Source organism: Mastacembelus armatus, chromosome 5, assembly GCF_900324485.2.
Source record: "Mastacembelus armatus chromosome 5, fMasArm1.2, whole genome shotgun sequence".
Taxonomy (NCBI): domain Eukaryota; kingdom Metazoa; phylum Chordata; class Actinopteri; order Synbranchiformes; family Mastacembelidae; genus Mastacembelus; species Mastacembelus armatus.
In genome coordinates, this window is record NC_046637.1 from 20,605,851 (window position 1) to 20,708,150 (window position 102,300).

Sequence of the window (102,300 nt, forward strand, 5' to 3'; positions counted from 1 at the left end):
ATGTCTGCTTCCATTTCAGTGGGTGGTGAATTGAATATTGTTTGTGTGGTTCACATCATTCAGGAATTGTTTTTGTTTTTTTAATAAGAGTAACATCTCTTTCCAGAAACTGTGTCTGGATGTGACTCTAGACAGTAGTTCTCTCAATAGTTCCAATGACATTATGCACTGGTGTGATGGCCTAATCTTCAGAGAATATGACATTGTCTGGAAATGGAATAAAATGAGCCTTTAAATGACCAAATGAAGCTTCTGTAGCTGGCTTCTGATTGCTGATGGAGATGAAATCCTGCTAACATTCTGTGATTTATCCAAACCCTGTAGGGACCACATGTCCACACATATTACAAATGAAGCATGAGGGGAAACTTACAAACCTACAAAAGCAAACAAAAAAAAAAACAAGAACTCAAAACAGTGAATGCTCATGAAATGAGACATTGGATGTATATACTGTATGACCCACATACATTGACAATAATGAACTCAAAGGTCAAAAGAAGCCAGTTGCCTCTATATAAACTGGAGTCACATAATAAGGTTTTATAATGGTTCAAAATGCATTATCAAGCTGCTAATTATTCAGTTTCAAACGGTGTCCTTGCCTAGCATAAAATAGCACAAAAGTAACAGCTACCTCTGTTTTGTCACCTCCTGCAAACAGAACTGGATCTCTCCTCCAAATGCTGCTGCCTCCTCACACTAATATGTTGAAATCTGCTGAGGCAGGTGAAGATGGAGCCTCCCACCCATCATGAGCATTATTGGTGGGGTACTGACAGATCGTTGACCCTCATGTCACTGGGTGCCATCTGCAACCACTGAGAGAAGCCAAGCTGCCATACTGTCCATTTAGAGATCCTGCCAACTGGGACCATGGTTCTTCAGCTGTCCACAATCCACTTGCCAGGCTTGGTCACTCTTATGATGGAGTGATCAGAGAACACTGCAGCACAGCAGGGTCATTCATTTCTAAGAGTCAGTAAGTAATGTTTAGGAAACTTTCTCAGAGAAAAGTCTGATTAATGGTGGTTCTTTTCTCACGAAAGGGGCTTAAAGCAGGACGCACAGTAGTGCAGTGATTAGCACCATTGCTTCACCAGCAGGAAGGTTCTGGTTTAAGCATGCATCCAACGAGGTCGTTTCTGTGTGGAGTTTGCATGACTCCAAATTGCCCATAGGTGTGACAGTGAACACAAATTGTTCTCTGTTTCTATGTGTCAGCTTTGATAGAGTGAGCGACTGGCAACCTGTCCAGGATGTGCCCCATCTTTTACCCAGTGTCAGCTGGGATTGGCTCCAGCTCCCCCTCTTACCCTGCTTTCTTGACAAATCAGAAGGTTACTTCTTTTATCTCTGCCTATTTACCAGGGCCAGGAAACAGTTACCTTAGTTTGCCATAACACCTGGAGACAGCACTGAATGATTTGATGAGTATGAAAATCATGTGAATCACTTGCTATGCCCTCACAGTCAGCAGATCTTAACCCATTTACCACCTATACATGAATCACCTTATTATCACACCTTTAATGTATCAACAACTTAAGTGGTCTGTACATAAATTTATGGGTTTCATTTTACTATTTTATAAGATTAATGATGCCAACCATTTCTGTAACAAAAAAACTTGTCATTTCTGTTGTAAACCAAATCCAAAACTTCCCCACACAGTGTTTACAGAAGATGTTCTAATCAAGGTACTACATGAATATATATTTACTCATGAAAATGTACACAAATGTAAAATTTATTTTAACATATGCCATATATAGAAAATATATCTTTTTAGTTCCATTTTGGTCTGTTTGCACAGTAGTCTATATTGATTCAGGAAGTAAAATGAGAAAAATCTGTAATCAGACAATAATGTTGGATTAATGATAACACACTGCAAATAAAGCAGTAATTGCACTTCTCAATACTGTCTGTCCACAAGACAGATCTGAATATACAGCAGACTGGCAGAATTATAACAAGTGTGAAAAAAGACGTGATTAGCATTGCTGAAGAAGTGAAAGGTGTGCACTGAGCAGTTTCTGATGTGTTTAACAATTACACCCAGTCACTTTGGCTCCTGTCACGACTATATCAGCAATGTAATGAAGCACAACAGGAATTACTGCAGAATGAAAACTCAGCTGTCATTTCTCAACACTGGGACAGAAGAGACAGTTGGGAATCAGTCAGCAGGCAGTCATATTTTTTAGAGCAGACCTACAGCTCCTCATCATGCTGAAGTTGCACACATGCCATAGAAAAACTATAATTGGTACCCACCCTCAACGGCACAAAAACAAGATCATACAGTGAGAGTTACTTCTCAATTCATTCATAACCAGCTCCAGAATTATAACAATGTTTTTAGTGTTAAAGACAACATTTTGCATCCTGGCTGCAACTCATCACATGGTTTGTACAGTAGATGCTGTTATTCTTTTACTTGAACTTTAACTTTTTGTTTGTTGTGATTTTTCTGCCCTCATCTGTCTTCCCAGTTACTGCTATAGCATGCCTAGTACTTTTAGTCACAGACAGACTGTGCTGTTTCACTGCAAACGCTTGAACAGTATCCATGGCCTTGTAGCATCACAGTGCTCAAGTTGGAGTTGCCATGGCAACGGGTGATCAGAGGGGTTATTTTTCTGTGTTTGTGAACATATTGAGGAATGGGGAAAAGATGATTTTATAATCAGTCACTAGCTGGATAGCAAGAAACACCAGGCTTTTTAAAAATGTATGCGAAGTAATAAATGTTACTGTTCTTTATTACCGATCATAGAGCTCATATGCTATGTCCCTCAGCTTCTGTTGACTATACATGAATGGATGGTTCCTCAGGCAGCAAAATACTGCATGAGAGCATCTCCTGAAACATGCTTTTCAAGAGGAGCCCCTGTGAGATGTGAAATTGTGAAGCGCACAGCATGATTTGATATAACCCCTACAGTGGGGTGCTGCTGACACTTTACTGCCACTTTTAAAGGTCAAAGCTCAAGGCATCAGCAGCATAGTAAGGCTAATTTTATTCAACTTGGAAATGTTAATATTTGCAGAAAAACATATATTTAAAATTATTTATAGTAGTGAATGGGATATTTTATTTAGTAAAGTGCTGTAAATTCAAGTGCATATGCTTTATGTGTGTTTCACATACATATTATCATACTCGGTTTTGGCATGTTTAATACTCAACAACAGCCACTTTGTCGACTATCTTTTTCTCTTATCTTTCTCTGTCAGCCTGCAGACTTGTGTCTTATTACTGAGAGAAAGGACTATGAATGTAAATGACTCAGTGGCATTGACATTGCTATAGCGAGTTACATCAATCGAGAGGAAGAATGAATGCCCATCATAGTACTCAGAGGCCTCTTTACAGCCTGTACTTTCATCCACTTCCCCATTACTGGGATTTTTTTTTAGCATCCTGCATCATAGCTAATGGTGAAATTGAAATTAAATTTAGAACAACTGGGAGGCTGCAGATAGTATCAGTGGGATCTGTTTTACTGTGGTGTAACATAGTTTTTAAATGATGTTATAGAGTAGTTCTGAACAAGTCAGTGACAAAAAAAACATGTATTGCCAAGGAAAAAGACAATAACCTGCTGCATGGATAGAGTATATTCAACTTTATTTACTTGCTGTTCATTTAAATATACTGTCAGCCAGAGTTTTGTCAGTTACTTAGGGAGCTAAAATGTAAAAATAGAAATTTACAGCTAGTGCCAGAGAAGAAGAGACTCTTACTTAAAATGAATGATGAATGTATAACATTTTGCATTAGATTGTGACAGATGATTTAATTTTGTTGTGCTAAAACGAAACACTAATCAAAGAGAGCATTACTAGTCATTCCTCCCTTATAAGGCTGTTTACCGTCCTGCAGGTGAGTGTGTTTGTATTGAACATCTAAGTGCCGAAGCGCAGAGGATTTTTCAGTGCAGGCGTACAGCCAAGTGGAAGAACAACGTTCAAATGTCTTCATGTCTGTTTATTTATGGCAGGTACTGTATGTCAGTACTTGCCAAGATTCAATGTGCTATTTCTGGATCTCCTGAAATAACACAGTAAGCTCATTTTTATCAAAGGCTTGGAGGGCTTAGTTTAGATTATATGAATGAATACTCATGGTCACTGCGATGATAAAGCTCCAAGCTTTACTTCTCCACATTCTGTACAAAAAGGAAACGCTATTAAAAGCTATAAAAAATAATGCTAATAACATCACAAATCAAATGCAATACTTAAACACTTTGACATTTTGGGAAATACAGTTATCTGCATTTTTACTGAGCATTAGTTGAGAATAATGAAATTAAATTTATGTGGTTATTTTATAACACAATAAAACAGGTCCTACATCAGCTTCAATAGGCTCCAACAAAAACCATAATACAAGCCTTACATCCCTCTGTCCTCATACATGCTCAAGTCCACTTATGTAGTCTATGGTAGGTTTGTTGCCAGGTTTGTATGACCAGGTACCCTGCAGCAGTCTCCCTGTTTGGCATTCACCTGTAAATAGGTCTCATCTTTAGGCTTCTCCATCAGTGATGTGGTTAGATGTGACAACATGAATCAAGTGTATAACAAAGGCCTCTGAAGGCAGTCTCAGCTCGCATTAAGCATGACAGGGATTACATTTCAGCGCAGTTTTTCTTTACCTGCCAGTGGCTCAAGACAGCAGTAAGGTGATAAAATGATTCTTTGTGGGTAGTAGTTTTGACTTATCTTTCCCAAAACATAGTTCAGATATATTTCATGCAGTTTCTCAGATGAAAAAAAATGTATTTCTTAATTGGAGAGTGAATGGATGATATCAGGAATAAATGCAACTAGAGGTCTAGTTGTCACTTTTTATCACATTATATTCCAGAGCTCCTCTGCCACCAAGACTCCCACTACATGCTGATGCCGCCCATGGTACCTGCTCTCACAGATCATCATCCGTGTCAGTCATTACATAAACTTCTGTCCTATTACTGTTATGTGAGGAAAGAAGTCTAGATGAGTCCTCTGCAGTTCTGCTGAGCTAATGTAAAAGTAACCAGCAGTATCTCATGCCAGACTCTTCAGGTCCATCTGTCAGACTGAAGTCATACCATGGGATCGGAAGAATGCCAACATTGTTGTAATCCTGGAGTGAGCAAGGAAATAGGACAACACAATCAACCTTGTGCCAAAAGCAGAGGCGTCCACATTATCAACCAAGGATGCCTCATCATGTTACATATAACTCTAAGTTACGTTGTTCTTAATTCACTGAAAAGATTTAGAGAGACTGAAAGAGCAGCTTCACACTTCGTCTCTCAGTGGGATCATAGGTTAAAAAGTCCCATTTCTATGGCTGTTTTAATGTCCGAACATTTCCAAAATGGATACATCTACTGGTTTGATCATGTAATGGGGATCAAGTTCAAAAATCTTAAAGAAAAAAACTTTGCCAGTTCAGAAAGACATGCACAGAGGAATTAGAAATTTAAAAATAAAAGGAAACAAGAAAAAAATGTCCTAATTATGTAAAGATTAGGGGAAGACAGACCATTTAATATGTCTCACCATGACTCCAGCATCTGCCCATACTCTCTGAGTCTCCAATGAGAAGTTAGTACCATTACGCCCTGCCCTGCTGAGCTTTATACTCCATAATGGTGAGTGATGAGGTCAATGTCTAGACACCAAATATCAACATTGTGTAAATTCTGCATTCATATACTAATACATTCTTCATGAGTTGGCAGAATTATAGTTTGCTGAAAAGGACAAAAATATTTCTTAACACATTTAATTACAAATCATAGCGGCTGGCTTTGTAAGTGTGTTGTAATTGTTTTAAAGATGAGATTTACTTTTCTGTTGGCTTCTTTGCAGAGATCTAATTTAATGTGGCATGAAGGGCGGTAGTGATTTGGCACTGTGTTATGGTAATTAAAGGATTACACTGATTTGTGTTATAGCAGCATTACAGTAGTAGGTATAGGTTTCACACTGATTTGACACAGTTCAGGTTTTGATGAAACTGGATGGAGGCTGATGCATCCTACCATGATCGTGATCTGTTAATTTATAATCATTTCCTCAAACCTGCATCTGTTATCAAACCCTGGTACATACAGTTCCTGAGTGCAGTATGACAGTTTGGCTTATACCTGAGGGCATGTATGAATTTATAGCTAATCTGAGTTGTACTAATATGAACTACTTTTGAATCACAGCCACCTCGCCAACAGAGGTGGTTCACAGACAGATGGTTTCTATGACAACATTATTTGATAAGCTCTCTCAAAGCGATCAAAAGGGGGAATAAAAAGCCACCTACTTAATAAGTCATAGACTGGTGAGAGCAACTCTATCATTGCTTTGTGCGATTTGGATGTCAGCTTTGCACAGTGAGGGTTTTTGAATCAAAATCCAACTGCACTAGGTGTAAATTTGTACATAACAAAAAAGTATACAGTAGGCCATAATTTGTTTATCCATCAGATGCAGAATAACGCTCTAATATTATGTCAATGTGTTCATAACATTTTATAATAAGGTATTTTTTTCCACAAAGCTCATCACATACCCTCTGTCTTCCTCTGTCTTTTCCTGTCCTCAGCTTCTCTCAACTGTTTAATGATATATCACCTACATTACACAGTATGTACTAGATTGATTGATTGATAAGCATCAACAATTAGATGTAATGATCACAACTTTTGACACTGCAACTAGGCAGCCTGGTTTTATAATACTATCAACCTTGACTTTACAGTGAATGTTTATGTAATTTGTTAATGAGAAAGATTGAAAATGATCAGGGGAGAATCTAAATAGGAAAAAGGCCAAAGATGAACTGCTGTTTCCACTCTCCAGAGGCTTATTCTACAGGTAAAATCTGCATCCCCATGTTTTAATAATGTTGTCCATCGCTCATTCAGAATATAGCAAGATAACAGTGAAAACTATTAGCACACAAATTAACAGTCTGTTGTGTGTTTGTGTGTGCAGCGTGGAACAGCCCAGAAACTTTGCAAACTACTTCCAGCAGACTTGAGAAGCATCTGGTGCGCCTTCAGTATAATGTGTTTGAACTGTGTCACATTGTTCAACTAGTTGCTCCATTTACGTAATGCCACACCTCGTAGAGGAGAGACAACACAGAGCAGCAGAATGAAGAGAGAGAAAGAGTGGTGTGTGAGTGTGTGTGTGTAAGAGTTTATGGCAGTGGGAGGGTGGATGGTGGGCGATGAGGGTGCAGACAGAAAGCGTATAAATGTCACTTTAAAATGCAGTGCCTTCCCAATAACACATGACTGGCACCTCAACCAGTTAAAATCTGATTATTATTTGGTTCCTTATGCATGAATTTCGCAATTGAGTTTATGAATTATGAAACAGAACAGCTAGTTTTTATATATTTTCAAGAAGCCTATTAAGAAGTTTTTACTGTGGTGAGTTTTATTCATATTAAAATAAGCAAATTATTCCTCTGTGGGCTTATAGAGCCTATACACAGCAAGTCTTTGGAGATGCTGTTATTAGTGGCTTACCACACATACAAATACAAAGTAGCTGGAAGTATCCAGCGTCTCAGAAATTCACGGGTCTGAGGGTGTGTAGGGCTTAGTTTGTAACTAACATACTTAACTGGGCAGCTGCTTCTTGATGTATCCACTTCCCGCCATACACACCACACACACAGTGTCAGCAATTTGTTTCCACATGTCACAAAGTTTCCTCTGCAGAGTGGTGCACGCAGTAAACCATACACTTTGGTTTCTGCTGGAATCAGGATGATGGCTCATGGCTCTTACCTAGCTGTCACTCACACTGCATCCGAAAATATTTCCATAAACATGAGCCTTTTTCAACTTTCTGGGCACTATCTGAGTCTGTCATCTTCAGTGGGGGGTTCAAGATATGCACAAAGCAGAGTAGCTGATGCTGTATCAACTTTTTGATTCTGTATGTATGGAAGACCTGAAGTCAGAAGAGGGCACTTTATAGTCTCTTATCAGATTTTGGACAAGACTGAGTGGAGCAGCACTGTATCCCCCATCACCTCACAATGAAGAGCTGGAGAACTGATCTCTCTCCTCTACCTAACTGGTGTGTACCTGTCAAACATGTCAGTAATGGTAGAATACTGTATACATGTGGAGAATAAATGGTAATTCTATTCAGTGAGAAGGGGCCAAAAATGATTCCTGAGATTATCGACAATAAATTACTATTTCTTATCATCCCTCTGACAAGTCTCATTAAAAGGCAGTTACAGATGGAAAAAAACATAAATATGTAAGCGCAGATTGGTTTGGATGGATTTGAGCTGCACTGGATGTTTCAAGAAGCATTGACCTTGTCACACAACATACATTTTCTACTTACACAATTTAATATGGCCTTAAGTGGAATCACTGTGCAAGCAAAATGCATTGAAAATAATGTATCAAATAACAGGCTAAATCCAATTTCACAAACACATCCCCTTGAGGTAATACTAAGATAGCCTGACTGCTGATCCTTACTTGCACATAGACAGAGAGTAATAGAAGAAATTCCTTATTGTATTCCCATAGATATTAGAGAAATTGAATTTTTAAGGCAATGAGCATCTTTCATTTTGCCACTATCTATCTAACAATGCCTGCAATGGATTTTGTATCTATAAAAGTATATCATCCAATAGCAGAACCATTGTTCCATCAATGAACTGGCCTGATAATTGCAAGTCGTATTGAGCTTTGATGAAGGCATTACATCACATCACATCACATCACGTCAACAAAAACACAGACACAATGAGTGCAACACACACCTCAGAAAGTATTCAGACCAAAGGGAACTGAGGAAATACATGGGCACTTTGTGTAAGTCCTGCAATTAACACATGTCAACAAAATAAAAATCAAACTAGGATGACCAACGAATTCTCTGCAGTCCTTTGCAATAAAACTGTGGTGAGTATTAGTTAAACCCTGTTAAAAGCTCTGATTCTTCGTGGGAGCACAGCAACGTCAATAATTGTACAATGGAAAAAATTTGAAAGCAAGAGCCAAACTGAGTAACTGGGCAAGACGGGCTGTGATCAGGGAGGTGATCTGGTGAAACTGCCCAAATCCAGATGTACAAAGGTTGTAGAGACTTACCCAAGAAGACCTGAAGTTGTGATCGCTATTCCTAAAACTTACTGGTCTGGAAATTATTTGAACAAGAAATGTGGGTTTCTTCTTTTTTAATAAATAAAAATACCAAAAACATGGTTTTATTTTTTCATAATAGGTTACTGAGCCTAGGTTGATTGGGAAAATGTTTTATTTGATCAATTTTTGAATGAAATCTATAACAAAATAAAGTGTACAAAAAGATAAATGCGTTTGAAATTTTCTGAAGCCAGTGTAAACACATACACAATGATTTTTCCATACGTTTTTCCACACTAGCTTATCAAAAATCACAGTTTCTGTGAATGGACACTATAAGTTTGATAGTTTGATGGTAGATAGAGGAAGTTTTCTGTCCTGAAGGACATATTCTTGGCAAGTAAAACCCATTCCCACTATATATCACATCTGCTCGAAATCCAAAAGAGTAAGAGAAAGCCTGTCTTACTTGTGCATCCTAATCGATTGTTCCATCCTTCAGAAGCCCAGCATGTTTACCTGTCAGCAAACTGTAGTATAAAATTCAGAACTCCCTCCAGCCAAAGGCCTCAATGAGAATCTGTGTTTCTCCAGAATACAGAAACTCTTCAGGACAAGATCTGGCAGCAGTCGAGAACATGGAGAGTTAAAAAATGCATCCACAAAGAAGATGGATGAATTGATGATACAAGTGTATGAAAGTTACTGTATTTCTTGCAATGGATCTAGTGCTGCATTGGTGTAGTTGCAGAATTTACAAAAACCCTGTGAACATTTACAAAACGCATTAGTGCCCTCACTGTGTTCCTGTCTGCATTTTTGTTGTTGTTGTTGTTTTGTTCTTTACTAGACTGTAATATTCTCATGTCAGCACTGCAACCATTGTCAAATTTTGAATATATCAGCTCTGCAAGCATCCATATGCCTTCAGAAAGCAGCCAAAGCCCTGCACTCTGTCTGACACTGACAAAAGCTCCTTCTTCCTTACACCTACTCAGCTTTTATAAGTCACCAAACTAACTGAAGGTGAATGAAAAAGAAGCATCACAACCTGTACCTGCCAAACTTATGTCCTTATACAAGATAATACCAAAGACTCAGTGGTTGCATATTTGTACACTGAACACTCTACACTCATTGCTTGTTAGCCTGTGGATATAATCCCCGACTGTGCCACTGGAGTTTGGCGAGACTCACTGCTTCAGTTTGGTTTATTTACTGGGAAAATGATAATCAACCCACTCATGCTGCAGTGGGCAGGAATTAAACAAACAAACACTAGGCCCTGGCACTAGCATAAACAACACAGTAGTTGGAGGAAGGACATACTGTATGACATCATATACTGTAAAATGTGCTGCATCAAAAAAAAAAAGTTTGTCATACAAATTAACATAAAGGAGGTTTAAGAGTTTTAAATTGGCGTCGCTGTTCCTCTAGCTTGTTACTCTTCCTGTGCAAATATCCATCACTTAAAGTTCTTGAGAGCATTTATTAAGGTGTGTGCTTCAATTTTCCTTGTAGATTTGTACATATGCAAATCTTAAATCTCTCCACGTAAATATTGTATTATCCATCCATCCATCCATCTTCTATACCCGCTTTTCCTGTTCAGGGTCACGGGGATCCGCTGGAGCCTATCCCAGCTCTCTCTCGGGTGGAAGGCAGGGGTACACCCTAGACAGGTCACCAGTCTGTCGCAGGGCCACATATAGACACACAAAGACAGACAACCTCACACACTCACACTCACTCCTACGGGCAATTTTAGAGTCACCAATCAACCTGACATGCATGTTTTTGGACTGTGGGAGGAAACCGGAGTACCCGGAGTAAACCCACGCAAGCACAGGGAGAACATGCAAACTCCACACAGAAAGGCCGGGATGCGAACCCACGACCTTCTTGCTGTGAGGCAACAGTGCTAACCACTCAGCCACCATGCTGCCCATATTGTATTATATTTATCTTATTTTATTTTTATTTGTTACTTTTTATCTTCTTTTGCCATAGTTTTTTGGTGTGTAACTGAGCTACTGTGACCACCCAATTTCCCTTATGGATTAATAAAGTTTGGTCTAAGTCTAAGAATATCTTTTGCCAGGTTGCGGCTACATAATATCAGCAAAATAATAGTAAAACCTGAAAGACTTGGAACACTGGAAATAAAAATAAGCCTCGGGCACAACAGTTGATAGTTTTTTTTTCTCTCATAATACTGGAAAACAATCAGCGCCGCATCTGTGCCGGAGATAGAATAACATGTCAGAATTTTATTACTCCTCTTATGTACTTAGTTTTTTTATTTTATGTTATTTTGTGTTCTGACCAATAGAAGTATGATTTTTCCACACACAACTCTAAACACAGCAAAACAACAGAGAAATTATATTGGTGCTGTCAGATTGAAGAATGATGCTGACTTCCGAGCACCTCATTCCCAATAATATGTGTACATAACAAGTCATGAAAGATGCCAAGCTATGATTAGTCATGGTGCAACATGTGGTCTGCCTTATCTGGGCCAAGTCATAGGATTAATTTGTGACTAATCTAATATGGTAACCATGTCAACAGATCTGGTCTGAAATCCAGATTTGAACCTGCAATTCATTCCAAAATGATCAACAGATTTAGCACTGCAATAGTGTTTTCTGATCAAATTAAACAAATACCTTTACAGCAACTTATTGTTGCTGTATTATGTCAACTGCCTTTAATTGTCTGTAAAGGTATTTACATTTTTCACCTGAGCTTACAATTAGAAGATGACCACATTTCCTGTCCTCAAACTGAATTTAATTACATGTGACTTGATACCACTTCCTGCACGTCCTAAGTGACGTTCAAGTCGACCTTGATTCTTCACCCAGTGGAAAGATAAATCACTGATAGCACAGACTGCAGCCCAAGGGAGCAGAGCACACAAAGGCTTAGTTGCTTAGTTACACAAAAACCCTAAGGTGAGCAGGAGTCATTCACTAACTCCCTGCAGAGGCCCACTGGATTTCACAGTACTCCCCACTGGGAACATTAGGAAAAAAAGGCCTTTCACAAAAGCAAATGTGAATGTACACTTCTTAAAGAAACACACCTTTATACTCATGGTAGAGGAAGAAAATGATTTTTGTCAAGCTATTGTAAAAATGGCTTAGTAACTCAGGTGAATTTGGACATTCATGATTGTATTTATCACTCCCAGAGAGATGCTGTGAATTAAAAACTCTTTTTGATATTACCTCAGGACATTCACACGAAGAAATAAGAGTGAAGAAAAGCATTTATAATGCATGTTGTTTAGATCCACCAATGTTATCACACAAGCTTCAGGGAAACATCATCAATCATCCAGTGCATCTCTTTCTATTGCCCTGCTATGTTCTTCATTCATTTCAGCCACAAGCCACAAACTTAACACCAACATTCAACATCACCTTACTTAGATCTCCCTGGCTAAATTTTTACTGAGCATATATTGAGCATTATAGCAAATACAATTGTCTAAAATTTCACTAGCATTCCAGCATTTCACTACTGTGATTTTATGACACATGTGACCTGTTGTTTCTTTCACAAATACAGTTACAAATACTGTTTATCCCTCAGGCTGTCCAGCTGCTCAGTGACTGGTGTTGATGGTTTGGGGGATTAGGGTGCAAGTAACATCTTCTGTGTTTATTCTGTTGAATCACCATTTGTCTATCATTGCTCCACTCTGGGCAGATGTAGATCATAAGAGCAAACTGGAAACATACTGATGTAAATATTTAGTAACAAACGAACGCAAACATTGCCAATGTTTCACCACGTGGAGCAACAGGAAAGCATGACCATAACAGGGTCAGCAAAGTAAACCCACCAGATGCTGACCATGAAATTTTAATGCCAGCTCACACATGCGATTTCCATTTTTGCTTTAAATATCACAGAGGCAAAAAAAACAAAACAAAAAAAAAAACAACATTGATGCAAAAGATTAGACTTAGCTTAAATCTGAATTGTACACAGTGTGGGATGTTGTGTTTTTCTGATTATAGAACCACATTTTGAAATGTCTCAGTGGGATAATATTCAAAGTCCTCTTTCAAGCATGTTTTAATAGTGCAAACGTAATTCAGCAGAGCTGGAGACCCACAGTGCAGAAACACCAAAGCATAAAGAAGCATCTTAACTCCCTTATTCTTTATCCAACTCAGAAGTAATATGCTTAAAGCTGTGACAATGTAAACTATACATATTTATAATGAGGTAAACACAAATGCTTCCAGATCTGAAGTTAAAAAAAAAACTGCCTTGTTAATACCTAAGACGAATGGGCAAATTGTTTTTATGAGGCAGTGCCAGACTTGTGGGCAGAAGATAAGGGTTTTAGCATTTGTTGCGCTGTTGCAGCAACACAACACAAAAACACAGATTCCTTGGTGAAGAAATAGTAAAACATGAAAACATGAAATAAATAATGATAAGGCAGGTAGAGGGTAAGTTAACCCAGGTAAAACAACAACAATGGTTATATCTGAGTCATACAGTTCACCACTAAACCGCATTACTATATATGTTGAAACTACTAAGCTGTGACCTTTAAGTACAACATATAATTTCGGTACAGCACACTTTATGTCTCTTGCCACTCTTCCTGATGCAGGCGGATTACTCATTATTAAGCTCTGAATCTGTGGATTCAGCTGACTGCTGAGACTTTCAACCCTGCAGGTGAAACACCAGGGACCTACCGAGATGAGCAAACACACAAATGGCATCCACAGGGGGTGATGTCTTCAGGTATGAATTTTGATCCTGTGACAAGCCTCATTCTTTTGATCATACACACGTGTTCGAGTGGCAGGAACTCCACAAGGAGCTTCGGTTTTTTGACAAGTGGACCCTCTGCCACCTGTGATGACTCTGATACTGTATGTATCTGTGCCTCAGTGTTGCCAGATGCCTTTAGGCATGGTGGGATTATAAAAGAACAGGCCCCAGGGTGCAGACATGCAAAAGGTCCTCCCAAAAATCTTTGTAGTTTTCTTGCATCTGTTTCTATTTGGTTTGCATCTCTTTGAGATCACGCTGTGGTCTTCTTGCATCTTTGAGGTTGTTTTATGTCTCTTTGTGGTTGTTTTGTGTGTGTGTGGTCATTTTGTGCCTTGTATTATTTTGTTTACCGGTGTGATTGTTTTGCATCTCTTTCTACTCATGTTACATTTGTTTGTTTTTGTTGTTGTTGTTTTGAGTCTCTTTGTTGTCACATATCTTTGAGGTTGTCTTGCCTTTGTGGTTGTTTTGTGCCTGTCATTTTTGCATGTCTTTCTAGTTGTGTTGTGTCTTTTTTCTTTGTTTTTTGTCTTTTTTCAAGTTTTTGTAGTCGTGTCTTTGAGGTTGTGAATTTTTTTGTTATCATTGTATTTATCTTTGTGGTCATTTTGTGTTTGTGTTTGCTTTATATCTGTTTATATCATATTTTTGTTTTTTTATACTCATTTGATGTCTCTTGTTAGTAGTTTCACTTTTTTTTTTCTTTTGTTGTCTTCTTTGCAGTTTTTAACATTCTGAGAGGAAATATTAACAAACTGACAGATGCAATCCTGACTTCCTGCACCCAGTGGGCCCATTCAGCAATCCATGCATGTCTACAGGTGTTGAGCAGCAGCAAACACACTAATGGTGAAATGGAGACAGAGGAATCGCACCTGCAGGCCTAGTCATTGAGGCACAGATTACAGTGGAAAAGACAAAGTCCTCCAACAACACAGGGGTGATATGTGATGCTCACAAGAAAAAATTGGCACATTAGGAAAATGAGATATATTGCAATGGAGAGTGGTAGATAAGTTGAGATGTGAATTAAACTTTATGAGTTAGTCTACTGTTTGCTACACCCCACACAGTGTCTGCATTACAAGCAGCTGGTAGGTGGGGAGATGTGGACGATGTCTGATTGTGGGCAGATTGCCTATGAGTTTTTTTTTTTTTTTTTTTCATGAAGATGAGAGGCTCTCCATTGACTGGGAAGATGGCCTGCGTTTATACAGCCAAAAGTCCCAACTGAACATCTGCTATTAAAAAAAAAAAAAAATGGAAAAATAGATTTTTTTTTTCCCTCTCTTCTTCTTTACAAAAGACTCAGACTCTCCTCAAGACTTTGCGGCTGGTTGCCATAGTTATGGGAAGTGAAAAAGCACAGCTAAAAAAATGAAATTATTGATAAATGAACAAAACGGAAACACAACTCATCTGTGTAGACTTTGCCTGCACACATGCACAGCAGAGGATGCTAATAACATCCTGCCTGGAAAAGACAATAGACAGCAGATGCAAAAATTACATGGCTGCATAAATATGTCACTGGAGTTATTGCTTTGGACACTGTCCATTTAGTATTTCATTAACAGAGTAGTATATTTTTTCCACATTAATAGTGTATTTGCTGAAAACAGGAACTCTGAATACCTTCTCACCACTGAAATATTTTGGTCCTTAAGCCAAGAGTCATAATAATGTGTCATCAGACTGTGACCGGTGATTTATTTATTTATTTTTAGGTTTATGTTTAAAACTGATAACCATGCCTCAATGAGAACCCATTGTTCTGTTGGTGCATGGAAACAACAAGTGAACAACAACCCAATCCTCTTGACACAGATAGAATATCTTTTGACAAGAAAAAAAAAACAGAGCTGGAGGTAGTCGAAATGGATACACTTTTTAAATTTTTATTCAGTTTAGAAGAAGATAAATTAAGTTGCTAGACCAATTCTATCAATTTTGCCAAAATTCTGGGATTAGTGATGTCAGTGTCAGTGTAAAAAAAAAAACTGTGGGCAGTAGAGTAATTGCTTTTAAATCATTAGTTTCAGCATTTTAGGAAATACATTTATTAGCTTCTCACATACTGTATATTATTATTATTATTTGCAAATGCAAAACCAGATATGCCTTCTTGTTACTCTACCTTTAATGTGCTTCTTTTTTTATGCTAAGATAAGCTAATAACCTTACTAACTTAATGAAGCGACATGAGAGAAAATCCTAGCTCTGAGACCCACTGAATGGACCCAGCCTTGGAAAGTCTATTTTACTTGCCACTGAATTGTCGTGGCTGGTCATATGATAAAATGGGTGAACCACTTGCTACAGTATAGATTTCTCATCTTTTCATTTTTTCTCTTGCTGTTCCTTGATATATTGCTATTCTAAACAAATATCTATGCAACAGCTAATAATCTCAGCTAAAAATCACTGATATATGTAGGTGGACATCTGGAATAATGATTTATTTTGTATTACTCCTCTAGTTTGCACTAGACCATGAGGGACCTCACAGCTCTTCATAATGGCCTCTGCTGTACCAGTGGAAAAGAATCCATAATCAAGGGCTCTAAAGCTTCTGCCAAGCATCAATTTTCAGTGACAATTTTCTGAGTTCATAAGAGGCTCTCAGCCCATATAATAAAGTGTCCACTCAAAAACAACATGAGGAGTGTGTTGTCTTAAGCCCACATAAAATGTAAAAGAGGATGACGATGGTAATAATGATGATCATGTGGATGAAGACAAATTCCCTGTAAATAAATTTGCGTTGCACAAAATGTGTTGTCCACTGCCACAGAAACAGCTAATGTCAGCCAAGGCAGAAGTGCAAGGAGGTGTAGAGTGGGTGGGTTAGTGGATCTGATGGTAGGCAGACCTATGGAACGGAGGTGGTGACTGTGATGGTAATGGTTTTTCAGGAGGGAGAAGGGTGGGTGTGTGGGCTTTTTATTGCACTTCTGTCGATTTAATGACTCTGCAGTGTGATTACTCAGGTTAGTCCACACAGTTATGTAAACTATCAGTCAGGTCTGTGTGCTAAATTTGGTCATCCCATTGCCTTGAAGCCCAGCTAGTGACACACAGTAGATAATAATAGACTTAGCCATGTTATAGCTAGACTGCATGACTGACAAACTAAAGGAAAAACCTGAATGCTTGATCCCTACAATGAATGGCTCTGATATGATCTGGGGGCATTTGCTGACATGGTTTGGTTCCACTTGTTCCTTTAGAGGGAAATAAACTGGCCCCATCAGTATGAAAGGTCACTGGTTTGGTGAGTATGAAAATGGTGCGACTCGTGTTGTGGCCTTCACAGTCAGTAGATGTCAACCCAGCTGAACACCTTTGGGAGACGGTGAACCACTGTGTTAGACAGCTCTCTCTGCCATCATCATCAAAACAGCAAAGTAGCAAATATTTTTTCAAAAGAAAGGCTTTCATCCCTCCAGTAGAGTTCACAGATTTGTATAATCAATGCCAAGGAGCAGTGAAGCTGCTCTGATGGTACATGATGCTCCAGCACCTTACTAATACACTTTATCTTAGTTATTCCTTTACTTTGCCACCAGTGTGCTATGCCAATGTAATATGAACAGCCATATGAATTACGCTTATTTCACAATATTCTGCATATAAATCTATCTCAACAAAAACCACTATGTTAAACATGGAGTTACATGCTTCCCTGACTTCCACAACAAATACTTACCTATTGTAATAATAGTAATAGTAATGTTGTAATACCTATTGGTGCAGTCTTGTCAGTCTTGTATGTTTAACTCAGCACCTCCAACACAGCTTTCAGTTATTAACAAACCAATATATTCTTGTGATGTTTTGTATAATCTTTGAGAAATGCTTAACTTTCCAACTCTTATCCTTCTTTTGTTGTATTTTGCAACCACTGTTTCCACTGTGCACTTTGGATAATGAATGGTATACTGGAGCAAAAATTGTCATTTCATTAATCTTGTTTAAAGTGCTGTCTAATTTATGAACTATTTCTGGTGTTAACTGATTACATTTAAAAAATGTTACATGGTTTTGCCTTGAGATATTCATTGAATTATACCTCTGCCTTTCTAGTGTTGCTGAGGAGAGACACTACACTCTAGGCAGCACTGAACATTTTGTTACAAATCATTGCAGTGCTTCTGAAGCCATGGATAAATATTATAAAATCATAACTTTGTTTTTAATGTGTATAGCTACCATATTTTGTAAATTCCTTATGACCAATATGTCTTTTTTCCCACATTTATGAGGATATACTGTATTTTTCTTAGTTGTGTTTGTTTTAAATAAATGAAGTGAAACACATACTGCGTTATTCATCTTATAAACAAACTTGGATAAAAAGATAGATCTCCCTCTCTATACGGAAACAAGTTTTAGTTGTACTATTATTGAGTATATCACAGGAGGCAAATATTAGAAGACCTTACGATCTGAATTTCTCCAACTGTGGCATGTCATATAATAATACCTGCTGTCAGGGAAGTCAGACATCAGAACTGACTCAGTTAATATCGCTTAATATAGTCAAGGGCCGTATCTTTCCATGTAATTTTAACAAGGCTATGAGAGAGTGGGCCATAAGGGGGCCACTTTGCTTGTCACATTCTCCCACTCTCCAAAGGTCGACAAGCAGAGCTCGAGGGAGCTCCAGCATTCTGTTCTCATTTTAATTAAAGACTTCTAGTGGACAAGAGTTCGCAATTAGAGTGTCTCTTCAACTACTGTATGTCCCCAGGGAGGTGCTGAGAGGAACTCCTGTTCACCCATTAATGTTTAAATTGGCCTGACTGAGCTGAATTATTCAGTGAATCACTTGTTCTCTGTGGGTAAGAACCTTCTTGCAGGATCAGTCCTCAGGTCTAGATCTGAGTGACTGTATGGGCAGCTGTGGGTTAGTGTTTGATTGATGTTTTCACCTAGATGGATAAATAAAATACGTTCTATATTGACATATTTACTTCTTTGCAGGAGTAAAATTAGTTTGCAAGCTTAGAAACACTACACTACATAACATTATTCAAATGATTTAGGTAAGTGCTTAACTTAAAAAGCTAGTCACTAGACAACACCCACCCCAAACATGACATATCTGGTTAGATATCTGCTATACTTATCAACAATTAACACTGAAGGCTTACTTATGAAACATCAATGAACTTCCATGGAGTCCTTTGAGATTACAATGCACAACATGCTAGCTAGCTTGAACACTACAATGTTCACTGCATCTGCAGATTCTTTCACACCAGTCACGTGCTTGGTGTGAGTCTGCACTCATCTGTAAAGAGATTAAGGAGCCAATGACCAACCTGTCAATTCTGATGTTGTCTTATGAATGCACGGTGCTGGGCTGTGAACACGGGTCACACATGAGTGTATTGGGCCCTCAGGCCACCCTCATGGAGTGTAGTCCTAACAGTTTGGTCAGAAACATGCCCACCAGTAGCCTGATCATTTTGTAGGGATCTCCCAGTGCTCCTCATGTTCCTCCTTGCACAAATCAGCAGATACTAGTCCTCACTGAGTTGTTGCCCTTCTTCAGCCCTGTCCAGCTGTCCTGGTGTAGTGACCAGTCACCTGGTATCTCCTCTATGCTCTTGAGACTGTGCTGGGAAACACAGCAAACCTTCCTGTGACTGCACAAATGGATATGCCATCTTGGAATAACTGGACTACATGGACAAACTCATTGGTCTGCAAGGTACTGCCTCATGCTACCAGTAGTAACAAGGACACTAGCAAAACACAAAACTTGAGCAGAATCACTCAGGAAAGATAAGGAGAGAACATTTGTCTGTGGCCACCAAATGTAAAATAATTTCCCTTTTAGGGTTTGTCATGCTTGTGCTTCACCACTGCACCTGTTGTCACTTTCATTTGCACCAAAGCAGATGAAAGTGATTCACTGTCACTTGTGCCTCCTAAATGGACAGTTTGATATATTCCTGTTTAACTGACTTAGTGTTATACTGTGATGATTAAGTGTTACATGCATTTTTTGAGCAGTTTATTTTTTTTAGATCTCAGAGGTATTTTGACTTGAACTTGACTTAGTCTTCGGACAGTCTGCCCAATTGTAAAAAGTGTCTGTTTTTACTGCTGCCTGAATTACACAGTCCTTGCAGTCATCAGAACTTGCAAAGTTTTAATACCACCCGGTGGCACACCACAAAAACCTTGGATTATTTATCAAGATATGTGCGGGCTACATAGAGGACCTGCCTAGTTGAATAGCTAATGTTAATACAATCCACCGGAGGTCAATAATGACCCAGGGTCACATTAGTGGTCTTGCTGTAATCAGGTGGTTTAAAAGATACTGTATGGTATGATGAAGTAATTTATGACTGTAGGAAGAAAAAAACAGTGTTATTTTGTAGGAGTATGAGGGGACATATTTGGTGCAGTATTATTTATTTCATAATAGGGTTCATGTTGGGTGGGGAGGGGCTCTGAATGAAAGGTTGCTTAGGACTCCAAGACAGCTAGGACCACCACAGCTTTTACCTACTGTTAAAGAATGAGTAAAGCATATGAAAATGTTGATTTCCGGCAGGAAGTCTCTTAAATCTAGATTGTAATTGAATAAGGCCAGTTCCTTAATTACTAATACAAGTGTTCATATCCTCAGGCCTAATTATTTCTGAACACTTACATGCAACTGTGCATCAAAGAAACTGTTAAAAAGTCAAATTCCTGAAAACACTTTTCTTTTGTCATTTTCTTATTCTATTTGAGAAAATGCATTTTATGAGCCACTGGAGCTTATGTAACATGAGTATTTCAGTAGAGGTGCAATTTTGCCTGGGGTTCAGATTGTCCAACAACACACAATATACAGTACATTTCACACTGATCCTAATCCATTATTCACAACATTTGTTCCTCTCACAGAAGCAATCAGAACAGTCTTTTTTGAGAAGAAATTCTTTCACAAGTCAACGCTTGGCTGCATGTTCTTACTATAACAGGAGCCATTTGTAGTACATATCCTTTTTTAACAAATCTGTTGCAATGTGCAAGTAAAGCATGGGTTATCTATATTGAACCAAATTCTGGCAATGCTTCTGGCATCCTACACATTCTCATTGTGAAAACAGCAGTTACCTTGGTAACAAGCACACCACAATAAGGGCATCTTAGGAGACAAACAAATCGTGCTGTGCCATGGAGGCTGTGGCCGTATGATAGATTTATGTAATCAAGGACATTTACTGTACAGCCAGTCTTATTGTGATCTTGAACATCTCTAGTTAGTTTTGTTATCTGGACACATCCAGATAACAAACACCTACCTCATTGAGGTTTGATTCTTACCATCAGGGTAGCTTTAACACACTGTAGCATCTCCTGAATTTAGAAAGTAATAGGTCTAACACATGTAGTGACAAAGTGCCCTCAATAATGTAGCTGCATATCAGTGTTGTCCTCATGCATATGCAGCAGCCTTGATGGGGGTAATTGGATAGGTTTGTTCACTTAAGCCAGCAGCTGTTCCTCTGCAGTTCCAGCTGTTAGCTTTATTTGGTAACTGACAACTTTAGAGGAGATCTCAAAGCTGTTATCCCAATGGAAAAATGATAGAAAATCGTGCTTTGCTTTGCTTCATTGGGCTGTGAAAAGTAATGAAACTGTATTTGCAGTTTGCATTTGTTACAACCTGCACTACAATGCTTTTGTTTTTTGTGATATTTGCTACATATAAGCAGCTGGAATTGTCATTCTAGTTTTGGATCTGCCAATAATAGCAGGTCAGGCAGCTGTTCTGCTTTCTTCTCACGCCTTCTTTATTAAAGTTCAGCTTCAGTACCACTGGGACATGTGCCATATAGTGGGCTTCATTAGAAGCCCATTAGACACTGTGGACTTTATGAGTGTAATGCTCTGTGTGTATGTCCCAGTAACAAGGGAGGCACGACAGTGGCCCCTCACTACAGAAACAGCCTCAGACAAATGTTGACGACCTACATTTTATATGCCTAGAAGAACACTACCGATCCAGCATCTAATTACCACCAACTTTGCTCCTCTGTGCAGCAAACATGATTTGGTCTGTGGGTACTTCATCACTGAGAAAGTTCATCTTCAGCCTATTATCATCTTCCTGCCATGGCAAAGGCTTTTGTTTTCTTTTCTATCTGAGTTAGTGGCATTTTCTGACATTAATTTTATTAGCATCTTTATGATTGTGTCTTATGGTGCCCAACAGGGATAAACAGGGGCTGTCATGACTTTGCTGACAATATAGATATCAAATCAAAAAGACTTTTAAACTTTTGTTTGTTTTCTACTAAGTATGTTTTGTTTTTTTTTATTTCACCTTGAACTTTAGGATATTTGTCTTGTAATAGAAAGCCAGTGTTACAAACTGGGAGCAGGAGTTTGAAAGCAGAAGGCAGGCAGAATCTAAATGCTTCTGAGTTGTATTAGCGGAATTGTTATACCCATCATGCTTATTTGCATATCTAACCAATTTTAAGACTAGATGTCAAGAAACTGCAGCCTCTGCTCCAGAGTTTGACAAATCCTTTTTTAATAGTGGTGTATACACAGGTGTAGGATATACCCACTTCTTGAACCAACTTGGATTTACAATTAGCCACAAATGGCACATTTTGCAGAGTAAGGTTACAGTAATAATGTTAAAGTAGTAGTGTATTGATTGCAATACCACACCAGCCTCTACAAATCCATTATGGTGATATATCTATCAATATGTGGACAATTGGAGGGGAAAAAACTTTGGAGCTTGTTTATACAAACAGTCCCATTGTGTCCCCAGACGGAGCTTATTCACTCACACACACACACACACACACACACACACACACACACACACACACACACACACACACACCTAAACTGCACTTCATTAAGTTCCCATTGAAATTATTTGATACCATTTTCATACTGTTTACAATATGCTGCTATTTTCTGTCTACACTTTTTCAAAAGTTTACAATGATTGCTCAACCTGCCTTTTATGACCATTGTACAGAACACATAAAATTGTGTAATGTACATAAAACTGTATTTGGTCGGCGCTGCTCTCTCGTGGTTTTTCTACTTCTTGCTCTTTGTACTATTTATAGTCTAGCAGTACTTTTGTGCTCTCTCTTATGTTATTTACTATCTGCTGTTTTTGCACTCTGAATATCTTATAGGAGTAGTTTCGTTGTCTTTTTATGTTGTTTTAAACAGTAGCTGGTGTGCTGTTGTACAAAACCAACTCAACATAGCTAGAATGATAATAAAAAAGACTTCTCTTGACTTTATTTGACTTGGAGTTTTCAATGTACTGATGTTTACTGCACAGCGACACCTTTGATCTCTGATTTTAGCTTTTCAGGCAGTGCCTCCTCCTGGGCAACATATGTACCCTTTAGAAACAGCACGAAGCCCAGGGAGAAACACTGCCCAAAAGACAAACAGCAAGGCAAAGTGTCTCTTCCTTTTTTGCTCCATAACTGGACTTTGTAGTTCATGTAACCACGAATATAAAGACACATTTAAACTATGCCAACAATTAAAAACTGTTTGTATTGCAGCGATAGCTGTTTATTGAGAGATGGTGCAAATGACATAATGTTCAATTATGAAGTACCAACACTGCAATTTAAAAATGGCCCCATGAGTACTATAGTGTCATATGCTGAACCATGCTTCCTGGAAAATGCATAATTTACAGTTGTTGATTAAAACATATTGTACCTACAGTAAAGGAAGAACCAGTATTATTACATAAATATTTGTTTTTGTGATGTATAAGTTTTCAGACTTGACTGCATTTCAAAATCCCAAGGAGTATCTCAGTAGTCAGAAGCTTCCAGATGGTGGACTTGAAATGATTTATGCTCTAGGACTCAGCCCCTGAACACCAAAGTGGCTTTATGACAGTGACAACATGCAGAATAAAGCAGACACCAAATACAGTTGTGTTATAGTGCTATATTGTGCCCTGACTTTGCTGATATTGCAGCAAGTTCATTTTTGTTTGCAGATGTGAGCATAATGTAATGACACCCAAATCAATTTAGAACAGTTACACTAAAAAAAAAAGATTTCTACACATATACAACAAGGTAGACTCAATACAGCATGTTTGTGCAATGGAAATACAATTTTAGTGAGCAAGTCAACATTAACTGAATGCAGAACAAAGAGATAACTGAGATGTTTTTTTTATTTATTTTAAAGTTTAAAGGTCAATGTTTGGAGATAAACACAACATCTTTCAGTGATACTGCTGAGTCTATATGACTACAAATCTGCATTGTATTTGCTCTGAGACCCTGGTTCTAAATTTTTTGTGCTGTTATCTATTCCCGTTCCTTTTGCTGAGTGTCCTGGTGAATCAAACTCAACACAGAGTTGGAAAAGAAGAAAAAATGAGAATAATAGCTATTCAAAAGGTAAATGTAAAAGGAAGTCTGTGGGCAGATTGCTACGTGAGTAAACATGGCAGCTGGTGAAGGGTTGAGTTATTATCTAGGATAAAGGCGGGCAGTGTTTTAATTGGCTCGTGTGGAGAAAAATACCATTTTGCAAAAGCACAGTGAGCAGGTTGAGCTTGTATTTTCTGAATTACCTTCACATCTTGGATAAAAGAAGTGGAGCTGTCCATGGTTCTGCCATCTAAAATTAAATATTTGCTGGTCACATTATTGCTCTTCCTGTGATGTGGGAAAAAAACATTAGGAAACAAGGATCATTGGATAAAGCATGCATTTCATGAATGATAATTTGATTTGTTGTTTATCAATATTGTGCCAGCTGCTCATTATTGGGTTTTCTGTAATTCATTAATCAGACCAACTACAGGCTGTTCTCACGAGCTCTTTACTTCACTCTTCTTTCTCAGGGCGATGCACCAACACTGAACAGATGAAATGATCACCTGATTAACTACAAATCACAGAAAAAGAGAGACTTTATTGTGCAGTATTTGCATGACATGAAGGCAAACTCAGCACATATGACATAGCCAGTTCAGAAAAACAGGTCTGAAACTCAGCTAGATAAACTGCACTGAAGGGAACAGATGGGGTCACCAGTTTTTCATGTTAAAACTATGCAATCAATGTTAGATTTGAGTATGAAATACTTTTGAATACAACAGTAGAACTTCTAGATGTCATCTAAACCCCAAAAGGAGATGAATTCTTTTGATACAACACACCAAAGTGCTTTGTGAATTTTCAATATTTCCATATTTTATAAAAATAAAAGAGATTCAAATAACAGAATGAAATGACAAAGAATGATAAAATAGCACAAAATACATAAGATAACATATTAAAAAAAGATAAATAGTATTTCTAACTGGCACTTTAGTAAAAGGACTTGACCGTTTAGACAATGTTGACACTGTTCTAAACTATTAACTAAGAGATATTTAATAATATAAAAGTAGTGACGACATTCTGTGTCCTTATAAATAAACAGGATCTTATAGAAGTTCAAAAAGAAAATAGAAATCAGGTCAGTGGCCAGTGAAGAGGTTATAAAGAACATCATGAGATGACATATCACATTTTCAGGCCATTTGCAGGGAGAGCAACCCACTGGGTACTAAGATGTCTGAATGTCCACAGCTAGTCAGGAGATTTTAACCAAAGATGCGTCCTGCAGTGACAGGGGACAAGCAGCTAATCCTCTCACATGATGGGATCTGCCATTCCATCGTGCAGCTTTAAAATGACAAACCCCAGGACTGATTCTCATGGGGTTTCTCCGCACAGACCTTCTTGATTGAATTTATCAGTTTCTTATAGAGATATATTTTCATCGCGGAACTCATTTGCTTTTTTCATTTGTCAGGAAATTAAGTCGCATTTTCACTTGTGGTTAATAAACCACTTTCTTTCCACTTTTTTTTTAGTCTGGACTAAGCATCTGCATTTATAGAGGTCATTACTGGCTATAGGATACATTTCAATATTGTGCTGTGGCATGCTGGATGAGCTGTAACCATGTACTGTTCTTCAAAACTAGAATGCCACATAAACAAAAGATTAACATTTTTAAAAATCCTTCCTATGCATATTTGTTGCCATGCATCACTATACAGTGTGTAACACAATATCTTTCTATGTTATTTAATGCATAATCCACTGTATACTATGGTTCAAACACCAACCCTTCACATGGAAAGTGATATGGTATACATATATTTATGTTCAAGTGACAAAGCCCTGTTCCAAGTCTGGGCTTGAACCCAGAACCTTCTTGCTGTGTGGCAACAGTGCTAATCGCTGTATCCACCTTGCCACCTCTGTGATTTTAAAGTTACATTTTGCTCATTTGGGGGACATTCATTTTTCAAATATGCATTCACCTACTGGAATTCCTCCAAATCCTGAGAAAAACTGATCCTTACCAGCAAAATTAATAATTGGCTGCTAACAAGCAAGCAAAGCTGGTGAAACCAAATCAGTAAGCTGAAAGGTGCTATAAAGGTCTGTGGAGAATTGAGAGGAACTGCATCAGATCGGAGTTCTCTGTGGAAATGCAGAGAATAATAGTGTTCATATGCAACATCTGCAGTGCGATACTTTTTGAAGGCAGACTTTCTCAGAACACTTCTCCCCCTTGAAAAATACATGTTTCCAAACTTTCTGATTCTCTATTGCTGGAAGCAGAATCAAGAGGCCTCGGTAAAACAGACTTTCTTTTTCCAACAGCGCTGCTGCAGCACAAACACGTATCTTTTGAGATGGACTTCAGCTAAACTCCATTCTGACACACAGACGATACCAATCACAAAAGTTTATGACTTCAACCAACAGCTAAAGAAAACCCAGACAGTGAATTTTTCTTCTGAGTCCATATGTCTTTCATGGAACAGTTACCTTATAAATTATGTTTGTGTTACAGCAGAATTCTTATGCTCTCCTGCAGCTCTATCCCAAAGCTGATAAGCTTCTATGAAAGTGAACCTATAAATTACATCCCTTATTCCCACTAAGCAATTTCCAAGTTTAGTGAAACTGAGACACTTCACTTTCAGCACCATGAAGGGAATATAGGGAATAAAAGATAACCTTTTTGCTTGTAGTTTCATTTTCTTCTTGCAAGGCTATTACAAACTGGACACAGAGAACTGCTTTGAATTATTCCATTTTAGTTTTTTTGTTAGCCTTTTTTTTTTTTTTTTTTTGGATTATGAAAGCAGGCAGGCAGATGAACATGAACTCCCAGTGCTCTGTAAGAAACATATCAGTAGCCAGATTTACAAACTGCTTGAGGCGTCTTTGAATTAACAAGAGGAACAGGCTGGACTGCCAACTGTAGATGCCTGTTGCCTTGTCTAGACTGTTAAATCATTGTTTCCTGTCTCACAACACATTCTAAGGCAAAGTCGTGACTATCAGTTGTGGATGTGGCAGACATACTGTATAGTGGCAGGACTGTTCTGGTGAAGGAGCACAGTTAAGTGAAGTTAGCAAGTGCAGAGTTGTAATTTTAATAAGGACGGACCTCAAAATAGAACAGGAGGAACTTGCTAATTCTTTGTATGAGACTGCATGAGGTTTAGCTAGGTGTTCCTAATAAACTAGTGTATATCTCTCAGTCACCTGCTTCTTCGTAATATTTGTGCTGGTGAGTAGGAAACAGTAATGTGGAGTTAATGAAAAAGTAGCCGCAGCAGCAGGGAATATTACCACACTATTTCAGCATTTTCACAAACTGTAGCTGTTCACAAAGCATGACCCGTGCTGAACTCTCTGTTGATATTATTAAAGCCCTAGTGCCTGAATCTCATTATCCAGTTTAAGCTGTAGTATTTACAGTGTGAGGTAGCTTGACGAACTTTTTTTTTTTTTTTTTTTTTTTTTTTGAGAAACACACACTAATCTGTAAAGAGAAGCTGTGCAGGCAATACAGGCAACAAGTACGTCTTATAGCTTTAGAAGCACATTCACCTAAATAACAATGAATAAAGGTCTGTGCTGACTGCCAGCTGGGACAGGGTGGATCAGCTGGTGTTGCAGGTGTGACAGACACAAAACAGAGCTGAAAAATGCAAAACACTTCCATTAAATGTATTTACCTACCTGATGATTGTTTAGTCTACTAATCCGACTACGGGTGACTAAGATTTCCTTGTGTGCTCTGTCTTTATTGATACTCTTTAAGTAGTACACCTACAGCGAGGATTGGAAAGAAATTTACTTGTCCACTGTCAGTCTTCAAATGCTTTATCTTCATTTTGTTGTTAAGGAAGTAAAAATCTTACTAATTGCACTTTTTAAAAACCCACAGCTATATATACTTTCCTCACTGAATGAAACCAGATGAGTCATGGATCAAACACACGCCTTTGGACAAATAATCTACAATTACCATTATAATAACCATGGATAAACCTGCTAAATAACAACAGTTGTCGTCTTTGCTGAAATTACAAAAGAGAAAGTGACTAAAACCAAGATTAAGAGGAATGAAGTGGGATATTTAGGTAGCTGCTGTTGCTGAGCACCCAGCTACTCATCCTCTGGATGATTGACAGGATGGTTTTCAGTGGGAGATAAGAGGTGAGATTGTGCAAAGCAAGGTACCAGCGGAACTGGAACATTACGTGCAGCAGGGACAACAGAGGCAATGCTGCCAACGCAGCCCCCAAAGGAATGTGCATCTGGAGTGTCTGTCTGTCCTGCTGTTCAGTTAAATAGGTGATGTTCATCGCCAATTAATGTGAAACCATCTGGTGTCATCTGTAGATTATAATTAATGCCACCCAACTGCATGCGGTCAGAAATGTTTGGCCCATGTGGTCAGTGATGGGGGCCATCAACACAATATCTGCCTGCTGACAAGTTTTGGACTCAGTGTGGCCTTGCAACAACCACTGGAAAACAGAGAAAAGATTGTCATACTGTGGAGCCGTCCTTCACTAAAATAAAATTCAACTCTACTGAGTCTTTGCTGGGGTAAATTGTAACCTCTATGACAGTGATCTGTCCACACTGGAGACGGTAAGCTTAAAAAGAAGCTGTCACTCTCTGATTCATTCTACCTGACAACATCTGGCATATATGGTTGATGTTAAAGGTAACTCTTTTCTCTGTTGTCAAGGTTTGTTGTAGCTCGCAAGGAAAGGTTGAATGTGACACCATGTCATCTGCATTTAAACAGCCATTTATGGCAAAGTAAAAAATATAGCACCAAACAAATGAAGACAGTCTAAACACATCTGTGGCTCTGGTGGATCTCATCTAAACTGAGAAAATAACCTGATATTATTTGTAAGATTATCTCAGTTTGGGATTTTTTGCTACATACTGTATTTATAACAGAAAGTGTGTGTTGCTTATTGAAAAAAATGAAGTTTTAAAAATTAAGGAATTTACTGATATGGAAGGCAATACATTTGTATTATGGGAATTGTAGTTTTGAGCTTTTTTTTTTTTTTTTTTTTTGTCTCTTCCCCCAAACACTATTCAATCTATGGAATAAACTTTACAGTGACTTGGACGTCCCTCCAGACACTTGTGGACAACTATAGTAATCAAGTAAGTAGAGACAAAATATGGAGGCCTGACTGTATTAGAAAGAAGCAACAGCTATTTTTACACTACATTGAATTATACTTATCCAGCTGGCAGGGGTTTGTTTTGCTGTCCTCCCCCACTGTCTTTGCTATGTTGTAATTATTATGCAAATTGCCATCACAGGGATTGAGGAGCTTCAGGTTTTCATTAGTTTTGGAGATGAGTGCTAATTTTTTAAGGGGTGGAAGCCTTGTATACACACAGACGTGGGCAGGCACTGTTGCTTCCAGAGAGCACAAAGAGCACCTACAATATGTATGTGTACGTCTTTTATTGTGAAGCTTTAATGATGCAGCTGGCTGTTGCTGGGAGGTCAAAGGTCAAAACAGCGTCACCACACAAGTGCATAGTGAGTTTATGAAATAGGATGTCAGTGTTTGGTCATTGCTTGATGTTATCAAGTTCGACTTCTCTGCATAGCCCTAGAGGTAGAAGTAACCCAAACACATGAGAAGCCTTTGACAGATCATCATCTTTATCCTCCCATTCACGCTGTCTGTCACCATCCATCAGCTGTTTTTGTGGCTCCCACTGCTGCCTCTTGTTCCTGCTACATTGCCTGGCACCTTTGCATGAAAACGTTCTTTTTAATTACCCTGTCTGTTTTGTGACTATCTTCTCTCCCAGTGGACACTTGGAAAACTGTCAGTGAGGTAGCTCCAGGGTAAAGCATTTAAAACAAGCCTAAATGTGTCTAAGAATCTGTTGATTAATATAGGGTTTTTGATTACACACGTATTTCATTTTCTTTGCTTTGTTTAAAGTTCCCCACAGACATCTCTTTAATGTATGAGCACCACTAAGACTGCCACAGTCCAGGATGTGGAATCAGTATTTATTACTGGTGTTTGTCTACTTTACACTATGGCATTTTTCATTCGTGCAGCCTAATTATTATACTATGAAATCCATTGTGCGATACTAAATTGGTGTAAATTTTCCATACACAGAAGCCTAAATGAATTGGTAACAATTAAGAATTAACTATCTTTACTTATGCTGATTGTATATTATGAAATACTGAGCAGGGACACTATCTGCATCCATAAGTGCTTCAGTCTGCCTGCACACAACATCCTTGACTGTGTGTAGTGGATACTGGACCTTTCATCAAGAAGAAGACTCTCCAGAGCCAACTGAGTTCCCGGAAACCACTTTGCAGTTTGTATGGGAGCATTTTCATCTGAAAGATGAGACCAGCATGATGGAACAGTGTGCACCCTAGGGTGCTACTGGTTATGAAAGCAGGCAGGCATGTAAAATGGCCTCATGTTCTTTTACTAATATGCAACTATGCTCAATAATTATCAGGCATAATGAGTCACTAGATGGCTCCCTATTATATTACACAGGCACCACCATGTTTAACAGTCAGCAACACAAACTGTGGGCTGGAGAGTTCATGCTAAGGTAAACCTTTATGGATGTAGGTACACACATACACAACTAATTGACATTCAACATGTCGACTCCCCTTAAATTATTTTGCTCAAAATTTGTGCATTAAAAAAAACGGGACAGCTTCAGTGGTAGCTAGACAACAGATGTACTGTATCAGTTTCTGTTTGCATAAGTGTGTAACAAAAAATGTTTCATTACCTCAGCAGAAAGAGGAATTAGCTAGTGTCTGTCATAAGGACTAAGAGAAAATATTTAAAAGCGGCAATAACAATCTTCATATGGATCACATGACTACCAGCTTGTTTATGCTGCCCCCAAGTGGTCATAAAAATTAAAAATAAAAATGTACATTTCCCAAAATATCACAGTATCCCTTTACATTGTAGAATTCTTTTTCCAGTCCACAAATTACTTCAATCACAGACCACAAAAAATAAAAATTGTGAGTGATTCCATGTAAAACTGTTTTCAGCAACATACAAAAACTGCCAAAACCAAGGCATCAACCAAAAATGAAAAGTAAAGTTTTATCTGGAAGTGTTAGACTCAAAAACAAAAAAGAAAATGAAGACATTTTGAGACAAAAAAATTCATATTATTTGAAAGACTTGCTAGTATAATGTGGGAAAGAGAGGGATTGTTGTGAATGCCTTATGTAATAGTCACCCAGCACCGCCACTCCACAGATGGGCCAGGAGAGGTAGGCAGTTGTACCAGCACATCTATTTGCACATGGCAGCAGTAAGAGCTCTTATCCCTCTCTGCAAGCCCACACTTTGACAGGAGGCTGAGGCACTTGACGAGCAGCGGCGAGGCCAGATACCATGATTAAAAATGGATGCTGATGCGAGAGAGAATGTCAGTGTGATGCTATAACACATTCTTATTAAAAAAAAAAAAGAAAACAGATTACTGTCTCTCATTGGTGGGTTATCGATTATGATGAGTGAGCAGAGTGAGCTAAGAGACAGGCTGGTCTCTGGAGAGCAGGGTCATGATTGATGGTTTCTTTACAATGCTCATATCCTGTGCTTGTCAACTGGTATGCTCAGCACAAAAAAGAGACACATTCTGTACCTGATAACAAATGGGAACTCATTGAGATGCGATATCTAAAATATTGAATACCTGCAGCCTTACATACAGTATGGGACAGCATGAATAGAAAACAGGTCCTCGTTGTCAAACTTTTTCAATGTGTAGGGTTTGAGGACATTGCATCTTTACATTCCATGCATGAAAATACAGCTGGTGCTGGTTGTGTATGCAGACCTCACACACTTGCAGAAAATTCCTCTGATTATACTGAAACATCAGAAAATGATTTGACTGTTTCATGAAGATACATCCATTGAGGGTAAAATAAAAAAATATATATTTTCCAAAAAGCCCTTTATTAATGAAATTAACCATATAATATCTTCACATCTCAGAAATAAAAAAGAACCTATAGGCTTGAAAGAAGTGTCACTGCCTGCAGTTTAGCTTTTGTCAGGTATCCATAAAGCTGGTCATCTCACCTTTGTTAGTCTTGCCTTGTTCCAATAAGATCTCTGAAAAAGGAAATAATCTCATTACAGAAAAGATGGTAGAGTAGATCTCAACAACAGTAACATTCTTTTTATCATCCTTTTTATCCTGCAAACTAAGTTTTAGTAAATTCTTAATTTGCTTGGGGCAGACTGATAAAGTATGACATCAGTCTACATCTACATGAGATGGCTGGATTGAGGGAATGCTATGCCACAGGATTTCCCTAACCTCTATGTCACAGAACTCACAAAATTCTTTCAGTTACTGCATACTTTCAGAATTACATTCACAAATTTAGTGGTCAGGTTATCCACAGCATTCTTTACTATGTTAAATACAATGTTGCCCTGGCAGTTAATACTGAAGATTAATCAGACTTTTCTTTAAGATGGTGTACACTGATATGAAGGCTGACACTCGGCTCGAAAACAGCCCAAGTTTCTTAAGAGAATGGAGAATAGATTCCATTGTCCCTTCAGCTGATTCACAGGGATGAAATCTATCACTTTGTTCACTATTGCAACTTCAGGCGTGAATTACAGCACTGCCAAGGGAAACATTTGTTCTGTTTCCTTTGTTGGAATCATCTGTTTTAACAGAGAATAGAGGAGGTCTTTCAGCTAGGGCTGTGCAATTAATCAAATTTTGATTTTGATTTCAATTACGTCTCAACGATCACAAAAACTATGTAATCGAGAAAAAAAACAATTATTCCGTTTTTCAGGTTATTTTGTTATGCACATTTCGCCTGAACTCTCTCAGCCCATACTGTCGGCGAAATGTGGTGGCATTTAAAAATCAGCGCAAGTGAAGATGGTGGAAAGAGAGCAGCCACAGAAGTCTGAGGTAAGAGGTAGAAGCAATTCTGTTGTTTGGTAACAGTTTGGATTCGAAGAAGCGGACATGGATCAAAAACATATGTGCAAGATTTGCTACGCGGTGGTGTCCGCACCACTATTTATAGATTTGAATATATTTCATATTATTGGTTTTAAGGAGAAATCATTGTTTTGATCAGTAAATGCAACATATTTCCAAGGTCAATGAGTAATCGTGTAAAATAATCGGGATTTCAATAATGGCCAAAATAATCGTGATTATGATTTTTTCCATATTCGAGCAGTCCTACTTTTAGCACTGCTACAACTCAGATTGTGCTTAATAGATATACATGTGTCCACAGTGAGATTGATTAATTTGTCTAGATATAAGACAGAACAGGTTCATATATATTCATTTAAAAGAACACACTGATAGATTATATATGCAAGAGTAATTCATTTACTACATATATATAGCCTTTTAATTAAACCAGGTTTTAATGATTTTTCGACTGTTCACTAGGGCTGCAGCTACCGGTTATTTTACCCAATCGAGTATTCTACCGAATATTTCAGCGATTAATCGAGTAATCAGATAAAACAGACTTTGCATTTTTGAACAGTAATACTATTGTGTAATGCAAGACAGAAACGACCAGTCTGTCATACATACGTACTAACTAGCGCTGCTGTGTTTATGTTAGCAATCACGTTAACATCAGGTTTGACCTTACCAGAGGATGAAAAGTAGTAACGACTGGCACTAACGTTACCTTGTGTCGGCTCCGCTGGGTGAGCCGGTCTAGTTTACAACCGGATGTTTTCTGTGCAGATGTTGAAGCATTGACAAAGTGCTGTTGTAGTTCGCCAGTTCTACTTTACAATACACACACTGCAGCGTGTTGGCATCTTTTTAAGTTTCAAACGATCCCAAACTTTGTATATTTTCTGCCTTTCACAGACACTTTTGCTCTCTGCCATAGCGCCAACTTTTGATACTGAGACGCGTTGTACGACAGTGATTACGGTCCGTGTGGAACAACGATCCCTATCGGAAACGGTCCGATAACGCAGTATTTAAACGCTTTTTAAACGATTTTTTTGTAATCGTATTCGCAGCGGCTCTACTGTTCACACGTAAACAGATATTAACATAAATAGATAAACTTACTCCACACACAATTAAAATGAACGTTGAAAGTTCCATCAGACACGTGCATTATCCTAGTAGCAACTGAAGTAAACCTGCAGTGCGTTAGACTTTAATAATAATACATCAGTGTTGTGTTTATGGCTTGTTTCTACTCCCCCAAACGTAATCTGTTATAAAGCAGTTACAGCATGTTTAAGTATTAGAAGCAAATGCACTCCTTATACAGACATGGCTGCCTTTATGTTGTATCTGCTTGAGGTGCAGCTAATTTGAGCTTCCCTTTAACATAGTGTGAATATGTAATCAGTCATATAATTGAAGGTAATACATAGGGCAAAAGTCCAAGCAAAGGTACAAGGTCAGTTGCCAGAAGCTGCAGCAGCAACAGGCAAAGGTTTAGAAACAACAGAAAACACGATTAAAACAACAGAAGGCTGGAGAGTTTTAAAAAGGCACATTACACAATCTGGCAAAGGAGTGAAGGAATCCACCAGTATGCAGGGGAGAAGGTGACTGGAGCTGTGGGAAGTAGGGGTTAATCAGTTCCACTGACTGTCGAGCAATCTACTTATTTTCAGTGTTCAGCAAATAACATATCACAATTTTCAAGCCATATCACACTAATGGTTTAAATAAGCCATTACCAAAAAGCTGAATCCTATCTAATAATCCTAAACCAGTTTAATAGCTTTACACATGCACCCTGCTGCCACTGATTAACTGCTGATTAACAATATGATTACTGGAGAAAATTGGTCTGTCTATCACATCATCAGTTTTCTATAAGATAGAGGATACAAAAAAAGAGAGAAAATCCCATCAAAGTAAGTAAAAAGGAACAATTGCAGAGAACTTCCATTACCTAAGTGGGACAATTATACAAATGAGCCAAATATGTGCTCTCTCATTTGCTATTGTGTTTCACTGTTATCACCCTGTACACCCCTGGGCTAGAATTAGTGACAGTGATGTTAAAAAGAGATGGGTTTATCATTAATACAATACAAGAATACAAAGAACAGAACTCACACAAAACCTGCTATAATTAAGCTCTGCCCTCAGCTGCTGGTACCAGACTATTGTCCCACTAGAGGCCATTCTTAGTGACTGCTTCCTATATTCATAGCCAAACAAAGCAAATCTTATTTATTTAGGTTAATAGAAAAAAATTGTAAGATGGTGAACGGTAAAATCTTGAACAGGATATTTTTGCTTACCTTTGTATACTAGTTGGGTATCTTTAGGGGAATAAGGAATCAGAGGTTCCAAGAGAGGACTATTGATTTAAGTGTGTTTTCAGGAAAAGCACTGCATTGCATTATATGTGCAGCTGGAACAAAAGGTCAGAAAGAATTCAATAGCCTCACTACCAATGAAAAGAATGACAAGAAAGTTTAGCAAGTGGGGAAATGCTGAACTTTCACTGACCCTGGAGATGGATGTAATGAGGTGAACACTAGCAGGCAGAGTACAGAAATTAGAGGTTTAAGTTAATTCGATCAGTTATTATCATTTGGAAATTGTCTACCACTGGTAACCTGAGCTTTTTGCCTCTTATTAAGCATCACTGGGCTACCTTCAGGGTGAGACAACTGAGATTAAAACATAATTCATGCCTTAACCCAAAGCCAAGATGGTCCATGTATTGTTGACAACAGAACTCTTCAAATGTCCTCTCCTTTTGGCACGGTATCATTAATTCAATATGTGAAGGGCTGTGATGTATTATGTGAAAACTTTTCACAATATTTATTTGCTCAGGGAATATTTACTGCACATTTTTCAGCAATCCCTTGTGTTCCCTCAGCTCTCACAGATACACAGGATAGCAATGTTTAGGCTGCTGTAAGCACCTGCACTACAGCAAATGACCCCAAATTTACTGTTCATTCTCGCTGTGCACTGAATTTCCTTATTATGTTCATCTTGATTGCACTAAAGCATGTATTATTGAAAACCTGCACAGTACATTCTAAGGTAAGTAGTTTTATCTTCTTGTGCCATTTTAACCAGGTTAGTTAATACAGTGATATTTTAAGTCTATTTTTAAGACATCTTCAATAACAGAATCTATGACTGGAATTGTCTTTTATCCAACTAAACATCACAAAATGCAAAACCATGCAGGTATGTTTTGAAATGTTACAGCTAATCATCTTGTAATGAGACTCAGTTTAGTTCTATACTGCTTTAAATTAAGGGAACGCATCGCACATTGGCACAAGACAATAACTATCAGTGGAAACCAAAATCATGAACCTTTGCAGGACTGTATTCAACGTGAAAATTTTAAATCACAGTGTCAATTACATCACAGAAATTCATAATGTGGCTCAAAAATGTGTATAGGCCCCTTGTGCCTATATGCACTCCCAACAGTGTCTGAGCATATGCTGTCCTGGCAGATCTCCTCCCAGACCTGGATCAGGGCATTAGCGAGCTCCTGGGTAGTCTGTGCTGGGACTTGGTATCATGGCTGAAGATGCTCTGGACCCAAAAGTAAAGAGTCTTTATTGAAACTGAGTTTTTAGATAGTTGTTGGTCAGTGAGGTTATCAGGGAGACCGGGGTTTTGGTCGCAGTCCGTGAGGAGTTCCAAGGAGCCAAGGAAAACAGCACAGAGACAGTGGAGTTTCTGTTTACAATTTACTACTAACTAGCAACAACCGAGAAGCCTGACACAGCTTGATAAAGATTTATAGTAGTAGGAAACTATTACCCTATTTTTCCTTTTTGATCAGGTCAGAGCTGGGAGTCTCACACAGTCCCTTAGAGTTGTAAAGTTGCAGAGGCAATCCAATCTCATTTTTAATTATTGTGATTTGTAATGAAAAAAAATGTTGAAAAGTGCTGAAGGACTTTTTTCTCAAATTATGGTGATAAATTGACTTCAAGGACGACATCATTTAGATTTGTTTGAGTGAAAGTGCTTTTCTAATTTATAATTTTTTGGTGGACACAGCTTGTTTGTAATCATTTGATGATAGAAAATAATTTCACAATTTTCACACTAGTTCCTCTTCACTACATCTCTATTCAAAGAGACCCCTGTCACAGACTAAATAAAAAAAACAAAATACCTGAAAAATGCTGCCTTGTCCTCACCATCTACCTCCTGGGTAAAGTAAGTGAGACATGATGATTAAAATGAACAGTTTTTAACATCATTATATTTCATAGCCAATTACAAGACCAATATCATCTTGACTAAGCACGATCTCTTCTTCTCTTCTTTAGGCACTATTTTTATCAAACCACCCCTTATCAATATAACCATCAATAAATACAATTAAATTCCACATTAATTATTGACACTATTTTTTTTTTCAATGTTGTATTTAATAGCAATATTCAACAGGAAATCTTCAGTGAAAAAGCATTCTTAAGACAACATAACCACCTCAGTTCTCTTAAACAGTGCCACTGTTGCGGTGGCCCATAACAGGTCTGAACTGAAGTTCACACAGACAAATTAATATAGCTATTTTTATATTTCAGGATGATGTTCCCTCAAAGCAGTTTTTTTTTTTTTGTAAATATGTGTGAGCATGTTTCAAATATTGCATTCAATAATCTGTTTCAAAGTAATCCCCACTGGACAAGACTAAAACAATAGTGTCACCTGGTGTCCACACAGTGACTTAAATCATGGTAATGAAAGCATACTGACTTTGTCAGTAAGAGTGAAATTGTATGCTTTTTGATGCAAAGCTGGGTTACTGAAAAATATCATGAACAGCTTAAAACAGTTTGGGGCTGAAAGTGCAAGACTGTATATATCACTTTACCTTGTGTCTACAGGCCACTTTAAGGTGTTAAGGAAAAACAGTGGTGAACTACAAATGGGATTTTATTCCAGTGTATAAAATGCCACAGTGATACCACAAAAGATGGATTAAGGATAAATTGTAAAAATAGAAAAATGCAAATGTAAAATTGGTCCAAGACTTCTTGACAGTATAGCTGTTTCTGGCAGTACATATGATAAAAGTCTTGCTTCATTGGTTCTATAGTTTTTCAGAGGACTTCTTTTTTTTTGCCAGATCCGACTGGAAAAGAATCCAACAGTTCCCAGTTGAGTTCCAGCACTCATCTGTGAGGGTCTGCCATCATCACATAGCAAGAGAAATAATTAGCCTACTGCTTTCAAGCAGTCTTGCTCAGATGGTCCAACTCACAGATTGCTTTCCTTCTCTCCAAACATAAATCATACACACTCTCTGCATCACTCGCTGCATCAACTGTTTTATTGTTTGAGTCTCTGAGTCTCTGGCATTAGAATCTCAAAACAAGAAGGGAAAATGAATGGTAACATGTCTGAGATACACACCAAAAGGCCTGTTCTATGGGACCTAATAGTGATGGTCACACAACAAACAGCAGCAGTCTGAAAAGGTTCTAAACTTTTTATAGTGCAGATAATAGAAGAGGAAGCAAGAAGAAAAAAAAGAGGATCTGAGCTGTTTTGATTCTTTTACGTTGTGGATCCTGTGGGCTCTGCCATGCGAAATGTGACCTCACTCACACTCACACACAGACTAAGCTGGGTTCACACTATATCGATATCAAAGACTCCACCACGGGGGGATTGACTTTTGTTCTTGGCAGCATGAAAAAAGAGAAAACTTTATGTTTCTTTTCTTCTTTTCCCCCTCTGGTTTTATTTGACTCCGGTTTTGTAGTGCAGGAAGTGTGCTTGCTGTGTGTGACGTCTGTTTACAGCACAGGGAGTTGCTACTGTATGTTGGTGAGACGTTTGTTTGGTTTATTTGTTTGTCTACCTTGTCTGTTTTTTCAGCTCATGTAATTGAAACTGCAGTCATTTGGTCCTGCCAAATACATGAAGGTAGACCAAATGAAAGAGGAAGGACAGAGCAAACCGTGACTGCTTCTGGTCTGTTGTTAAAATCTTACATGGCATCTAGAGGATGCCACTGGATAGCTTGCAGGGATGGGGAAAACGACTTTGGTCATTCATATTGCAGTGCTACTGCAAAACCTATGAAACACACAATGAAGTCTGTGTTACTGGGAACATCATCACTAGGAGATCAGTGGCAGAGTAGAGGACTTTTAACAGAACGCTGACCTCTAGTGGAAAACCACAGCAAAAGTCTGGCAGACCACACTCAATTCAGACAACAGCAGTAAGGAATACAATGTTATGCACCGTGTGATATTAATCAACTGCAAAACAGCAGTTTATATAGTCTCACATTTACTCAGAGTCCACATCTATAAACAGATATTATAAATATCTATAAACAAGCACTGCTGCCAACATTTGACTTAGAGAAGTGAGAAACAAATCACAGCCACTCTCAACCCTGCTGCCATTACTTTATTCAGCTGCGGTTAATCTTTGTACAATCTAAGAAGCTTAGTAGTTAAATAGTAATATGCTCTAATTTTGACGAAATGTTAATTTAAAGGAAACTGACACTTCCATACAAACCATACTACTGTTACTTTTTGTTGAGGTTTTGTTAATCATTAAGTTAGCAATGGCAGCTTGGTAATTTCCGGTTATAACCCGAATTCATTTAGGTTACATTCACACTAGTTTACACTTTCATGGTCTGTACAATCACTACACACACACACACACACACACACACACACACACACACACACACACACACACACACACACACACACACATACATAACATACATGCACATACAAGAGCTACACTAATGTTACAGTACATTTTGTTGCAGGTAGTTAAGGAAAGCTAGTGCCAGGTTTTGCTGCAGTCTATATGGAATTTATTGGCTTTATAGATATGGTTTTTCTGACTCCTCTCCTCTCCAATCATCCAGGCAAAATGAAAGTCATATCTGAAAAATTTTGATGATGTGTGAGAGCAGGTCAGTAAAGCAATGAGTAATAGTTGGTAACCACTTAGTCCGAGTCTGTGCCTACATTAGTGCTGGACAAACAATTTTTACCACAGTTAGCTGGTTAACCTGCAGTGTAATGATAATGAGCTTCTAATAGACCAGAAACTAGTGTTACCAAGACTTGTTATGTTCGGCTAGTAAACAAGGTAGTACTATAAAACTGATTTGATTGATCATGATATTTCCTGTTACCAATAAAAAGACAACACATAAACTAAATGTTAAATTTTAGTTTGGCTGCCTGAGTGTGGGCTAAGTCAGCTGAGCATCTTGCAACCATTTTCATGCCCAGAAACAACATGCAGTATTTCTGTTTCACATGCTTCATGGTAAAAGACACGGGTGTGACCTGGCAGATGTTTTCTGTGCTCTTGCTGGTAGAACCAGTACTAGTTTAAAGTCAAGAGAGGAGATGGGGTGGAAAAGAATGGCTCATTCACTTGTTGGGAAGAGCCTGAGTCTTCGACATCCGTGGAGTCGTACTCATCAGCGGACTCTGTGAGAGCGGGGTAAGGCCGCGGTTGGTCTAGGTTGACATAGGTGACATTCAGGCTGATGTAGTGTTCTCCCTCTAGACCTGACAGGATGCTGGACACAGCTGACACCAATGTAGTGAAGCTGGGCCTCAATTCTGGATCAGGGTCCCAGCACTGGAGCATAATACTATACCTGAAAAACACAGAAAGTCTGATTAAAGAAAAAATGTGGAACCTGGTCACTATTTTATAGGCCAGCACACATTCTTATCTTGTATTACTGTCATGACCACAAATTACCTTAATATTTATGTTTTCTTTTAAATGTTGCTTATTTCCTGGTTTATTCATATTATAAACCAAATATTTATGCTTCCTTTCAGTGGTGATAAGCAGGAGCTCACAACTTGGGATGTTTTGGTGTGTCTGAAGGCAAGGGATTAAAGTCCCTACACACCAGTTAGGACCAGTTGCCAGGCAACTGGCAGAAATCCCAAGAACTTATCGGAAATTGCTAACACATAGTTGGAAACATCCAACAATAAATGATGATGTTTTTACACCAGCTTTTGTACAGATAAATAAAAGAAAGATTCAACAAGTTTAACCAGCTAGTGGGAAGATTTACCTTTGGACAGAGCCTGGCTAGTGGTTCCCCTCTGTTTAACAGCCTTCATGCTAAGCTAAGCAACACACAGACATGACTGTGGTAATGATCTTCTCATACACCTTTCGACAAAAAAGAACTTTGTTGTATTTCCCAAAATGTCAAGCTGTTCATTTAATGTTCTATATTGGTCTTACACCTACCACAGGTCAGGAACCATGTAGGTTCACAGTTTTCACAGTTAAAAGTTGATTTATTCTCACTCACTCTTTAATTTGGCAAACAAAAGGGTTTTATCATTAAAACAGCATAAACATGTTGGCTTTTCCTTGTATAGTCACACCAGTGCCGCATATGTGTGTGCTTGTGTGTGTGCGTGCGTGCTTGTGTGCGTGCGTGTGTGGGTGTGTGTGTGTGCGCGTGTGTGTGTGTGTGTGTGTGTGTGTGTGTGTGTGTGTGTGTGTGTGTGTGTGTGTGTGTGTGTGTGAAGGAAGTTATCTTCAAAATCTGTCGTAGACATACACATTAAAAGGCATTGTTTAACCATGCTGGAACATAGCTTTCACACTACTCAGTGACCATTAGGCCACCTTGGTCCTTCTTAGTTGCACTTTGTGCCAGTATTGTATCACTTCTTCCTTAATTATGTCAAATTATAAAATTGATAATTGCAAACGGAACAACAAATGTTCAACAAAGCTCAAAATGAAAAGTTGCATTTCTGCAAAGTGACCAATATGCCAATATCCGGCTACTTACAAGGGGTCAGGGCAGTACAGCGGTTGGGGAAGCCTCCTACCCTTCGTTAAGTAATGTGTTACATCATAAGGGTCCACCTCTGGGTAGGGGCTTGCTCCTCTGGTCAGCATCTCCCACATCAGAACACCAAAGGACCACTGCGTCAAAGGGATGAACATTATAATAGCAGCTGTTAACTGGTATGGTTATGAGTTCTGACTTTGATCATATATAAACATTTTTTTAAGCCCTATATGAATTTAAAGGTGGAAGTGTATATATGGAGTATATATATTTTCCGGTCTGCTTAATATCACTTTACACAAACAGCTACAAAAGTCAGTTGAACCTTGAATAACACAGAGTTTTTGATTATGCTCAGGTAATCTTTGTATGCTCACCACATCAGATTTGGAGGTGAATTTCTGCGTTTGCAGGCTCTCAATGGCCATCCATTTGACAGGCAACTTAGCCTTCCTGTGGTCTTGAACACTGTAATACTCTTTATCAAAAACATCTCTGGCCATGCCAAAGTCTGCCACCTTCACTGTATATGACTCATCCAACCTAGAGACAAAAAAAGTGGATATCTCTGTCACAAATCATTACAGGTCAGTGCTATACTGTAAAAAACAATTTTGTAACCTGTGAAAGAGAAATTCAGTCCCCATAGCAGAAAATAAATTGCAAATTTCTCTTCAGATTTTGGTGACTCACATGCAGTTGCGTGCTGCAAGATCTCTGTGCACAAATTTCTTCTGAGCTAAATACTCCATCCCCTTGGCAACCTGCAGCCCGAAGCCAATCAGATCCTTTACAGTGGGGTTCTACTCAAATCACATAAACGTGACAAAAACACTGAACTAAAACATTTGGTCAAATTACACAAGTTTATTAGATATTTAACAGATGGTTGTCCACTGTTTTAATTTAGCTGTCACACCCTATTCTCGCAGCGTATGAAGTGTCGCAGGTCCCCATGCTTCATGTATGGCAGCACTACTAGAGGAAGCCCTTCCTGCGGCAAGAGGATTCCCAGCAGAGACAGCACATTGCTGTGGTGAAAACCCTTCATTATGATACCTTCCTTCAGAAACTGCTCCACCTCCTCAACATCTGTTATTCCTGATGAAAGGCACATATTAACCACACATTATTTAAAATGGACTCTGAAAAGACACTAAAATTACAATATTTGAAAACAATGCATGACTAAAGGTTGTGCATCTTTGGGCCTCTGCCAGTTTGTTTCATAACTTCCTGATGTTTTTCTAAGGCGTGTACTGAAGTTAACATATAAGAAGCAAACATTACTTACTATTCAAAGACTTGACAGCACAGTGGATTTCTCGGTTGTTGTGGTCTGTGAAGTAGCCATGATAGACAGTGCCAAAATGACCTGCAAGGAAATGACAGTGGATTACTGCTGTTTTCTCAAAATGTGAAATAGCTTTCACAGGGCTTTGTAACTATTTCTTTTTTTTTGTTTGTTTCAGACATAGCTAGTGGGGTTTTATTACCCTTTCCTATGATCCGATGGTGCTGCACAATTAGCATCTCAGCAGGAATCAGAACATCTTTCACTTCTTCCAGAAGTTCAGGCCTAAAACTGGAGATGGAAATTTTTTCTGGAGGCATGAGAGGGGTGAGGGTAGGATCTATGCCGCCTGCAGCATAGGCGAGGCTGGGGAACACCACAGGCCCTACCAGCGGAGTGGGAGGACTCACAGATACTACTGGTATAAGTGCAGAGAGTGCAGAGGTTTATTAATGATAGTTATGAAGGGGATTGGAAGCAAATTACTTACACAGTAACATGATGCCTGGCTACAGAGTTACCTCCTCTATAGTCCCCAGCAGGCGATAGCTCCACATTATTTGTCCCTGAGCGGTTGGCACCATGAGCCAAACGTGTCTCTGCCATTGTGGCTGTAAAACATTTCACAATGATTTTTTAATCATCAACCACCAAAGAAAAACACATGTACACTCTATGCACACTAAGGATGTTCTAGTTAAAAGACTTGTGTAATTCATCCCAATTTCCCACACACAGCCTGTAATAAATGTACAAACAGGCTTGACGCAAGGTCCACATAACAGAGAAGGGCCCACCTTTCTTCTTCTTCCTCAAGTGTTTCATGACAACAAAGGCTAGCACCGCCCCAGCCACCAGAGCCGCCAGGATCCCCAAAACAATCCCCACCATGTAGTGGTTGTTGACTCTCACCACTGTGCCGACATTATGCACCTGCCCATTGATGGATATCTGGAGAACAGAGTCCATTATATAAATTGAATACCACCATTGAAATGGGTTAAAATACACCATTGAATACTGCGTGAGTCTTTTTCTGGTAATTGTCCCTCTGGGAAAGCACAAGTTTATATGAAATCATATGACTAACTGACCTCAACTGTACAATCTAACCTTAAAGAGCCAGTTACGTGTACTTACCAGATGTCTTTTTTAGCTGCTAGGGACTCCACTGAGAATTAAAGTCATGCAATAAACAACTCCTTACTGCCCCATTGCAACAGACTATACAAAAGGCAGCCTCCAGCCCAAAGCTACACTTAGCTGACTAACGAGTTCTATGGCAGCATTGCAGTGGCATAATGTCAAGTAACAAGATAGACAGTTTAGCAATTACAGCGATACAATGTTTGTACATATGACTAATGCTGTTTGTAGAGGATGTATTTACTTCACATTATGATGGTGATGGGGGATATAGAACCTTCATTTAATTCACAGAGAAGCTGGAATGACAGAAGAGCTATAGATGGCAGAGTATCATGGGTGGTGCAATAGCCGAGACACACCATGACCCGCCGGTCTCCAAAATGTTCTAAATTTGTCAGTTGAAGTTATGTCGGGATTGTCACCACACACGGCTATCATGTGTGTTGTTAGGGTCACAGGTCAAGATGTGAATATATGTTAAATTGCCTCACCACTTACATCCCTCCCAGGGCAACTCTCACATGACCTGAAAAGCACACATGACGAGACAGGGTAGGGTACTGATCCACATGATGGCTGGGTGGGGAACAGCCCACATGTGGCTTCAGTGGCTCTGAGTGTGTAACAACTCCACAGAGCTTAAATACCTATAATCAAGTCAGGTCCAGCTACCAACTTTAAAGTTTTTTTTTTTATTATTTGATATACCAGGAGTTCACACACGTACTATGTCCTGTTCTGTTTTCATGTACCACCCAATGTGTAAAATCTCACCTTTAACTTAATCTTTTGTTTTAAATGTTTCAAACCTTCAAACACACATCTCCAAAAGAAACCAGGTTTTTATAAGCTGAGGGCTCAGTTTTAGATCAGGTCACATTTCTCAGTCCAGCATAGTTGACCAGTTGCTACTGATTATTTTATAGATCTTGACTCGATATTTAAATAAGAGGTCTGACATTTGGGGAAATGCGCTTATTCACTTTCTTGTTGAGAGTTAAAAGAGTCAATAAAGCTACAGCAAGCTGCCAATTAGGAAACAGCCAGCCTGGCTGAAGTTCAAGATCAAGTTTCTTCATTTGCTATTTTTACGAAGAAAACTATGTGTGTATGAAGGAATTTATCATTTTTACAGACCATTTAGTGCTCAAGACATGGGATTCATGGCTTTGTTGTACTGAGGGGAGAGATGTGACAATGATCTTTACTGTTTACTGTAAGGTCTTGTGGTCAGTGACTTTGCAGTTTCCAAACCAGACAATGATGCATGTGGTACATCTGTAGAGCATGGTGAGCAATAGTGAAGGTCAACATCTTCAGCGGATGCAGACTGATACCAATTTTCTTATCTAAGCAAGCAAATAAGTGTATCTCACGATGTCAAATAAGTCCTTTAAGTTTACTGCCTTTGAATGCTACCATAAACTGCCTAGTTGACTATCAGAATTTCCATCATTTATATATCCAGCCTGACCAACCTTCACTGGCAGTCCTTCCCTGGGGATGGTCATGTTTTTGGGGATCCTGCAGGTGATCTCATTATCCAGGACTTTAGCATCACAATCAACACCCGCTACAGTCATGACAATGGTCATACATGAGCTCACCAGGTTCAGCTTTTGGTGCTGTCGACAGAGGTCAATTCAAGATATGAGACGGAAAATCATTATAGTAAGTACAACAAATGTTTTCATTAATTAATATGCAAATAACTTCACAACAAGCTCTTACATGAAGTGACACTTCATCAAACCCAGGGTACAAACTAAGCACATGTCCTTCTGTTTCAAATGGTATGGGCTCGCCATAGGGATGATAGGAGAACTCTTTGTTCCACAGTCCTAATGCTCCGTCCATGTCAAAAGAGAGCTCTCCTTCCTCTGTCTCATCCCTAGAGAATATGGGAGTGATGCACTCCAGTCGTTTGGGCATGGACTTGCCTATGCATTCCTGAAACAAAACAGAGAGGTAAACATGTATATATATATATATATATATATATACACATATATTAATAATATACATATATATTACTATGAATTAGGATGGAAATTGTACCCTTGTCACAGGCTTCAGATGGCTCTCATTGGGTTTGAATCGGATGATTGTGCGGTAAACAGAATCAAGGTTCTCCCCTTCAATCACAATCTTTGACCCCCTACAGTTCAGACAAATATGAGTGATAGTTACATGTTCATCATGGCTGGACAAAAAGTTCTCTTACAACTGAGCATGTAACATTTAAAATATTGGAGAAAGAAAGAATAAAAATGAAATCTAAATAAACTAAATATTTCCTTTGTCTTGATAAAAATAGATTGATTTCCATATCGAAATGGAACTAAATGAAGCAGAAATGTCAGCGTGGAATAAAAAAGAAAACAACCCATGCACAGGGGCTGTCTCACTGACCTGTCAAAGCTACAGTCAGGCAAGATGGCTGTAATCTTTGGATTTTCTTTGTAGTAAAACACTTTTGTGGTCGGGACAGGAGACTTGTCGATGAAAACACTCAGAGGAACATCCCTCACCTCTGAGATGGGCTGGGACAAACAGATGATGGAGGATACATTGCCTTTGGGTTTTGTGACCCTACAGGGAAACAGATATGTGAGCTACACGCCAAAACATATCAATTGTAGTAGTGCAGCAACTCATATTCGTAACCTCTTGAAGGTAGGGAAAACAAATGTACAAACTAGGAAAGGCAAAATTTTGCATGTTTTAAAGTTCCACACCTCTTGACTGGACAGGGCACATCATTTAGAGTGACTTTCCTTGTCTTCCCAGCATCCAAGTGAGGTCCAGTCACTGTGATGAGTGTGCCCCCAACACGAGGCCCATAGTTGGGCTGGATTTCTGTGATGTTGGGAATCTGGAGAGATTATCACAGTATTTTTGAATAAGTAGATTTGACAATAACAATAAAAATAATAATAGATTAGTCTGACTATAAACTTACCACAAATGTGAACCCTCCCATTTTTGCCTTCCCGTCAATATAGTAGCGTCGCTCCAGCTTGCCCTCATGCACTTCCACTGTAATGTTGACTGGTTTGGACAGCTCAGTAGACCCAGAGCGAATCTTACACACCAGGCTACAGAGCAGCACAATAGAACACTCGCAAATTATGCATCACCGGTGACTATTTAATTTCATTGTCGATTAAAACTGATGGACTTTAAACAGCAGCAAGAAGCAAAAGTTTTATTTGATTCAATATGGTTTCCTTTGCTGCTAAAATACTGCATACACTAAATCAAGTTAAATCTTTCTACTGCTTGTGAATGAGATTACAATTACAGAATCAGTTTACTGGAGAAACCTCTAAAGAAAAACTATTTAAGGTATGAATGAGAATGACCCTTGTATGGTCACTAACTGTGTGTTGTTGCTTTTGGCAGGAAGTACAGTGCAAGCTGTCTGTCCCAGTCGGATCTGATGGGTCCTGGATGTGATGACAGGTCTTTGGGGTGACTGGAACTCCCATCCACACACCGTTAGCTCTGTTTGACCGTCAGGAGGAGCAGCCCGTGGAAAGAACTGTGTGAATAAAGCAGAACATATACTGTAGAGTGACCTCGAAATGCTTCTATTGATTGCACAAAGAGATGTTAGTATCCTGATTTACAGAACAAACCTCACCCCAGTGATCCCAGGGGGGCAAGAGTCATTCCTCCAGTGACTGTGACACTCGCTCTCCCAGGAGCACACTCCAGAGCACCAGCCACAGCCCATGAACTTAGGGGCAGTGAGACACATGGCACAAGTCAGAAAGTGCTGACAGCCAGGCCCTCTCTGGGGCACCTGAATCATCTGAAACAGAAATAAATGTCATGTCTTAGGACAAAGATCCAAAGGGCCCTGTGCCTTTTTTATAATAATATGGGAATCAATATCCCAGATATATTGTTATATCTGAGCTCCACCTTCTAACATCCAAATGGCACCCTGCTGGAGCTCAGCTTATCTGGGAGGGAATATTGGAAACTGTAGCTTGATTTAAAACCAGAACATCCCCACCAAGAAAAAAACAATAGAAAAAAATCAATGTATTTGATTTAGTGGGGCAATAATAACAACAATCAATAAAAATCAACAATCTTTTAATAAACCCTACAGCTTTTCTAGTGAAGTTGTTCCTTAAGTTAGAAGTGCATTTGTTCAATAAGAATGCACTCTACTAAACAGCTGAGCTGTACCTTAAAGATTATGAATTGCAGTTCCCTGGAGTTTTTCAGAGGAGTTTCATTTTCCTGTTGTACCCCTGTTTGAACCATGGAAGATAATGATCCTGAGTTCCCACAGGAGTACCCTGCAGGCAATGTGCCTACTGATCCAGGGTCAGCCTCTAACATCCACTCTCCAAACTACAAGGACATCAAATGTATCGATTTTCTTTAGCAGGTTATTTATTTTTAGGGCCATCGAAGTCAGAATATATCCCAGCATGCTCTGGGCAAAAAGCAGAAGACAGGTCTCCAGAGCCTCAGAGGGTTATGTATAGATTATCAGTCAAATTCCCAACTCATTTGTGATTATATATAATCTGGCCTGCACATGTTTGAAGTGTAAGGAAAAAAAAAGCCACTGCAAGCCCCTTGTACAATCAGACGGCAACATCACTGTACTAACATTTACAAAACCTGTCCAGAGAGATTCATGTGCTATTATTTGAAAAAAGTAAACTGTCCATGTACCTTGTCTCCAACCACAAAGAGAAGATAGTCTGATGAGTACACTGCAGCAATGGATGAGACCCTCTGGTTTTCTACCAAAGAGTAATTGGCAAAGATAATGGGGCTGGATCTTGTCAACACAAGCTGCCAAAACAATCATGACATATGATTATTAGTAGTGCGTTATATACAATGATGACTAACAGATAACACTACAGTAGTTTAAAAAATTAAAGTTGCTTCTCCCATCTCCATTTGTTATATACCTGCAACAGGCGCCCAGTAGAGGTGCCAATATGAGCTACAGTCTTGTTCTCTATGGTTGTGACCAGCAGAGCTGTAAGCAGGACGTTGGTCATCTTCCTGTTGAAGAGATCCACTCTGTAGTAGGGCTTTGACACCATGGTTGGATGGTCTCTGCATGTGGCGTTGTTCTCCATGCTCTAGTACCAAGGCCACAGGCAGCAGAGGACAAAGTAACAAGACAGAAGAAAGCTACATTATTTAAACTAGTATTAGTAGACATGCTTTAATAGTTTTTAATTTAGTGTAGTGGGTTTTTGATCTGTGGAAAAATGGAAGAACCAGGATCTCAGGTTTTACTCAACATTCAGACCAGGAGTCAAAAGCAACAAAGTAAAAGAAGCAATAAAAAATATATCAGAACTCAATTTTAGTGACTCACAAACTTTTATCTATGAATGTAACAGCTGAAATATTCAAACCTCTTATGTATTACCAATTGACCTCAGCTCACAGTATTACTGTATATCTCCCAATGTCTACCTTCTTACCTGAAGGTTAAAGACACAACATCCAAACTATGCATGAGATTAAAAAAAAATCTTTTTTGAATACTTTCCTACCTGACCTTGAAAATTCACTCAACTGACAGAGGAAGCAAGTCATCATAGCATCTGTCCAATTTTCATTCCACCAGTTGCTTCTGAATAATGACACTTTTTCCATTATTTATTTTTCCATCCAAAAAGGATTTACAGTACATTTTCTCAAAATTAAACAACAAAATCACATTAAATGCTGAGGCAAGTGAATACAGAAATAAAAAGTCCTTGGGGCAAATGTTCTTAATTGTACTTAAAAAAATGTAAATGATCATTCCAGGTCATTTCCAAGAGAATTTTTTTTAAAGGCCATGGGTTTTGGATAAACATAGGCACAATCTCAGTTCAAATCTTTCCCACAATGCCACAATAACAGAGTTGGAACAAGGTAAAGTTTAATAAGGCTTTTCATTCAAGGTAATATTTCAACTACTGGGGAAATTATTCACTTTCTTGCCAAGAGTCAGATGAAAAGATTGGTACCACGAAGTCAGAACCAGCAGGTATCCAGCTTAGTTTAGCACCAATAGTGAAAGCAAACAGAAAGAAAGGTACATACATGTTAGAGCCAAGTCAGAGCCACTTAGGGGCACATTTTATCTTGATTTTCTAGTTTGTTTTTGTTTTTTCTGTCAGACTGTGGAAAATGATGTGTTTCTGTAGAAAATGCACAGTTGTAAGATAATGACTGTGGCATCAAAGGCAGATTTAGTTCACTTTGACCTTTCTTCTTACACAATAATCTGCATATATTTAACTTGGAAAACAGTGAGTCAAAATATCCCCATGCAGCTGGACCTAACCATGACAAAAACCTTTTTGAATTTTGTCTGTGTTGTATTTCATTAGTCATGTTTGGATCAGTCTACATTTGTACAATAATGCCATAAGTAAGTTAATTTCTTTGTTTTGAGGTTTACATGGTTGCATCAAACAAGTAGACACATATAATTAAGGCACACAGGAACATAGCTGTGAAATAATAATTGTCATTAGCATTTCTTTGGCAAAATGATTAAATCTACAGAATGTCTATATATATATACTTATCTTACTGTCTCTCATCTGTTCATGTTCAAGTGAAAAGTGGTTTATACTGATTTCAGTCAACCACAACAAGGTCTAGTGGTCTGCACTTGTTTCTGTTTCTTGTTTATGCCATGTAAGGAGGAACAACTGTCAGACATACTTTCGTGCTCAACGCTCATACAGTAAAAATTACAACAGGCCCTGACAATTTAGCTGCACACTGAGTTAGCAAATAGTTATCCATAAGAATGAATGTTAAAAAGTATGATAATGTTTTCTGTTTTAAGTGAGTTTACAGTCTGAAGTCTGAAGTGAGTGATATATTCCTAATATTACACAGATTATTTTACACACCTTCACTCTTATCTGTCCCTCATACATCAGTCACAGAAAACTGGATTTACCTTTGTTTATAACCTGACTGCCATGTAATAGGAAAATCAATCTGGGACTATTGTGATTAAATAAAGGTGGACCTGAGAGCCAATTAATCATTTTAAGAAGCTGTAATTGCTGTTTGCTATTGATCTGATGTCCTCACCTCATGTGGACAGCTCTCACACGGCTGGAAATGGCAGAGACCTCTGGAGAGCTGCTCTGGTCCAGACCCACAGCAGTCATCCACCCCATCAACGATTGCTTTGTTCACATTGTCCATGGGGAAGGCACACAGTGCCGAGTCGTGCTCTGTGACCCCGTTGTCATCAGTAACAGCAAAAACCCCGTAGAGGATGTCATCCTCCTCCTCCGCCCCTAGCTCCTCTGCCAGCTCCCTGCCTGCTTTGCCAAAGTAGGCTGCCTGGACCACGTTGTACACCACATCCTTATAGGGTTCACTGGCTACATTTCTCCTCCGGCGTTTTGGTTCAAACCGACACTCCAGGATCACCTCACGATACCGTTTCATCTCCCATTCATTCCGTGGAAGACGTCCCAGACGAGTCTGAAACGGAGATGAGTCCTGATCGGGACTCTCTCTCTGAACTGAGAGGAAGTAGACAAATTCCTGAGTGAAAAAGCTGTAGATATATTCAATGTGGTATGTCCTCCGCAGGCCAGGAAGGACAGTTAGTCCACGTACATCCCTGTAGAAACCATCTTCAGTTGCAAGTGGTCGACGAACTGATATAGACTTCCTACCATAACGTTGCGTCACACTATCATTGACGGTGGTGGCAACAAAGAAGTAGACAGTTTGACCCTCTTCAACCATAGTGACTTTGGTTCCGAGGGGACTGGCAACACAGTCAGGACAGTAGGCAGCGGAGTTCGAATCCTTTCTGAACAAACACTTAGAAAGAGAAGGCGGCTCTCCATTTGAGTTCAGTTGATGGAAATAGCATACACCATACTGAGAACTTCCACATGAATATAAATACATAAAAAGAGTATCCAACAACAAGACCTGATTGTTTGTGTCTTCCAGGAAGTTAGGATCCTTGTCAATAATACACAAGTCACATATCTGACACTCTGGGCTTCCCACTGGCCCGGTGCGGAGCTCCCACACCTTCTCCAGGCTTCGGTTCACAGCCTCTATTACATTCTGAGAGGCTACATATACCTCCTGGTAGAGCGAATTGTTGACAATGTTCTGGATGGGGCCCTGGGCCTGGAAGAAGGGCATGGTGTAAACCACAGAGTAGTTGACAGGACTCGGAGCCAGTGAGGGACAGTTGCCCGTGGCAAAGGCCAGCACAGTCTGGAGCCAGACACATGTCCCCCACTGTGTGGTCCAGTGGACCATCTCCACACCGGGGCGCACGAAAGGCAACAGCACAGACAGTGTGGGGTTACCGCCAAGTCTGATGTCGGGACCAAAGCATCCTTAACACCAGCCAATGAAACCTGAGTAACAGGAAATGATAGAGTGAATCAATCAATTATTCATCTCACTGTATAGGTGTTGGTAGACATTGTTTTACCTTCAGACCTTTCAACAGCATTTCCAAACAGAGTACGTTTGTTTCAATGACCATCTTGAAACAAAGAAATTACTGTGATTACACAATTTTCCATATATGAGAGGAGGTACTGTAACCCTGACAGTCTTTGAAATGACCAGAAGAAAATGGTGAGATGCAGCTGAAAGATACAGATACGGCTGGAAAACTTTTTTATTTTATTTTATTTTATTTTATTTTTTCATTAGACTAAATTCTCATTCATTTGAAACTTACCTACTGTGCATATGTTCTTCACGTTACAACTTCACAACAGCAGCAAAAGCCTGGTTTTATGGTGCTAACGGCATGTATTATTTGCTTATGTTCTGTTGTGAATCCTAATGAATCTGTGGTGACAGACGTCACCATCTGGCTCGACCACGATGATGATAAAAGCAAATGTGGTCATAAAAATAAAAGTGTTGTATGATTCACCACAACACTGACAGGAAATGTTTACACAGTAACAGGCAGCTATGTGAGTGGCGCTCAGCACAGCAGACAGTGGATAAAACTATTTTTATTGTGACTATCTTCACAGGTCATTCATAGCTAGTCATGTTTGTTCCGTTTAATCCATCCTCCCCCATCTTCTGTTCTCCAAGTATGAATCATGTTCTTTTATGCAGGAGAACTGGGAATAACAAAATCAGGTCAGTGTCCTCAGTTCAGCTTTAAGACACTGAACTTGCCAAATAAAACGTTTTTCTGTGGGTCATTTTCATCGACAGCTTTCATCAACAACCAACCAAATGGAACTGTGTTTCAAACCGTGAACCTTGTGTTCATCCTGAACAGACATTTGTTTAGTTGATCATTAGACACATCACAGTAAGACCCTATTCAAGAACCCCTGGCCTCTCTACTTTGCATTCCTGTCACATCCACTACGTGCCTCTCAGGGGGGAAAGATGTGCACGGGCTGATGGTCATAAGACGACATGTGCCTTTTTAAAGACTGAGGTGAAGAAGAAACTGCCCGTCTGCTCGTGCCAGAGAATTTCATCGTCTGATTATCTTATATAGCAGCAGAGAAACTCCATGTTGCCCAACCCACTTCCAAAATAGCTGCACTTATTCTTGCATTATGACAAAATGATACAGAAAAGTGTGAATTGTGAAGCGTCTGGTGAATTTATATCAATAATTCATAGATGGTGTGTTACATTTTAACATTTGCTGCTTCATGTGAAACTGAGGTTAAAGTTTGAGGACATGGTTATACATAGTAATGACACTGATTGACTTTTTTCATGTTCAGGCTTAATAAAGGAGCCGGTTGAAATTTAGTTTCCATTCATTGTGTTTTTGTGCTAATTTACAGGCTGAAGGCAGCATCAGCATATTGCTTGATTTGAAGAAAACTGACTGATTGTATAAGGTTTTTAATTATAGTTAATGTGTTAAATTTGTCTTCTTTATCTTCTGTAGTTTCATCTTGGCATCTCACCTTTCTCAGTTTCCTGATACACAACATAAAGTTGCTTCACCATCGTGGGCTTACAACAGCATCTAAGAGGGATGTGGACACTGTGGGGGCACCGACTTTATTTGAAGGCAATAGAGGCAGTAAGAGGCAAGTTACTGGCCAACCAATCAGTGGTCAAAACATATTGTCCCCAAAAGGGACATTTTGATTGTGTGGTAGGAAAAGTATCCATATAGATGGAGAACCTGCCACCACAGAGACGTTTTTATTATTTTATTTCATCTGCATCATATGGGGATGATCTCTGAGTTTATTTTTCAGAAATAACCACATGGTTTAAGACCCACACCAATTCTGTACAATTGATGTTACACTGAATCTGCATTATTTCCAGAGCAGCATGTGTTTTATTGCCTTTGGTAGTATTTTATTATCTTATCTTCATAGTCATGGTTTTGCTTCTTATTCTGACAATCTGCATTAAATTCAGTGGAGTCATGCTGGTGCACTGGCACACAAGTAGGATGTTATCGGTTTCCAACAACTGGAATAAAAGTTAGACAGGAGGGCAAAAGATGGATTCTAGGTGTTTAATTATCACAGACTATTTGTTTATTTATAGTGGCTGTGTGTTTGCTGCACTCATGAAAGATGCAGTACTGTCAGATGACTGGTTCAAGAAACATCTATAGCACATGCAGCTGTGGTGTGTTGTGAAAAGCTTACCTGTTCAGGTCAGTCGGGGTCCTGTTCAGGTCTGGGCCTTGACTGGCTGTAGAATAGCTCAGAGATGATGGATCTTTCCTCAGGTAAAATCAAGTTTACATTATTGTTTGTTAAAAAAAAAAGAAGCTGTTTCTCCTAAGAAAACGCTGCCACATGTAAACTTTGATGGTTTCGGTATTAACTTCCAACGCTCCATATGAGCCGCATGGATCTCTGCCTCAGTGGCGCTGCAACTGGCTCCGCCCCTTTCACCCCACGGCTTCAACCTCACAGAGAAAACCCACGTCGTGTTTCACCCACCTTTCATTCTTACCCTAGATTACCACATGCAAATGCTAAGAGTGAGCAAACATAATTGTTCGAATCAAAGATGAGACGCACGATCTGGGTAAGGAATCGGTTTTATTACTAGTCATTTTATTTAGATTTTTTTTTTGTTTGTTTAATTGTGGTGCAGCTTTACATTGGCTTTGCACAGTAACCATCACTTAAGGCAGGATTAGTGGAGGCAGATGTGGCAATGATATCTTAAGACAAGGCCATAAGAAAGTGAACCTTTATGATTAGACACAAGCAGAAAAAAAAAAATAGAAAAAAAAACATTTCATCTAATTAATATTTATAACAACACAACGCAAATGGACAGCTAAAGATTAACCGACTTACATTTCTATTTGCTCTAAATAACATTAACAATGCAGGTTAGGTGACAGCAGTAAACATGACTGGGGCTCATTAACACATTTCTTGGAATGGCTTTTGCATAAAGAAAGTGCCTGGAGGTAAAATGTGAATGGTTCATACAGTTACTGGTCATCATGCAAAAATGACAACACAACAGGAATGTGGTTAACCTATATTTTGACAGTATGTCTTATAAATTGAATACATTCCGCTGCAGGTCTTGACAAATATCCAGTTTTAAAATGCAAATTTCATTCTTGAGCTGAGTCGAGAGTAAATTAAAAAAAAAAAAAAAGACTATATTATACTGAGAGGCATGTCTGTCTGTTACAGTAAAACAATCTTTTATAAAACGACTTCAACAGTATACAGACACTGCTCTTTAGGTTTTCATTATATCACAAGATGGTGCAGATGATGCATTCATCCGTTGTTGCTATGGAAATTAAAAGTTATAAAAATCTTGCCAGCTAAAACACACCTTTAATTTACCCTAATTTTACGATTTCATCACAAATTTGTGAATTAGATCAGAGAAACCCAGAAGCAAGAAATGCATAGCTTTGACAATCATACAGTACGTGGACACTGAGCTGATGAATGTTAGCACCAGGCCCTTCTGCGCTCATGGGGCAGGGAGGGTCAGTATGTGAGAGGGCTCAGGATGAAGAGGCGATCCTCCTCCTTCCTTATCCACTTCAGCAGTTTGGTGACAGCAGAGACCGCCAAGGCCTTAGTCCCCAGCGGACTGAAGCAGAGGTAGAGCTCGAAGCCACTTGTCACCTGCAGGAAAGAAGGAACAAGACACTGTCTGGGCATGACAAGACCCCTTGAATTTATATTACAGTATTTTCTGATTTATTTGGGTCAGTCTCGATGCATAAACCTCTGAATGCAAAGAGCCAAACTGAACTGCCGAAGTCTTACCCTAACAGAAGTGGAAATTTCCTGCACTGTGGGATGACTGGAGGCAAATATACTTTTGAACTTTAAAGTTTGAAATATCTAATGTTTGATGTCTTAAATACAAACTTTGAACTGATGCTCTGAAATACTGCAAAAGCCTTTAAAGTAATTGTTTCTATCATTGACTTTTCTATTAAGTGCACATTCTTTTATTCCTATATCTTGTGTATACTAATGAAATTACTTTTGTCCATGGTAAAGATGTAATGTATTTCTTTATCTCATGTTGTGCTCCATGTGAAAATTTAAAAGAAAATTAGGTGTGCAGCATTTTGTGTTAAAGAGTTTTGAAAAAGTCACCAATTGTAATTAATAAAAAAAACTACATGCATCTCATTCACAGTCCTTGGCTCACCCATGCCAGCAGGTTTTCAGTTGCAGTACAGCGGTAGAAGGAGCGGAGAGGTCTGTTTGGATGATGCAAGCGGCTGTGAAGGTCCTGGTACAAACCCATGAGCCTTTCCTGCTCTTCATCAGACTGGTACACGAAAGGAAACTCGGGACTAATGATGCGAAAGAAGTATGTCAAATGCAACTGCTGAAGATTTGCATCCGAATGCCAAAAGTTAAAGGAAATAATGTAAACATTCTCTCGCCATTAAGTATTTTCAGGTCCTGGCTGATAAGTGCTGGTTAGTTCACTCTCTTAGCAACTTTTTGTGTAGTAACTAATGCAAAAAACAACTGAACAAATTCAAAACATCCTACTCACCTGGTGTACAGCCCGGAGCTCTTTGATTTATAGAGAAAATGCCTGAGTTCTGGGATGCCAACCTGCGCCACAGAATAACTAGGACATTTAAGTGCCTCCTTCAGGGCCTGGTAGGCGCTGCGCTTATTCAGCCTCTCCAGGAACCGCTGCTTGCAGTCAGACATGTTAAAAAAGTCCTCTCTGTCAGTTGACACCAGGATGAGGCAGAGCTCAGATGCAGGTTCCAGGTAAGAAATATGAGCGTGGAAAAATCCTGCAGTGTTGAACTTTGGCAGACAGATCGGTGTCCAGCCTTCACCCTCTCGAAATGACGAGGAGGAGCCGACGAGGTTGAAGACAAGGTGCAAGTCTATGTGGTGCAGAAATTGGTCTTTTTTCCTCACCAGAGTAACGAGGCGGTCCCCCGCCACCAGAATGGAGAATACCAGGTTTTTGGCTTTAGCTGCCTGTAGGCTCGTCGATACCACGTCTCTGGCAGAGCTGGCCAGAGGCAGACAGGTGACGGCGCTGAGCAGCAGGCCCGGGTCTCGGTCCAGCCGATGCAGCAGGTTGTCCGTGAGGTACTCAGAGCCAGCCAGCAGGCGCCGCAGGTCGTAGTTCTGCTTGTGCTGAAAGATGTGGTTGAGCTGAGTGAGGGTGAGCAGGCTAACGATCTGGTAGTAGATGTACTGCAGCTCACGCATCAGCTCCTTGTCTGACTGACAGGTCCGAGACACACCCACCAGGACCAGAGGGCTCTTGGTGAGGAAAACGACTTTACAGCCATCTGACGCAAAACATGGACACAGATCACAAGGATTCAGCAAATACAGGTTTGACAAGTTTGACTTATTTTACTTATGAACATTATGTCACAGGCAAAGTAAATTCTAACCTGCATGGATGGAGCGGATGATGTTCTTCTCTGCTTCAACAAAGGAAACAAGGGCCATCATCACCCCCATGGTACTGGACAGAGCCTCCTCTGTACCGTAGCGCGTGTAGATTGGTTTTCCAGCCTCGCTCAGCACAAACACGTGTTTTCTGTGGCTCCTCCATGCCTCACTTGACACGTCCTCCTCCTTAGACCTGTCCTCTATTGAGAAGTTGTCATTGCGTTGCTCCTCTATGGTTTTCTCCCCAACTAGCAGCTTGAGCTCCTCTGAACACTCTCCTTCTGATTTGTCCAGGTCAGCTTCCCTGCGAGCCTCTTCCTCAGCCTCTGAAGTTAGATCCTCAAAGGACTGTGCATGGACAAACATGGCACTCTTCTGACCAGCACCTGCATTAATGTAGCAAAGACACCACTTCTGCATTGTTCAAAAACATACTGAAACAAGTGCCACAAAAGTGAAGTCTATTAGAAGTGTTCTTAAACAAAAAAAACAGACTAATGATGTGTTTTTCTGTGGGAGCTATCCAGGACTGTCCCCCTCACCCGGGATTAGACAGCCCTGACTGAGAATACTGTTGGCCAGTAATAGGATCTTAAAAGTTTGCCAATAATCCAAAGACTGCCAGTCCTACTACTAAAAACTCCCCATGGGGAAATGTATCTTTTTTGAACATTGACTACAATCAGCCTCCATAACAGATGCTTCATTTGGTCTATTGATAGAAGTATAATTAGTAAAACAAGCATGGTCCTAGACTGCCCTTTTCAGCCACAGTAAAGGAAATTAACAACCTCTGGTCACAGCTTATCCAATAAGAAAAAGAACATAGGAGTCAAACAGGACCGAGTCTGTTTATGAGTCTGTTAGGTAACACTAGAAAAATGTCCTGTTTATCTCCGGATTGGGAAGAGTAAATCCAGGCAAAGTTACGTCTTTTCTCCTGTCAGCTACCACAGTCAGGAGAATGTCTGTATTACTACAGTTTTGAAGATAGAACTAATAAATTCATCGGTTTCTTACCTTAACTTGGAGAGATTATTACCATTATTACGGTCACAGAGCCAAAACTGACTCGGATGTTCCAGGTGTTCCTTGTCAATTCACATTCAAATTGAGTATGAAGTTCATCACAAGAACATTGCAAAATAGAAAAATTATTTTGATCATCTGCTCAGCATTTCTTCACACAAACAGGATGTGCATATTCATGCGATCTCACACGTACACCCACAGCGTGCTTATAAGCTATCGCTGAATGGTTTTAACATGTCAAACAGGGAACAAACCAAAAACAAGTCTACTCACTTTCTTAAGTTACAATGAAGCTTTGCTCTCATGTTTGTAACAGTGGGTGAACATGTAATGATGTAGTTATGTATTAATGTAGACACTGTCCATACTTTTTGAAAATCTGGTTGATTCAAGCAGCAATCATAGGATTTACATTCTCAAGTGTAGTGTCATCATTGAAGAAGCCAGTTATTTAAGTTATTTAATAAACTTAACAAATTTAAGTCACACCATAGGTCAGTTATTAATTAGGATTTAACACACTGGCTCTCTATTTATCCATAGTCTATATATGAGCCAACCCAACTTTTTTGTACAAGGAACACTGCTGGATTGTATTTGTTATATATGTCTACTGTAAACATTCTCAGTATTTTGTAATACAACTCCATAAGGCCTAATGCCTAAATAAAATTACTTTAGTTCCTTCACTTATCTAAAATGCTCACACAGATCTACAGTCTTTGCTATAAGGACAAATTGTAATAAGAGTCCCATTGATAACCACTAATCGTTGGCTTTTAATTGCTACTGCCAATAAAGGTGTAAAGTGATCACACACTTTCCACTCTTCTCAGAAAGATGACCCTCCGCAATGCTTCAAACTGCGAAAATTCATATGAAACCACAGTTATACAGTAGGTCTGTGTGGCTGCTTACTGACAATCTGCAGCAAGTGCTCAATGGGGACTAGCCTCACCTGGTTCAGTTCCCTCCACCAGACCTGGCGTGGGACTGTCCGCCCTCTCTAATCGAAGGCGATCAATAGGAGCCAAAGTGCCATTCTCCCATGACACAGCCGCCCTTGGGGCTTCTCCGTCCATACTGCTACTGATGGACACCTGAAGGACAGACAGACACAGAGCTATGGGACCAAAGATCAATACATTGATGACTGAGGATAAGACTGGCCATCATGCTGGTGATGATGTAATATCATTATAAAACCTAGCTAGCCTAGCTGCTAGTCACTAAAACTTTATGGTCTGACTTTGTCCCTTTTATTTTCTGAGAAGCTTGAGAGCTAAAGCTCAGTCTCTCTACATGTACTGTGGTCAGACTACAGTAAGAGACTCTTGTGTAACCTCTGCTCTTCATGTTCACGCCCTCACATCTATTTTCTCGTTTCACAACCTTCTGTGCCACACATGCTATGTTGACCTGCTGATGCACAATTTAAGGCTACTGTGGCTGCTAACATTAGCAGATAATCCACAGCATCTAGAGCTAGCTGCGTCTGCTTTCTCTGCGTTCATTCTCACAAACAGCTTTTACCGACTCGTTAAACGACTTCCGTATAATTACCTTTCATTTCCACAGCTGTCTGCGTTTGGTCTGTGTGCTCCACAACTTAGTTGTCAACTTACTGTGGTTAGCTACCTCACCAGGGCAAGATAGAAGTAACAAACGTTACGTCTTCTCGCCAACGTGCCCTGATTGGTTGCGGAAGTAGGAATTGTGGGATATGAAGTTGTATTACGGAAAACGGCTTCGGAGTAGTTAAAAAAAAGTCCAATCATTAGAAAAAAATAAAAACCTATTTGAGAATCAACTTTGAAATATGCGTGGTAGCGCCGTGTTGCATAATATATTATGTAATTTATGCGATTATCGAGGATTAATTTTGATGGTGCATTCACCGCACCTCGGACATCAAACAATTACCCCCTACCCCCACCCCCCGGCCTGATCGATGACCACGTCTGGCCCATGTACAAAAACATACAGACACTACAAGCATCATTTCAGATCAATGAATCTCTGACGTATAGCGGAAAAACAGATAAGTGTATAATCTTTGATCTCAAGATTTCCTATGGATAATTATTTTGGTGTAAAATATGATGATATCAATAAATCGTCTTATATCTCTTCACGCCGAGTTTGCATGTGTCAATAATATGTAAGGATCAAACCAAAAAATTATTAAAACCATACAAAGCTGTCAAACCCTTAGCTTCTGCGATGAAAACATTAGAAAACCCTAATCACAAGCTACGGAGTACGTGAACGCAGCGTAACGGGGCGGGTCTTACGTTTGAACGTACAGCGCGGAAACAGAACAGATGGACCCCAGATTGTATTTGCGCTAACGAGCAGGGGGGGTCTGTCTTATATTATCAACCTCACCGAGGGAAAATTGTCATTTACAGATAAGACTAGGAATGTTTAGGTTTCCCACAAAGGACTGTGCAGTAACTTAACGGCTTCGTTGGGTAAGTATAGCGACTGTCGACCACAGAGCTAGCTAGCTACTTAGCTCGAAGTGAGTCACAGCTAATTAGTGGAGCTAAGCTAAAAATTAACGTTAAAGGTCATAGAGATGTTAACCAACATTACAGTTTTACCCTGGGCGTGAGTTGGCTTATTTATCATGGTGCTCTATATTCATACCAGGGCGATCCTCCTCAGAGTAAGATGCCTATCCGAGCGTATTGTACAATTTGCTCCGATTACTTCGATCATTCCAGAGATGTTGCTGCCATCCACTGCGGGCACACTTTCCACTACGCATGGTAACAGACTCAGAAAGACAAATCTTAAACAACACTCACCTTGTTTACACGGCTACCTGTTAACCTTTGTCCTGTCTCTCCAGTCTTCTCCAGTGGTTTCAAACAGCTCCCACAAAAACCTGTCCCCAGTGTAGGAAACAGGTAGAATCGCTTTGACAGACAAGCACCGACCCATAGTACTATCCACTAATATTACTAACTAAGTAATACTGCTGTGCTCTGTGTATAGGTCAGCACCAGACATATTATCAACAGGCTCTACTTTGACATTGGGGGAGAGGATGAAGGCACAGTGAACCCGGAAAGCCTGCAGGTACAAAACATACAGTATCTCACCGAGATGAATTTGTCAGCATTGGTTTTGACATGTTTACAGTAAAATCATTTGTAAGTGTATGTAAGAGAATCTCTACTGAGACAGACACCACAGATGATATCTGGATCTGATTCAAAGGGTCACATCTTTAGTTCTGACTGTGTTTCTTCCCTTTCTTAGAACGAGCTTGATCGACTGAAGGCCCTTTTAAGCTCTAAAGGTAAGAATTGTTAACAGCGCTGTGGTAATGCTGATGCTTGATTGGGAGAAGGAAGCAGCACTAGTTCATCTATTTGATCACTTTTTAGAGAAAGACTGGCAGGACAAACAGAAGATGGTGGATGATTTAAAAGACACTGTGGACAAGCAGAAGAGGGACTTGGACAGTTTGCGGAAAGAGATCAGGGAAAAGGAGATGCTGTGCTCCGCCCTCAGAGTAAGCCATCTACCTGTTCACTGTATGAACCTGTTTCCAGTACTGGCTCAGTTTATTAGGGCTCCAGGGACCATAAATTGGATGTTATTGTCTCTAGATAATATCCATGAAGTCTGGACCCAGGCCTACAAAAGCTATCTTTATATTTTTGATGCTTCATTCCATTTCTGACATTAACATGACCTGATGTATGGTCATATCTAAGACAGTAAATGTTTCAATTCATCAAAGTTTGAGAGATTTTATATATTCAGTCTTTTTACAACATATGAAGATGCATTGCTTCACTGCAACCAGTGATCAATTAGGAGGTCACACTTTCACTTCACAATATGAATAATTTGCATAACTGATTAATACTCAAAATCCACCAATCATTGTGCTTAGACCCCACTTATTGCAGCTTGGGACTTTATGTTATTTATTTTATGTAATTATTTATATAATGTTCTGCCCTATGACAGAAACAGATGACATACGTGGAGACACAACAGAATGAAGTTCAGGCTGTCAAAGAGGAAGTCCGACGACTCAGGACCAAAATGAAAACTTTTGAAAGGTATCTGCAGTCATATATGCTCACTTATAATCGTTTCATTTTAACATTCACTAGATACTGGCATTTTTTTTTAACTCTTTCTGGGTCTTCTTGCATTGTAGAAGAAATGTTTCCTCCTGCTGTGCACTAACACTGCTTTGTTTGTTCCTAGCCTGGACGTGCTGTTACAGGGTCAGAGAGCTGAGGTGGAGTCCATGATCACTGATATGGGCTTCAGCCAGGCCGCTGTGGAGCAGCTCTCCATCTACTGCATCTCTCTCAAAAAGTACAGAGCCCTGTTGATTATGTCAATAATATTCTTATTTCAATGACAGGACATTGTCTGATACAGTCAATATGAATAGATAGAAATCTTTTTAATAGAACTCTCATCTGTGAAGCTACATCCCTTCTCTTTGACTGCACCTGTATGTGTTTTCATGCATGATTTGGGGTTAAAATGATGCTGTTTTAATTTGGATGGAGAACTGAAATAGAGAGAAAATAGTCCATTTAGAAATTTAATGTAGACATACTCTTAAGTGACAGTTCGTTTTCATGCTAGAGGATTTATATCCCAGTGAATACAGTTTCCCCATCATTGTTCACTATGCTTTTATCTTTTCCCCCTATGTTTTCAGAGAGTATGATAATCTAAAAGGAAGCCTGAAATCTTCAAACGACTTGTGTGAGAAACTGAAAAGAGAAGTGGTCTCCTCACATAACAAGGTAACTTTATGTTAGTGAGTCACTGAGGTACATCCAGAGGAATAGAGTCATGAAAGTGAAAACTAAATCTCTGGAGTGTTTTTTGTTTCTCTTGTCATTGTAGTTAAAAAATGCCACGGTGGAGGTGAATCAGACCAAAGAGGACATGAAGTCTCTCCAGAACGACTTGGTCAATGCTGACAAAGAGATTTCTGTAAGGCAGATCAAACAAATATGCTTTGACTTTTGATGTTGCAGCTTCCAGTTGTGATCCCAGCATGCATGTCTTTCCACAGAGTCTGAAAAAGAAAGTGGAGATTCTTCAGAAGACTCTGAGCACGCCGACACGGACAAACGAAGCCCTCAGTCGGCTTGTCTTTGAAAGGTGCGTGTCTGAAGTCTCCTCACACTTCAGCGTGTTTTCATGTAAGAATAAGCCAGTGTTTGCTGACTGAAGTTTTCCACCTACCTGTCAGCCCAGCGCCAGTGGAGCTGAAGCAACCTTGTCTCCACCGGCCTGCAGATAGTGAGGACATTGATCTCAACATGACGTATGACGTCGTTACGCCAGATGATGTGGCCAAGAAGCCAACACAGGTCCCATCCAAGAAGATGCGTCTTGACCATCCAGTGTAGGTTTTGTCACCTGTGTGTTCCTTTGTCCTATTGAATCTTTAGAAATGGAGGTTAATGATTTTTTTGGTTACATTGTTTGCTTTTTCAAATGTTACATAAAGTGCTTTATTTTTCAGAACATCCATTTCCAAACACAGTGAGAGAAGTACATCTTTAACCAAGGTAGATGTGTAAATAGTCACTTAACAGCCCATTTTGAAATATGTTGTATGTCCATTACATTTTTTTTTTTCTCACCTCAGGCCCATGATGAGGATGGTGCCGTGGATCCTTTTTTGAGAAACTCCTTCCTATTCAGGAAGAAGACTTTTAGCAGCATGTTGGATCCTCAGAGGAAGCCTGGAGCTGTATGTCCAACACCTGCACAAAGTACTTTACTTTAATACGCCATTTGTTCCCTTAGTGGTCTGATGAAAGTAAATGCTTCTCGTTACAGGTGAAAACTGGTTATGATGGATTAGGAGGCAGAACGAAATTCATCCAGCCTGTATCCTTTTTTTTTTTTCAATCATGTGGAACAGATATGTTAAAGAGATATTTCTAGATTTGAAGTAGAGGGTTGTAAAAGGGTCTTCCATATATCAAGACCTAGTTCCCTAAATATAACTGCCTGTGTTATTGTACAGTAAAGTAGTGCTTTAAGCATTTTAAGATGATACATTCTAGTCCAAACATACTCAGATCTGATGTTCAACAAAATCTACTATATATAGAAATGCAATAAAATATCAGTTCATAAATTTGTCGTAATTCAAGATCAGCTTAAAAGGTAAAAGTCAGCTGTGAATACCTGCTGTTTCCATAGAGACAAGTGAACCATCAACTCTATATAAATCTTATTATTGTTGGGCATTTCTGTGTCAGAGAACAGTGATGAAATAACTGAAGTAAATATTCAGGTTAAAAAAAAAACTACAGTGGAAATGTGACTGCAGCAGTCCTTAACCAAGCACTCCCCTCCAGTCTCCTTTATCAGACATTCGCCCACTGATGAAAGCTAAAAGGAAGAAAGTGACCAGGCCTCCAACCAAAGCTGCAACTTGCCTGACTCTGGACAGCTTCTTGGAGTAAACTTTGAAAATCTACTTTATCTGATGTCAAGTCAAAAGTCAGGATGCTGCATGTGATGGAACATTTTGCTCTTGCACACAGAACCAGCCTGGCAGTGTTTCTGTCACTCAGCATCACACCAGTCTTTCTGATGGGACCTGTCAGCTGGACAATAGACACTGAGCTTTTAGTTGATTAGCATGATGTATGTTTGTTTTTTTCTGTGTGTGTTGATGTGAGTACCTATCTGGACACTTTTTTTCAAGCCTTTGGAAACTTTGTAGTAATTTCATAGGCGACTGCGTGTGTAACCCAGTCAGAAAAATTATAGTTGTTTTTTTTAAACTTATTTAAAATCCATTTCTGTGGACACCTACATGAGGATATACTGTAGATATTTTTAGTTTTAATACTTTAGACATAAAATCCATCTCAAATAATAAACAGTATTTTGTTTTTTTGTCATTAAACTTTGTGTGGGGTCTAAAAACAATTCCCTCAACTGTGTTTTTCTTCAAACATTTCACAGAGATGTGCTCCCCTGCAGAGGGCAGTACAAACAGCATTTTCTGACATGAGCACATCAGTCTCTGTTGAGTCCATTTGTGTTGAAAAGGCTGTGCCAGTACAGACGATAATCCTCAAAAAAATGTTACCTTTGGTAACACCTGAGTTGTACATTCTGATCAAGTAACAAAAGGGACATTGCAAATAATATACTGGCAAATAAGGAACTGTTCATTTTAGGAGTTACCTCATGCTGAACAAAGTGCAGAAATTAGAAATTGTGGTAGAGGAGCATTCATGGCATAAATCAAAGCTGGTAGAGATAAGCGTTCTGATATTTTTTGTATATGAATGAAACAGTCTTATCATTTTGACATATTGATATACAAATCTACTTTAAGTCAGTTGCTTGATATGTTGACAACATGAGGAAATGTCAAACACTTATTTCTCCTGTGCAGAAATAACAGTACCTCATAGGTATTTTCATCCTGTTTGCACACATGAAGGTTTCCACAGTGAAAACCAGCTTGAGTGCCTTAATATTAATGAAATGTTTTGTTGTATTAATGATTAATAACTGGATCTTGACTTATTCTGCTGATTATAGTTTAGTAATTAATCATACCTTCCCAGGGGGCTTTATCAGAAATAGTAACAGGACATGAAGGGTGCATTTTAAAAATCTACTTCCAGTGCAATCAGCAGAAAATATGATACCCCATGCAAATAATTCTAGAAATTCATAAAACACAGGCCATGCAGTGGTTTTGAGCCATTTAACGGTAACATTTCATCTGCTGAGATGGACTTCAGCTATGTACATCTTTCTGCAGAGGGTGCCTACTTTTTTTTTTTTGTACTTCCTAAACAGAATTTTTCAGTTAAAATAATGCATTTTTGTCAGTGTGAGGTGTATATGAGGTTGTAAAAAAAAAAAAATGCTTGCAGTCCATTGACAACAGTGCAACATTATCCCAGTCCATGTGTAAGTATACTAAAAAGTTTTCAGATTTAAGGTTGAGCATTTGTGTTTCTTGTCCAGGCCCAGAACAAACGCAGATTTCCTCCCTTTTTGGATCATCACCCATCTCAGTGTGGACTTAGGTCCTTTGGTGATGAAAAGTGATGGGAGTTGTGTTGTTTCACTGCGATCTGTCTGACTCGACCTTGGACTCTCCGTTGTGCTTGTCACTGGACTTCTGAGACAAGTGTGTGGACACGGTGGCTGCCTGTACAATGGCTTTGAAGCTACGTTTTCTCTTCTGGACATTCTGCTCCGGGTGGAAGATGATGACATAGACCTTGGGGATGTAGAGCATGCCCAGGGACACGGTGGCGCTCAAACTCATGGACACTGTCAGGGTGGTGGTCTGGATGAACATCTGTGACAGTAACACCACAGTTAAGAAAAAGTATGCACATACTTAATATTGATTCAGCTCAAATTCTGGTTATTTGTTATTTTCTAAAGTATCTATCAGTGTGGAGTTAATAATGGGTTAAATAAAACACACTATAGGTAATCTCATAAGATGTAGACTTTTCATCTCACAGCACAGGAGGCAGAATTTTCCCCCCTGATTAATGATTTATATCCTGATATATGTAGTCAGGAAAAGAGGCTCTATTTATGGGTTTTGACCGCAACTTCTCAAAGCTCTTCCTCCTATTGCAAGTCCAACAGTAATGATAAGAAGTGACTGAGATCCATCTCTAATGAATTATGAACTCATTATTGAAGCAAACTATATGAATCATATATGAATCAAGACATATGTGCCATAAATAATAATAAATCAGAAATTGCACTGTATCCTCAGCAGTAGCTCAGGCTGGTGCTTGTACAGCAGAGTCTCTTATTAGTAGATTACATCTACTAGTAGATAGAATCAGTAATAGGTGCTTCCTTATGCAAATACAGGCATCAAACAGGTGAATCACCTCCTCGTACATGTGGGCCTACACAGGAGAGCAGTATTTTCATAAGCCAGACAAACGTTACAGTCTATATTTAACTCTTATTCTAAGTGATGATTAATTGAATGGGATGGCTGAATTGGTCTAGGAGGGGTCCTTACCATCCCTCAGCTGCGCTGACCTCCTTTCTTTCCCTCCCTTTTCTTAATTCACTTCATTTCCATTTGGAGGAGGTGAAAAGACTTTAAAAGCACCTCAGGCTTTGTTTCAGCTTGACTGATTCATAATAGCACCTCTCTATTAGTCAAAATGAATCTCTAGCTTTAAAACATTCCCCTAACAGTCTCATACTTTGTGATGGCATAAAGTACCAGACCACAAGCTAAATTAAACTGAGTCCTGTGGAGGCAGGATGTTCTGTGAGTATGACAGGAAGCAAATGTGATATGACAGGCAACAAACTCAGATTTCATCCAAGGGATTCATTTACTCTCCTCATCAGACAAAGTGCTTAGGGTTACACCCAAAAAATGCAATTTTTGTTCTCATCAGAACACAGAATCATTTGTTCTCTGAGTCCTTTAAATGGTGTTTGGCAAACTCCAAGGAGCTATCACCTCATGTCATTTACCCCAAGTGGTGTCTGTCTAACTCTACCATCAAAGCCTGACTGATGGCGTGCTGCTTCCATCAAGTTCACTCATCTTTGCAGAGGACTTTTGAAACTCTGTTACAGTAGTTGCTGGGTTGTTGGTTTCCTCCCTGAGGTTACCCGGAATCCTGGTGGCATCAAACTTCTTCCATTTCACAATTAGTTAAGTCAAAGAAGCTTTACTGTCACTTCAACCATATATAGCAGACGCAGTACACAGTGAAGCGAAACAACGTTCGTTATTGAGGCCACAATGTTTGCTGAAAGCTCACCCTAATCTAGGCCTCACCACAATTTCATCACAGACATTTACATTGTTTCTTAGAATTCTGGTCTGTGTTTTTTTTTTTCTGACATTCAGTGTGAACCATGGGCTCTTATATACAAACATAGGTGTTTCCCTTTCTAACCTTGTCCATTCAGTGCAATTTGCCACAGGGGGACTCCAGTCAAGTTATAGACACAAGAAGGGAAATTAAAGCAAACAAAATGCACCTGATCACAATTTGGAGTGCCACAGCAATGCATCTGTGAATTGCAGTTTGGGACTTTTAATATATTTGTCAATATTTCTAAAAACATGTTTGACTTTCTGATTGTGTAGAAATTGAAGCATGATTTGCAAAAACTGAAACTGTATCTGTTAAAAACCGTCTAAAACCCAACTGTAGATTGTCGATAGAACCTAAGTAGTGAATACTTTCTGAAGTGGCTGTATCCTTTTATTTTCCAGTTATATATTGGTTAATTACTGTAATTATCAGATTGCCAAGGTTCACAGTTCATTCTTGATCTTTGAAGCAGAAGTTGACAAAGTTAGGACTAAAACAATTACTCATTCAATAAATTAGTCTTTTAACAGAATAATAATTACATCAGCTTTAATATTCTAATTATTTGATAATAATCCTTCAAGCAAGAAATCCCAAATTTCAGTTTCTATATAGCAATACTGACCTTTTGTATTCAGCTCATGGTGCTAATAAACATAATTTGGGTGGGCCGGAATGAGCACTTCCAGGACTAGGTTTAGCACTAGGACTAGATTAACCTCTAAAGAAAAAGGAGTAATCTCAGTTGGGATTGCATTTAGTAGATGTTTGAATGATTCTGGACATCAGAAAGTAAGAAAACCATTAAACCCTGTAGAAATGTTGAATTTCCCACCTTCTCAGTTGACTGCGCGGTGCCAAAGAAGATGGGGACAAAGGCCAGCCAGATGATACAAGTTGTGTACATGGTGAAGCCAATGGGCTTGGCCTCATTGAAGGTCTCAGGGACTCCTCTACTCTTGATTGCGTACACTGTGCAGGTGATCATCAGGACAATACTGTAGCTCAGGCATAAGATGAGGGACAAGTCAGACATGTCACACTTCAGCAGTCCACGGGCAAACTCTGGATTCGGAGGCTTCTGCTCCTCGTAGTCAATGATGGTGTGGGGGGGCATTACCCCAAACCAGATGAACACCCCAAGTACCTGCAAAGAAATCAGTGTTAGAGTGCTAAGCATCTTCATTATGTATATGACAAAGGCATTCACAATCTTACCTGCACTGAGATGAGTATAAAGGTGATAATAAGCTGAGAGGTGGGGCTGATGAACTTAGGAGGTGTGACCGACTTCTTGCCCTGTTCGAAGATGCGGTAGATCCTGTTGGTCTTGGTGAGCATGGCGGAGTAGCTGATGCACATGCCAAGACCCAGCAGCAACCTGCGGAAGGCGCAAACAGTAACACTGGGTTCAGCTATCATGAAGAAGGTGATGAGGTAGATGAGGAAGATCCCCGTCAGCAACACATAGCTGAGCTCTCTGCCAGAGGCTCGAACAATGGGTGTGTCGTTGAAGCGGATGAAAGTGACGATGACTCCAGTGGTGGCCAGGATACCAAGGATGGCAAGGAAGACAGGGATGATGGCCCAAGGAGAACTCCACTCCAGCTTGATGATGGGCGTGGGTCGGCAGCCCGTGCGGTTCTTTAAAGGCCTCATGTCAAAGGGGCACATGTCGCAGGTGAACTCGTCCAGCAGGTACTGGTAGCCATCGCAGAGTTCACAGTGCCAGCAGCAGGGAACACCTTTCACCATCTTCTTCCTCTCGCCGGGCTCACAGGGGAAGCTGCACACCGACTCAGGAATCTTAAGGTCACCGCCTGACCACTGCATCTCCTCTGGCTATGGTGAATGTACACACACACACACACACAGGGATTGTTTTATTTTCATTTAAGTATTGTAAGTATCGGCTAAGTCTTTAAAAAGGGCTAAAAACCAAAACAGACCTCAAGCCAACAGATGAAGAAACATGCCACTGCAATGAAATTACAGGAATCGTTCCCGCTTCTGATTGGCTGAACACACCTGATCCAGGTAATCAGCAGATTTTTCTTAACTTTCAACAGAGCCAGGCTGTTTCCAGTCATTATGCCATACTAAACCACCCTGCTGCTGGCTCTAGATACATAGTTAGCTTTAAACAGTGAGAGAGGGCTCTACCTTCTTATCTAGGTATCTTCACAAAAATAATCTTGAATTTTTATTTTTCACAAATAAATGAAAACCAAATATATTTACATTGAGCCTGAGGTGGTTTGTCCATTGGCCGATAACCTTGTAACCAGGGTTGCTGACATTAGAGAGTTGGTACTGGAAGATGTCATACCGTCCAGGAGCATCTCCATTCTCATTGAACATCACTCCGGTGCCTGCACTGCCTGTTTGATGGAGACAGATTGTTAGTGACCTGTGCACTATTAAAACTGCAAAAAAAAAAAAGTGAGTCAGTGGAGATAAGGAATTTAAGCTTTCTACGGTGGAGAGATGCACTCCTGTTTTTAGTGGCATAAAAAAGACACCCACATGTCATTAAATACAGCTTGCATTTGCTTTGTTAAACCTTGTAAAATCATGTGAAAGCTAAGTGCAAGAGGCTCTTTATTGAAGTACAGTCTGTCAGTGCACTCTCTCTGTGATTGAATGTTCCTCTCGGGTCCCTGCAGGCGTTCAATCAGAAAATCCTCCATACAAGCCATGGTTATCCAGCAGTAAATAGGATGCTTTCATGAAACACTTTTTTTTTTCTTTTTCCAAACTGTGACTTTTTTATGAAAGATGAGGATGAAAAGCTGGAGCGTAGAGAGAAGAGCGAAGAGGCAGCCCTAGGGAGGAGATATGCCTTGAAGAAATAGGCTGTTTAGCTAGGTACATTAGCAGAAACATCTCAGGGCTCCCAGCTTCCATGCTGGCCTCTCTTTTATTGAATTCTATTTTAAATCTGTTGCTTTTCAAGCCCTCTACAGTGATAGAGAGCAGAAATGGAAAAGTAAGTCACCACAGATCCTATCACTCAGTTTCTTGCCCGGTTTTATCAAAGAAATTAAAGTGTTTTTGTTTTTTTTTTTTAAATCTAGATGATCACATAAAAAAAAAGATAGAAAGCCGATAGCTCACCATTGAAGTTGACAGAACGAATATATTGGAGGAGCATCCGTCCTTCCACAGGGTCCATTTTTTCACAGACACCCATGGAGCCAGGACACAAGTCCAGGTGCATGCTGTGTAGGGCATGGGCCATGGCATAGACAGCATCAATCACAAACTGCACTTTGCCCTCCTGTTCATACTGTGAGTCTCGGCTGATTCTTTCTTCACCTGGCAGATAAAAAAGTGTCAAACAAGGCAACGGTAAAGAGACAAGGCTCCAAAGGGAATCAGAAATGTTTGATTCCCCCCTGTATGTTAAACTGTACCTGTACATTTTCTTCTACCAGATTCATATTTCACACCAGGACGAGGCAGTTTGCACTTGAAATCATCCTCCCAGAATTCTGCAAACCAGACGTTTCTTCTATTGTTTTCTAGAGACCTTGAAGTGAAGTATTGGTCGAACCCTAAATCGTTTTACAAACCACAATGTTCATTCAGGTTCATGAAGATTTTATTGATCTGTTGAAACACATCATTCAGTGCAACCAGTCTAATCTTTTTTTTTTTTTTTTTTTTAGTTGTAGCATTGGTTTTAGACTCATCATATTTCACAGAATATCGCAGAGACTACATCCAGGTGGTTTGAGTTAGATGTAATAGTCAGATTCAATAAATTTGTCTTACCATCAATAGAGGCTCTTTTTGGCAAGATGGTGACAGCTCCCTCAGCCACTTCCTCCTGGTCTTGAACTGGGGAGTTTTTAGCTCCCCAACTATCAGAGCCAACAAACAGGAAATGACCCGTCAGGTTGGCCTTTTTGGCAGCCTGCAGCACCCGTCTGAAAGAGGACAGATACTTCATCACAAACATTCCATTTTACTCGTGTGCTGATGGACAAATGTCCTTATCAAAAAAGAAACCTGAAAGCTTGCACCATTTGACTGATGGCCTAATACAGCATGCAGTAGAGCTCGACTCACTTGATGTCATCCTCGTTGGCAAAGATGATGACCCCCCGGGCGTTAGAGGTTTCCATCAATCTCTTGACAATTTTGTCAAATTCCCCTGGTCTGGGCTCTCTGGGAATCTTTATTGACTGTGCAATACACAGCCCTCCTGCATCATCGATATGAGAAGCATGTTGGCATTACAGTACATCCCTGTTTTCTCTCATTACTGCACACTGGAATCATTCTGCATATTATACTAATAATAATATCACTGAATCTGAAAGGTATATGATAGATTACTAAAAATATCGAAGTATGTTATATAAACTGAGATATATATGTTCCCCTGCAGGAACAAAAAAACAAGGGAGTTGGGATTTACCCAATGAAGCCAGAACCCTAGCAATGGCATTTGAGCTTTTAAACCCATGTTAGTTGATGACAACTGTCTGCCCTGGTAGTCCTTATATATTCTGTCATATTTTTTAATGAGTGAATAAATTATCCCTACAGCCAGACACACAACCTGCTTCTCTGGATATCTGGATGAAGGCGTCAACACCGCTTTCGCCATAGTTGCCCTCAGAGGCCAGAGTGGAGACATAGTTCCAGCCCATGGCTTTGACGATATCCACCATGGCCTGGGCCTGGTAGGAATCAGGAGGCACCACACGAGAGAAGAATTCGTAGCGGCTGTTGTCGCTCAGCTCTGGGGCAGTGGAGGCATAGCTGATCTGGGGGATCTGAGGCATACAGATGGGACGAAAGAGTCAGGTCAAGTGGAAAACATGAGCAACACTAATTATTAGGCCAATAGTGAATCCAAAGGTAAAAAGAGGCAGTGAAGTAGGTCAGAGGATGATGCACCACTTATTCACAGACCAAACCTTAACAGTGTCTAAATGGAGTCATTCCACATTAATACTGACAAGTTGTAGTGCATTAAAATCCCCAAACTGGACTATCATAGAGAGTTCATCTCTTGAACATCCGGTGTTCTCAGTAATTCTCAGAACTGAGGCAACTTCGTAGTGCGGTCTGTCCAGAGCTGAAGGATAAAGCCAACGTCACAGCGAAATACAGATGGCAGGACCCACAGCTGTAAAAGCAGTTGTTTGAAAAAAAAATGGATGAAAGCTTAATTTACTGGTCTGCTACATCTTAAATCACATAGTTTATGTTGACAGTCTCAACAGTGGCCCTTCTAACCCAGCTAATGCTCGCCCACCCACCATGGCTTACCATTGGCCCCCGTGGAAGGGACGAGGAGATAAAGGTAGACACAAGGGGTAGTGAAGGGAGAAGGAGAGAGCAGCGAGAGAACCATTTCACAGATTATCTGGAAGGATTATAGGGGTTTTAGTCAAATTACATTAAGCACAGAGGGAGAGACAGAGATCAAGAGACTATAAGGTTAGCATTTCTCAGTTGTAAGCCATACAATATATTTAATTCTGATGGCCACGTGCAGCTTAAATTTGCTGTTCTGTGTTGGACCCATCAAACTTAAATGTACCGGACATCCTCCACATTTTACAGCACGTGGTAAACTTTCTCCAAATCTAAGATCTTCCACCGTAGAGTGACATCAGTGTCCAGAGGAGTCAACAGAGTGATTCAAATATTTGTCTGTTTGTCATGGACAAGTTGACACACAATCCTCTCCATATTAATCCCATAGAAGCATCTGCACCAAATCAATGAGCCATATCAGTAACACAAGTATCCTGTTACAGCCCTGTCCTGCTGGAATCCCCTCAATATTGAGAGAATGATGGAAACCCTATTCTGGGATCTAAGCCAAGGAGACGCAAACAATGTTTAGCACTGACATGACGTTACTAAATGTCAGTGCTAAACGATAAGAAAGCATGTATTTTTAAGATACGTGTATATTTATGATTTTTAAGACTCAGGAATGAGCATGAAATATGCCTACAGGTGCTTTCTCAAACATTAAATTGAACATTATAACTGTTTTTTCAATGATTAATGTGATTACCAGCTTACAATAAATTTGTCAGAAAAGAAATAAATCCTATTGTTAGTAATAGGGCTCCAACTAATGATTAGTTCATTAATATTTAATACAAAGATCCCCTCATCTATTATCTATACTGCTTATCCTTTAGAGAGTTGCAGAGGGGTGGCCAAGCAAATGGTTAGGTACATTCTGGATAAGTCTGTCACAGAACTTATATGAAAATGATTTTATTACAATTAGATTTAGTCTATAATTAATTTGAAAATGTACAAAAATGGATTTGAAATTGCAAAATGGTGTTTCTCATTAATCAATTTATCTGCCTAGGAGTTCAATACACAAAAATATAAAAGTATTAAAAGTACTGCATGCCAGCTGACCATCCTTGGCTCTCAGCATCCTTATTATAAAGAATGCCGCAACAAGTAGATTGCAGACCAGTGCAAATGTAAGACTTCATGTTTTTTTTATAAAACAAATTCAGCCAGTGGTTTTTATTTTTAGAAATCTCTAGATTTCTGGCAGACCAGCTCAGTAAGCCCATGAGAACATGGCATAATGTCGGATTTACACAGACTCATCATCGCTACAAGCAGTCCAATCAATTATCAAAGGTCAGTCATCTGTTAAAAAAAAAACTCTACACAGTAACACGGATTAGCCTGCAGAGGCCAGCCATGACAATGGATTCATAGACCCATGAAGTGTGTCTACCATTCAGAAATTCATTCAAATTATTCTGCATTTCTAAATTATATCAGCCTGAAATTCATGCTCAACGATACAGCAACAATACGGTGTCATGTAACATTATCAACACATATCCAACTCAAAATGAAACATTCTTATTAAATGTGAGGAGTTCTCTTAACGAGGTTTGTCAAACCTATAACTGTACTGCAACCTTAAATAACTTATGTGACTTAGAAGTAATTTGACTTGAAAATATATGTAACTTAAATATACAAATACGTGTGTTGCTTATATTTGGACATTCATTGACACAGTCTCACATGATTCATAGTTTTAAAAAAATGTTTAATGCCAAACTTTCTTTGTGTTGTGACCCTTTAAAACTTGTGACCCCCATTACTTATTTAATTTCAAGGATTTGGACTCCTCAGATTTATCTGGGGGCCAACTGGGGGATCCTGGACCAAGGGTTAGAAATCACTGTTCTAATGTTATGACCACTACCTCATCAGCTTACTTACCAAACAGAGAAGTTGCCACAAATATGTTGCCCTGTCAGTGTTTAATGATTGGAAAGGGAAATCTCACCGCAAACAGCCTGAGCACATTGGCCACCATGATGGACACTGAGCTGCCCGATGCCCCGATCACTCCGACCACCCTCTCTGGTTTGGGGATGATGGGGGGTTCTCCATTTGAGCATCGTACATCTGAGGTGTCCTTCTGAATGAGGGCCTGGACAAAAGTGAGCGACTGCTCCAGGGCATAGGTGTCTCTAGAGCAGGTATCCAGGATCCGGACTCCCAGAGTGATGTTAGGCAGCAGGTCTGGGTCACTATTGATCTGGTCCAAGGCATACAGCATGGCTTCCAGTCGATGGATCCCTTTCTCTCTCTTAATCTCACCACATGGTACCCCAGCGGGGCCTCGCGAGTGCACCGGGAACAGCCCACCCAGGGTGATGTCGCCCTCAATTTTGATAGACTGAGGCTGGGTGCTCTGCTGGGCCCACGAGCCCGGACTGACTCCCACCAAAAGAATCCAAAGCAGCCCAGGCCACGTCCTGTATCTTGATGGTGAACTGAACCAGGAGCACTGATGGGATGATGTCATGATGTTGACCTGCAGAGGTACTGACAGCACCAGGCCACTCCCTCTACCCTTGGCAACTGGGGACAGTCAGAAAGAAGGATTTAAGGGCTTTTTGTCATCTCTTTAAACTGTTGTGTATTTTCCATAGCCTCAGTCTTTCTACTGAGAAAAAGAGACTATTAGACACATCACAAATGAATAATTAAATAGAAAATGCCAATTTTAATGCTTACAACATTACACCAAATATAATACTTTTAGCTGTCTTGGATTAGTTTATACATGCTGTCAGTAATTCTGTATGTCTTATGTCATCCTTGGAGAATTAAGGTTGTGAGAGCAAACATCTAAAGATTTTGTTTCCAGTCTTATGTTATTTTATTGCACAGCATAGACCTTCCAGTGATCCTGTGGCACTGCTGAACAAGAGTCCCTTTTCGAGGTACCAATGTGTTTAAGTGCACGTGTGCTTGTAGTCTGACATTTGTGATGATACATTAAATCAGAACTAGGAAAATGTAAGAAAAACAATCATATGAATTATGTTTGTGCACAGCTGGCTGAAGGAAGAATTTTAGGCAGCATGCATGATGACACAGTGAGTATTGGAAGCTTTTATCACAAAGAGCTAGGAGCCATGATGGAAAACATTATAAATTTTGCAAAACAGAAAACATCAACTGAACCTTTGCTGCATTTCATGCTCCAAAAGCTGGAGTAGGTTAATTATATCTGCACGAAGATCACTAACATCTTCCACTTATCAACTGTCCCCGAAAGCATCTAAATTTAAAATACTTAGAATGTCAATTTACTGAATATTTCTAGGCAGAAACTCTACCACTCCTTGGGAACTATAAAATATGTAGAACATCATATAGAAACTTGATTTTGTCGTAAGTTTAGTATTAAAAGATGCACATTAAAACGTACATAATGGGAATTAAATGGTTACCATTGCATGTAAACAGATTTCATTTCTGTCAAATTGCAATACAGTTTATGGTGTTACATATTGATATGTTTTGTGCTGCACTTGCAAAGTTACATTTGTGATGTTCAAATGATGCAAATCATATAAAAAGATTCTCAGATTACTAAAACTGTAAATCTAAGCTGCCAAGTGCACACTATTGTTGCGATTGACCATTTTCACTTTTAAAGACACTATATTATGTTAAGAGAAATTCTCCCACATAAAGGCACTTCTTACCTGCCCATTGTTCATCAACCAGTCTTGGCTTTACCCGTCACATGAGCTTTTTCACACAGGCCTCCATCCATGGTCCAAAATGTGATTATATTTCTAGAGGCAAGGCTCTCCGCTCTTCACCGAAAGTAAATCCTCTATCATCTCAGACAGCCGCTGTGCACTCTCAAAAATAACCAGAACACGCCAAAAACAATGGTCTAAAGGAGAAGTGATTTATCAAGAATGAACCTACACACTTACACTTTTGAGGCTTTTGGGTACAGTATCATAGCAGAATCCTGGAAAAGTGGAGAAAAGCACATTACAGCAGTGAGATTCTACAAATCACTGCCAAATCCCTTAAAAGCTCTCTCTCTCTCTCTCTGTGTTTCTTTTCCTCTGTGTGCATCCCTGTCCAGCGAGCCCCCTCCTCTCACTCACTCCTCTCTCTCTTCCTCTCTGATGAACCCTCTCCTCGCTCATTCTCGCAGTGCACTAATGGCCACGGATTGGGATTATCATGCAGGCGTCTGTGAAGAAAGTACTAGGTGAACTAGCCCATGTATTTCCTTTTTTTCATACAGCTGAATCAAATGCTGAAACCCCCCCACCCCCCACCCACACACACTATGGACCTGTGTCACTCTCTGAGATTAGATGTGCTGTGATTTGATTCATACTCTCCTTCACACACATACACACCAACCCTCTCTTTCACACACCTGGCACAGTGGTGGACAATATCAGCACAAAATAGGTTTGTGCACCACAGAATGCAGCTGGATTAGATTAATTATTGATCTTCCTTGATGTACTGGGAAGACCAGCCCCCATATCAGTTTGCAGCTCATCACCTGTCAGCTTGGTACTCATTGCTGCTGCCTACTGTAGCAGAGTAGAAAGAGATTGCATACAGTTTTAACACTTCTGTCATTAAAATAAAACATAAAACGACAGATTTCTTTTTCAGTTTACAAATGACTTTTAATTTGAAGTAAAAGGTCCAACAGCATATTAGCGAATCCACGGCAATGGAGGTTTAGTACTTGTGTAAACATGATCTTTTTTTGTTAAAATCTATCCTAAGAAAACAGACTTCTCTAAGCCATCCTCAGCCTTGGTGTACTCCAGGTGGGATATGAAGTACTGGCTTTTGTAGCATGGGCTGCTCCGGACATACTCCAGGTAGTCAGGGGTTCCTGGGCAGATGACGTTGTCTGCCACTAACACGCTGCCTTTCCTGAGCAGGCCACACTTCTGATTTATAAAAAAACAGAAGAAAAACCTAAATGAGTGTCATGGCAGAAAGACCAAGAGGTTGAACAGTGTAAAATTACCACAACCAACTTGCCTCCATCAATTTTGTGTCAGGAAGGTAGCGATCCTTCCAGTGGTCCAGGAAAACCAAGTCAAATGTGTTAATCCCAAACTGCTCCTGGATTTTGGGAATCCAGTCACCAGATGATCCTTCCACCAACTGGACCTAGAAAGAAGAAACACACTGACTTCACTTTGCAATCTGTTTAATTCATTTCAGTTTCAGTTTGTGTAAAGTTATCATCAGCCATCTACCTTGTCCTGCAGCCCTGCCCATGCAATGACTTGACGGGCAATTGCGGCAAAGTCTGGGTTAAATTCAAGAGTGATTAGTTTGGCATTGGGTGGAAGCAGACTGGCGATCCGCACTGTAGAGTAGCCACAATATGTTCCCAGCTCCAACACAGTGACTGGGTTCACCTCAGACACTATTGAGTCAAGAATGCAGCCTGTGGCCAAAGACATAAGGAAAAAGATTAAAAAAAAACAAAAACAAAACAAAACCTCAGGGCACACAGCTGGGTCAAGAAAAGTAATGATGATCACACAGACAGAGAATGAGAAAATCAGCACCTTTCTCATCCCCCACATTCATGGCCCACTCCTTGTGTCTGCAGAACTCGTCGATGGCTCTGACCACGCTGCGAGGGTTTCCTCTAGTGGCGTTCTTCTGTACTGCACTCAGGAGCCGCTAAAAACAGAACCAATTGGTCAAGGAAGCATCACTAGCACTGCATGCCGAAAACAGTATTTAGACTAGCACATCACTTCAGCTGATGTTTGCTCTTTTTTTGTTTTTGTCATTGCAGTTATCACTTAATCCCTTATTGAAAAGAAAGATGTAAACCTAAACTGATTTTAAGCGGTGCTCAAGATCAAGAAAGCCAGTAGCTTTAGAGTTCTTCAACTAGGTGGGCCGGAATTACTTCCGGGGTCAACTGAGGAGCGATAAAATACAGGAACTGAGATTCGTCCCATGTTTCCTGCTCCTTGACCCCCATTTCCAGTCAGCTGATCACCACCTGTTCTGCTGTCTGCCCACAAAGCTGTTTCTCATGAGTTCATAAAGCTGCCTGTGGATATTAGTACTGCATGAGTCTGTCCCAGTACCCACACTTGTATTATAAGCGAGTGGCCAAATGGCTATTTGTGGTTCGCAGTAATTGCCTGTGAAGACTGCAAGCAAGTGCAGGTTTATCAGTGCCCACTGAGGGAATCCTTTCACACAGTCAGCTACTATACATAGCACAGTTGAGCTCAGATGATCTACAGGATGATTAAAAAGTTTTATTCAAAGGGAAGTGTATCCCAAACATCAACATGGTCTATTATATTACATCTGTCCCTGTTGGTGGTGATAAGTCTATAATCAGGTTTTAGGACCAACATTTAATCAACAGACAAGATGTTAAAGGCATTTTCTATAGATCAAATCAATAATAATCAAAAATCAAATATTAATGTCCAAACATTGCAACAATGTAACAGCCAAACATCCATGTGCACACTGTAGTTTTAATGAGGTTGATTGGACAGACCTACCCTGTAGCCCTGCATAAGAATTTGGATATTTCTTTGCAAAACCTGCTGGCAAGTTTTTAAACTACTAAACTACTAAATTTTGCATTTTGTTCTGAATCTATCTGATTGCCATTGTTGCGATGGACATTTGTCTGCAACTAAGGAGCATGTTTTTTTTCATATAAAACAATAAAAAAATATATAGATGAAAGACTGCATTGAGTGACTAGCCTGATCACAATGGCATAACTTTGACTTCTTATTCCAAAACCTTTTGCTAATGACTAAGTGGGCTATATTTCAATATACAGTCCACAATCAGATATCCAGTGTTTCAGTTTGCATTAGTCAACAGACCACTTTAGAGAAGCCTGTCAATTTGATTCCTTAATCAAATGCATGCTGCCTATGAGTATGCCTGTCTACAAGTGTAAAGTATAAAATGTAAAATTCATTTCTACTTATTTTTTCTACTCGTTTGCTGAGCCACATTGTCAACATGTTGTGCTCAAAAGACAAAAAGGCTGAAAGCCACAGATGATGAGTCATCTGCCCAAATTAATTAGTACCAAGAGAAGAAGGAGCTTTTCTCAGGAAGCAATTAACAAGTGTGGATTCACACATTTGTACCAATATATACATGCCCACTGTGTATGTGTCACATGCACCATTAATTATCTGCTTTTCCTTTTATAGCGTGTACTTTAGATATGTTATTTGTACTTTGTCCTTTTAAGGTAGTCTCTCACTTATAAATGTTGTAACATCTATCTGCAAAACCTATTATCTTCTGTAGTTTCCTCCACCACCATGACAGCTTTACTGCTGAAATCCATAATACTTGTGCAATCCAATGACACATATAGAATGTAAACTTTACCCCTAGTTTTTGCCCCACTACACCAGCAGTTAACGAGAGTAGATTATATTTTGCCCAGCAGCATATTACCTTTGCTCGTCACTGTAAGAAAAACACAGAAAAAAAGTGAAAGTGACTATTTTTGTCAAGTATGGTGACCCATACTCAAAATTCCCCTCTGCATTCAACCCACCCAAAGTGCACACACACACACAGAGCAGTGCGCAGCCATTGCTGCAGCACCCAGGGAGCAGTTGGGGGTTCGGTGCCTTGCTCAAGGGTCTCACCTCAGTCATGGTATTGAAGGAGGAGAGGGCACTGGCTATTCACTGGCTACCCTACCCTAAATTCTAAACACCAACAATTCTTGAGACTTGAACCCACAATTTTCCTGTCTACAAGTCCAACTCTCTGTCCTTTAGGCCACGACTGCCCCAGTGTGGCTCTATGGTTCAGTGTTCATCAGTGGGTTGGTCCACCACCAGTGACTGACAGCTTAACAACCCTTGGATGGATTGTCATGCAATTTTGTAGAGACATTCATGATCCTCGGAGGATGAATCCTAAGTTTTCCTTTGTCTCTCTAAAATGTCTGTTGGATGCATTGCCATGACATCTGGTACTGACATTCATGACCTCCTCAGGATATATAGTAATACCTTTGGTGAAACTCTGGACTTTTCATCTAGTAAGTCTTTTTTTTTTTTTATTTAAATAAGACTAAATACAATTTTTGTTTGTGGCTAATTGGAAAATCTTAACATGCTAACAGACTAAACTAAGAATGTGAACAGTGGAAAGATCCTGCCTGCTTGACATAACTGTCAGCATTGTCGTTTGTACCATAGCTCAGCCCTCAGTCTGGTTTCTTCACACCCCATATATTTGAACATCCAAAGTACAGTAAACATGCATGTCCAGGTATACGCATTCACTTTAGTGTCATTGACATTGGCACCTTTGATTCCTTTACAAAACCCTGTTTTGTAATAGCTTGAATCTCTTGTGCAGCAGCACATCACACCAATCTGGTCGCTAATGTGTTCGAGCTGTGAAAGGTGAGTATGGTGTATAGTGAAGTCACACCTGAGGACGAGTAGACTGGGTCAGTGTGTTCATGATCCTCTCCACAATGACATCGTGCCACATCAGTGCCAGTCCTCCGTGATACTGCACGACGGCTGGGATCACCCATCTGTAGAGAGCATACAAAAGAGCTGCTCCACCGGTGAAACTGTAAAGAAGAGTCAGCGACATCCTGCAATCAGAAGAGAACATAGACATCAGTGATACAGTGCACTGTGGAATCAGGCTGAGATAAATGAAGCAGAGACACACAGTGCAGTAAGAACACATCTGCATGAGATAAATGAAAGCTCTCCTATCTCTCCTCACTCTACCTCTTCCTTTGTGTCAGCCTAATGAGATGGGTGTTTACTATGCAGTGTACAATACTGTTACCGCTTCGGTTTTCATTATCAGCTGCTGCTGCCATGTTCAAACTACACACCCGCACACAGGTTATATCTATTGCGATAAGCACAGGTAAACAAATAACAGCGCTTTGCAGCTTTTCCACTCTCAGACGTAATTTGTTTAAATAGCACAAGCACAGATGAAGTGGGAAGAACAGAACAAACACAGGAGGAGAAATGCGCAGCCAGAATTCTAAACAAGGGCTCCTTCTGTGGGAAAGCATGAAGAGCATGGCTGGAAACAACCCTACCTTGCACAAATAATGACTAGTGGTAGTGAAAGACCAATGGTGGCTGAGGTAATCCCATTTGATTTGGTGTTTCAGTTGCATGGCAACTGTGTGGGGGTTAAGAGCTATGTCATGAACGGCAGAGCGCTGGAACTTTGACCTTTAGCTTCCTCCAAACGTACAAGGGATTCAGAGACTGAAATGCAAAAAAAATCCTGTTGTGGTTTATAAACACACTTTTAATTCATCATCATGTAGAGACAGTAACAAGTTCAGGGTTGGAAATGAACTTTTTTTGTCCACCTCCCTCTTTGGCTGCTGGATTCTAAAATCTAGTTTGTTTTTGTTTTTTCACCAGAGACTTTATTGTTTTAACCTGCAACATGTAACTAATATAGTAAGACCTGCAATATTTCAGTATGATTATCTATGTAAATGAACCAAATTACTCCATTAGGTAAATATTTAAACTCTTAAGGAAAATACTGACATTCACTGTCTCACGCACACCACATTATTGTTGTAGTAGCCGTTTGGCAAAACATTGCCCTTGGCCACTTGAAATAAACTAAAGTCACTAATTAGTTAGAGCTAAAACCGTGTCTCCCCTCAATAAACAAACCGACTACAAGTCCTGAGGTCTTGCTCCATCTGTGAGTCTTGCTCTGATCAGTGTAGTGGGGTGGGGGCCATTTATTACATGTCTCCTATGTATATGTTTTATTACCCAACAGCGGCTGCTAGGTTAGGCAAATTCAGCTGCCACTCCAGAAAAAAGAAAAAAAAAGCATTCTAATTATTTCCAACCCTGCTGTGCACAATGAATTTGATATCTATGAAAATGACCCCATAAAATAAAAACCCTTATAAAAGAGAGAACAATAAAACATAGGTTATCCATATATCTATATATATCGTTTGTTGTGAAAATGGCACGAATGAGGACTAATGGAGAAATGTCAGTTTGGCAACAAACCTAATCTTTGTTCTTCGCCCATCTCTCAGAGCTGAGTGCATGTGCAGAGTTTGGTTGAGGCCGTTTTACCTACAGTATATTTTCCCGGTCTCTCTCCCCTGTCACATCACAGCGAACACAAATACACACCACAGCTCAGACGCCAGCTGTTTCGTCTTTTTTCCTCCCGAAGACAAATCATTTTAACAATAGTTGTTCGAAATAAATACTCGTAAATAAAACACACACACACACACACACACGCACGCGCCATATGCGCTTTGCAGAATGTCGTGTTCTGTTTCGGCTCCACCCCTAGAGTGCAGACACCCTAAGTCCAAACAAGTAAATCCAGGCTGAACCTTGGTCTCCCTTGAGCAACACTGGAATAAACATAAGAAAAACTCTTTTTTTTCACATCAAACTAAAAATAAGACTTACATGTGCGGGCAGGCGACGCTCCCTGTCCTCTTCTCACCTCCTCTTGCTGCTACAGAAAATGATTTTTTTTTTTTTTTTTTTAAAACAGCTCACCATATACCCGCATTTTACATGAGGCTAACTCCTCCCTCCTTTTTTTTCCAGCCCCTCTAGGAGTTCTGTTGGATGTCAACATGCCAGGAATTCATAAGAGATCTAATCTCAGTGGTGAACACACGTGAACACACACTCAGTGGTTACAAAAATAAGGGAATAATTGCTGTTCGCCATTAAACTATTTATTAGTTATAGTCAGTACTGTTGAAACCACTATCATTATGTCTACATGTTTACATATACATATTTCAGGACTTCAGTCCTATTATTCAAGTATAACTGTCTATATTTTCATTACATTTTCATTTAAAATTTAATTACATTTAATTAATAATGTAGATGTTTTTAATAACCAACATATAAAGTGTCTGTTCCTGTGGTGAGTCATCAGGGTAATCCTTCAAGTGCACATTTGTCTGATTAAATCCATCTCATAACTCCTCCTGGTTTGCTACAGTCTCTCTTTCATATATTTCAATAACTATATAATTGAAGACGTAACTACTGGAGAATAAAGGCAATATTAAATCAGTTTATTGAACTCAAGGATTCTGTGATATTGTTTAAGCAGCAATTTTCAATAAGATAAAACTCTTTGGTCATTGCTGTGCCTGAATTAGACGTGACTGTCATTGAAATACTAAGAGACCAAGCAACCCAACTGGGAAAAGCCTCTTAGTCAGGCTAATAAATATTAATGAAAGCTGTTCTTATGATGCCAGCACCAGATAAAGCTGACCAAGTCACTTTACATCCATTGGGTCAGAGCCTGCTCCTCAACAGAGGGCTAATCCACTGGCTCCTGAATGACAGGAGACTAGGAAATGATCCAAGGGTGTTTCAGACACTGGGCAGCTGTGGCTCTTTTTTCCGGCAGCAGCTCCAACATTGTCAGGAGGAATGAGCTGAACTGCACAGCTTCCTCCCGTGGCCACTGGTACTTATCCAGCAAGACTTCAAGTAAGCTCCATGGCTTGAGCTTTGAGATGTGCCTCAGTTGTCCTGGACAAGGTAAGAAGACAACTGGATGAACCCTTTTTCAACAAGTGTTAGGAGGCTCTCTTAAAGGTGCAATGTGTAAAGTGAAAGCTCTAGTGGCATCTAGTGGGGAGATTGCACAATGCAACCTTCCCCTGTTCCCAGGTGCAAGGGAGGGTACAGTGGCCGACAGCTTTGAACCAAAATGTGATTCTCCGTCTACAGCCAGTGTTTGGTTTGTCCATTCTGTGCTACTGTAGAAACATGGCAGCACAACATGGCTGCCTCTGTGAAAGGAGACCTGCTCCCTATGTAAATTCAAAAGGCTCATTCATTCAAGATTAAGAAAATGCAACGGTTGGTATTATCCAGTGATTACACAACAATGAAAAGATTCATGAATACTACTAATAGATCACTCTAAATATTACACATTGCACTTTTAAAATGCCAAATATACCATAATAATAAAATCAAACACTAAGTCCTTTGTTTAATTTCACCTAAACACAAAGATCCTAAATATAGGCATGATAACCAAACCTAATAAACAAAGAATTGCTGAGGTAAGATTGTCTTTGGAATAATTTTGTACATTTCACCTTTATGGTTGAAATACCGCTTGGACTTTTTCCCTGACATGGCAAACTGGGGTGGGAGGGAACCCAGCAGCTCAATGATGTGGGCAATGTGATCTGTAGAAGCAGGTAGATACTGTATGACAAGCAGCTTTACTTTAATTAAGAACAAAAAAGGGATGTAGTGAAAAGCACAAACCTTCCTCCCGGGAGAATGTGGCTCCTGACTGGGGGTCGAACAGATAGTCCCCAGTGGCAAGCTCAAAGGCCTAAAGAATGCACAAAGGGCCAAAAATAAATTTATTCATCCATCCATTATCTATACCCACTTATTCCTATTTATGTTCATGGGGATCTGCTGGAGCCTATCCCAGCTCTCTCTGGGTGAAAGCCAGGGGTACACCCTGGACAGGTCACCAGCCCATCGCAGGGCAAAAAATAAAAGATGTTCATGGTAAATCTAGGAATGGCAAAGTCAGAATGAAACATAATTAAACGGGGAGAGATTTTTTTTCATCTCACCATGCAGGCAGTGCTCCAGATGTCAGCTGGTGTGCTATAGTCTGCACCGATCAGTACCTCCACAGAGCGGTACTGACACGTCTGGATGTCTTCAGTGAAGTGTTTGTGCTGACAGCAAGACAGATAAGATTATGTTTCACAAAAAAATCAGTGCAATCAGTGTCTTTATTACTGTCCAGCTCTTTGCAAATTAACAACTTTTTATTTTCTACATTACGTTCTTACTCTTAATTGCTGTATGTGCATATTCTGTATGCAAAATTGTGTGGCCATACAATATTTTCTCAATAACAAATGTTTAATGACCAGATTAAGAGTCCACTGCCATGCTAGCAGTACTTTGAGGTTGTGCTTAGATAAAAATGGGAACATGTCTTTACTTAATTTCAGTGCTATCCATCCAACCAATTGAAAACTGTTCCACAGCCAACATATATCTTGGATTTTGACAGCGGTAGGCACTTACTGGCAGCGCTCTGGTTTTGACAATGCAACTATTCCATTGAAATTGTACAGGTTTTCAAGTTTAGGTTGCTTGTTGACTAAACCTCTTACCACCCAACAGGCATTGCCCAGGTCAGCAATTTTGATGAGGATTTTATCAGCATTCTGAGGCTTCAGGAGGTCCACAAGGATATCTGAGTCCCTGATATCTAAAATGCATAAGAATAGATCAGACTAGGATATGGGTTGAATGTACTGATGACGCTAGCTAACCATGGTCCAGGGTACACGTGCTGGCCAAACTGTAGACATTCAGTTTTCACATATATAGAAACAAACTACTGATGTCATAGTTTAGGGAAAAAAAAACACACAAACACAGAGACTAACCATGGGGAGAAGACGGTGATGGTGATGGCAGCTCTCCGTCTGCATCCTGACGTAAAAACACTGATCTAGAGCCAGAGACAGGGGCATCTGTGCTGAGGCCTGGCCATGAGCAGATGGAGTCTCTGTGGCTTTGTGGAACTGAGTCCAGTGTGTCTTCCAACAACAGAGTGTTCCTTTTTAAGGTGAGGTTAGGGCCTGTGAGCTTAGACTGACAGGTGGAGCTGCGTGTGCCAGAGGGAGGAGTGACATCAGAAAAAGACACATGATTTTTGTCTCTTTGTTTGTGGTCAGATGAGTTCTCCTCTCCTCGTCGTCGCCTGTCTCTCCTTGTCAGTCTCTTGATCGGGCTCCCGGAGACCTTGCTGGACTGCACAGGTGTGTTCGGTTGTGGAAACAATCAGAGGTTGCTTTCCATGCATGTAGTCTGCAGTTAACACACTGTAACCCTAATTTACTTAAGGTCAAGCTCCTCTTCAGCTATTACATATGCTGTGCAAAAGAAGACTGGTAAAAACTTGTATTGAACCTACAGCAGTGGTTGTTGGAGGTACATGAAAATCTACAGTTGTATCCTCCACGAGCAGCATCCATAGCCCCACTGTTTTATCCCTTTAATCTACAGGGGTTTGTTAGTCGCACAACAAGAGCAAGCTAGCAAAATACAGCAGAGATTCAACCCAGGAGTGTAGTAACAATGGAGGATGCCATCATGCAAAATGCAACCCAGAACTGTATTTTCTGTCTGGTTTTAAGTTCTGACACTTATACAGTAGGTACAGTACTTTTATATTTATGAATATTATAAATATTTTCTAACCAGATAATCAGTTCTTCATTTGTGTTGACTCCAGTTAAAGTTCCTGTTAAAACATTAAGGTCATGTCAAAGTACGAGAGTAATAAAAGTACAGCACAGTTACTATAATGGACACCTACTATATCTCCTAAACTCTTATGGTGTAAATACAGCAGCTGCCTCTCTTTGGAGAGCCCACTTTAACCCTGAATAAAAAAACACTGCTTTGTTTTTTTGTTTAAAGAAAATTAAGCCTTTGCTTAAATTAGTTGCTCACGTCACTGTAGGAAGTGGTGCTAACACTGATGCACATTTGTGTCTCTTGTTAGGGATTGTCAAGGGTTGTGATCCACCAAAGGTAGTTGTTAAACGTGCGGTACCCTGCTCTTTCACAAATTAATGTGCCCTCTAATATGTTTCAGGCTTTACGAGTTTGTCAAGATGCAATTAAGAAGCTCAAGTGCAGAAAACAAAACACAATCTCTCTTACCCACTCCCCAAGAGTGTGGAAAACCCCAGTCAGCTTTTCCAACAAGTAGGATAAGCTCTTAAGAAGTCATAGGAAAAAGGCTAATCATAATGTGATTGCAAAAAATACAGACCTTTCAATAAAAGGAATAAAGTAATAAAGTAATAAAGAAACAGGAACTTTCTAAAGTTACGCACATGTCTTTGTCTGGAGTGTCTGTTCACTGGCAGAAAGAAAAAAAAAAAATCAGCATGCAAAAACAGGCACAGAGCATTAAAAATGTGGGGGAAAAAAAAACAAATATGTGAATATGTGTCAAATTCCATATATCTCTCTGTAACTGAACCTGAGAATTGCTGTCAAGCCTACATGATTACTAATACAGCATCACTAACCTGAGGAGCTGGTGATAGCAGGTGATATCGGCAGCTGCCAGAGCTTGGTGTCAGCCGCCAGTTTCTGAATATATGTCTCATCCACTCGCAGGAGGATGTTTTCTGGCTTGATGTCCGTGTGGATAATCTTGCATTTGGTGTGCAAATAATCTAAACCCTGCAGAACCTGTGATAAGGAATGAAAATCGAGTCGCTGTCATTGCAGGACAAGAAAAGAGAAGACCATCTGGTCGTGAAAGACCTCAGTAACTGATGAAAGGGAGGGAAGGGCATGAGGTAAGTGTTGCATGGCACCTGTCTGAGGATGCTCTTAACGCAGGGCAGAGGAAGCCCAGTGTAATTGGATTTGACAATCCACCTCAGCAGCTGATGGCCCAGCACCTCAAGAACCATGCACACATCTGATGAGCAATTAAGGACACTAATTCATACAATACAGCTTCTGAGCACAAGGGAATGAAGAGTTTCTTGATGAGTGTCCAGTATGTGGTGCTTCTGGTTTACTTCAGGCTCACTAATACACTGAGACAGAGACTAGTCCACCCAAAAGATTGCACAGCAAAACAAAAGATGAGCAATGCAGTGTATGCGGTCCAGTTTAGGGAACAACGCTGAGAACTTTACAATGGAGGAACCAAACCACCACTTCACAGAGAATGGCCCAGCACAGGGGGAGCAGCTCCTCAGGACAACAATCAGCTGTGCACCTCCATTTAAAGGACACAGGCCACTCATTTGAAGATAAGGATGTACATATTTTGGACAGACACGATAGATGGTTTGAGAGAGGACTCAGCAATAGAGCGATAGATGTTCAAATGGAAAACCCTTGCTAAACAGAGGTGAGTCTACCAGGCTGCACTTTTATCCATTCCCAGGAAGTTAAGTAACTCTTCACATGTCCTTCAGGGAGGCCACACACTGCAACCGGTTTATGGATCAGAGGGGTCACAGGAGTCGATCATTAGATTCTACCGACTCTGATCTGTGCTCATTTACACAGTCCATCCAACAAGCCTATTCAGGCTAGGTGTGAAGTGAAACCAACCCCAAGGATAAATTGAGATCTCAAGCCAGCTTCTCTCAGACTGAAGAAGCCAGTTGGATGAGTGGTGAAACTTTGATTCAACTACAAGGGGTTCAGCTGACATGACTCACCTTCTAGATAACTTCACCTGGATAACTGAGAGCCTTTAAAGACATCACAGTGGGATGTTTAATCTCCCTGTAAAGGATACGCTCTCCATTCACTCCAGAGATCCTGAAGTCATCAATGAGGTGCACAAGTCTCTCACGTTTTGGATCTTTGGGGTCACTGTCCCGCACCTGATGATTATATTAAAAATATAACATCAGCAAAAAAGTGAAATGTTCCTAAGCTACGAAAGCAGTCCACATCTAACAAAAAATATTACTGTGGTCCCACTTACGCATTTCAGAAGTTGGATCTCATCCAGTGCTGTCTCTGTGAATATCTGAGCACTCTTCACCACCTTCAGGGCCACAAAACGCCTCTTTCTGAATGTAAACAATTATGGTAGCATGTGATTTTCATCTTTATATTATGCCATCACTATGTTATGGTATCACTGAGAAGTCAAATGTTCAAGCCTGTACTTACATCATATCCCAGCAGAGCCACACAGTAGAGAAGTGACCCCATCCCAACTTTTTAACAACTTGGTAACGGTCAACAAAAATTTCTCCAATGTCTATGGGGTAATAACCACCTGCATACAACACAATGTGCAGTTTAAGAAAAGACCTGAACCAGTGTGTTGGTATTTGATGTTGGGTGCTACCTACCTATGCCATAATCTGCAGGATTCTCCTCTTGCTCCTCATAAGATCCCAAAGGCTCAGGTGAATGAGGATGTATTTGCACAGCTGGAGGGCAGTGGGCTGGTTTGCTGGGTGTTGGGCAGGGTTTGGGGCTGTGTGCTGTGTCTGGGGAGGGGTGAGGGCTGGCTTTGATGGGTGGATTAGAGGAACTAGCAGAAAGTAGGGCTGATATAGCAGCAGCATATGATGATGACATGTCTACATAGAGCCTGATGAGTTCAAGCACAGTAGAAGATGGGCCCTGATGACAGCAGCGCTCAAAGGGAAAGCTACGACAAGAAGCATTGGCATATTTTTAAAAAACAAACAAGGTCTTGAATCATTTCAACATATCTGAAAGAAGCGCCCACTGGCTGGCTGTCTCTGGCAGCACGTTTGTGCTTTTAGTCAGTGATTGCACTAGGTTGTTTGCAGTGACATTTTAAAGGGGGCAGTGAATGTGTATGTTTATTTTTAGCTGGATGAATGGCATGTCAACGTAAATAGCTCCTGACACTTGCCCAGCTGTAGCTAAGCTCTTCCTGGTACTGCAGGAACAGCTGCAGTGTGTGCAGCATAGTTGTAGACATGAACAGCTGACAATTCAAATGAACTCTTAGGAGCCTGCCAGCATGCAATCACATGTGATTGGATGTGTGATTTGATCACAACAGACTCCTAAGGGTTAATTTGGATTCTTTCAAGGGATATCTGGCTAGAACAATAGTATTGTACAAGTTGTAGCCCTACTCAATAACTGGTGAGGTGTGCTTATCTTTCTGTGCCTGTACACATGCAATGGACATAGCTGAAGGCACTGCTATCTGTAAGATATTAAGTCATATTACCAGTACTTCAGAATAAAAGTCCACCAGCAGTACACCAGTACACCACCATTTTTGTTACCTTGAACTCTAACTTCCTGTCACATATTAATGTAAAGTGATTAAACAATATGTACCTAACTGCTGGGTGCTAGATATTTTATCTGATAACTTGTTTGTTTGCATACTTTCGTTTTAATGGGTATTTAAATGTTTGATGTTTAAAACTGGGTTGGTAAAAACTTTTTACTGATGTCTGGACTATGGAGAGTAAAAACAATCCAGCAAGAACATTAAACCATTCATCTAAAGTAGAGCTGTTTTACTTCGACATTACAGCTGTAATTCAGAACATTTAATATTTACATTACATATTTTATAAAATGCAATTTGAGATATTATAAGCTACTTGGTAATACTTCGATGACTCCTACAGCCTCTGCTCCGGCATTAACACAAGTCAAACCTACTTTTAATTTGAAGGTTTTCGCAGGAAGTCTGGTTTGTTCCAGCTCTGGACGATAAGAAAAGTCGCCTACACTTTTCTGGGCTTCACGGTGACACTCGGCCAGCAGTACAAAAACTCACTGAGCCTTAAGTAAATACTCAACAACATTAGATGAGGAGCCTACTTACCTTTCTGAGCGATAGTTTAAATGTTTGTAACGCGGGAAATAACAGTCGAGTCCCTCAGCTCGCGTGCGCTGCTCCTCTGCCCCGTGCGTCAGAAACTCAGTGAGGTCCAGGAATAGCAGCCTGCTGCCTGGTTCTCACAACACTGTGGACAACACTTCTGTTCTGACTCTGACTTCAGTCCAGTCACACCTATACAAGACCTGGAGTTTAAAAAAATAATGGCATGAGATGCGACCACTCTACAGGGCATTTTATTCATTGTAATAGTACAGGCATTACTGTGACAGAATTAATAGGCTGCACCAACAAAGAAGGCCAAGTTTTTCTTGCACAGCATTAATACAGGTATTATTCTACACTAACGATAAAAAATTAACTTGAAACCATTTTAAACAAGTTACTGTGAAATTATATTAAATTAGTTTTAATATTAATGACTTATGGTTTCAAAGCCTTTTGTATTACACCATCTCACATGTTTGAACTTTCTTTCCTGTTGCATCTGATGTTGGTGAATCAGATCAGGTGTGTTCAGTTGTGCTTTTCCTGCTATGACAGTCAAAACGCCAGCTGTGAAAAATGGTCCATTACTACGGTGGCCGACAAGGGCAAACGCGCCGCAACAGCCGAACCCTGCAAATACAGATATGATGCAGAACCAAAAACATACACATAAATAAACAGAAAACTTACCTTTTTGTATCGCCTCTCTAAAAGTTAGACAAACTTTTTTCATAGCACCTCTCAGTCCGGGGTCCCCCTAGAGGCCTGGCGCACTTCCGTTCCTTGAATATTCAGCATTTGGATGTCGTGGTATTTGCAGTATTTTTCTTTTGCATTTGTTCGTTTATGTGATTTTTTGTTGAATTTGTTTTATGTGTTTGTGTGTTTTTGATTTTACATCATTTCTGTATTTACGAGTGTTCGGCAGTTGCGGCGCGTTTGCCCTCGTCGGCCACCGTATATTACTTGGCTTTCAAGGAACAAACGTTATTCTGTGCTGATTTCAACGTGACACTTTATTAAATAGAATGAATGCACAATCTCATACATACAGTATAGGTTGGGACTTAGGCTTATTTCATAGGCCTTTTTATCAAGAAAAGAGTGAAAAAAAAAACAGCTCCACTTAAATATCTAAAAGAAAAAAGAAAAAAAATCAGAATAATCAGTTAACATCACACTGGTGAACAAAATGGTTTTAACACACATTACCAAATCCTGATGAGAAAGAGCTACTGTGGATAGCTACAAAATGTTATAGGTTCATAAATATAATATAGTTTGAATAAATTTGCTTTAGACCTAAATTTATATAATTTATTTTCAACTTACAGAGTACATAATATGAAAAATACATTTATGACCCCCAGTGCACAGCAGTTTGGTCTTTGATTTCAGGTTTTAACCAGGTGGAATAAGCTCTTTGAAGCTGGATAGTTGTGAGGATGTGAACACATCAGACAACAGAAGAAACCAGTTAACAGTATGCTACGGGTTGTAACAGAGCATAAACATTGTATAACTAAAGAACTACATTCAAATGAGTCTAAAGATAATCAGAGATGGAAAATTAAAAAAAAACATGTTGAAGTTCTGTTTGCACAAGACAAATACTTTGTTTCCTTGAGGATTTTATTTCTTAATATTCATATCTTTACAGTTTACATTGTAGAATTCTACCAAGACTGATTACAAAAATGTAGAAATATGACATGACTACAATGATTTAAAAAAATGTAAAGATATGAAATGACAAATACTAAGTCAGTATGGATTCTCAGAAACAAATTTAGTGGTATGAGACCTGCTCACACCATCATTCAATCCTGCAGCAGCCCTATTCTGTTCACACCATCAACCTCGCTTTTTAAAACCAATTAAACAGTGCTCACTTGGGGGTGGAAGAGTTGGGGAGGTTACTGTGATTAACTACTTATGTGGTTAGTCTAAGAATCACATTGTTAGTACGGAAATAAAATATCAGCTTGAAAACTCATCAGTACAATCCATACTACAGTATATACACACCTTAATACTCTGACAGACCTTTAGCAGATGTAGACAAAACACACTTTATTTTAATTTTGCTCCATTTAAAACCCTGACTGAACCTTCCGATGTCCAATCATATTTCAGGGTGACAATTTTATAGGGAATTAAGGCATAAGATGTTAAAGTGCTCTGTATGACACTAAAATCCTGCACAACTAAATGCAGAAAAAGTGATCTGACAAGTAAATATTCTGTCACGTGCTACTGTCATACAGTATGTCTCACAACAGCCATAAGGGTTTTCCTAAAACTGATCTAATTATTCTGTCAAGGTCAGCACAGAGAAAGCTACATTTATCAACCAGCACCGAGCTGAATGTAAAAAGAGAAGCCCCCACCAAAAAAAAAAAAAAAAAATGCACATGACATCATTCCAACCCTCCTCCCCCCATTTAATGACATCATGAATTGCTTTCAGCATTTCATTAGACTTAGCTCACAGGCTAATGCTAGCAGTTCCAGTTTATTAGAAACCCCTTTAAAGTTTTCTAACCACGGTTTAGTTTTGATATTAAATCATTTAGGCACTCCTGTCTGCTACACCAAAATGCTACAGGCCCATTTCATTTATCAAACATGAAAAATGCAAATGGCTGTGGAATTAACAGCAGATGAGGACTGAAGCATGTTTTTACATTTTATAGTTTACAAACACACATTCACCAGGGCATGTATTAATACTTTTAAAATTACATGAGCTATTATAACTCCTTTGTATATCATGTGATTAATGACCAATATATTACCTCTTTAATATAACAGTTCTTTATATTTCTGAAGATACAAAATAGTGATTTTAGAGATGTATATATTCTGTAAAAAAGTATATCTTCGGAGATTTTTAGGGTCATAAGAAGGATTTTACCACTCATGTTGAACCATAAATATTGATATATGAAGTGCAGCCATGACCATTATTGTTAGATACTCTGGAATTCAACTCCATCCAACACTGGGTCTGAAGTTCATATCAGTGGGGACAGTTATAACACAGGGAGCTTGCCAAGGCTTTTTCATACTGTACAGTTACAGTTTATCAGTTATTCCAGTCTCTTTCTGCTGAGGTCACTGTGTTTTGTTTTGCTGTTGAGGTCACATTGTATCAACCTGTCTGTGTAAGTGTATAACTACGCAAGTCTGAGTGTATGTGAAAGCTACAGTGTTTTTGCTCATATGATGTAGCGTGTGTGTTTGGGGTTGGGTGCTGCTTCAGACTAACGTGCCTGGGTCTGCACTGGGCTCCTTTGGGGTCACATCTTGCATCTGTGAGTGAGGCGTCTCCTGGTATAGAGTGAACTCCATTGACCTGTTGGGTAGGCAAGACAGATCAATACAGTTCCCCACAAACAGGAGGTATACAGTGAAGGATAAAACCACAGAGATAATGCATCTTCATGACATACAAAGTACAAATAAAGGTCAGAATATAAAGAAGCAAAGAGAGGGGAACTCTGTTAAATTCATTAAATCCCTATGAATTTTCAAAGAGAGAGAAAAAAATCCAGTAATTAATGCATCCTCATATTTGATTTATTGGATTATCAAAGTCACATTTGTAAATAGAACTGTTTCTTGAGGGCCATTGCAGGCAATTATAAAAAAAAAGCAGTCAGCAGCGTGAGAATACTCATCACGCAAAAAGAAACTAAAAACAAAAATAAAACAATGATTGAAAAGGTCATAGGAAAAAACATGGATGGAGTAACAGCACAATCCTCTGCTAGAAGACATGTGGACAAATTCCAGTGAGTCTTAGTGAGTGTGTATGAAATGACAGCATTAACATGGAAACATAAAATATCTTAAATTAATAACTGTCACAACACAAAACAATCTACAATAAAAGAAAAGGTTCTTTTCTTGTATGAAGGTACGTATGACCTCTCAGTCATAGGGACAAAGCACTAAAATATTAAAAAAAAAAAAAGAAATTACCGACCTCCCATGCAGTGGATGACCGTGGAAGCTGGCTGACTGCGGTATCTGAGGCCTGTGGAGGTTGGCAGCTTCACCTTGAAAAGACTGGTTCTGGTGCACCAGTGGGTGTGGGTGTGAGAGGCGTGAGATCCCTGCCTCGTGGCCTTTTGGGGCAGCATTAGGATAGCCAAGGGCGTTCCTCAAGTACCAGTCCCTCAGTCCCTCCAGAGCCAGAGCTTTATGCAGGCTTCTGGTTGAGTCTTCTGGGGTCGGGAGAGAAAACTGGGGGGGTCTGCGGCTAAAGGAGGGACCAGACACCTCAGTCTGGTAGGGGTGCAGGTTGGGGATGGATGATGTGGCTGTGCCAGAGGCAGGAAGAGGAGACTCATATGCAGACAGAAGGATTGCATCCTGGGGATGTTGCTGCAAAGGAATAAAGGGCCCACAAGATTTGGTTCTGGTGACCTTTACCCTGCGCAGCTCGGCTTGGGACCCTCGGAGGACCATGGGGCTGAAGGGAGGTGCAGCAGTGGGAAGGTGCACCTGGGAATGAGAAAAGCCATTAGCATGGGGAGGCACTGCTGCTGTGGAGGAGCGAGGAGAGGACATGTCCTGCCAGATCCTGCCTGTGGACTGGAACAGGGGGTGCTGCACCTGCATCCTCTGCTGTTTTCCCCAAATATAGTCCATTAAGAGCTCATTGTAGCCTCCGCCAGCCCCCCTGCCACCCATAGACAGACGCATTTTGGCCTGTTCAACAGAGCCATCCACATGTCTTTCGGGGCTGCCCAGGTGAATATGTCGCAACTTTCCATCAGTCAATGTCTCTGAGCTCTTGTATGGCCCTCCTCTTGGGGGCATCCCATTTCTGGGAGCATGATCATCAGGGAGGCTGGATCTATCCAGCAGTGCCTCTGAGCTGTTACTGCGCCTCGCCCGGGAGCTGTATGGGCAGCCTTTGCGATCAGAGGAGGAGCCCTCTTGAGCCAGTGGGATCATGTATGGCACATCCAAACTGCCAGACCATTGCTTCAATCCATTACCACCTGACACATCTGACCTAAGGCAGAGAATGGAGCACAACAGCTTACATTAGGAGAGGACTCTGAGGACTAAGGATACAAAGTACGTGAAGGGAAATTTAATCAAAACTATATAAATGCAATTCATATAAAATGACTTAAGACGGGACGCTTTGGTCCTAACTATCAAGTCAGGCCCTTGCTGCTGGTATAACCCTCATTCAGTGTCTGTGTTCAACTAAATCATTAAGCCATTTTCAACCAGCAGTTATCGCCGTATCAGAGTGTTGTGGCAAACCAAAACAGTCAAGGATCACAGATTACCTGACATGAACACTAATTGGAGCGGTTCGTGCTAAGAGGGGAGTCGCTGGAACACTCCTGCCTTCAACGTTAGATGCACTTCTTGGTAAAGAATGAGTTGGGCTGTGAGAAGCAGCATGAGAGGACATAAAGGCATTCAACATTTGTCACCCCCACATGAAAACAATCATGATTATTTGTGCCCTAATATGATACAGTATGTACAGACAGATCAGGAAGACTGCAATGCCCACAACACAGGTCATTATAAGATTAGTACCTAACAGAGCTTGTGACGGAGTTGCGGCGTGTCCTCATCTCGTAATAAATCTCGACCGGAGACAGTTTCCTGCTGATTCTGTGGTCTGGGCTGCCCACAGTGAGCCGGGGCTGAGACAGAGAGCGCTGGTCAGCAGCCACGCTGGGGGAAGACTCTTTTGGGAGAAAAAAAAAATAAAAAAATAAAAAAAACACAAGCACAATCCAAGTGTGCTATTTTGGCTTTACAGCTTTAATGTGATTGCATATTCTTATTTGTTGTCTAAACACCAGAAGTGCAAATGAGTTTCCCACCCACCAAGTGTGAGTGATGGAAAATGCCGACAAATACATTCAGCTATTTTTACTGCCTGTTCTTTCATCTGAGCTCATTATGAATATGTATGTCCAGAGGCAGAGAGAGCCGTTGAAAGACAGACCATGTACGGTTGACTCACCATTGTCATGGGATGTTGAATCCGACATGGAGCTCGTGCTCTCTGACATGACAGTGTCCTCTGAAAGACGACAAGCATTTGGGTTATGGACAATGCAGTAAGACATCTGATATCTTCCTTAAAGCATGCGATTTAAAAAGTCTAAAATGTTATTGGCAATGTGGCTTCACTTTTTTTTTTTTTTTTTTTTTTTTTTTTACTTATGCCAGTATTTGAAACTTGCCTGTTGGAGATGTGGTTTTCAGTGCTGTGTAATTATACCTGTGTGACATCCCCGATGAACTGTCCTCTTGCTATTTGGGATAGTTCTGTCTGACTCCGAGTGTCTGTACAGAGCACCGGTGAAAATGGCTTTCATCTGCTTTCTTTGTGCAGCTTCATCCTGCAGCCAGACACAGTCGGGTGTCAAGCCACAAATACACATGGCATTACAGCTGCTGCGTAAACACAATTGATATTCAAGGTGTTGACTTACCTCTGCCTTGGTGTGGGGCGCCAAGCCAGCTCTGCGCTGCACCACTGGCGGCTTCTCTCCCGTCTCCAGGGGAAAAGCACGTGGCAACTTTCCAGTCAGCTCCTGCAGAAGACATTCATTAGACGTTAAAGTGTTAGGTAAAATGCTGCCACTTAACAGATTACTCTAAGTCGGAATAAAACCGCCCTTTGAATGGACCAATGCATGGAACAGCTATGTAATGTTGCTGTCATAAATGATATCTTATTCTAAAACAGAGCAATTCTTGCAGATTAATGCATCCAACTTCTAAATTAACTACACTGACAACAGAAAAGACAACTTGTGATACCAACAATAGGGTTGCAGTGATGAAGTGAATCACTTTACTACCGGCAGCTGAAAACATAGGGATGTGTTAAACAGCTGTTAATGAAAAGCTGAAGCAGCTGCGGCTTCATCAAGATGTGATAAGTTCTCCAGAGTAATCAAGCAAATAGTAACATGCACTGAATCTTTACAAGCTGCCAGTTGCAGCTAAGATTAAAATGTTTTCTTGTTTTTGCTTTTACAAAAGACAAAAATAAATTTAACACTCTCTTCAGCAACATGTTAAATGAAAACATGAACAAACTGCAGATTATTGAATGTTAATGTTGCACTGTTTGCCAAGCATGTTTCAGTGACAGCTACTCACTGCTTCCTGCAAACAGACTTGTTTGAGCTCCCCCACTCTGCTGTTGAGAAGAGCCTCCAGGGCCTGCTTCCTTTCTTGCAGAGCTGTGATCCTCTCAGCCTGCAGCTTGCTGTCCTGGCCGCCTTGAACATCTACACAGCATAGAAGGTATAACACCGCTTCAGAAACTCTGATGCTACGGATGATGCTGGTACACACATTTGTTATTACTGTCTACACATGAGTAAAAGCCAATCAAAAAGTGTTACACATCTTACTCCACTGTACCAATCAGGGCAGATCAAATAGCCATATGTTGAGCCACTTAAAAGTTTACATTTGTGACCTGTTTTTAAAAATGTAGTAAGACATATATATATATATATATATATATATATATATAAAGTCTTTTGGTATTTGTTTGAACTGTTTCACCATGGTTGCATTTTAAAGGATTTGCGTCTAACAAGATGTCTGTTCACAATGACGCTGTGTTCTGATAAGATTATCTGACAGCTGTTGTGACAGTATGTGAGCAAAAGCCCTTCACACATACAAATGTTTTTTCAGCTGGCTGTTCCTTCCGTTAAACTGTTAGTGAAAAACAAAACAAAACAAAGGAAACTGACAGATTTGCCAGGTCATTTTACGCATGTCCAGACACAAAGGTGTTAATCTTCACACAGAGATCTCATTATTACTCACCAGGAGCCCCCAAACCCATGGATGTGATCAGATGTCCTTTGACCTCCATGTGATGTAATCCTGGGGACTTTACAACTCAGCCCTCACCTGATGGAAAAGAAACTGAAGTTTAACTGCAGCTGAGATTCATCTACAAAGTCTGTTCAAGTTTAGTTTCTTTTTCTCTCAAGAACAACCTTGCAGTAGTAGCCATGTGTTGCCCTGAGATGTGGAGTCAATGGCTGCATTTTTAACGAGTCAGCAGTAGATAAACATGAGTATCTTTTAGAGCAATTGACACCAGGTACCATGAGGGGGAGCCAATGCACCTCTGTTCAAATATCTAGAGCCAAAGCCTTGAAAAAAAACAAAACAAAAAAACAGTGGAACAATATTTTTATGTTTCTGTGATTGTAAAATATGATCCAAGAATCTGCAAGGTGAAAGTCAATCTGCACTGCACGTAGTATAATCCAGCACTCTCAACCCAGATATGACAATATAAAAAGTCATATCATAAAAATGCATTTAGCTAGTTTTAGAGAGCAACTAGAAAATATGAAAAGTTTAATAAAAGTTTGATTATAACTTAGCTTGCACCTTAAGGCATTCTGAAAGTGAGAAGTACTTTAAAATTAGCTCCAAGATGTAATTAGCGACCACTTCACTTACAAAGAGAAGGAAAAATGAGATAAGTAACATTAATAATGTATGGAGAGAAGGAGAGAGGAAGAAACTTAAACCCTTTGTGTTTTATGTCTCAGTAGCTGCTGCTACAAAAGAAGAGAGAGGAAGCCAGAGGAACAGAGCCAGAAGCAAAGTGACGGAATGAAAGTGGAGTTTTGGTTTGCTGTTGTCATAAATTCAGTCCTGTAGTATTACATTATCATATTGGATAAATTTGTTGGATAAATTTGCCTGTAACTTTTTTTTTTTTTTTTTTAAAACAACCTTAGGCTAGAGATGCCTTCACTCGTCTGCAGCAAGTGAGCAATGTTTCATGTGCACTTTTCCCTGTATAATGGAGGCTCATTACAAACAAAGCCTCTTCCCTAATACCCAATAGAGACTTGACATCCAAAAATAGCAATAACGTTTTCTGCCAAAAGCCGCTCACTCAATGCTGCTCACAAATTGCTGCCATAAACAAGCAACTTGCTGTCTCCTTGCCAGTCGAGTAAATCATAAAACGACTCCATTCAACCCACAAATCTAGATGCAAGGCCTCAAGGGCTGAATCAGATTACCCATCCAAAGACTGCCTCTGCCAGCATCACATCTTTCAAAAGGAAACATTTATCTAACATTTA

General features: G+C 39.8%; 7 protein-coding genes across 12 annotated transcripts; 1 reads left to right on the forward strand and 6 right to left on the reverse strand.

Moving 5' to 3' along the window:
• Nucleotides 1-38,690: 38,690 nt before the first annotated feature.
• mst1rb (macrophage stimulating 1 receptor b) lies at nt 38,691-55,476 on the reverse strand. Of its 3 annotated transcripts, none has more exons than XM_026306008.2 (21): nt 55,275-55,476; nt 51,715-53,021; nt 49,566-49,742; nt 49,321-49,443; nt 48,266-48,436; nt 48,003-48,163; nt 47,582-47,717; nt 47,358-47,494; nt 47,032-47,211; nt 46,678-46,777; nt 46,351-46,569; nt 46,098-46,244; nt 44,268-44,421; nt 43,992-44,081; nt 43,673-43,885; nt 43,471-43,551; nt 43,096-43,277; nt 42,870-42,979; nt 42,554-42,719; nt 42,174-42,310; nt 38,691-41,000 (listed from the first exon to the last, which is right to left on the reverse strand). In XM_026306008.2, exons 2-21 carry the CDS (start codon nt 52,918-52,920, stop codon nt 40,721-40,723), a joined length of 4,170 nt encoding a protein of 1,389 aa, XP_026161793.1. In that variant the 5' UTR covers nt 52,921-53,021; nt 55,275-55,476; the 3' UTR covers nt 38,691-40,720. The 3 variants fall into 3 exon arrangements, with proteins under 3 accessions (XP_026161793.1, XP_026161792.1, XP_026161794.1); XM_026306007.2 differs by having other exon boundaries at nt 43,673-43,888; nt 55,275-55,475; XM_026306009.2 differs by lacking the exon at nt 49,321-49,443 and having other exon boundaries at nt 43,673-43,888.
• Nucleotides 55,477-55,657: 181 nt separating this feature from the next.
• mon1a (MON1 secretory trafficking family member A) lies at nt 55,658-61,236 on the reverse strand. Of its 2 annotated transcripts, none has more exons than XM_026306011.1 (6): nt 61,107-61,236; nt 60,502-60,643; nt 58,511-58,897; nt 57,637-58,402; nt 57,280-57,427; nt 55,658-56,741 (listed from the first exon to the last, which is right to left on the reverse strand). In XM_026306011.1, the coding sequence occupies exons 2-6, from the start codon at nt 60,623-60,625 to the stop codon at nt 56,601-56,603; spliced, it is 1,566 nt and encodes a 521-aa protein (XP_026161796.1). In that variant the 5' UTR covers nt 60,626-60,643; nt 61,107-61,236; the 3' UTR covers nt 55,658-56,600. The 2 variants fall into 2 exon arrangements, with proteins under 2 accessions (XP_026161796.1, XP_026161795.1); XM_026306010.1 differs by having other exon boundaries at nt 60,502-60,666; nt 61,107-61,215.
• A 601-nt stretch (nt 61,237-61,837) lies between these two features.
• traip (TRAF-interacting protein) lies at nt 61,838-66,494 on the forward strand. The gene is made up of 16 exons (XM_026307180.2): nt 61,838-62,017; nt 62,199-62,317; nt 62,401-62,458; nt 62,547-62,630; nt 62,814-62,853; nt 62,942-63,069; nt 63,534-63,628; nt 63,780-63,893; nt 64,249-64,336; nt 64,440-64,529; nt 64,612-64,700; nt 64,792-64,947; nt 65,068-65,113; nt 65,194-65,298; nt 65,388-65,438; nt 65,915-66,494. Exons 2-16 carry the CDS (start codon nt 62,220-62,222, stop codon nt 66,020-66,022), a joined length of 1,350 nt encoding a protein of 449 aa, XP_026162965.1. The 5' UTR covers nt 61,838-62,017; nt 62,199-62,219; the 3' UTR covers nt 66,023-66,494.
• A 1,159-nt stretch (nt 66,495-67,653) lies between these two features.
• Nucleotides 67,654-78,509, reverse strand: grm6b (glutamate receptor, metabotropic 6b). The gene is made up of 11 exons (XM_026306364.1): nt 78,473-78,509; nt 76,722-77,302; nt 73,983-74,199; nt 73,487-73,622; nt 73,190-73,344; nt 72,829-72,969; nt 72,530-72,730; nt 71,654-71,793; nt 70,631-71,254; nt 70,248-70,559; nt 67,654-67,893 (listed from the first exon to the last, which is right to left on the reverse strand). Exons 1-11 carry the CDS (start codon nt 78,507-78,509, stop codon nt 67,654-67,656), a joined length of 2,784 nt encoding a protein of 927 aa, XP_026162149.1.
• Nucleotides 78,510-79,385: 876 nt separating this feature from the next.
• On the reverse strand, nt 79,386-85,346 carry comtb (catechol-O-methyltransferase b). 3 transcript variants are annotated; one of them, XM_026307472.2, is made up of 6 exons: nt 85,216-85,346; nt 83,201-83,372; nt 80,308-80,425; nt 79,990-80,183; nt 79,769-79,900; nt 79,386-79,674 (listed from the first exon to the last, which is right to left on the reverse strand). In XM_026307472.2, coding segments are annotated over exons 1-6 (798 nt in total). In that variant the 5' UTR covers nt 85,218-85,346; the 3' UTR covers nt 79,386-79,494. The 3 variants fall into 3 exon arrangements, with proteins under 3 accessions (XP_026163257.1, XP_026163256.1, XP_026163258.1); XM_026307471.2 differs by lacking the exon at nt 85,216-85,346 and adding an exon at nt 84,796-85,173; XM_026307473.1 differs by lacking the exon at nt 85,216-85,346 and adding an exon at nt 83,841-84,754.
• Nucleotides 85,347-86,097: 751 nt separating this feature from the next.
• On the reverse strand, nt 86,098-93,305 carry LOC113130673 (SRSF protein kinase 2-like). The gene is made up of 15 exons (XM_026307470.1): nt 93,164-93,305; nt 91,689-91,993; nt 91,504-91,612; nt 91,313-91,400; nt 91,121-91,208; nt 90,177-90,283; nt 89,883-90,048; nt 89,685-89,710; nt 89,509-89,565; nt 88,224-88,590; nt 87,945-88,042; nt 87,390-87,497; nt 87,067-87,136; nt 86,892-86,984; nt 86,098-86,313 (listed from the first exon to the last, which is right to left on the reverse strand). The coding sequence occupies exons 2-15, from the start codon at nt 91,918-91,920 to the stop codon at nt 86,129-86,131; spliced, it is 1,794 nt and encodes a 597-aa protein (XP_026163255.1). The 5' UTR covers nt 91,921-91,993; nt 93,164-93,305; the 3' UTR covers nt 86,098-86,128.
• A 2,331-nt stretch (nt 93,306-95,636) lies between these two features.
• ccdc120b (coiled-coil domain containing 120b) lies at nt 95,637-101,103 on the reverse strand. The gene is made up of 9 exons (XM_026307322.1): nt 101,012-101,103; nt 100,328-100,458; nt 99,652-99,753; nt 99,438-99,558; nt 99,177-99,236; nt 98,741-98,894; nt 98,482-98,583; nt 97,158-98,195; nt 95,637-96,524 (listed from the first exon to the last, which is right to left on the reverse strand). The coding sequence occupies exons 1-9, from the start codon at nt 101,058-101,060 to the stop codon at nt 96,428-96,430; spliced, it is 1,854 nt and encodes a 617-aa protein (XP_026163107.1). The 5' UTR covers nt 101,061-101,103; the 3' UTR covers nt 95,637-96,427.
• Nucleotides 101,104-102,300: the final 1,197 nt, after the last annotated feature.

What these genes read in the sequence shown, in the direction of transcription:
- mst1rb (XM_026306007.2), bottom strand. Translation starts at nt 52,920, where the DNA reads ATGGTCCACTGGACCACACAGTGGGGGACATGTGTCTGGCTCCAGACT. An exon ending in GGGAAGGACTGCCAGTGAAG is followed by an intron (nt 44,422 to 46,097) that starts GTTGGTCAGGCT and finishes TCTGTTCTCCAG; the next exon opens with ATATCCATCAATGGGCAGGT. An exon ending in CTGTACTGCCCTGACCCCTT is followed by an intron (nt 41,001 to 42,173) that starts GTAAGTAGCCGG and finishes TGTGTTTTTCAG; the next exon opens with GTATAGTATTATGCTCCAGT.
- ccdc120b (XM_026307322.1), bottom strand. Translation starts at nt 101,060, where the DNA reads ATGGAGGTCAAAGGACATCTGATCACATCCATGGGTTTGGGGGCTCCT. An exon ending in TTCAACATCCCATGACAATG is followed by an intron (nt 98,895 to 99,176) that starts GTGAGTCAACCG and finishes TTCTCCCAAAAG; the next exon opens with AGTCTTCCCCCAGCGTGGCT. An exon ending in CCAATTAGTGTTCATGTCAG is followed by an intron (nt 98,196 to 98,481) that starts GTAATCTGTGAT and finishes TCTCTGCCTTAG; the next exon opens with GTCAGATGTGTCAGGTGGTA.
- mon1a (XM_026306010.1), bottom strand. An exon ending in GGTGGAGGGAACTGAACCAG is followed by an intron (nt 58,898 to 60,501) that starts GTGAGGCTAGTC and finishes ACATTAATGCAG; the next exon opens with GTGCTGGTCAGAAGAGTGCC. An exon ending in CTGAAAACCTGCTGGCATGG is followed by an intron (nt 56,742 to 57,279) that starts GTGAGCCAAGGA and finishes TCTTTCCTGCAG; the next exon opens with GTGACAAGTGGCTTCGAGCT.
- LOC113130673 (XM_026307470.1), bottom strand. Translation starts at nt 91,920, where the DNA reads ATGTCATCATCATATGCTGCTGCTATATCAGCCCTACTTTCTGCTAGT. An exon ending in ATCACCGTCTTCTCCCCATG is followed by an intron (nt 88,043 to 88,223) that starts GTTAGTCTCTGT and finishes TATGCATTTTAG; the next exon opens with ATATCAGGGACTCAGATATC. An exon ending in CACATTCTCCCGGGAGGAAG is followed by an intron (nt 86,985 to 87,066) that starts GTTTGTGCTTTT and finishes CTGCTTCTACAG; the next exon opens with ATCACATTGCCCACATCATT.
- grm6b (XM_026306364.1), bottom strand. Translation starts at nt 78,509, where the DNA reads ATGGATGGAGGCCTGTGTGAAAAAGCTCATGTGACGG. An exon ending in TCGTTCTGTCAACTTCAATG is followed by an intron (nt 71,794 to 72,529) that starts GTGAGCTATCGG and finishes TCCATCAAACAG; the next exon opens with GCAGTGCAGGCACCGGAGTG. An exon ending in CCGCGCAGTCAACTGAGAAG is followed by an intron (nt 67,894 to 70,247) that starts GTGGGAAATTCA and finishes TTACTGTCACAG; the next exon opens with ATGTTCATCCAGACCACCAC.
- traip (XM_026307180.2), top strand. Translation starts at nt 62,220, where the DNA reads ATGCCTATCCGAGCGTATTGTACAATTTGCTCCGATTACTTCGATCAT. An exon ending in GTCCCCAGTGTAGGAAACAG is followed by an intron (nt 62,459 to 62,546) that starts GTAGAATCGCTT and finishes CTCTGTGTATAG; the next exon opens with GTCAGCACCAGACATATTAT. An exon ending in AGTCGGCTTGTCTTTGAAAG is followed by an intron (nt 64,701 to 64,791) that starts GTGCGTGTCTGA and finishes CCTACCTGTCAG; the next exon opens with CCCAGCGCCAGTGGAGCTGA.
- comtb (XM_026307471.2), bottom strand. Translation starts at nt 84,836, where the DNA reads ATGCACTCAGCTCTGAGAGATGGGCGAAGAACAAAGATTAG. An exon ending in CCCAGTCTACTCGTCCTCAG is followed by an intron (nt 80,426 to 83,200) that starts GTGTGACTTCAC and finishes TTCTGTTTTTAG; the next exon opens with CGGCTCCTGAGTGCAGTACA. An exon ending in GAATGTGGGGGATGAGAAAG is followed by an intron (nt 80,184 to 80,307) that starts GTGCTGATTTTC and finishes CTTTGGCCACAG; the next exon opens with GCTGCATTCTTGACTCAATA.